At 43.9% G+C, this 144,179-nt stretch overlaps 1 protein-coding gene across 7 annotated transcripts; it reads left to right on the plus strand.

Annotated features, from left to right (window-relative positions):
* The first annotated feature begins 1,258 nt into the window (after positions 1–1,258).
* On the plus strand, positions 1,259–102,700 carry UBE2H (ubiquitin conjugating enzyme E2 H). 7 transcript variants are annotated; one of them, XM_053218086.1, is made up of 10 exons: positions 1,780–2,279; positions 31,438–31,475; positions 31,557–31,610; positions 52,737–52,781; positions 57,232–57,308; positions 58,434–58,508; positions 77,864–77,903; positions 79,307–79,359; positions 93,935–94,063; positions 98,351–102,700. In XM_053218086.1, exons 2-10 carry the CDS (start codon positions 31,438–31,440, stop codon positions 98,473–98,475), a joined length of 636 nt encoding a protein of 211 aa, XP_053074061.1. In that variant the 5' UTR covers positions 1,780–2,279; the 3' UTR covers positions 98,476–102,700. The 7 variants fall into 7 exon arrangements, with proteins under 7 accessions (XP_026931268.1, XP_026931266.1, XP_053074062.1 ...); XM_027075464.2 differs by lacking the exon at positions 52,737–52,781 and having other exon boundaries at positions 1,781–2,279; XM_053218087.1 differs by lacking the exons at positions 77,864–77,903; positions 79,307–79,359 and having other exon boundaries at positions 1,775–2,279.
* Positions 102,701–144,179: the final 41,479 nt, after the last annotated feature.

Genomic DNA, 144,179 nt, shown 5'->3' on the forward strand with positions numbered 1-144,179 from the left:
GAATGATCGGAGTAAAGAATGTTCAATTTTAGCTGATTGCTGCTGCCCCAGGTGTGTGTGTGTGTGTGTGTGTGTGTGTGTGTGTGTGTGTGCGCGCGCGCGCGCGCGCGCGCGCGCGCGTGAGGTTAATGTAAGGAGACCCAACTCACAGCACGGGGTCTGACACAGTACAAGCGTATTCATAGGAACAAGGGAATAGATACAAATTTTTGAAAATACAGTAGATGGCAGCAAAAATGTGATATAAACATAGGAGATGCCTAGATCACTCCTGCTCCCTTTGCCTGGTCGACTCCTGGGTTCCATACGGCTTCTTTGTAGGGTGCTTTGTAGAGCAGTGACTCTCAAACTTCCCCGCACACAGGAATCACCTGGGGACCTTGTTAAGCTGCAAATTCTAATGCAGTAGGTCTGAGGTGAAGCTTTTAGCCTGAATTTCTAACAAGTTCCCGGGTGATGCTGACATACTACACCCGCTGACCATATCGGGAGGACTGCGTAAATTTAACGTCTTTCTTAGTTCACTGTGATACCCTCATGTCCGGCAGGGTGATTCACACCATAGTAGGTGCTCCATAAATATTTATTGGACGAATCACAGAGTATACAGGGTTAGTATAGCAGTTCGGAGGGCAGAACAATCGCTGTCCTTTGAACTACAGCACATTGGGGGTGTTTCAGCTTCTATCAGTCTTTCCCTCTGTGAAATTACCTCATACTCCGTGGGGGTAAGGATGCTCATACCAAATTATTTCTGGTCTTGCCAGCTCGCTGCCTCCATTCTAATCCTTGAAGTAGTGGCCCTTTCCATGTGGAAGGTAACGAACCCTGGTTTGCAAGCTCTGAGGAAACCTTGCTGTCGTCTACAATCGCTGCAGACAGATCCTCTCCATCCAAGAAGGGAGCAGAGGGCAGAGAACCTGCTGGTGTGGGAATTTCCGACTTTGGTGCCTATCCAAGGAATTGCCACCTCAAATCAAATAAACAGCCTTTTAACAGTGTATGTGAGAAGGAAGTTTATTACACTAAAACACACAAATGTAATAATAGTGCCATTATTTACTATTATCGTTTGTGATGATGATAACGTCACTGGCAGTTGAGCGATTAAGCGTGCGGGGGACTTGGGGGAGGGGGCACAGGGCTGTGAGGGCAGGAGAAAGAGGAACTACATCTCCCAGAACCCCCCGGGAAAGTCCACGCCGCGGCGGCGGCGCCCCACCCCTTTCGCCAGCCGGACCCGCCCCGCAGATGACGTCACAGAGGTGACGTCACGGCGCCCAGAGCGAGGCTGGGGTAGAGAGGCCGACTGAGCAGGAGTCGTCCGCTTGTCGTGGAGGCTGCTAGGGAGCCGGCGAGAGGGTGAGCGGGCGAGCAGGAGAGCGAGCTAGAGCAGGCAGGAGGGAGCGACGCGCGGCGCAGAGTAGCGCCGGGGCCGGGCCGCGGCGGAACCCACAGCCGGAGAGGGGCAGCCCGAGCCGGGCGCCGCGGGGTCCCCACCCCCACTCGGCCGGACAGTGCCCGGTGTTCCCCCGTGCGGGGGGCGGCGGCGGCGGCTGACGGGACCGGACAGGATCGCGGGGGTGTTGCCACCTCCACCGAGGAGCCGGCGCGGCCGCAGGCTCTTCAGAGCCGGGGCCCGGGGCCCGTGATAGACGGGCCGAGGAAAGGAGAGGCGGCGGCGGCGCAGGCGACGGGGAGGCAGCGGCGACACCATGTCATCCCCCAGTCCGGGCAAGAGGCGGATGGACACGGACGTGGTCAAGCTGTATCCTTCGTGGAGGGGGGATTCGGGCTGTCGAGGGGGGGGGCTGTGTGAGGAAGCCCAGGGCACCCCTGAAACCCAAGCAGGGGCCCTGGGGCACTCCAGGCCACTGTTCGAGGCTCCCTTCCTCTCCTCCCTCCCCCCAGTGCCTACGGCGGCTCCTTGGCACCTCCCAGGAGCCGAGAGCCTTTCCAGCTCCCCCTTTATCTGCAGCACCCCGAAACGTGCGTTGTTTCTCGCTGTTCTGCACCCCCTTTGCCCGTGACTCTCCTCCACGACGTTTGGATTCCCAAGACGACGTGTTGTTTTTTTTTGTTTTGTTTTTTTGGTTTGGTTTTTTTTTTTTTTTTTGCAGGACCAGCTACCTCTCTTTATCACCATGTCCACCTCAGGGTCTCTCCTGTTTGCTCGCTCTGGATTTAGGGACTCGTGATAGAAATTCCCGAGAGTGAAGCCTTTCTTCCTTTCTTGAGATGCCTCCATTCCCTCCACTCACTGTGCTTCTTGAACTGGGGTAACTCAAGTGACCTCCTTTATCCCTAATTCCTTTCTATATTAGGAAGAGTAGTCTGCTCAGTGCCCCCTCTTGTAATAAAGAGCTCTGAGTGTTTTAAATTAGAGACCCCTGTTAAGCTCTCGGTTCCCTAGAAGAACCCCACGGTTTTTCTTTTCACTGACAAAGCCTGTCCCACCCATAGTTGTATGCAGTGAGGACCCCCAGGCCCTCCATAAGCCACCCTCCATATTGTGGATATGACAGCTGGAGGAGGGAGAGAAAGAGGATCTCCTTGACAAAATAGCCCCTGTAGTAGCCACTTAAGCAAACTCTGTCTATGAGGGTAAGGTTCTTGGGGGAATAACTGCCCTGATTTTACCAAGTGACACCTTTTATTTCACCCCACCCCCCAACTTTATGTACTCTGGAGGTAGCAGTGGGAAAGCTATAACTGATAAGGGCCCTTCGGGCAGAGGTTTTGGTTGGAGTCCAGACTGATTATTTCGTGACCAGCTAGAGAAATTCGCGAAGGTTCCTGTGACAAATGGAGACAATTTTTGAGGGGTAATTTAGAGGGTTGGGGGAGAGAGAGAGGAAAGGAGCCCAGTGTTCTGAGCACCTAATCCCTGGGGAGAAGGGGAACCGGGGATGGGGAGTGTGGTGTGTGAAACGCAGTTAAAAAGTCCTGTCGCCTGCTTCTCTTTCTCCCTCACCCCCATCCCCCCACCATTTCCCCCTGTTGCAGGGTTTTGTTTATATAACTCAAGTTGTTTGGCTAGATTCTTCAGGTGAATTCCTTCTTTCTTCCTTTTATTTGTTACTGTTTTTGATCGAACATTTTTCCTCTTTTTAGAGATTGATGATTATTGTCAAATACTGTCATGGAATTCTCAGAAGTTTTTTAAGAAGTAGTTTTTGTATTTGGTTTAGAAGTGGGGGATGGGAGAGAAGTTGCCTGGGCAAGAGATTTTTTTTTTCATAATCTTTTCAAGAATAGGGTGTTTTCTCCTCACTCGGGAAAACTTAGCCAGAAATTAAGAACAGTAGATAAAACTACTAAGTTTTAGTATTTGAAGTTCAGAATTTTGGGGTGGTGGGAAGGGGGATTACAGAGAGGGGCAAATAGTAAAATATATGTTCCAAATACATGTCTAGGCACAAGTGAAATTGACTCTTCCTGAGCTGTTTGTGGCTGTGATTAAGTTTTGTAAACGTGTGAATGATACCAGTAATGTTGGCTTTTCATAATGTTGCAGGAAAACTTGTAACTATGGCTGTGTGTTCATTTTACACAAAGCAGTTTCGGGTTTTATTTTTGTTTAGAAACTAGGAAATGACATGGTGGCAGCATCTGAGTTATTTTTATCCTGAATTGAGAGTTACTGTCACACCTAATGCAAATTTCTACCTAATGTTTAATTGGGATGGAGGTGGAGAGAGAATTCCAGCTGTTTTTGATCAATGTCAGTGTCTCAAATTATATATATACATTTTTAGAAGATTGAGGATAAAGGGTGAGGCCTAACTTGACCTGATGCCTTTTCCATACAGTGCCTTTTGTTCATTTAGTAGTTGTGGCATCTAGAATGATTACCGCATTTAGGAGTCGGGGTGTGGGGGGTGGAGAGGGAGAGGAAAACAGACAAAGAACAGCAGGGTGTCTTTCTCTTTTTTTCTTCCCCTAAGTGGCTTATTTCATAGCTTATTTTTAGTAGAAGATGAAGAAAGGCAAAGATGCATTGGCCTTCTGTTCTTTCCCCACCTTCCTCCTTTCTGACAAAAGAAAGCAGAGGCGCTTTAAAATCATAGATCTCTGAGATAGGAGGACAACAGTCTCGGGACTTAAAAGCCAGAGGTTATCTTTGTTTCATGTTTGTTATTTTCTGGTCTAACATAGTTTGGAAGTTAAAATTTTTGTATTTCCTTTTGTGTGTGCATGTGTGTGGTGGGGGTGAGAGATTTTGTGGCCTCTTTTCTCTGTTGAATTCACATTAGTAGGCCCAAATGGAGCCCATAATTTTTGAGCAAGGTATATTTAGCAAAAATTTAAGGAAAAATTTCCCAACCCACTATTAAAATTAGTACAGTTGTGTGAAAGGGCCGGGGTTGAAAATGAAAGATGGTGGAGAGGAAGTAGAGAAGGTCTGAAGGAATGTACTTGCTTTTTGCCCCTCAGTGCCCCTTGATGATTTCTTTGGTATGGAGGCCAATAGCTGGTTTCATTGCAATCTCCTGTTTCAGCCCATTTTTGGATGTCTCCTGAGTGTAATTATGCCACCACGATTTACAGCTTGGCAGGGAACCTATAATAGTAGGAAAGTAGTGGTGTGGGGGTAGGGAGAGAAGGGGATGTGTAACTGATTGGCCACTGCTTTCCACCACCTAGCTAGGTTCTTTCCGAGACACTGTCTCTGGTTGTTGTTTGGAGTCAGTGCAATTTCTTTTGTGACGGGTTGGTAGGAGGAGAGCTGACTCTCAAGTTATGCAGGGAGTGAGTGTTTTGCACCGATGCACTTAATAATCTGCTGGGCGATTATGTTCTGAAACTCTGACTCATTCATTGTTTCTGTTCTGATCCTTTGCTGAGGGTTGTGCAAACCTCTCCAGGAGCCTAGAAACTGATGTACTGACTTCTGGGTCCTGTAGGAATTTGTCCCAATCAAAAAACTTACAGTCAGCCCAGATCCTGTGGTATGGTCGTGAATAGTGTGGCCATTTGTTTGCAAAGTCAGGTAGATTGGTGGTACCGTGCTGTTCCCAGCCTGGCAGGCGTTAAGGTTTCCATCTCAAACCCAAACCCAGGCTGATGATTTAGATTGTCTGAGAACTGGGACTCTGGTGACCTTAAAGCGTGATTTGCCCTAAAGGAATATCGGTTTAAGTTCTCCCTGGTGGAGGAACAAACAGCTCAGATTACACGGGTTTCCTTGTTGGTGGGGGTTACTCGTCTCACCCTGTTGCACAGCCTGGTGATCCTTTTATCTGTGAACCAGTGGCCCCTGCTGAAGGCTGGAGCTGCTTGTTTTGGAAAAGCGTATGCAGGGAAAAGGCCTCAGGCACAGCTCCTCACAGCTCATTGGCTGCTCTGTTACTACCCGGAAAAGGAGGAGGGGTGGAGCTACCAAACAGCTGATGGAGAGTGTGACCAGAGTGTTTATATACAAAAGAAGTAGGGGCTGGGGACGCCTTGTGAGTGGTGTTACAGGATTAAGTGTATTTTCAAGGGGTGAAAAAGAGGAAAACCTGACCTCTCAGAGTACAAGAAATAAGCGTTCAGGGTTAAATCAGAAAAGTGAATCTGATAATAATGGGGACTTGGCATGCACTGTATTTGTTATTGGTGTGAGATTTTGGAATTTACTTTATCATACTAAGTTTTCAAAGATTTCCTTTTTCAGAGGGAGTTGTGGTAACTTAAAATAGGATATGCCGCCACTTTAAATGTACTTAAATGACTCATGCAGGGATTCAAAAGTATGGTACAAATGTAAGTTTTCCCTACAAAAGCTTGAAGAGTGATAGAAAGGGGCAGTGACTCTTACTAAATTCATTAGCAGCATTTAGTGAAACCTTACAGAATCCAGGGTGTCTGCTTTAGGGTTTCAGAAGCTTTCAGTAACAAGTTCATCCCCCTAAAATGTTTGAGCACCCACTTCATGCCAGGTTTGGTGCTAGGTGCTAGGGGGTTAGTAGTGAAAAATTCAGTGTGGGTGGTCATGATGCTTATGTAACCAGTTAAACAATTTAAAAAAAAAAAAAAACCAAAGTAGAGCTGTTTATAGTGGGTCAGCATTGTATGTATCAGCTTTTTGAATAACTTGTATTTACTTTCAGAATTGACTTCAAGGAGAAGAAAGATTAAAAAGTGAATTTTATGCAATGGGATGTATGGGGTGCTATATTCCCATTATTTAAAAGGTAGATGTTAAAAGAAAATGGAAACAAAAACATTCAAATGCTTAACCCTTTGACATCAGCTTTGGTATTTTGTTGTCAATCAGTAATTATTCTATCCCTAAATTAGTAGTCTTTGTTACTCTTTAATTTGTGCTCAGAGTATAGACGATTCTGTAATCTTTTAACTAGCTCCAGTGTCAGTTGAGAGAACCTGTGTTTTGCTTTTATTTCCTGTGGACTCTGTTGTTGTGAGATGTTGAGGTGGAAGGTGGAACAGCTTTATGGTCTTCAAGCTAGAAATTAAAGGTTTGGCAACTCCCAGTGTTCTGAATTTGTCTTCTCTGCCTAGATTTTGGTGACAAATATAACATACTGGTACTTATTTTTGTTAAGCAGGAACCTACATGAGTAAGCATTCACAGCTTCAGAACATCAGAGTCCTGCAGTGCAGTTCTAGTAAATTACACACAAGCCTGAAAATTCAGCTTTTAGGGGAGAAAAATCTTTTGCAGATGTGACCCATAAAAGTCCCTTAACCCTGTTTGTATGCATGTGTTAGAAACACCTGGATTTGTTGTTTTCCTAGTGTTGTGCAATTTCCCTAGTACCTTGACCTGTATTGTGTGTGTGTGTGTGTGTATACACGTGTATACGTATATATACAAACATATGTAATATTTAGTATCTTGTTCACTCTTAACAGATTTGATGGTTCTAAGAATCATTGGATTTTTTTTAAAGATTTTATTTTAAAGTAATCTCGACACCCAGCATGGGACTCAAACTCACAACCGCCAAGATCAGGAGTCGTATGCTCCACTGACTGAGCCAGCCAGGCGCCCCAAGAATCATTGGATTTTTTAGGCTTGCAATTCAGACCTGCAAAAGTGCTTATGGTATAATAGCTTCTTAACTATAGACCCACAGTGTACGTTTTAGTAAACTACTTTAATGAAAAAACTTAACTGGATCATGCAAGTAGTAAGACAATTGAGGAAAGTATAGGTTACAAAAGGGGGAAGAAAACAGTCACTCATAATCCTATCCTTTATACAGTGGTTCTCAAACTTTAGTGTGATCTTAATTACCTGGAGGGTTTGTTGAAATAGGTGCTGGGGTACTAGCCCTGGAGTTGTCTGATTCAGTGGTTCTAGAATGGGGCTCAAGAACTTGCATTTCTAACAGGTTCCCAGATGATCTTGATGCTGTTGGTCCACAATAGGGACCACAGCTTAAGAACCATTGTCCTCAAATATTAACATGATGGTGTTTTTTCTTATCAGTCTCCCCCTCTCCCCCATATATTATTTTCAACCTGTTGATCATCTTGTATGTATGTGCTCTGTTTTTGCTTAATAGTTTTTGCAGCTTCTCCCTTCCCCCCAATTAAAAATATCAAACATAATGAATAGATCATGTAATATGCCATTCCGTGCCCATGCCACTGATTTAATTCTTTGGCATTTTGTCTGTGATAAGATTGAAATTAACATCTTGTACATAGGCTTTTCTTGTACTTGTGGATTATTTCTGTCTTCTTCTAGATCAAAGAAGGTAACCATTTGAATTAAAATATTTAATTAAAAATCTTGGGGCCCCACACTCACTCTGCTCTCATTTTGTTCTGTTGTGTTTTAGTTGGTGTGATTTCAGCAGTGAAGCAATCAACCTGTCCTAGTGATGACAAATGAATTCTGATCTCTTTGTTTTATATGGTGTGTGGGTGGGTGGGTGGGTATGTCTGTGTGAGTGAGTGATAATGGCGATCCTTAAATTAGGGACACTTTTGTACTTGCCAAAGTGCCTACTGTGAGTTGGTATATTAAATATATACGTTCATGATTAGATCTGACTGGCAAGAGCCACAGAATTAGTTGGGATATCTTGAATTTGTTTCCTTCTGCTTTTCATTGAGGTATAATATAAAATAACTGTATATATTTAAAAATGATCAATGAGATAAGTTTTGACAGAAATATCACCCATGAAGCCTATCATCACAATCAACCATTGATTTGGTTTCTGTCACTATAGATTATTTTGCATTTTCTAGAATGTTATATAAAGGTAATTATAGAGTAAGTTCTTTTTTTTTTTTAAGTGACCCAATTATGTGTTCCCATAAGAAACCCTCTTTATTTTATTTTTTTTAAGTTTGTTTATTTATTTTGTGTGAGAGAAAAAGCAGGGGAGGGGCAGATAAAGAGGGAGAGAGAGAATCCCAACCAAGTTCAGTGCTCTTAGCACAGAGCCTGATGCAGGGCTTGATCTCCTGAATAGTGAGGTCATGACCTGAGCTGAAATCAAGAGTTGGATTCTTAACCAACTGAGCCACTTAAGCGCCCCTAGAGTATGTACTTCTATATGAATTCTTTCATCATATTTTGAGATTTACCATGTTCTTTTTATTGCTGAGTAGTATGTCATTGTAAAGCTATACCACAATTTGTTTACTTACACATTTTCCTCTTTATGGGCGTTTGGGTTATTTCCAGTTTGGAGCTATTACAAACAAAGCTGCTATGGATGTTTTCTTTTCTTTTGGGTAAACATATAGGAATGGAATAGCTGAATCATGGGGTGGGTATAGGTGCTTAACTTTTTAACAGATAGCCTGCATTTAATTTTGACTGATTGTATTTCACATACATTAAGATTGTGACATGAAACATGTATTTTATTTTTATTTATTTATTTATTTTTTATTTACTTATTTTTTTGAGACATGTATTTTAAAGGAATCCCATTAAATAGCATGCTTTGAAAGCACTGATTTCTTTTTTTTTTAATATATGAAATTTATTGTCAAATTGGTTTCCATACAACACCCAGTGCTCATCCCAAAACATGCCCTCCTCAATACCCATCACCCACCCTCCCCTCCCTCCCACCCCCCATCAACCCTCAGTTTGTTCTCAGTTTTTAACAGTCTCTTATGTTTTGACTCTCTCCCACTCTAACCTCTTTTTTTTTTTTTTTCTTCCCTTCCCCCATGGGTTTCTGTTAAGTTTCTTAGGATCCACATAAGAGCGAAACCATATGGTATCTGTCTTTCTCTGTATGGCTTATTTCACTTAGCATCACACTCTCCAGTTCCATCCGCGTTGCTACAAAAGGCCATATTTCATTCTTTCTCATTGCCATGTAGTATTCCATTGGAAAGCACTGATTTCTTACCTAACTCTGTCAAGGCTAGTTTAGTAACTGTTTTTCCCTCTCCTCCATTCAAAATTAGTGAATTAAATTTTCATTGTGAAAATTTTGTGGCCCTTTGACATGGTACTTCAGGAATTACGGTCACAAATAACTTATTTTTGCATTTGCTAGTAAGACTCTTTGCTTTTCTGAAAAGATAAGCACACTTTTTGTTGATGGTACCCTTTTCTTTTTGTAAAGTATTGATAAGATTTTTTTTATACACTAGTTTTGCTTAGCACTTCCAATTACATTTATAGCAGCTTACAAATATTTATGTAGGACTCTGTTGAGGTCTGAATAGTATCTTCAGTTTTCATATGGACTAAATTCAGAAACCATTGGCAACTCCGTGGCAGAACTGAAAACAAGATTCTAAGAGTTAGGGTATCCCTTACTTAATATGTTTTCCTGGAATTTTTTTTAAGTTAGTTTTTTTAACAAAATAGGTTTTTGTGTTTTAAGTTTTTGATGTTCCGTATAAGTTATTTGATAGGTCGATGGACATTGCTATGAGAAAATTTGACGTTGGTTTGTAATGGTTGTCATCACACTCTTTCTGATCAATTACAAGCATTTGAATTTATAGGTGTTTATGCGTGTTGCTTACACAATTAACATATTCCTCGCACTTTGAACTTTAACTTGCCTAACAAGAAGAAAGACCACCTCCTGGTTTATACTTCTTTCAGGTGGGAGTCAATGACGATTTATTCAGCGCGTAGACCTTTAGTTCAGTTGTCAGACGCCAGGATGGTGCTCTGAGCATGTATGTATGTTAGAGAATAATTTTCGGATTGCCAAAATGTAATTGAAGTGCACTGTGGAAACCTTTTGAAAACACAGAAAGTCAGCGTGTACTTTTGGGAGACTGTTGTTACGTTAGTAATTCTCCGGTGGGGTGGGGTATCCCGTTTTAGGAGAATGTTACGCTTTCTGGGCAAGTACTCTTGTAGCTTCTTCTCTGCACCTCACCAGATGCTCGCGCAGGGTGTCTGGTTGTTTGCAGGCTGGTGCTCGCGCTGGCTGCCGTGGCTGGCACCTCTGGAGCCAGGTGGTGGAAAGCCCCACAGGGCAGCTATATGCGGATGAAGGATCCCTTTTGCTTTCCTCCGCTTTTTAGGCATCCAGGGCTTGAGGTAGGAGGTTTAAACAGGTGCTGCTGATCTTTTGACCTGGTCCTGCGGAGAAGTCGGGGAGGAGTAGGAAACCCGTATGAAGGGGAGAGGCTTGGCTGGACTTTGTCATCCCCTGGAAGACAGACATGGCTGGTGAGTCCGTCCCCGGGCCCACAGCAGGTACCTGGGCTGTAGCACTTGGAGGAACCATAGTTAGGGATTTAGAATATTGTTTAATTGACTGGGAATGGAATCTTATGTCTTTCATTCAACTGCTTGGTTTCTAACTTGTAAACCACTTTTAGCGAGGCATTATGGATAAAAAGTAAGAGATATTCTCTACATGGGAAATTGTTATTAATGTTGTAAGCTGTGCATTTTCTCTTTAGCTTTGGGCAAAACGTTTCTTTTCCCATGTATCGTGTTTTTATCACGTACACTTTTCAAGGTTTCTTGGATTGTAAAATCTTAGTTGAGGTAATATAAATAGAAAATAAGATACAGAGTGTGCCTGGTTCGTGTTACCTCAGAAGCAATTGGGTTACTACTCTGCTTAGTGAAAATAAATTTAGTTGTTTTGTCCAAATGGTGCCAGTGTAACTGGTTATCCGGATATTGCTTTTAAGTCGGTTGATGTTATATTACATGGTTTCAGGAAGGTTGATTAATTTTAAAAAATAACACGTATTTGGGGAAACATTTTCCATTGTGGTTACCGGTGGAAAGATGATTCAGGTAGAATTGTGTTCGTTAAGAGATCACTGGGTGTAATGTAGGTGGTTATATTGTTTTATGGTCTTACAGACTACTGAATGTTTAGTACCCTTTTGCTATTTATCTAAACCTGTATATAAGTTAGTAAGTCTCCCTGGCAACAAAGCCTGAAACTACATAACCCTTTTTGTTTCACTCCAAAGTAAAGAAACGGTTTACTTTTTTTCATTAACAAATGGTCAGTTTTATATGGCCTTTATATATGGTCCCACAGCTGTGAATTGGTACTTGGTCAGATCACTAATTTAAACTAAGGCTTCTACAATGAAATCATCCCATGATGTAGATCTTGGAGATTGGGGGGCTTTATTACACATTATTTACACATTCGCATATTCAAAGTATATTAAAATGTATAGAACATAACACATGTTTGATAACAAATCACTGATTTTGGCAAGACAATTTGACGTGATTAAATCTGTTAATTTTACCAACTACAGCCACCATCTTCGTAATGAATAAAGGGAAAGCAACTATTTTTTGCCTCCCTGTTTGTATCCTTAGAGATTAGAAGCAAAAACAAAATACTTTTAAGTCAGATTTGTTTTATGGGTGGAAGAAAGAGAGGAAATAGACCTTTGAGTGTGTTCTTTAGTCTGATTGTCTGGATTGCTGCCCATTTCTCCTGGCAGTTAAGAAAGGCAGGTCTTGAATGTGGTCTTAGATTATCAAATGACATATATTTGAGTATACCTGTATTGCATCACTTATGTAGTTGAGAACACTTATTTGCTTCTGTCTTTCTGTAGGCTCTTTAGTTAGAATAGTTAGGTACCATGTTCTTTCTTTTAGTGATTAATGTGGCTTTTCCTTTGAGATTTAGCTAAGAGTTTTATAACCTGTAAACTATGATATGTCAGGAAGACTATTAGTGGCTCATCAAGACTAATCTCATTTCATATATTTTAATTTATATGTGTTTTCTTTTTCTGGTGGTGTTCCTAGCTTATAGTTTGAACTGATTTCTAGAAATCAAATAAAGTTAAATACACCGGCAGGAAATCACACAAAGAAACCTTTGAAGAGAAGGTATTTCCAGACCCTTTACAGTATCTTACATTCAAGCTTAAGTGAAAGTAGTAGTGAAGCCAGGTCCTTTTTTTTTTCTAGGAGTTTGGAAATTAGAGTATACTTGGCCTAGTTCACTTTGTGCAGTTTGGCAGTTATTTATCAAACTAGAACTTATGCTAAAAATACATAGTAGTTTACAACTTTGCTATGTATCCTCTGAACATAAAATAGGCTATGCCTTAGATTTGCCTTAACCCTGCTCAGTGAAGTCAGACACAATGGAACTTAACACCTGAATTTTGTGCTCTTATACTCCAAAGGGCCTGGTCTCTCCTTGCCTCTGAAGAATTTGGTGTTTCTAAGCTGGCTTTATACAAACTGGTCAGTGTTTCTGAGATTCAGAAAGTGCTGATTCTATTTTCTTTTAGTAAGTCCTCAAGGTAGGAAGTCTGGAGGTCTTTATCACCCACATCCTCCTGTGCTCTCCAGGCAAGGTAAATGGGAATAGTCCCCTACCCCTGTGGGAGCTTATTCTCAGGACTTAGTTCTAGCTCCTTTGCATCTTGTGATTCAAAGAATGGCTAATGAAATACATACCTTGTCTACTTGTGCTTATTGTCCATTTTTGGGGGATGACTGGGTCTGTCTGCACAAGCCTTTGAACTGGATTATCGTAATTGACACAGATGCCTCTCTTTCTATTTGCTTAATGGGAAAGCAGAGTTAGTAATTCAGTTGTTTCTAGAATTACAAATTAGGGTATGATTGGGATGTTTTTAAATTTGGGCTTATTATTTGAATGCATTGGATAAAACACAAGGATTTTAGTCTGTCAGTTCTGGCTGTTTTATTTCTCAAAAGTCATTCCTACAGTGTTTTGTCAGCTCTTATGACGTTCTGATGACATTTTATTAAAGTTAAATTTCGGTAGATAGGACACTTACATAGATTTTAGCATGTTCTTCTACTTGGAGAAAACCTGGAATTCAGATAATAGTACTACAAAGCAATGGTTGCTTTCTGAATATAAGGGCTCTTTGAGTTGAAATGAATAATTGTATTTCTAGGCAGTATCCTTTGTGGCTTTAAGTAATAGTTTGAGAAATACTAATTCTTGGCTGTATTGCTTCGAATTTAGAGAGTAAACTCTGGTAACTTTGTTTTTATTATTAATGTCAGAAATAGAAGCCAGAGTTGAAATTAGGAGTCTACTTTCCATTCCTGACTTTTAATTCAGTTTTGCTACTTAGTAGTCACATTTGTTATGTGAAAAATAGAATTAAAACAGTATAGCCTAATGCCCTCGCTAATCCCATTTAGGAATGCAGGAGTCCTAAAGAATGAAAAATGACACTAAGTTTTAATATGAATGTTCTGTGTTTTTACAATAGTAGATTAGATGGCATTACATTTTATATTTTTGAGGTATCTGAATTGTATGTTACCTGTCAATAATTTAAAAAAATAATATAAGCCATGTAATAGTGCCTGATTTACAGAAGCTTTGATCAGCATAGAATGACAGCATGCTGTTCCTTTCAAAATTTATGTATTTAATTACCTAAATTATATTTTGGCTTTTACATTTTTTTAAAAGTTTTTTTTGAAAGTTTATTTTGAGAGAGAGAGAATGAGAATGAGGGAGGGTCAGAGAGAGGAGAGAGCGAACCAAGCAGGCTCCATACTGTCAATGCAGAGCCCCATGCAGGGCTTGAACTCACCAACCGCGAGGTCGTGACGCTTAACCAACTGAGCCTCCCAGGCGCCCCTATATTTTGGTTTTTAAAAGGTAAATTGGGGGAATGGGAATATGCTTGAGTAAAAGGATATGCCCAGAGCCAGGATGGGATCCCATCAGAGTCTGACACAGTTCAGTACTTAAGCATTTAAATATTGTATTGTTATTTCTTTAATTGTTTTCTAGATATTTTGAAGGTATGTTTCACAGAAAATTTAGTTGCTCACATTTTTTTAAAAGTAATCTCTAGGGGCTCCTAGGTGGCTCAGTCGGTTAAATGTCCAACTTTGGCTCAGGTCATGATCTCATGGTTGCTGGGTTCGAGCTCTGCGTTGGGCTCTGTGCTGACAGCTGGGAGCCTGGACCCTGCTTCGGATTGTGTCTTCCCTACTCTCTGCCCCTCCCCCGCTCTTGCTCTGTCTGTCTGTCCTAAAAATAAACAAACATTTAAAAAGAAAAAATCTCTGTATCCAACATGGGGCTTGAACTCATGACCCCAAGATCAAGAGTCTCGTGCTTTTCTGACTGAGCCAGCCAAGCACCCCAGTTGCCAACATTTTTATTGATATTTAAACTCTGGGTGTCTGGAATGGATCAGTTTTGCTCCATATTACAGTAATTCCAATTATGAGTCCCCAGACAGCTAAGCATGTGTAAAAACTTTGGACGCTTAATTTTTTAAAACTTGAGATGAAAGAAAGCTTGGGAAGTAATGAGCCTTTCTCATTTTCTGCTGTTTTTGCCTTGATGTTTGATAGCTTTTACATTTTTTTAGATAAACGTTTAATTTTTGATTTACAGAAAAGTTGCAGACATACCACAGAGAGTTTCTGTTCACTCAGTTCCAGTTACCGCTGTGCTGCTTTGTGTTCCAATGGCACGTGTCAAAACTAGGAACCATTATTGGTTGGCGTATTACTATAAACTAAACTTCAGGCTTTATTCAGATTTCACCAGTTTTTCCACCGATGTTCTTTTCCGTTCCAGGTTTCAATCCAGGATACATTACATACAGTGGTCATGTCTCCTTCGTATTCTCTAGTCTGTGACAGTTGCTCACTTATTTCTTGTTTTACGTAACATTGACAGTTTGGGAGTACTGGTCAGGTGGTTTTTGGAGTATTCCTTAATTTCAGTTTATCTGATTTGTTTTCCTCTCATCATTAGACCTCGTGATAGTAAAGGTACTTAAAATTGGCCAAGCTCATTCTGGGGTTTTGGAAGGAATACCACGGAGGTGAAGTGCCCTTCTCATCACACATGGGGGGTGTGAGGGGCATACATCTGTCCTCATGCCTCATGACCTTGCAGGTGATGTTGAGCTTGGTCCACTGGGCCTTAGTGGTGCTTGCCAGGTTCTTCCACTGTAAAGTTACTATTTTTCCTTCAGTATTCTATTCCTTGGAAGATAGTCACTAAGTGTAGCTGACATTTAAGGAGCGCCAGGGGGAGGGGGGGTTCTACTCCTGGAAGGAGTTACTGTTTTTGACTTTTTAAAACTTAATTTTTTATTCAGATTCCTTCTTCAGTGTGGTGTCTTCTCTCCCTTTAGTTGTGGAGTTTGTTCGTCAGTCTTCGGGTCAGTTTCTGGGGTGTTAAGGATGATTTGATAGTTACCTCGTTGTGTTCGTGGGACGAGGTCCTCCTCTATCACCGCCATCCTCCTGCTCATTGTTTTTGATTATAATGTATTAGTGCATTAATCTAAGTTGTTAGGTTTTGTTCAGAAGTTACATTTGATTTTGAATGAAGTGTAAATTGGTACAGGCTTTTGGAAACGAAATGGGATGTAAATATATGAGGATGTGGTCTGGGAGCACACAGATTTGGTGGATTTGTTTATTTAACAATTTGCATGGCAAGTTTAACTCTGTACATTTGGCTCTTTTTAGATCTATAATAACTTTTATATGTGAAAATAAAGATAAACTTAGAGTGAACTGAAAAGGTATTAGTTAAAAGCTTCCTATGTCAAGGAATTCTATAATAGAGTTTTAGACCAGAAAGAGGGTTTAGGGTGGAGTACTGATAAAATGCCATGACATTCTGCATAGCTTCTTGTTATTTATCAGTTATATAATTAACTTTTAAGAGAGAAGAATATATTCTTATCAACCACTAATTCTAGCAGCAGATCATTATTTTGGCGTGTAGAAACATTTTATTCTAAAAGCAATGAATTTTTCACCATTTTGATGTCTTTTTTTTTTTCTTTTTAGCAGTTCTGTTTGTAGTTTCAGTGAAAATCTTGATATAATTGTAGTTGTCAGTTTTAACCAGAAATTCAGTTATGGGAAGATTGTTTAGAATTTCACTTTTTCTTTATTGCAGAATTTCCTGAACAATTGAAGCTTACCCCTTTATTTCATTTTTTTATTGTTATTTTTTTTTAAGTTTATGTATATTGAGAGAGAGTATAAGTGGGAGAGGGGCAGAGAGAGACAGAGACAGAGAACCCCAAGCAGGCTCTACACTGTCAGCACAGAGCCTGATGCGGGGCTCAAACCCACAAACTGTGAGATCATGACCTGAGCTGAAGTCAGATGCTCAACTGAGTCACCCAGGTGCCCTGAAGCTTCCTTCCCTCCCTCCCTCCTTCTTTTTCTTTCTTCCTTTATTCCTTCCTTCCTTCCTTCCTCTCTTTTCTTTCTTTCTTTCTTTCTTTCTTTCTTTCTTTCTTTCTTTCTTTCTTTCTTTCTTTCATTCATTTTTGAGAAAGAGAGAGACAGCGCACGAGCAGGGGAGGAACAGAGAGAGGAGACACAGAATCTGAAGCAGGCTGCAGCCTCTCAGCTGTCAGCACAGAGCCCAATGCGGGGCTCGAACCCATGAACCATGAGATCATGGCCTGAGCCAAAGTTGCATGCTTAACCGACTGAGCCACTCATGTGCCCCAAAACTTCCTCCTTTAAATGAGAAAACTCATTTTACTTAGACAGTATTTGGTGTAGTTAAAAAAAGTTTTCAAGTTTACTTACTTTGAAAGAAAGAATATGCAGGGGAGGGGCAGAGAGAGAGGGAGAGAATCCCAAGCACTGTCAGCACCCAGCCCGACGCGGGGCTTGAACTCATACATCATGAGATCATGACCTGAGCCGAAATCAAGAGTTGGATGCTTAACCGACTGAGCCACCCAGGTGCCCCTGTTATAGTTTTATTTTGGTTGATGTATTTGCCACTTTCTCCTTTCTCTCTAGCAATAACACTGACAGATGATGAAAGTCATAAAAGTATATAAAATGCATTTCTTTTCTTGAACAGAGTATATTTATAGTTGAGGCTCTTGGGTAAGTGACCTCTGGAAAAGTAATAGTGAGATACTAAAATTTGGCCAAACCCATTTGGTTTCTGGGCTAAAAAGTTAAGCCAAAGTATCTCTCTCAGGGGCTTCCTTGAAAATAGCGAGGAAGAAAGTAGAAATTGAATATTAATGGAAAATATCTTGCTAGTTATAAACATAGTAGTAATAAACAGTTATACACTCTTTGAGATTGTAGAGGACAGTTCAGAATTTATGTATCAACTTATGGGGACGCCTGGGCTTTTGTGTGGTAAATAAGTCAGAAGTGTTTATAATCAGCTGTTTATTGGTTTAGTAACCCCGGTGGTGTGCTTTTTTTAGACCTTTGGCCTTAAATAATGCTAGCACTTGGATGTCGTGTAGGTGCTAAGAATCAGTAGTGTGGAGCTTTAGGGCCATCTTACTGCTTTGATGACTCTGTGCCAGATGTTGAACTGGTTCTTTTATATTTGTTTCCTTTGCTCACTTTCTTAAGTTTGTGTACCCGGTGGGCCTTTACATAAAACAAGAAGCAATCAAGACTTACTTTTTTAGAGTAGTTTTAGGCTCATAGCAAAATTGAGAAGGTAGAGATTTCCTGTGTCCCTCTGGCCCCACTCATGAACAGCCTCCCCCATTGTCAACATCCTCTGCCAGAGTGGTACATTTGTTTCAATTGATTAATTCGCATTGACACATCATTATCACCCAAAGTCTGTAGTTTACATCAGAATTCATCTTAGCGTTGTATAGCTATGTGCTTGGACATATGTGTGATGATTTATATCCATCATTATGGTATCCTACACAGTATTTTCACTGCCCTGAAAATTCTGTGTTCCACCTATTCATTCCTCTCTCCCCTAACACCTGGCAGCCAGTTATCTTTTTATTGTTTTCATAATTTTGCCTTTTCTAAAATGTCATATAGTTAGAATCATACAGGAGGTAGGCTTTTCAGATTGGCTTCTTTCACTTAGTAATACGGATTTAAGTTTCCATTGTGTCATTTTATGGCCTAATAGCTCATTTCTTTTTAGTGCCAAATAATGCTCCATTGTCTGGGTGTATCACAGTTTGTCCATTCACCTTGGTGAACCATTTTTAGTGAAGAGATAATACTATTCTAGTGGTTCCTTATATTCCAAATTCACCTTTGTATTTTTTTTTTAAGTCCCTTAGTAGTGACTAGTTAAATTTTATACTTCTGGCCCATTCTGTCCTCAGCTGTATCTTTCTTGACCCTTGATACTTGTTCTATAATGTGCTATTTCTCATGTATATATGCATATATATATGTATATATGTTTTAATGTTCATTTATTTGAGAGAGAGACAGACTGAGCATGAGCCAGGGATGGGTAGAGAGAGAGGGAGACACAGAGTCCAAAGTAGAGCTTCATGTGGGGCTTGAACTCACGAACTGTGAGATCATGACCTGAGCCGAAGTTGGATGCTTAACTGACTGAGCCACACAAGGCGCCCCTCTTTCTGGTATATTTCAGTCAATTTTTGTAGCATCCTTGCTTTGCGATGTTATGGCTCACTTTTTTTGGTTTTAATTTGTGTATGTGTGTGTGTGTTTGCTTATTTTTGAGAGACAGCATGAGCCAGGGAGGGGCAGAGAAGGAGGGAGACACAGGATCTGCAGCAGGCTCCAGAGCCTAACATGGGGCTCAAACTCATGAACTGCGAGATCGTGACCTGAGCCAAAGTTGGCTGCTTAACCGACTGAGCCACTCATGCATCCTTGTGGCTCACTTTTTATGGATAAAAAATCTTGGGCTACACAGATTGACTGGGAGTGCTGAGGTCCTAGAGGAATGATGGGTCCTGAGCCAATGAGAGTTTCTCATGCTTTTGTCCCTTTGGCATACATTTAACTTTGCGTATGAAGTAAGTGCTCAGAAAACACCTGTTAAGTGAATTTTGATACATAATATACTACAGGTGGGATGCCTGGGTGGCTCAGTCGGTTAAGTGTCAGACTTTTGATTTTGGCTCAAGTCATGATCTCAGGTTAGTGAGATCAAGCCCTACGTCAAGCTCTGCACTGACAGTGTGGAGCCTGCTTGGAATTCTCTCTTTCGCTCTCTCTTTGCCCCTCCCTTGCTCTATCTCTCTCTCAAAATAAACTTTAAAAAAAAATACACACATCCACTACAGGTTTTTGCCAAGTCCTTGGGTTGATTTTAGACTAAACTTTGTCACCTGTATGGAAAATCAGAACCCTATGTACAGAAATCATGCTGGAGAGAAGCAGATCTTACTCAAACTGTGGTCATCATCAACATGCCTTTCACCACAAGCCTGTGGTTAAAAAAAGGCAGGTTCACTTGAGCATGTCCTTGATCAGGAGTAAAGATCATTAGTAAATTTTGACCCTCAATTATGTGTCTTTTAATATTCTGTGTGATGAAATGAGAAACCTCTTTCCTGCATATTGAAAGTATGGTGGTGGTTTCTAGAAAAAACAACTTAGGTGATTTTGAGTTGGCAACCGAACTAGCTGTTTTTTTATGGAATGCCATTTGTACTTGAAAGTAGATACTTGATCCAGACGTTTTCTCCAAAAAAAGCGAGCCCATCACTCCAAGGAAAACTGCTAGTATATAAAATGATATATGATAAAATGATAAAATATAAGCCTTAAACCAAAAATTAGAATTTTGGGTAACTTGTTATCAGCCACATGCTTGACAGTTGTTTAATACTTACATTTCTGATGAGATTAGTGGTGATATTAACAAATGTGATTTTTTGATATTGTGTAATGAAATGTGTCAACATTAGGAAGATCCGTATAAGTTTGTGAACTTATTTTCCACATGGCCAGTGCATGATAGAAAATCATGCTTGGGTAAAAAAGATTCACTAAAAATTCAAGGTAGACCAGTGGACTTTAACAGTATGAAAAGTTCATTGGTACCGTTCCAGATTCCACATTGCAGTTGGCCTTTAGGAAACTACCCACTTGTCAAGTTTTGGTGTAGTATCAGTGGAAAATGTCGGTATGATCTGAAAAGTCTATTAAACTACTCGTCTTTTTTCTAACTACATTCAAAATGTACCAGATTTAATGCAGAAGCACATAGGACAATCCAGCCCACTTCTGTTAAGCCAGATAGTAAAGAAATTTGCTAAATTTTTTTTTGTTTTGGAAATTATTTTTCATAAAAATGATATATGTTAAAATGTGTAAAATTTATTATTTTAAATGAATTGATGTCTTTAATTTCAAAATGGTAAATATCCATACAAAAGCTCTTTGGGGTCATCGATTTTTTTTTTTAATGGTTTTAATTATTTTTGAGAGAGGGAGCATGAGCAGGGGAAGTGCAGAGCAAGGGAGAGACAGGAGCCGAAGCAGGCTCTGTGCTGATAACAGAGAGCCCAATGTGGGGCTTGAACTCCCGACTGTGAGATCATAACCTGAAGTTAGACGCTCAGCCGAATGAGCCACCCAGGCGCCCCTGGGGTCATTGATTTTTTTTTTTTTTTTTTTAAAGTGTGAAGGGTGCTAAAACCAGACAGTTTGAGAACTGCCTTCACAAATGTATGAAGAGAAGTTGTCATGTTGTTGTAATAGGATGTGCTTTATTTGTACCTAGTGTAGTGTTGGCATAATACTAGATTCTTTAATCAAATATTCAAATCAGATTGAATTGAAGTATATAGTAAAGCAGGTAAATCAATACACATTTAGCCTTGAAGGGAAATTGATATAACATGAAGATGGCAAGTGTTTTCATGTTAGTAAAGAATGCCAGAGTTTACACCATGTTATATAGATTCTAAGACTTTTTTCCTACATCTCCACATCTTTGAAATGGAGATGGCTTTCAGTTGGTAGTGTTTGTCAGCTTTTTTCTTTCTTGGTGTCATGAAATAATGGTGTATTGTCGATATGATGAAATAAGGCAGCACTTTTTTTTTGTCGTTGCATTTTTTGTTTGGAGCTGAGGAGACATTAGACAGCAGTTTACTTCTTGGGCTACGGGATAGGTTACATTAAATTTTATTTTATCAGGCCCTGAGCTGACTCTGGGCAGTTGACAATAGGTCCATTGTTAGAATATCCCATTCATAAAGCAGTTATCTTTATTTCAAGTGAGAAGACTAGACTCTATTGCCAGAATTCAGTCTTTTAAAATAAAGTGTAAAATGTGATATAAGTTTTTTTTTATATGCAAAGCTTTTTTTTTTTTCTATTTAATCATATTGTTGATAGAAACATAATGGTGAGTATTGAGTTATTCCCATTTCTGTTGTAAAGCAGGTAAAGGAGGTTGTACTGTGTAGCTCTTAGAAAATGAAGAGTAACAGTATTAACAAATTATTTTTTTAAAGTTTGTTTTGGCGGGGGAGGGGCAGCGAGAGAGGAATAGGAAGAGAATCCCAAGCAGGTGATTGTCGACATGGGGCTTGAACTCGTAAACTGTGAGATCATGACCTGAGCCGACATCAAGAGTTGGATGCTTAACCAACTGAGCCACCCCAGAATTAAAAGATTTCAAACATTTCTTTTAATTGAAAAAATTTAAAATTTACCAATACCACACTGAGGCTTGAAGAAGTTGTAAGTTTACCTCTGGCTTCTAGTATTCTGAACCTGAGCACTGTTAATATTTATTCTGTGTGGTCTTATGAGGACCTGGGAAGTATGGATGTTCATTTCTGTATCTTTAGAGCAATTTCTGTTGTCTTGAAGAGGTCTATTAAGAGCTGAATTATTAGATTCTGTTACTAACTTTGTGCTTCTATTTAATTCTGTATAAAAACAAAAAGGACCATAACATGGAGATATAAAGATATACAAATAAATAACATAGGCACCCATTTTTTAAAGATTTTTTTATTTTTAGTTTTTAAATATTCTTTTTTTTTAAAGTATTTATTTTGAGAGAGAGCACAAGCAGGAGGAGGAACCGAGGGGGGGGGGAAGAGAGAGAGAGAGAGAGAGAGAGAGAGAGAGAGAGAGAGAGAGAGAGAATCCCAAGCAGGTTCTGCACTGTCCGCGCAGAGCCCAACAGAGGGCTCAAAGCCAAGAACCATGAGCTGATAACCTGAGTCAAAACCAAGATGCCCAACTGACTGAGCCACCCAGGCACCCCAAGATTTTAGTTAAAAATTTTTTTTTAATGTTTACTTATTTTTGAAGGAGAGACAGAGTTTGAGCGGGGGAAGAGCAGAGAGAGAAGGAGACACAGAATCTGAAGTAGGCTCCAGGCTCGGAGCTGTCAGCACAGAGCCCAACTCAGGGCTCGAACCCATGAGTTGGGAGATCAAGCCCCACATTGGGTGTAGAAATAAGTTAAAAAAAAGAAAAAAGAAAAAGAAGAAAGAATAGATACTGGGTTGGATAACCAGCAGTGTTGCCACAATGAACGATAAGTGTTTTTTTTTTCTTTCATTTACATATTTGGGAGCATTATCATTCAGGCTTGGCTTCCCATGCCTTGAATTTTGGTTTATAAATGTTATTTCTTACCTTTATCACATGTCTTACAGATTTTGCTTTGCTGGAAGACTGGGTTACATGATAAAATTATTTATGCTGGGGCATTAAGGGAGAAGACAAACCATTCACTTGTCTCTTCTCACTTATAGTTTATCTTCAAACTTGAACTCAAGACCTAATTTGGGAGGTTGGTGTAGAGGAGGGGCAGCATGTTAGGATGAAAGAAAACTGCCTGGCAGACCATCCAGTGTTCTCGCCCTTCGCTCTCTCTGCTGCTCAGTGCTGCAAGGCCTTGTGCCTTTCACTTCCTTCTTGGGTATCTGTTTCCTTACATACCGAGTAAGGAGTTGGCTTAGAGGATCCTAAGTTTTTACAACTTGAATATTGTGATTTTTATCTGTATAGCCATTTTGCATGTAACTTATTGTGTGTATATATGTAACATATGAAAGATCTTCACAGCCATGTGTATACCTGGCATTGCCTTCTAGGGAATAGAGAGTTGGAAATAGCTTTATGAGGGACCTTGGGTGACTCAGTCGGTTAAGTGTCCGACTTCAGCTCAGGTCATGATCTCACGGTCTGTGAGTTCGGCTCTGTGCTGACAGCTCAGAGCCTGGAGCCTGCTTCAGATTCTGTGTCTCCTTCTCTGTCTGCCCCTTGCCCGTTCATGTTCTGTCTCTCAAAAATGAATGAACGTTAAAAAAAAAAATAGCTTTATGACAAATTTTAAATCTTAGTTTGAATCTTATCTTTATAGATATGTATTATAAAAATAAGTTCTGCAGCTTACTACTTTCTTGGTTTGAATTTTTCCTAGGGCTTTTTAGAAGTGTAAAGTAGAAAACCTTGACATCTTCATTTCTGACTTTCTGCGATAAAATTTTGCTTCGTGTTTAGAAACCTGCATCAATGTTAAGTTTGAGTAGGAGAAGCTCCTGTCTTAGGCCAGTAACAGTTGTTGTCCTTTCATTTCTAGAAATGGATCCTTGGAATTAGTTGAAGTATTCTCAAAAGAACAGTTATTAAAATATTATTCAGTGTTAACTGCTCACCTGCTCACCTAAAAATTCAAATGCTTGGCTTACCATGTTTAAGTCACACTTCGACTAACTATGAATAAATGAGTTGTTACCATTATTACAGATGGTAGAATTAAAGCAAGATCTTATAATCCTTGTCTGGTCATGGGAAGCTGCCAAATTAAGAATGCCTTCTGGTTTTGTCCAGTGGGGTGAGTTGTATCTGTTCCCTGTCTGTTTTAGGAGAAGGGGACTTGTGGTTTACCCGTGTCGTGTTTCAGTTTCATTTTGCATGTAGAGTACATCTTGAAAGGCAGTATGGTTTAGTAAATGGGACAAGGCCCTTGTTAGAATTCTCTGAAACAGTTTAATTTCAAGCCAGTACATTTCTCTCCCTTCTTTGTTCCCTGATCCCTGGTGTTTTGAACAATAGATTTCAGATTGTTTCCATGTTTTAAAACCAGTTCTATCTAATATCAGTCACCTCGGATGTTTGTAATTGGGGTTTTTTAGCTCATTATAGACAAGAATAAGGTGTTAAGTTACAGATCCTTTTACTGAAGTTTGGCTTATTGGAAATGTGATTAAGGAAATTGGTTATCAGTTTTATGATTTTTTTCAAATTACTGCATAACTTTTAATCACATAAAAAGTGTCTAAGCTTGTTCAAGCTACTTTAGGTTATGATTCAATAATATTGCAGAACCAATATTGCAGGTCGGCAATAATATTTACTGGTTAAAATATGGTAGGCCTTTAACTTGCCATATTGTAGATCTTTTTCTTTCAGCTGCCACATTTTTATGAGTAAAACTACAGAAGCAGATAAAACTTCATTTTATTCTGGAAGTTAGTTGGTAAGGGTAATGTAGATAGAATTGCATCACATCGGCATTATGGTTTTTGTTCAACAGATATTCACTGGAAATTTTTCTTTATAGTTTACTATGAAAAATCTCAGATACATGAAAGTGGAAAGAATAAAATAAGTGAATACCTGTAGATCTTCCATGTAGACTCAATAAACATTTTGTCATATTTCCTTTATCATATATGTTTTTAGTTGAGCCTTTTCCAAGTAAGTTGCAAAAGTCATGACACTTTTACCTAAAATACTTGAACATACATCTTCAAAGAGTAAGTACTTTTCCTGTGCAAGTTCAGTACCATTATCACACCAGAGAATGTTAACACCAATTCCACTGGTATCATGTAATTTTTCCATAGAGGAAATATTGAAGTGATGAGATTGTTTATCCATTTTCAGAGTATGAAAGCATATGCTCTTACTCTAAACAGTATTAGAAAGACAAAGTTCTGCACAAATTGCTTTAAAACTCATGTTATCGTAGTGGGGAAAATGTTTTTCACACATTCTAATAACTTATAAATTAAGCTTTTAGAGTTTTTCTTTTTTTTCTTTTTCTTTTTTTTTTGGAGAGAGAGGGAGGGAGGGAGACAGACGGACAGACAGACACAGAATCTGAAGCAGGCTCTAGGCTTCGAACTGTCAGTGCAGAGCCTGATGCAGGGCTCGAACACATGGACTGTGGGATTATGACCTGAGCCGAAGTTGGACGCTTAACTGACGGAGCCATCCAGCCACCCCTAAAAATATTTTTTGGATGATGAGATATTTTGAGCACCACAAGAAATAGGAAGAAATCTTGCTGATAATAGAACAGCATCCATTTACTGTTTTGTCAGGTCTTAACATTTTGCTGTATTTGTTGCAGACATTTAAAAATTTTTTTTGTACTTTATTTATTATTTATTTATTTTTTGAGAGCGCGCACACACAAGTGGGAGAGCGGCAGAAGAGGAGGAAGGGAGAAATCTTACACAGGCTCCATGCCTAGAGCGGAGCCTGATGCCAGGCTCAATCTCACAACCATGAGATCACGACCTGAGCCAAAATCGGGTCAGACCCTTAACCGACTGAGCCACCCAGGTGCCCCAGAAATTTTATTTTTTAAAAAGAGAGAAGACCTGTAGTTAAATTGAAGCCTCTGTGTAGTCCTCCACGATTCCTCTCCCCTCCCCCTCTTCATGAACTAGAAGTTGCAACTTTCTTCAATTCTCTTTCCCCTCATTTTTTTTACTTTCTTATGTATATGTGCATATCCATAAGTAATATTTGTCATTGCTTTGCGTGTTTAAATAAATAGTAGCATACATTTTAGTTCTGTATTTTTAAGATTTGTTGATACTGATAGAAGTAGCTGTACCTCATTTATAAAAGTTACATGCATATACCATATTTTCCTTATTTGTTGATGTACATTTAGGTTACTTTCAATTTTTTGCCATTATATATAGTGCTGTAAACAACATTTATGAATGTCATTTTGAGCACATATGTGTTTCTGTAGGGCAGTAGGGCAAGATTTTCCAGGCTCTTTTGTTCATTAGACGTAATAAGAAATGTATTTTACATTGAGACCCAGCGTGCGCACATTACATGCACAGATATAATGGAAGCTGTAGTTCTATAAAAATAAAATAATTAAAAAAAATTTACCCTGAAAAAATCCTTAGCCATACAAGAGATGCATCCTTGAAATAATGTATCTATCCCCTCATTGTAAAAAGTGCTGATCAGGACCCACATTTGACAAATAATGACCTAATGTATATAACCTGAAGCAAAATTGCTTTTTTTTTTTTTTAAATATTTATTTATTTTTGAGAGAGAGAAAGAGAGAGAGAGCATGAGCAGGGGAGGGGCAGAGAGAGCGGGAGACACAGAATCTGAAGCAGGCTCCAGCCTCCGACCTGTCAACACAGAGCCCAACGTGGGGGTCAAACCCATGAACAGTGAGATCATGACCTGAACTGAGGTCAGACACTTAACCAACTGAGCCACCCAGGTGCCCCATATAATTGCTGGTCTTAATGGTGCGTGTCTTCAGCTTTGCTAGAGATGAAAAAGTTACTCTTTATTTAAAAAAAATTTTTTTAATGTTTGTTTATTTTTGAGACAGAGCGAGTAGGGGAGGGGCGGAGAGAGAGGGAGACACAATCCAAAGCAGGCTCCAGGCTCTGAGCAATCAGCACAGAGCCTGACGCAGGGCTCAAACCCACAAACTGTGAGATCATGATGTGAGCCAAAGTCGGACGCTTAACCAACTGAGCCACTCGGGTACCCCAAAAAAGTTACTCTTTAAAGTGGTTGTACCAAAAAACTACATTTCCGTCAACAGCATTTGAGGCCTCCTGTTTGTTCATATCCATACCAACACTTGTCTGGCTTTTTTAGTATTTGCTAATGTGATGGATGTGAAATGGTATCCCATTGTTGTCTCAGTCTGTTTTCTAACCAAATATTTTGAGTGCCTTTTCTCTGTGAGGCCCTTGCAAAGCAGTAAGGGTGCTACCATGAAAAGCAAGACATAGCTCCTCTGTTCTAGGAGAGAGAGGTGAACTTTGTCAGCCCTTGAATGACAGAGTGACATAGAGGAGGGAGTAATGCGCAGCCCACTTGGAAACGTGGCTCTTACGAGAGGTGAAGCTTGACCTTGGTCTTGAAAGATGAGTAGGCATTTTCGGACAGCATACAGACTTGAAGGACATTCCGGAGGGAGAAGAGGGAACGAGGCAAAGGCATAGAGCTATAAAAGCCCATCATGAATGTGCACAGAGTTACTGGATTGGGGAGGCCAAGGCACAAGCAAAGACTCTGCAGACGTGTGGGGGGCTGAGGGAATTGTGTTCTGCAGGCACTGAGAGGCATTGGTGAAGGTTTTAAGTGGGGGTATTAACAGATTTTTTTTTGTTTTATTTTTGAGATAGCGCATGCATGCACGCACACAAGCAGGGGAGAGGCATAGAGAGAGAAGGACAGGATCCGAAGTGGGCCCTGTGCTGACAACAAAGAGTCCGATATGGGGCTTGAACTCACGAACTGTGAGATCATGACCTGAGCCGAAGTCTGATGCTCAACCAAGTCACCCAGGACCCCAACAGGAGAATTTTTTGTTGTTGTTGTTAAGTCTATAAATGGGTTTTGGTATTTTAAAATTATGGTCAGTCGAGCTTTTGTTTTAATTTCAGTTTCAGACTCATTAGTTTGGCTCTTATTTATTACTGCCCTTTTGAAACACGCAGATAACAGAAATTGATATTTTTCCTTTGAACTGAGGTTGGTCATTTACTTTCCAAAATAGAAATAATTGTAGCCTAGCACTGAATACATTTGCTCTCATCCATGCCTTCTTGCTTTTAAGAGGCACAGCAGATGGTCTAATGGGTATTTTCTTTCTATCATCAAATCGGAATAGGTGTAGGTTTATACAGGGTTGGTAATTTTAAGAATTTGTGTTTTTGGACATCTTTCATGAGGATATTTTTGATCTTTGCGTCTCTTGCCATACATCACAGCAAGTATGAATACAGTTGTAAGAACCTCATGTAGAGAGCTTGAGTGGCTCTCGTTAATCAACTGTGTGTGTGTGTGTAAAGGTGATGATAAGAGCCCTCTCTTTGGGGTCTTGCCACTTTTGGCATTCCTGAGCTGCCAGTCTTTTTTTTTTTTTAAAGCTCCATGCCAGTGTGAGGCTTGAACTCAGGCCCCCCAAGATCAAGAGTTGCATACTCTACTGACTGAGCCAGCTATCATGTGTCCCTCTGCCAGTCCTTTTTAATGGGAGCATTTGTCTTGCTTTAAGACAATTGAAAATTGAGGCTGATCAGCACCCAGTTTAAATAGAAGCAGTTTTAGAGACCAGGTTGGAGGTAGTTGCAGGATTCTGAAGCTCTCAGTGCCTTCAGAGAAGAAATGTTAAATGTATAGCACAGAATAGTAATGGTCGTTGGTGTGTGTTTGGTTTTAGCTCTTGGTAACGAATCCCACACTTGGGTTTGTTTTAAGGAGAGTACTCAAAGCTATGTTCGTTGAGATGCGGGGGGCAACATGGAATACTGCATAGATATTATTTTTAATTTAGGAAAATCACATGCAGGTAGATTTTTAAAAAGAACTCTTCTAAACCTTACAGTTGAAAGTTGTAGTTTTCTTTCCTAGCTACTTGATGCTATAAAATCACCCACATCCCTCCATGATATCTCTAAAAGTCTTTTTATTAGCTAAGGACTTATTTCAGGGAGCAGCATACCTGGGATTAAAAGAACTGGACAAGTTTGTATTGCCCAATATTCCTGCCTGTGACCTTTCCTCTCAGAAACCCCCACAGTGTGCGTTCTGTCAGCCTTGTCATCTCCTGTCATCCACTCACAGCCTCCAACACACATACAGACAACACACGCACAGTTTAGCAGGTGCAGAAGGAGTAGGGGTAGAGGGTCTGCTATTAGGGTAGGGGCTGGAAGTGTTCTATTTACTTCCTGCCTTTAGCAGATGTAATACTTGTTAACAGGTTGGCAGCAGACGTGGGCTGGATCAGTTGGATACAAGGTGACTGTTCTAAAATAAACAAAATGAAACAGCATAATCTTGAATTTGTGGGCAACATGTGGGACTGAGCAAATGAGACTTTTGCAGGTGGTTTGACCATTAGCTGTGAGCATGCTACCAGTGTGTTAGGCAAGTGGACAGGATGTTCTGTGTGTGTACTGTATAACCTTGAAGCCCTGCATCTATTTCCATTTCCCCAGGAATGAAAGCTAAAACAGAAAAGCTACTTTCCTTCCTTTAGCTTTCAAAACAAAAGTAAGGCTTGCAAAGTCTGGACCTAGACTGTTGCATAGTGTTGGAGAGGATGCTTCTTGTCCTGAATTTGATTTTTGATAGGGATTTCTTTTTTCTTTCTTTCTTTCTTTCTTTCTTTCTTTCTTTCTTTCTTTCTTTCTTTCTTTCTTTCTTTCAATTCTTCTAGAACTTGAGCATAGATAAATTCTTTTTTAATGTTTATTTTTAAGAGACAACATGCCAGTGGGGAAAGGGCGGGGGACAGAGGATCTGAAGTGGGCTCCGTGCTGACAGCAGTGAGCTGGAACTCACAAATAGTGAAATCATGACCTGAGCCAAAGTCAGGTGTTCAACCAACTGAGCCACCCGGGCGCTCTGATGAATGGTTTTTAAAAAACGAGAAGCAAGCACAAAACATTAATCACTTGTTATGATTCTATAGCAAATGATTGAGAAATTTAAAGCAAATCTGTTTGGGGCGCCTGGGTGGCTCAAGTCGGTTAAGCGTCTGACTTTGGCCCAGGTCATGATCTCACGGTTTGTGGGTTCGAGCCCTGCGTTGGGCTCTGTGCCGATAGCTCAGAACCTGAGCCTGTTTGAGATTCTGTGTCTCCCTCTCTCTCTGTGCCCCTCCCCTGCTCATGCTCTGTCTCTCTTCCTCAAAAATAAACATTAAAGAAAATTTTTTTAAAAAAAGCGCAAATCTGTTAAGGTCTATATAAGCTAAGCATGTTGGTTTCTGTGGTAGATGAAGCCAGTGCTGTATCATAAGACTTTTCCTATTTTTCTTAAATTCCTTGAACTGGATATATATTTTTTTAATGTTTATTTTTGAGAGAGAGAGAGAGCAAGCAAGCAGGGGAGCAGCAGAGAGAGAGGGAGACACAGAATGTGAAGCAGGCTCTAGGCTCGGAGCTGTCAGCACTGAGCCCGACGTGGGGCTCAAGCCCAGGAACCATGAGATCATGACCTGAGCAGAAGTTGAATGCTTAACCGACTGAGCCACCCAGGCACCCTGAACTGGATATGTTTAATGGCAGAAGACTTCTATAAGCCAGTTATAGTACCCACTAAAAGTTTGTGTTTAGGATATTAGGGCTTTGGACTAAATAAATGTGATTATCTACCTATACAAAAAAGCTGAAGACCTATAAACCAAAAACGTGCATCTGAGAAAGCCTTGTGAGAGAGAGATTTATGAATTTCTTCTGTCATGTCATTAATGATTGAACCTGGGGTGAAAGGCACATTTTAGCTGGATGGACTTAGGAGGCTGGCCAAGGACAAGGAATTTTTTTATTATAGGTTGTTTTTGCATTGCCTTTGATATGTTTCTAAATCCGGAACTAATGATTGGAAGAAAGCTCTGGAATTCAGTATTTTTGTGACTTTTGAGGTGGGGGGGTGAGGCTCAAACATGACTACATGTTGGGGACCGGGGATTTTTTGCAAGACAGGCAGACTGGAGTCTGGGTTGCTTAGTCTGTTTGCTTGTGCTTTGGCCACAGGTGCAGGCAGACTGTTTTACAAAGCGTTTAAAGTTCTGCTTCTCAGCAGATGCCTTTCCAGTGTTTCTTCCTGGTGCTCTGAAAACCATATGTGGGGGAAAATGATCTTGTTCAGTTTAGAGGGTAAGGGCGTTGTCTGCCTGAAAGCACCAGTAGGATTATTTAATTTTTTTTTTTTTTTGAAGTTTGAGGCAAGAAATGAGAAAACTTCCCGCCATTTAACAAAATGGAGCCAAGCCACTGTGGGTTTTTTTTTTTTTTTTTTTGGAAATATGTTTCTACCACTCCTTTAAAGCTATAAAAGTTAATGTCATAGCCTGAGGGAGGGATGCTGTTTCCCCTAAAAGATCAGTTCTAGGAAGGTGTGAGGTTGAGTTGTCACTTGGTCTGTAACTTAAACTGATAAAAAGCCTCTTAGAGTGCTTACTGTGTGCCAGGCACTGTGCTGTTAGCACTTTAGATATCTTAATCCTCAAAATACCCCAAGAGGTAGGTTCTGTTGTCATTTTTCCTGTTTTACAGATGAGAAACCTGAGGCTTAGGCCTCAGTCTCATGCCAAGTAAGTTGCAGGGCTGGGTGATAAACTCGGGCTGACTCTAAACCCACTAAAGTCGACATAACAGTGCTGCTATTTCGGCAGACCATGTGGAAAGGAAGGTGGTCTTCTTTTCCCAAGGGAGACGACTCGCAGAAGGTAAGTTACGGTCATAAAGAAGGCTAGTGTTGAACCCAGAATTCAAACCCGGGTCAATTTGAAGTGAAAGCCTGTGTTCTTTCCACTGAGTGTATTGTATTACCTCTTAGAGTACATTACTGTAATATCTGATTTACTAAGATCTTTTTATTTCTGGTGCTAGCTGCTCTCAGTTTATAGAGGGGGTTGTTTAAAAAGTTCATTTGTGAGGTGATGGCGTGGAAACCAGAATACATTCTCTGCTGGCAGTGAGTGCTGAACCTGGTTGTGGTTCCGAGGCCAGAGCCCTTTGGGACAGTTGATATGTCTCACCTTCTTACGCCTGTGATACCAAAGGCCGTTCTGAGACCTACTCTGAGTTCTGAGGAGGAAGAGAAGCAGATATGTGTTCCTACTTGTTTCCAGATTCCATTTGTCTCTTTGCAGATGTTATCTCCCTTGGTACAAGTAACAAATTTATAAAGTATGGATTTGAGGGTGAGCACGGAGCCTCTGAGGGCAGACTTGGTTCTGATTATGGCTGGACCAGTTACTGGTTCTCCCATTCACTCTCTACTAGGTGATGTGAGATGAAGCTCTTTTCTAAGGCTTAGTTTCCTCATCTGTAAAATGTCTGGGTGCCCTCATTGTAGGGCTTGAATGAGACAAACAGGCATTAGGTGCTCAGCATAGTTATCTGGACATGGTAGATGACCAAAAAATGATGGCAGTGGTTTAATCTGCTTTATGGTGCAATCCGTTATCAAAGATTCTTGTAGAGGTGAATGCTTTCTGGAGTAGACTGTGGTGTAACATTCTGAATTGGGTTTTAGGTTAAGATTGGGATTCTCTTTATTTTGTAGTCACATGTAAACCAGTAAATTGCCTTGTAATTCAAATACTGTATCCTCAAATGATCTTTTGTAAAATTTTATATACTTTAAAACCTTGACTTTATTTTTTATTAAAAAGAATTTTTTTCAATGTTTGTTTATTTTTGAGAGAGAGAGCATGAGCAGGGGAGGGGCAGAGAGAGAGAGAGGGAGACACAGAATCCAAAGCAGGCTCCAGGCTCTGAGCTGTCAGCATAGAGACCGATGCGGGGCTCAAACTCTCGAATCGTGAGATCATGACCTGAGCCGAAGTCAAACAGTTAACCGACTGAGCCACCCAGGCACCCCTAAAACCTTGACTTTAATTGAAAACACAGTTGGTTGTGTTGCACAAAGTATTTTAAGGGTTGAGCATACATTTTGATGAATGGCTTTGAAATTAACAATATTCATGAGCCGTTTAAGTTCTTTTTGCAGTTAAACATAATGCACTTTTTGTTTCTCAAATGGAGAAACTGAGGTAGGAAGTGGAATGGACTTTGCCCAAGAGTTATTGACTAAAGGAAGGGTGGGCAAATCATAGATATCCTATAAAAGGCCAAATAGCAATTTAGACTTTGTGGACTATTATGGTTTTTTTTTTTCCCCCAACTACTTAACTCAGCTGTCCCAGCACAGAAGCAGCCATCAATAATATGTAAATGGGAACACCTGGGTGGTTCAGTTGATTAAAGCCTAGGGCTCTTGATTTCGGCTCAGGTGATGATCTGTCGGTCGTGAGATCGAGCCCCACATTGGGCTCTGGACTGCGTGTGCAGCCTGCTTAAGATTCTCTCTCTCCCACTGCTCCTTCCCTGCTCGTGCAGGTGCACACACACTCTTTCTCACAAACAAACAAACAAACCCAAAAAACGTAAATAGATCACCTTGGCACGGTACAATAAATCTTTATTTATGAAAACCGACGATGCCATAGGTGGTGGACCCATGGACTAAAGAAACATACTTCTGTTTCACTGTAAATCCCTGCCTTGGTCCTGCATCTCTCTCTGTAGGTTGATATAGATTGATTAAAGGTTGATTATTCCACAGGCTTCATGCTCAGTCTTTGCAGATTACAAATCCTTTACCATAAAATGACTCAGGTGTTTACATCTTCAGTTGAGCTGTTTCCCAGACTCTAGATTGGTACAGCTTCCTGCCTTTCAAACTTCTCTTCAAGAATATCCCAACTGGCCCCTAAAACTTTAACATGTCTGCTATTGATTTCTGTATTATATCCTCTAAAGTCAGACCATGAGTGTGTGTGTGTGTTTTCACTCAGCTGTTACCCAAGTGGGAAACCTGAATGTCATCCCTTTACTCCTTATTCTGCCTTCTTGACATCTTTACTCTCTCTGCCTACCCCCCCCATCCCTACCACCACTGCTTAATTCAGGCCCTCATGATCCACCTGGGCTGTTGCAGATCACCCCACAGCTTCAGAGCTCCTTGTGTCTAGTCTCCCTCCTTCCAGTCTGCCTTTCATTTTGCTGCTGGAGTGATACTGTTTTCAGAATATCCGATCTTGCCACTTCCTGCTGGAAACCCCTTAGTTGCTCTTCAGTGCCTGTGGTTTAAAGCCCAACCTGGGTATAGAAGGTCCTTTTGATAGGGAGGGGTAGTGCCTGCCTACAGTGAGGGTCCAAGATGTAGGACTGCACCCACCCTGCAGGTGACCAGCCTTCCAGAGGGGAGTGGCTGACTGTTGTGCATGGTCCCTTCTTCTGGCTCGCTTGCCTTTATCCTTTAGTTTCACCTCATGCATTGCATTTTCCTCTGAGCCTTCCTGGAGCTCCCATGCCCATCTCCGTATCTACCTTAGGTGCTTTTCCTGTCTTGTGTGTGCTCCAGTAGCATTCTTTGCTTTCCCCGTGAGCAGTTACACTTTATAATCAGCTCTGTGCTTGTAGCTTCAACCCCCCACACTAACTACCCCCGCCCCCACACACAGGCTGCTCCCTGGAGGGTAGATCCTGTGTCTTTTATGTACCTTTGTCCCCAGCTGTTAGAACTGTACACTGTATACCTGGGCTTGGACATTTTGAAGAATGGGCAATATCAGTAAAGAGGTAGGGCCACAGGTACATTTTTCTTTCTTTTTGGGGTGTCCTTATTTTTACTCTTCCTGGGGAATTAAAAGCCTAAGGAAAGTAGCAAAAGGAAAAACCCTTGGGCTCGGGTATCTAGTGCAAAAAATGCTGGGTATACAGGCCTGGGGCTTGGAACTGATCCTTGTATGCTCTTCGTGGCCCAGCAGCTCACTCCTGAGAGCTATGGTTCTTCATTTGGAGTGTAGATCAGAACCCATGGGGCTCTTCATTAAAGTATACGTGTCTGCTGAATACCTACCACCCTCCCTACACCCCCACTTCTCTGTGGGGCAGGGCATGTTAATACCCTGGTGATTCTTACAGATTTTCCTCATGTTTCCAGTCATTTCTTCCCCTGTCATTTTCTCCCTGCTCCTTATATTTCATAGTTCTTCATTGATAATTCTTATGTCTTATTTCCCTCCATTTAGATGGGGGCTTTGGGTGCAATAAGGACCGCACAATGAAGATGTTAGCATCTCAGTTTAGAACCCTCAATGCATTTGTACTTCCTAGTAGAAACATTGGTATAGATGGGGATTAATGTTCCAAAGTAAAATCGTGTACTTCAGCTACAAGTGAATTAAGTTGGCTTTTATTCATAAAGAAATACATTCTGAATTAAGTAATGGACTTAACTTTTGGAACAAAATGTAAGTCTGTTACCGAAGTAAGGACTCATGGAATCAGACCATTACAGATCATTATGCTGTCCCTCTTGCTGTACCTGCCTCTGATACCCTGACTTCTTACCATTGCAGATAGATACCCAGGCGCTCTATAAAGGCAGCCTTTTGGGGGGAGGAACATCAGGTTGGCCCTGGAAGGTGGGTTGGATAATGGGAAGGAGGTGCACACTTGTATGTCTGTGCAGTGAAATCACAAAGATTCAAACAGTTATTTGCTGTCATATTTAGAAGTATACTTGGCTGGTTTTGAGATTCAGCCTGTGCAGACAGTTAGCTGGAGCTTCTAAAGAGGAAACCTCTTTATTCTTAAGTGATTGCTTGGTAATCTACATAACAAATGAGCCATTTTGCTTCAGAGATGTGAAATCGGCATCTGTAAGTGAATAGTTTTGAAACTAAAGTTGTTAAGACAAAAGTTCATCTTTTCACGGTAGGGTTTCTCTAGAAAATGCTCTTTACTCTATTGAAATGCAGCTAGTTTAAACTAGGAAAGCATATTCCAATAATAGGCCCATGCAATTAGCCTTTCCTATAATGGAGTGAATGCTGGAATTTTTTGTGCATTATCATCATCAATTGGTGTTTGTCCCAGGGGAACCACATAATAGCTAGAAAACCTTGATTGAGAGATGCAGACAAAGGTTTCTATCTTAATTCGTAGGCATGCTTTAGTTCTTCAAACTAATAAAATGTTAGGCTCTTAAATCTAACACTTTTTTGGTAACCATCTGCTGAGCATAAGACTGAGAGATGGTGCTTCAAAACTATGTCATTATTTCGAATTAGAAGAAAATGTTGAGGGACTGACTCTTCATTTAGTGCCATATTCATACTAGACCTTGTATAGAAATGACACAGTGGTGTGCTGGCGAATGTTGAACAACTGCCCTGGGGGGATAAAGCCTTGATGCGTAGCATTTGCTGATTTCTGAAGTGCAAGTACTCCACCATGGCTGGTTTCAGACCACAGATGTGATGTCACTGAACTTACAGTTGGGAAGAAATGCATACAGCAGTCAGCTAGCTTCTGCACACTGCTGAATTAACCTCATCGATTGAAGGTCCAGAATTTTATAGCCTGGATTTTTTTTTTAAACCAGCCTGGATTTTTTTAATACTTAATTCCATTCCTGTCTTTACCTTTGTCCTTTGTTTTTTTTTTTTTTTAATTGGCCTTATTGATGTATGATTTATGTACAGTAAAATTCAGCAATTTCAGGTGTGCAGTTTGAGTTTTGACATATGTATATTTTCACCACAACCATGATACCTTATTACCTCTTCTATACACAGTTGCCAGATTAATTTTTCCAGAACCTTGCTTTGCACACACCACCCACCTGTGCATAAAACCATCGCGGCCTTGTACCGTCCATAGGATAAAGTACAGCCTTCTGTGGTCTGGCTCTCTGCTGTCTTCTTGTCTACTTCTCTGGCCTTATTGACTATTGCCTGGCTAAATTAATCTCTTACTCCTCCAAAAAGACTGACCAGCTGGTTCCTAGCACAGTTCCTGTATCATCTGTGCCTTTGCTCATATCTCTATCTGCTTGCAATACTCCTGTTACCTCACGTTGCTTCTTATCTTGACTGTCTTGCCTTTCTTTAAAAGTCTGGTTTCCACCCCATTTTCTTCTTACGCAGTCCAGGCTTTAGTGATGACTGCCTCATTTGACCTATCATACCATTATTTGGCACTTAACTTTGCAACTTGTATTGAAATCCCAGGTTTTTTATGGAGTAGTTTGTTCTTCTCCAACAAAGTTGTCAAGTATGATAGGGTAGGAAGTTTAGTACAGCTCAATTTTTAGCATTTGGCATTGCTCAGAAAAACAGTAAGTGGTTCTTATGACAAACTTTTCAACTCAGTGAGTCACAAACACACTCAGTGACACCGTTGGGGAGAATGATACTGTGCTGTATCCTAGACCTCTTACAGGATGAAGGTTTGCCTTGTTACAGAGCGTGTGTGTGTGTGTGTGTGTGTGTGTGTGTGTGTGTAGTAATGTTTCTCAAAACCAACCTTAGTGATTAAAGTACACATTGGAGCTTTTATCTTTGCCTTGAAAATTCATTCAAAGGTGGTTAGCATCATGGACTTTGAACTCTTGGCAAGATTTAAACATTTTAAAGTAGGTCCCAAAAGAACGTTCTTTGTTCCTTTCAACAAGCTTTATTTCACTTTTTGAAGTATTGGTAAGAAGTCAAGAGGGTGTATCTCCTTGATTTCCTTCCTGTCCCAGGAAGCCATATTATGGTGTTCTGAAAGAACTTTTGTGTCTTTTTCAGTAACTTTGCTATAAGCAAATTGTTGTTTGTTTGTTTGTTTTTAATTTGTACTTTATCTGTAAAAAATTGTATATGCAATTGTTGAAATACGACGTTGAATCAGCATCCAACAAGTGTGTAGAACAATTCTAGATGCCTGTCTCTATGCACGTTCCTCTTCTGTCCTTTAAATACTGGGTGTACCTAGGTTCCACAGTTGGTCATTATCTCTTGTTAGGAGACACACTTTTCTTGGGTGATTTCACCTGTTGTCCTAATACAAGTGTCTCCAAAATTTTAAAATTCCTGGTCTCTTGAGTTGTAGTCTTGAACGGCCAAATGCCAACAGGATATCTCCACCAGACCACCCTTGGGAGATTGCAGATTTAACATGTCTTGAATAGAACACCCTCTGTGAGTCTTTGTGTCTCTCAGATTGCTCTTGCTCTCTTGCTGAATCGTATCGCCACGCCCAGATAACTCAGGTCTAAAACATTAGAGTCCTCTTTGGCTTGGCCCTCTTCCTTCACCTTCTGAAAGGTCAGATTCACGTCAAATGTTTTTCTTAAAGCCTAAACGTTTTTCTTTTGTTTGAAGTCAGGCTTGCCTCATCCTTTGTTGGGAGAGGGGCTTCCTACCTCCCAGTACATAACTGGTGAACTAAGAGCAGATCCATTTCCCTGGCATCAGATTACCAAGCTCATGAATCTTAAAGGTAAAATTGGAAAGCCTGTATGTGTAATTTACAGTGTGCACCAGTGTGTTCTCTCCCTATAGGTAGACATCGCTAGGAGCCCATACCGTAACTAAAAGATGATCTGAGAAGGAATCAGAACAAAAACAATGAGATGAGTCAAATGTTTAATGGCTTCTCATAATTTAATGGTGCCGTCATCTCATAATAGATCCCTTATGACCAGAAAACTCATTTTTATGAGCAAAGGCTCCTGCTCCCTTGCTCAGTGGCCCCTGCCAGCCTTTTTCTCTAATTTTTCCCACAGTGCTTGTAGGACTGACCCTTTCTTTTCTTTTCTTTTTTAATTTTTAAAAATTAAAAAAAAAGTGTTTATTGGGGGGGGAGGGGTGGAGAGGGAGAGAGGGAGAGAGAGAGCGAGCGAGAGCAAGCACACCCCAAGCAGGCTCCAGGCTGCCAGTGCAGAGCCCAACATGGGGCTCGATCCAAAGAAGTGAGATCAAGGGCACCTGGGTGGCTCAAAGATTGAAGCGTCCGACTTGGGCTCTGGTCATGATCTTACAGTTGGTAAGTTCCAGTCCCATGTCAGGCTCTGTGCTGACAGCTTGGAGCTGGTTTTGGGTTCTGTGTCTCCCTTTCTCTCTGCCTCTCCCCAACTTGGATCTGTCTCTCAAAAATAAAACATTAAAAAAAAAACTTAAAAAAAAAAAACCAAGAAAACAAGTGAGATCATGATCTAGGCCGAAATCAAGAGTCAGACACTTAATCAACTGAGCCACCCAGGCACCCCTTTCTTTTTTTTTTTCAAAAATTTTCGATGTTTATTTATTTATTTTGAGAGAGGGCTGACCCTTTCTGTTGATACCTTTTTCTTTATATATATAAATACATTCAGTTTGGCTCCTTCAGATGGCTTGCACACCTTTCTTCCTGGTCACTATGTGCTGATACTGAGTTGAGCTTTGGAGGCCATCTTAATTTCATGTGTTTGGACAAAACGCCCTACAGCCACTACATAAGAACAAAGGACTAATCTCCCCTTGGGTTCAGCTGGCGTCACTACCTCCTGAAAACAGCCTTTCCCTTCCCACCCTCCTGGGTTAGGAGCACCTTCTTTAAGCCTCCTTTGCATCCTCTGGGTAACTCTTATGGTAATACTCACTGGTAATTGCTTGCTTGTCAGTTTCCTACTGAAGCCTGAGCTATCTGAGGGCAGATACCCTCTAATTTTCAGATCCCACTGTCTAGCGTAGTGCCTGGCACCCATTCATATTATTTATTTATTTTTATTTTTTCACGTTATTCCTTTAGCTAGAATTTGTTGAGCACTCATTTTTGCCAGGCAGAGAACAAGTCAGATAAGGTTCCTGCCCTCTTGGAACTTGAATTCTGTTGGAGGTGAGGGAGGTTTTAAACAGACAAAGTAGTACTTTTGATAAGACCTACAAGGAAATGGACATAAGTAGAGAATAACTGGGGGTCTGTTGGAGTGTGTAATCCAGGTGATCAGAAAGGTATCTGAGGAAGTGGCGTTTGAGACGCACCATAAAGGATACTCAGAGGAAGCAAGCTGTCTGTAGACACAGAGGAGTCAGGGCCAGCTGGGAGAAGTAGCCATTGCAAAGACGCTGAGGAGGGGGAGAGCTTGTTGTGTTTCAGGAAATGAAAGAAGACCAGTGTGGCTGGAAAGGCAGAGAGGAAGAATGTGTTACGAATAGGTCTTTGTAATAATAACATGTCTCCTGGCTGTTGTGAGGGTTCTGAGTTAGTACAAAAGGCTTAGAACAGTACTCAGCCTATTTGAGTGCTAACCGAGATAGCTGTGAATACATGTGTCTAAAAAGGGGAAGTAGCAATTTAAAAAATTGGGAAGGGGCTGCACCGGCATAGAAGTTGGGCAGAATGCCATTTGGGGAACAAGTTATAGGTTAATAAGCCCGTCATTAGTAATTGCTGACATCAATATAATAAGGGCCTAAGCATTTACATGTAAAACGTCACTTGTGTATTTAACACTTGAGATGCAAGAGATGTAATTTCAGTTTTGTGTCTTAGTAACCAGGGCGGACTAGATTGTAGGTGTGTCCTGTGAAAGCTGCAGATACGGTTTTTGGAATATTAATAATAACAAATACTGAGCCTTGCCTTAATCTTGTATTTACTATACTCCTTTTTTACATCAGGAAAACCAAGGCACACAGAGGTTTAAGTGACCTGCCTGAGACCGTCTGGCAAGTAAATGATCAAGCTGAGATGCGCATTAATGAGTCCACTCCTCTAACCACTAGAATTCTGAACTTATTTTCTTGTGAAGTCTCTGTTCTTGGGGGAAAAAAAAAGCCCTCTTCTTCTGGGGTAGGGTAGCTCTGAAACCGGGTGATTTTTGTGACACTAAGTAGAGAGGTGACTGGGCCTTAGGACTTCCTTGGTGTTCTGTCTCTAACACGTGATTCTGCAGTCCTGGATTTTACGTCTAGATAGTGCAAATGTTGAATATTTTCTATTTATTTTAAAGTGATGTTAGTGGTTCCTTTTTCACAGAGAAATTCTTAATTACTGCTGGGCACATTGCAGTCAGGAATTGATCCCTTTCTGGCTTCCTTCTGTCAACCAGTATATTCATGAGTCACCTTCCTTTGCCACCTAGCCAGCAAATGCTTAGGGATTGGAGTACATGTTACCCAATCGAGCCAAAGAGTGAGAAAAGTAAATTCGTGAGGGGAATACATTCAAATATGAATATTCGTCTTGATGTGTTTAAACCTGTTGAGACAGTTCTGTCAGAGTTGAGGGACAGATTAATGATAGATATATTGGTTTCTTGTTTGCTTAATTTTTTAAGGCAGTCATTATTTCCTTGGGAAAAAATACTGAAAAGAAAAAAACCTGGTCATACAACACTATATGTCGCTGCAGTGAGTAATATTTACATGGTCCTTAATAATGTAATCTCTGAATGTTAGTTTGATCAACAGTGGTGTTATACATTTGTTCCATGGATAGGGAGAGGGAATGTGGGGGTAAGGTGAAAATCCTGATATTCTATAGTGAGAAAGTCTTTTGATAATATTTGTAACCAGAAAATCAAATAATATGTAGATATATGGAAAATAAATACCATTTTATATGTTTGAATTATTTCCTATTAGATCTCTTGTTTTAAGGAGTCAAGAGTAAACTATGGCTTCTAATAAATTAGAGATTTAACTTTATTTCATATAATGTTAAGTATCTTTTACTGAGATTTTGTGTAAATCTGTATAAATCTTTTGTGAGTATTCATTATTTTTTTTAATGTTCATTTATTTTTAAGAGAGGGAGAGAGCATAAGCAGAGGAAGGGCAGAGAGAGAGGGGAGACAGGATCCAAAGCGGGCTCTGTGCTGACAGCAGAGAGCCTAATGTGGAGCTCGAACCCACGAGCCGCAAGATCATGCATGACCTGAGTGAAGTCGGACATCCAACCCACTGAGCCACCCAGGCGCCCTGAGTATTTATTATTTTGTATGCTGTGAGAGCAAAAGTAGTTTGGTAAAAGGAGATATTTAAAATATCAGGTCTACCCTAGAAATAAGAAATTAACCTCACATTCTATTTGGGGCATAGATATAGAAGTGCAAATGCTTTGTATATTTAGAGAAGTAGGTAAGATACTATTCCTGTCACTTAATTAAATGATGCCATGTCAGACTAAACTCTTCCCTTCTTTTCACCTTTTCGTGCCCAGGTTCTGGAGTTAATCTGTCTTATGGGTTAAGTGAGATTTAATTGGCTAGTCTGGTCTTTGAGATAGCTAACCAAGGGTGTTTCATGTCTTAGTGTGTTCTTGTTCATAAATCCTGAAGGGCCATCCTCACATGAAGGTGCCGTGTTAGGCAAGAAGTAAGGTCAGTAGAGTGGATCTTTTTCCCTTGGGTGACCCAGCCAGGGTTGCAGTTGAGTTGGTGAACAGCATGAGAGAACAAGAGCCCTGGGCAGTTTGAGCTACAGATGGCGATTGGGGTAGTGTCTAAAGATAATGAATTTTGTTTCACTGTAAAAGCGTTAATGCCAGTGTTGGTGAGGGTGTGAGGAAACCAGGTTGGCTCTTAGGATGATGGTTAGAAAGTAGCTGGAGGCAGTCTTTTTGAAGGACATTTATCACAATTAGGTATATATCCCTTTGACCCAGAAGTTCCACTTGTAGAAACTGCAAACAGAAACTTGAAAAACTATATCAACAGGCATGTACTGGAGTGTTCTTTGTGACGTCGTAGTAGCAAAAAGCTGACCATAAACTACCAGTTCACTAATGGATGATTAAATTATGGTACTTTGATACCATGCGAGCATTAAAAGGGGGGATGGCTTAGATCTCTGTGTACTGATCAAGATGTCCTCCACGTATTCCACGGAGAGAGGTGTTTACACAACAGTTTACACTTGTGTGTCTGTGATGATATGAATGTGTATATATAAAATAAACTGGTTTATCTGGGCAGTGAGACTAGCGGGTTAGGGGATGGGAAGGCCATGTTGGGCCCCACTCACATTTTAAAAGACAGTTTAGGGAAAAGACCTACAAGTCAGTGCTTCACCAGAGGAGGTTGTTCAGTTGTATTGAGAGGTGCACTCAGAACAGCACTCTGCCCTGTGGTGTGGCACCCGAACCTATCAGTCCTGTTTGACCCCGTGGTACGAACATGAGAGAGGGAAACTTAATAGTTTTGTCACCTTTTCAACGCCAGATTTTCTTCTATATATACACCCACTGTTGTGTGTGTCTAGGTTTGTTTTCTCTTGTTTTGCTATATTTGATTTTTTTTCACATTGCTTAATTATTCAGGAAGCACGCCTTGTGAGAAATTTGATTTTTAATTTCCTCCCTGGACCTCATAACAATACAGCTTTTATTCTCATACTGTTTGTGCATATTTAATACTCAAACTTTTTTACTTTAAATTATTAGACTAGCTTCCCTATCCTTACTTACCACTTCCATACCTCTTAATTGTACCTGGCAATCAATTAAAAAAAGTTTTTTTAATGTTTATTTCTTTTTCAAAAAAAAAATTTTAATGTTTGGTTTTTGAGAGACAGAGTGCGAGTGGGGGAGGGGCAGAGAGAGAGGGAGACACGGAATCCAAAGCAGGATCCAGGCTCCGAGCTGTCAGCACAGAGCCCGAGGCGGGGCTTGAACTTGTGAGCTGTGAGATCATGGCCTGAGCTAAAGTCAGATGCTCAACTGACTGAGCCACCCAGGCACCCCTGTGTTTATTTTCGATAGAGAGACAGAGTGTGAGCAGGGGAGAGGGGAGGGGCAGAGAGAGAGATAGACACACACACACACACAGAATCTGAAGCAGGCACCAGGCTCTGAGCTGTCAGCACAGAGCCCGACACGAGGCTCGAACCTATGAACTGTGAGATTATGACCTGAGCCGAAGTTGGGCGCTCAACTGACTGAGCCACCCAGGCGCCCCAGACCTGTTACTTATCTCTTTATATGTGTATTGCTTTAAAAAGCCTGAGTTTGTGCCGCTGTCTTCCCTCATTTAATTTTTATGAAATCGAGGTTAAGGTGTTACTAATATTTGACACCTGCTATGCCTAATGAATGTGGAGCTGCAAAGTGGACAGCAGGTGTTGGTCCTTCATGTTCTGGAAAAGAACTAGGGAATCAAGAGGTCCTTCTGACCAGAGCTTTAGAGCAATGATTTATAATGGCAAACTAATGGTTTGTACGTGCATGTGTGTTCTTTTCCCCCTTTCCTTTGGGTTTATAGGCATTCATATTTGAATTTCAAAGAACTTGCTTTAAGAAATTCTTGAGATTATTGATGTTGTAAAATTACTGTGGGGGATTCTTGGTCTCCAGAGACACAAACGCATAATTAGACAGTATGGAGAAGGAAAGGAGGAAGAGTCGTGGCCTGGGTTATGGACGTGGATCTTTCCATAAGTAGCTCCATGACTTTGAGATGTGTTGACTGCTTCATAAAAAGGAAAGGTTGGGGGCACCTGGGACTGTCCAATTCTTGGTTTTGGCTCAGGTCTTGATACCACAGTTTGGTTCGTGAGATAGAGCCCTGAGTCGGGCTCTGCACCGACAGCATGGAGCCTGCCTGGGATTCTCTCTCCCCCATCTCTGCACCCCACCCACATGCACACACGCGCGTTTTCTCTCTCAAAATAAATAAACATTAAAAAAAAAAAAAAAGGAATGACCGCATGCCTAAAATCTCTTCCTGCTCGTTTTCTGTGATCCATTGTTTTTCACTTTTCTATAATCTTCATCTGTAGAATGGGTACCACTGCTTGTATTTGTTAATTTTTATACAACACTTTGCAGTTGTAATATACTATATGTCACTTGGAGAGTGGCAAAGAATATATTTCCTTTAAAAATGTCACTGCTGGAGGGGTGCCTTGGTGGTTCAGTCTGTTAAGTGTCTGACTTTGGCTTAGGTCATGATCTCACAGTTGGTGAGTTTGAAGAATCCTCTCTCTCTGCCCTCCCCCCCGCCCCTTGTGCTCTCTTTGTCTCTCAAAAATAAACATTAAAGAAAAAAAAAGTCACTGCTGAGGCACCTGGCTGGCTCAGTAGAGCATGCGACTCCTGATCTCAGGGTAATGAGTTTAAGCCCCATGTTGGCCATAGAGCTTACTTCAAAAAAAAAAAAAAAAAAAAGTCACTGCTTACTGTAAATGATTCACATATGCTTTAAGTATGTCTGTGGGTAGGGATTATTAAACAATTCTGTTTTCATTGAGTGATATGGTAGTCTACGTGTCAAGTATTAGGGTAAAAACTGCTCTGCTGTATTGAAAACAAAGGAAGTAAAGTTTTCAAAGATGTTCAGAGAAGAGAAGAACATTGGAAGCATGAAATGCCAAAGATACTGCATAAAGCCATATTAAATTTAGCTTAATAATACTTACTGAGAAGCCCCTCCCACTATGACCTAGGGACTGTTGATGGCACATTGAAGAAGCATACAGCCCAGAAGGGGAGATGGCATGTTTTTTTAAATAGATAGTTGCATGAGGATTTTGCAGAGGGCCACTGGACTATTTGCATGTTTCTGTATCATTTATGGGGAAATTACATGTTGTCTTTGACTTCACAAAGTTTTCAAGTTCAGGTGCTATTGTCATCCTTAAGGTTGTGATTCATTTGTTTTTCTCCTCTAGTCTCCTGTGATTAGGTAGTCTGCCTTTGGAATGACAGGGTTCTTTCTGTTAGCTTCTCTGACATGTGGATAGTGGTTTCATCTGCCTCCAAACTGAAAACAGGAAAGGTGGAAGTTGTGATTAGGTACCAGTATCTTTTAATGTGTCCTACTCCTAAAATTTTTCCAAAAATCGTTTTTTAAACCATTTTTCTGGAAAAGTGTTTAAGGATTTTCATTGTGAACTTGATGTCTGGGGTGTCTTCTGTCTCGAGAATCTTTTAAGTCCTCATTTTTTCTCCACAGTTCAAAGCTCTATTCTAAATATATGGATGTTTGACTAGTTCCCTCACAGTGCATGTCAACCTTCCAGAGAGGTAGAGTGTAGCTAAATATATACAATCTTCTGATTTAAAAAAGGAAGAAGAGGAAATGGTAGGTATTGGAAATTAAATAAAAGTAAATAATTTTGTTTTATTATGAAATTTTTCAAGTGTGCACAAAATGAAAGATGAGTTCACTGAGTCTCTGTCACTTAAAACTTTGCAGTTATCAGGACTTTCTCACATTTCTCGTTTTCTTCTCTATGAAATATTTTAGGGCAAATCCCAGACATTGTTGTCATTAACAACTACATAAATCAGTTGGTCCCTCTTAAAAATAGGGACATTTTCTTAAAGAGCCATAATATCCTTATCATGCTTAAGATAATAAGCAATTCTCTGGGAAAATGATTTATTTTTAACATACTGTGTATTTTATCTTTGAATCAAGCTATAACAAATCATGAAAATTAAGCTTTTGATTAATCTTATGATTTAAGACTAATATACTATTTAGTTAATATATTGTTAATTTATGTATATGATTTCTGCATTTTTAATTAAAAGTAAACAAAATCCACAGTTGCCAGAATAGCAAAACAGTGAAGTTTATTAAAGAGCTATTTATATTTTATTGATAACCTTTTATTTTGAAAGTAAACAAAATGAACAGTTGCCATAAAATAGCAAAGCAGTAGAGTTTTTTAAAGAGCTATTTATATTTTATTAATAATCTTCTAAATATTTTGAAGTGCTTAACTGGAATTCGAGCTTCTTAGAAAGTATATATTTTATTTCTGTTTTTTGTTTTCTTTTAGGTTTATGTATTTTCAGAGAGAGAGAGAGCACAAGTTGGGTAGGGGCGCAGTGGGGGGGTGTGTGTGGAGAGAATCCCAAGCAGACTCTTATGCTGTCAGCGCAGAGCCCCATGTGGGGCCCAAACTCACTAACCATGAGCTCAGGTCTGACCTGAGCCAAAGTTGGACACTTTAACCGACTGAGCCACCGAGGTGCCCCCATTTTACTTGTTTTGACTGGGGTTTTTTTGGTCTCAGGATGGCATCATTTTTCCATATTTTCCTTTGCTTTTCTATTGGGCTTTATAGGTCTGCTTTATTTTTTAGTGTTTATCTTTGAAGGAAAGAGAGAGTGTGAACAGGGGGTGAGGGGGTGTCAGAGAGAGACACACACACATACAGAATCCAAAACGGGCTCCAGGCTCTGAGCTGTCAGCCCAGAGCCCAATGCGGGGCTTGAACTCACGAACCGCTAGATCATGACCTGAGGTGAAGTCGGTCGCTTAACCGACTGAGCCACCCATGTGCCCCTATAGGTCTGCTTTATAAAACCTTTTTGTGGGGGGTGGAGTGGGGCTTAGATTTCCTGTATGTCTTTCTGATATATTTCCCTTTTCTAAAATCTATTAGAAAGAATTATTTTCTGTGACTTACGACTCTTAATTTTTCTTTGGAGTCTTTTACTTTATTATTTGGAACTCTGGAAGCCGAATAATGCATCCAGGAAAAGCTAAGTTATGATGATTTTCCCATTAAAAAAAATAACATTTACTTAGATCTTGCCAGTGTTTACTTTGGTTTCTGACATGGAAGCTTTAAATGAAAGCATAACACTTGAGGGAAAAAAATCTCTTCTAAGGCTAGTGTGATTTATAGTCTGCTGGGTGGTAATGAACATGCTTGCTGTTTAACCTTGTTATTACCCATTGAAATTTTTGACTATGTAAAAATTTTGAAACACACGCTACCTAAAAACATAGTACATGCTACCTTTTACCCCTTAGATAAAGTATCTTTATTCAGTATATCCTAGTAAGTTGTCAAAGTTTTTTGCTTTACAAGCTTCTGGAGAATACATACTTATTTTGAAAAGACTTTTTAAATAAGTGATCACTCAATCACTTAGGTTTCTGGCAGTTACAGTCAACTAATTTAGTTGTAAACCTGCAAACAAACAACTGGAAAAGTATATTGGGGCACCTGGGTGGCTCAGTCGGCTGAGCATCTGACTTCGGCTCAGGTCGTGATCTCGCAATTCATGAGTTCGAGCCCCCGCGTTGGGCTCTGGTGCTGACAGCTCGGAGCCTGGATCCTGCTTCAGATTCCGTGTCCCCCTTTCTCTCTGACCCACCCCTGCTTGTGCTCTGTCTCTCTCTGTCTTTCAAAAATGAATAAACATAAAAAAAAAAAATTTTAAGTGTATTTTATTTATTGGAGAATGTCTTTTTTAGAATTTTTTTTTCTTAATTAAATTTTATGGGGGCACCTGGGTGGATCAGTAGGTTAAGCATCTGACTGTTGATCTCAGCTCAGGTCTTGATCCTCAGGGTCATGAGTTTAAGCCCCGCATTGGCTTCCATGCCTACTTAAAAAAAATAAGTAAAAATTAAAAAAATTAAAAGTTCATAAACTTTGGTTATCTGATTTTGATAACCACCATAGATAACATTTTAAAGGATGGTAGCCCACTAACAGCTCTCAAACATAGCTAAAAACAAACCAAGGGGGATGCCTAGCTGGCTCCATGAGAAGGGTATGTGGCTCTTGATCTTGGGGTTGTGAGTTTGAGCCCCATGTTGGGGGTAGAGATTACTTAAAACAAAAAAACTTAGGAAAAGCACCTGCCAATGCCTCCATAACAGTATGGGAAGTTTCTATTTCACAAAATAAGCATATGCCTTGTTAGTTCCAGATGACGTCATTGTATTTTGTGGTGCCATATAGCAGCCATTATTCATAATGAAAACATCAAGAAAGGATGCTTGTTTTGTTTTAGTATTCTCAAGAATGTAGAAGAAAACTTAATTTTTTAGATATTAAAAAAGATTTTGCTTAAGTAAACTTTAGTTCTGTGGAAACTAATCTCTAGTCAGTTTTGTATATTTTTGACATTAAAAAAAATTGAATTCCTGAGGTGCCTGAGTGGCTCAGTCGGTTGAGCGTACGACTCTTGATATCAGTTCTGGTCATGATCCCAGGGTCCTGGGATCGAGCCCTGTATTGAGGTTCTCTCTCCCTCTGCCCCTCCTCCCCCACCCCCACCCCAAAATTTGAAATCCTGTTGTGTCAGATACTGGGCCAGGTACCTTTCTTTGTAGGTATTTTATTTCATTTCACCTTCAACAATCCTGGGAATGAGGTAGAAATCCCTCCTCAGTCACCCACTGCCCCCCCCCCCCTTTTTTTAAAGATTGGGAAATAAGCTGAGAGTTAAGTGATTTACAAGAATACTCCTTAAAAATTTTTTTTTCACTGTTTACTTATTTTTGAGAGATAGAGCATGAGCATGAGCCCCAAGCTATCAGCACAGAGCCTGATGTGAGGCTCGATGTGAGGCTCGAACTCAAACTGTAAGATCATGACCTGAGCCGAAGTTGGAAGCTTAACCGACTGAGCCACCCAGGGACCCCAAGGTGACTTTTTTTTTTTTTAACGTTTTTATTTTATTTTTGAAACAGAGAGAGACAGAGCATGAACGGGGGAGGGTCAGAGAGAGACGGAGACACAGAATCTGAAACAGGCTCCAGGCTCCAGGCTCTGAGCTGTCAGCCCAGAGCCCGACGCGGGGCTCGAACTCACGGACCGTGAGATCATGACCTGAGCCGAAGTCGGACGCTTAACCGACTGAGCCACCCAGGCGCCCCCCCCAAGGTGACTTTTTAAATCACAAGTGTTCATCTGCTTATAGTATATCGTTGCTTGGTTTATCCATTTATACTTCAAATTTTGTGTGTTCAAAACCGAACTTAGCATCTTCCATAAAAAATTTGTCCCTTCTGTCCTGTGTTCCACCTTGCCATTAATAGTATCACCTCTGCTGTCCGACAAGGCTACAACTATAGTCAGACCTCAGATTGGCAGTTTCAGGTCATGCCTGTCTTGCAACTTCATATGTTCATTTTATATAGTATTGATTGAGTCCCTACTATGTGCCAGGCACTCTTCTAGGCTCTAAGAATGCAGCAGTGAACAAACCAGAGAATCCTTGTCCTTACGAAGTTTGCATTGTGTAGTAGGAGACAAAGAGATAAATAAAATACATAGTATATTAATTAGTTGCTGGGAATGTAGCAGCCTGTGGTTGTAAGTAGAATGATCCCAGAAAGCTTCACTGAGAGACATTGGAGCACATGTGCTCTGTTTACATTTAGAAATGAGATTGACTTAGAAATCTGGTTTTTTGGTTTCCCACGAAAATGAGATACTCTAGCAGCACTGGAGCTGCTTTCTATCAGCTATGCTGTGTCTAGTCAGTTGCAAAGCCTGAGAAGTCTCTCTAATCTCTCCCATCATTCCCATGGTTGTTACCTTAGTTGAGGCCTTGAATGTTTCTTTTCTGCTCTTTTGCTTTAACTGTTTATCACCCCTTCAGCCAGTCCTACACACCACAGCTCAGGTATCTTTGTGTAAAGCACGGTTGCGTTCATCGTGCCTAGGAATACAAACTGTCTCTGTTCACTGTATAAAATCCATACTTTGGGGCCATTGATAATCTGGTCTTGGCTTACTTTCTTACACTCCCCATGGTCCACTCATCACAATAAAAACGTAGTGGTCCCCATTCTGTGGACATATCCTGTGCTTTTCTGGTTTTGTTTTAAATGCCTCTCCCACCTCTGCACATCCAAATCCCATACTGTTCTTAAGCCCTGTGTAAATCCATCTCTGTCTATACCTGCAAACTAGCAGAAATCTATTTCTGTAGACCGTAGTAGCACTTGGTGCAACCCTTTTTTACCTTTACTCTTTAATGTACAGATCTCCTGTTCCCTTGCTAAATTTTAAGCAGGTTCGTCCAAGAGTGGTTTGTGTTTGCCTTATGGCTCTTGTGTGTAGAATATTTAGTAAACCAACTTTTTAACAGAAATAAAGCCTGTGATCTTTTGTGGATTTAATAGATGCTAACAATATATTCTCCATAGCTCAGCACAATAGATTCCTGTCACTTCATGTGGAAAGCTTAAAATATTTTGGAGGGTGATACAGGGAATAAAATCGTCTGAGTTTAGGAAATATGACACCTGCATATTGTTTTGTTGATTGCTCTTGGCATTGTATTATTGTCTCCCAGATTGAGATAAATGATAAAAATATGCCCTTATTCTTTATATTTTATTTCATCACTGGCAGAAGGCTTTTTCCTTCCCTATTACTGCCTTTCATCCTTTTCCCCATGCTTATTTTCTTGATAGCTTTTATTTCTGTTTTCATTATTTCTCTTTTCTGTAAAAGTCCTCCCCTCTCCTAATAAAAAGAATACAAACCTTTAAAAGCCTTTTTTTTTTTAATTTAAACTTTCATCTCACCCAGGAGCCTCTGCTGTTGTACATGACCATTTTTCTTTACAGATGTACCTTTGTTTAAGGTATAAGTAATTATTGCCCAGAGGCTATTTGTCATAGGTATGCAAAAGCTATGCTCCTATTCCTTCTGAGTGGTTGAATTTTTCTTAGACATCCTTTTGAATTTCATTCATCTAGAATGTCACTTGTTGAGTTGCTACCTTGGCAGAGTATTCTTCTCATTTCAATAAGAAGTCTTTGTTCTTTTACGTACTGGATCATTTGCTGCCTTTTTCTTCCTCAGACTAAGTACTGGACCTCAGGAAAAAATGTTGGATTGTTTCATAAGCTTGCTTTTTTTTTTTTTTTCCTTTAAATGTTTGTTTATTTTGACGGGGGGAGAGAGCGCACACGAGAAGGGGAGAGGCAGAGAGCGGGGGAGACAGAGAATCTCAAGCAGGCTCTGCACTGCCAGCACAGAGCCTGACGTGGGGCTCAAGCCCATGAACTGTGAGATCGTGTGCTGAGCTGAAAGTAAAATCAGATGCATAACCGATTGAGCCACCCAGGTGCCCCGCCCCCCCCTTCATAAGCTTTTGAGAAACAGCTACAGCAGCTAAGTTCTTCTACACTGTTAGAACTTTTCTTATGGAAAATTTCAAACATAGAAGAACAATGTGGTGACTGCTCCCCCCTCCAGGCACCCATCATTCAGATTCAGTAATTCCTACCTCAAGGCTTCCGCCATTTCTTCTGTACCCCTTTCCTAACTCTGCCCATACTGGGTTATTTTAAGGCAAATTCTAGACATCATATAGCTTGGTTAGTAAATATTTCAGTGTACATCCCTAAAGGAGGATTCTCTATAAACATAACCCAATATTATTTTTGTGATACTTTGCACATTAATGGGTTCACAAGACACGCTGTGTTTTTATTAAGAATACCAGGTAGTAAATAAAGGTTGGCAAGTTTCTTCAACTTTCAGAATGTGATTAATCTCAAGGAGGGTTGGAAATAGACTGGTCTGAACATATATAGAGAAAGCCACACAGATTGCTTCTACTTTCTGTACAGAAGCACATTCTTCACCCCAGTCCCTTACTTCCATGGACACAGCTCAGGGAGGCCACCCTCATTTATTTTATAAGCTCATTATCAGTAAACTTAGGAAACAATGCTGTCTGATTCCTAGGTCTTTGACCTGTTAAGGTCAATCCTGTGGCACAGGCTTTTAGCCCTTGGCTCTCTTTCTGGAAAATTCCAGAACTATATAAAAATCATTTCTAAAATCCCGATAGACACGTTTTGCCAAGAATGTCAGTTATCTCTTGACAGTTTGGCATTAACCTTTAAATATTAGATTGTGTAATCATAATGCCATTCAGGGGAAATAAGGGGGTGGGTGGCTGGCATTTTAAAAGTGAAATGAACTTGGGTTCCTGGGAATGTTAATCATTATTCTACCAAAAATGCTGATAGTACTTAATAGTGAAATGCTAAGTAAGTAAAACGCAGTATTTTGCGAACAGCTTAGATCAGAGGTGAGTAAAATGTGGCTTTATGCGTTTGTTTAACATATTTTTACCAGAACAGTATCTGAAGGTTATTTTCTGCTTTTAAGCTTTGAAACTGAGAAAGTAATGAAGAAACCTTCTAGTGAGCTCCTGCCAGTGTACTAGCCTGATCAGAAATAGATCATTATTTTTGTCATTGTAACCTGCCTTCTCATTTGCCTTCCTTGCCCTTGACTTTGCAGCAGAGAGGAGAAAGAAACTCGCGGCCTCTACCATAAACACACATGGTAACAGCAGTCAAGTAATTTTATATTTTTTGTGGGCAAGTCAGTCATTCATGGTGATGAAATGGCTTATTTTTAATGCAGTGTTTTTCTTTCAACTAAACTTAAATTCTTTTTTTCCATCTGATTTAGTTGTCTGTACCATTCCAAGGCAGCATAAATTTAGCACAGCTTCTTCGTTTTACCAACTTGGTAGGAGTTTTAAAGGTTTCATTCAGCTTACTTGAGCTTTTCATATGAAATGGACTCTAAGAACTCTAATTCACTAATAATGTGTAACTAAAGACAGAGCCAGTATATCTGACGTGGAAGACCATACCAGGGATTGTGGGAAAGGGGAGGTTTGGAGCATTGATTTCCTTAAAAAAAATTTTTTTTAATGTTTATTTTTAATTTTTGAGAGAGAGAGAGAGAGCACAGGCAGGGAAGGGGCAGAGAGAGAAGGGTGCAGAGGATCCAAAGCGGGCTATATGCTGACAACAGAGGAGCCCAACACAGGGCTTGAACTCACCAATCGTGACATCATGACCTGAGCTGAAGTTGGGTGCTCAACCAAGTGAGCCACTCAGGCGTCCCCAGAGCATTGATTTCTAATCTCATTTTAACATGACTCTTTGGAGAGTAGATAAAAGCATGGGCTAACTCTCAAACAGGTCACAAAATGGAAGAAACCCAGATTTATTGCAGCCATGTAAAGGATAGAAATGATCTCAGTTTTCTAGAAGAGCCATCCATGTGGATAACAGAATGTTAAGTGATTAAGAGTAATTGCTGTCAGGGGCACCTGAGTGGCTCAGTCGGTTGAGCGTCCAACTTTGGCTCAGGTCATGATCACACGATTTGTGGGTTCCAGCCCCTCGTCGGGCTCTGTGCTGACAGGTTAGAGCCTGGAGCCTGCTTCTGATTCTGAGTCTCCCTCTCTCTTCGCCCCCCTCCCCCCCCCACATTCTCCTCTCTCTCAAAAATAAATATTTTAATCAGTGCTACTCATAGCAAGTTAGTTCTGGCTAATGAGGAATGCTGCTTCTACAGATTTTTATATTTAAAAAATTAGTTTATGACTTCTTTTGTTAAACTCATTTAAATTTCTGCCTTACTCTATTCTTTCATTATCCTTGTGAATTTATTTGGTTTTGTTTAATGACTGGGATATCTTTATCTGTACTACTTTATTCAGTTGACTACTACTGGATACCCCAAGCTGAGCAGAAACGTACATTGGAAGAGCTCTGGGTGGGGAGAGGGCATCAGTAAACACTAGTGAAATAAGAGAGTTGGACGCCTAAGCATCTGAGCCACCCAGGCGCCCCTAATTTCCATTTTTAAATTTCATATATTCCAGTAAACATATTTGCACGTTTCAGATATACTTTGACTTACTTTCAGTAAACTTTTGGTTAGACAATAGCATATATATACGAAAAATCGTTTTTGTAACTCAGTGATAAATGAAACAGTAATGGTTTAATCAGCACCCCAGAAATCCCCCTCAAACCACTTCCCGGTGCTCACAGTCTCCACTAGGGTAGCTACTATCCTGATGTCTGACACCGTTGATTTATTTAGTCTCTTTGAAATGTGTATGGCTGGAATCATATTGTGTCTACTCTTTGGTATCTGGTTTCTGTCACTGTCCTATCTGGGAGACTCATGCACTTAACATGTTGCAATTCATTTTTTATTGCTGTGCAGTATTCTGTTGGGTGACAACCGTAAGTCCTTTTTATTATTGGGGAGTCTCTGGGTCGTAACCTAATTTTTGGATTTGTAAGTAGCACCGTGAGCATCCTTGAACCTGTGTTTTGGTGATCACGGCTATACCTGACTATTGGGAGGGTGCACGTGTGGAGCTTTACCACGCCAGCGGTTTTCCAGGATGGTTGAAACTGTGTCACACTCCCACCAGCAGTTTCTGGTTATTTTTTTTATAAAATAACTTCATAAAAGGGAAATTTGAATAAAAGATAAATGCATTTTGAGTTTTGGAATATAGTGTTAAATTTACCCTCAGGAATACTAATTTGCATTCCACCGAACACGAGGTTTTCATCAGCTCTTTCCTCTTTATCAGTGTATAGTGGAAAAGAGTGGAAAATGTGTGATTTTTAAACTAATGAGTTGAAATTTTTTTGGCTTAATTATGCTCATTCAGTTTTCTTGGCTGTTCTTGTCTTTTCTTTGTCAAGGTGTTTCTCATGTTTCTTACTGCTTTGTAATAATCTTACATATTTTAATTCACACTTTTTGGTCATATGCTATAGTTTTTTTTCCTTCCTCGGTTGTCCTTTGTTTTAATTTTGCCTTTTATGGGGCGCCTGGGTGGCTCAGTCAGTTGAGTCTCATTTTCCCTCAGGTCTTGATCTCTGGGTCATGAGTTCAAGCCCTGCGTTCGGCTCCATGCCGGGCTTGATGCCTGCTTAAAAAAACGTATACATACCTATTTTTTTGTCTTTTACAATACAAAAGTTTTACATGTGTGTTTGTGCTTGTATCTGCTAACCTTTTCCTTTCTGGTTTCTGGCTTTGGTGTCGTTCTTAGGAAAGCCTTTTTGCCCCGAGATTATTTTTTTATTTTTAAGCGTTTATTTTTGAGAGAGCACAAGTGGGGGAGAGGCGGAGAGAGAGGGAGACACAGAATCTGAAGCAGGCTCCAGGCTCTGAGCTGTCAGCGCAGCTGAAGTCAGATGCTTAACCTACTGAGCCACCCAGGAGCCCCCAAGATTATTTTTTAAAAAGTCTGTTTTCTTCAAGGGCTTTATTGTGTTTAATTTTGTTTATTGTAACTAGGTTTAACTTACAACACAAGGTGCTCTTTTGGCTCTTTTGTTTGTTTTAAGACAATTTAAACCTGTTGTACGTTTATTTATTACATAAGCATTAGCTTTGGAATATTTTGCCAGGTGACAGAAGGTGACTAGTCAGGTAGAATTTACCCCAAAGCATCCATGAATGTCTCATTTGACCAAGCGAGAAATGAAGCCCATTTTACAATGTGGATACTATTTGAGTCCTTTCAGTGTGCATGTTATTAAAATAGTTTTCATTTAGAAAAGAATGAGATCAAAGTAGCATAAACTAAATTGTCTTGTTACATGTCTTCAGCGGAGATTGTTCAAGGCTCTTCAGCAAGGCACTTTCCCAAAAATACACCCAGCCCCTCTGTTTCGTGGCCCGTAGGACCACAAAATAAGAAAGCCAAATATGTAATTTCAAATCTTTTAAAAAGACCGTATTTCTTTATATAAGAGAATGTTTTTTTACATTTCTTTCAGTTCTCTTTCCCTTTGTGTAATAGTACATGTAATTAAAATGTAATTGGCATTGCTGACGGAGAAAGATAAGACCAGTTTATCATAACTGGTTGTTAGGGGTTTAGTTGTTGTTTAATTTCATTGTGAGATTTGAGGGCCCTCAGCACCTAAAATTCCTGAGTCATTGTTTGTTTGAACTACAAAACAGAAACATAAAACAGGTACATATTAAACCAGTAGCTCTCATTTCTGATTCGGGTTGGTTTGGTTCCTATAGCTGAACATTAGTACCTTAAAGAGGTGAGAGTCTCAGGGACAGGCAAGTTTTTGAGGAAGAGACCACAGAAGTGTTGCTCCTGTGAGGAGAGCCCTGGCATGCACCAGAACCCAGAGGCCAGTCTAAGGGGCAGAGAGATTTGGAAGGGAGAGAAAGCATAGGTGAAAGGAAATACTACAGACAACATTTTGGTTTTTGTTTTTTTAAATATCTTGCTGGTCTTTTGCATTTAACAGTACTTGTTAGCAAGGTGGCATCACTAATTATTTGATTATTCTCCAAGCCAGGGGGAGAACAGGTGGGGACTTGGCTTATTAGTAAATCCATAATTTTAGGAGCATGGCATTTACAGTTTAGGAGAATCAGTGCTATGCTGAGTATTTGAATTTGACTAAAGGGAATAATGGAGTTTACGTTAAAGGGTCACTGGGAGTAGGTTGGGGAAGAGAGCTCACAGAGGAGAGAAAAACTAAAACTAAGTGCCTGTTTTTCATTTATGTATATACATTATGTACATGCATTATATCCAATATACATTATGTATTGTATATACATATACACTATGTATATACAAAATGCAGTCTTACACATTTTACATATTTGACCCATTCAGTCCTTACAGAAATTCTATGAAGTGGTGTTTCCCGGTTGTCAAAGAGTGAGTTCATGTTATTCTGCATGGGCCCGCAAAACCAGCAAATGGCGGTCCTGGGATTTGAACTCCAGCCTCTGAATCTAAAGCTCATTCCCTTTCTTTTCACAAGAGTATATATTGCCTTCTAAGTGACCAGAATGACTATGTATATTTTATATTGTCAGTTTCATATCAAATGTTGGTAACACTTTACATAGCATATCTTGGGGATATCATCTTTAGTTCTAGGTAATATAAAGCCTGTGTACTTTCCTTTACCTTCTGCCTTAGCATTGAGAGTAAGCATGAGGTTACGATCCTGGGAGGACTCAATGAATTTGTAGTGAAGTTTTATGGACCACAAGGAAGTAAGTACACATGTTGATGTGCGCTCTTCTTTTTCTTTTCTCTCTACTCCTTAATAAGTAATGAGAATATCAGTGACAGGTGGTGGCGGGGTAGTATTTGAACAGTAAATTTAATGCAACTGTAGAACCAGTGAGGAAGTCTTGCTTTTATCATAACTCTTTATATGCTTTTCTCTTTTATCTCCATGCGACAGTATTAAACATGAATTGTGAATACTCTTGTTTATTTTTATTTATTTTTTAATGAGTGGCTACTCAGTGGATGGTTTGGGGGAAAGTTTCATGTATTTTTTCTATTTCTGTTTTTGGGTTTGGTTAGGGGTGGTCAACAGGGTAGATTGAAATAGGAGGCTGTTATTTACCAATTAATTGAATAGTGCTTAATACTTTACAGAATCAGGTAAATGTACGGGAGAAATGAGTCTTTGCTTATTTTCCAAGTCTAGATCTTTAAAAAATATATATTTCTTAATATTTATTTATTTTTGGTAGAGAGAGGGACCAATCAAGAGCCAGGGAGGGGCAGAGAGAGAGAGAGAGAGAGAGGGAGACACAGAATGTGAAGCAGGCTCCAGGCTCTGAGCTGTCAACACAGAGCCTGATGCAGGGCTCGAACCCACAAACCCACGAGCCATGAGATCGTGACGTGAGCCAAAGTCAGACATTTAGCCAACTGAGCCATCCCATTGCCCCCAACTCTAGATCTGTTAAAGAAAAGTATTTTAGGGGCGTCTGGGTGGCTCAGTCGGTTAAGCAGCCGACTTCGGCTCAGGTCATGATCTCACAGCCCGTGAGTTCGAGCCCGGTGTCGGGCTCTGTGCTGACAGCTCAGAGCCTGGAGCCTGTTTCGGACTCTGTGTCTCCCTCTTTCTGACCCTCCCCCGTTCATGCTCTGTTTCTCTCTGTCTCAAAAACAAATAAACGTTAAAAAAATTTTTTTAAAAAGAAAAGTATTTTAATCTGAACATATAATAGCTACTAATTATGGGGTCCCTGACTCTTGAAGGAATTAATTTACAAGGTTTTCGAAAGAGATTAGGATTTAATGTTTCACCTTGACTCAGATTTGGTTTTTAATGTGGAAACACACAGTTACAATGTTTAACATTTTTACTTGTATTTCAGCACCATATGAAGGTGGAGTATGGAAAGTTAGAGTGGATCTTCCTGATAAATACCCTTTCAAATCTCCATCTATAGGTATGTAACTACTCAATTTGTCTCATTAGAGAGTTTTGAAATCAAAGAGAAAAAGAGGAAAAAAAAGCCTACATTTTATGGGAGATAATTCCAGAAATGGTTATTTAACTGAATTTTTCCTTTTTGGGCTTTAGTTAATTAATTAGTGACTTTCTGTGGGACTTCCTAGTGTGACAGAAGATGGTGAAATGAACCCTTTGCATGATTGTAATGATCATAACTCTAGATTTTTCTGTCAGGGTAAGATTAAATAATCTTAAAGGCCCACTGTCCATTCAGGCTGAGTAGTAAAATAATAAACATGTCTTAAGTCTCATTTTAATTGCTAGATTATTGGAGTTAATGTTATGTAGTGTCTATTCTAATTCTGTCATTTAAAAATCCTCTTTAGATCCTCCTTTGCTTTTTGTTCACTCCAACTCTGGGTACCTAGCAGTGAAATCACCCTTTTCCGTTCTCTCCACTCCTCATCGTTTTAGCCCCCTGAGCAGCTGAAGAAAGTAGAGTAGGAGCCTCAGTGGGATTGTATAAAGAGGTACTTTTTCTTCACCTTCATCTTCTTTCTGCCCTAATTGGTGATATTATTAACCCGGCACCCCCGTTAAGGCACTTAGTGACAATTTAGGCGTTTTAGCATCAGATGCTAAAGATGTATATCGGATTGAAGGTTGACACTTTTTTTTTAAGTTATTTATTTTGAGAGAGAGAGAGAGAGAGAGAGAGAGAGAGAGACAGTATAAGTGGGGGAGGGTCAGAGAGAGGGGGAGAGAGAGAATCCCAAGCAGGCTCCACACTGTTAGCGCAGAGCCCAATGTAGGGCTTGAACTCATGAACCGTGATATCATGACCTGAGCCGAAATCAAGAGTCGGACGCTTAACTGACTGAGCCACCTGGGTGCCCTGAAGGTTGACACTTGTAAAACTTTTGAGATTGTGTAATGGTAGTAACTCAGCTAATTTAACCTAGGTTTTAAAATTTTCATTCTAAAGATGATTTTGAAATATTATAAAATATTGACCAATTTTAGGAAAGAAGAAAAAAATAAAATTGGAATATATCATACATTTTTTGACAGTCACACTGATCCTCATGTTCAGATTGCCGGAGTTCATACATCTTGCTACTGCTATGGGCTTGTTTCTGGAAGTAATGCTAGGTCTCTTGGAGTTTAGATACCACACACCGTGCCCACCCTTCAACAAAAATTTTCTTTCTCCGCCCCCCTCCCCCAAAGAGGTGGACCAAAGACATCCTAAGCTTTATGTTTTGATTCTAGGCCCCCACCTTTCTGTCTAGGATAAGTAATGTGAAAAAGATAGGATCGTTACAGACTGATTTTCATTCAAATGCAGCGGCTTCTCCAGCACCATCTAGCTACTTCCTGCTCTCCAGCTTTGTGCCTTAAAAACACTACAGAGCACCTATAACTCCTTCTTAGGCTGGGAACTCTCCGTGTTAATTTTAAGGATAAATTGGTGATTTCCTTTTAGGGTCTCTAGGCTGATTTTTCTAAACTCAGGGAGGGAGAAGATACTTTATGAATGATTGAATTGGAAATTTCGCTCTTGCTACAAGGGCCTCTGAGGTGTAGGGTTCTCAGATGGTGAAATAGGAAGGGAGCTGTGAGGTGTTGCATTTTTGAGATAATCCCCAAGTATATCTGATTTAATGCCTGTATAGTTGGGGCAGCACCCCTTCCTAGTTCCATCCCAGGGAGGTGGAATGTGGTGTTACTCAGTTTGGGAGGGCTTTTCTTTCACATTGTGGTTGCCTGTCCCCCATTCATCTCTTCTTTTGATACAGGCATCTGAACTTGTGTGTAGTTGAGCGGTATGATCTTCAAATCTTTACATGTGGAATGTCCACACCATATAAATTCATTCAGATATATTTCGTAAGTGTCTGTTTGCTTAAAGACTAAAAGCATGCTGGATATAGTTTTGAGCCCTAAATTCCTAGTTAGAAAGAAAATAGTATAGCTGTTTAACAGGCAACTATAGAAAACAATTACATATCCTGTAGAAATGTAGTTATTTCTCAAACCTTATCTTATTTTTCCAGATAATCTGTTTCATCATAACTTTCAAAGTAAAAATGTCTTAACTTGGCCTGGTTTGTTTATTAACTAATGACACAATAGAAGCCTATGTACTTTCTTAAATTAATGATGTAATATGAAATTGCTTGGGACAAATGACTAGGCTGATTTAACTTCTTCATAATTTTTCCTTTGCCTTGCTGTGCGCTTTTAGAACTTGGTAATGCTTACAGATGCGTACCATCTTCTCTTAGGGAAGTAGGTCTAGTTGAAATATTTGTACAAGCTGTGTTTGTTTCCTCCAAAGGAAGGATTGCATAAGAGAGTTATAATCAGTTGTGTGTGGTGACCCATTTTCAGGTCATCAACAGTGTAATTGTTGAATTTGCCTTAAACATTTTGAGAGGTAGTAGCTCATTTAGAATAGGCGAGGTTTCCTTTTTGAGTTGTATAGATAGTTGTAGAATTATGCAGAAGGGCAAGGAGATGAGATAAACCCAGACTTAAGGTTCTTTTTAAACCCTGCCTCTGTAGTATCTAGGCAGGCATACCCTTCTTCCTGAGCCAAATTTTGAGCTCTTAAATATTAAGATATGCAGGATTAAGCATCCTTAATGCTTAGATCCTGGAATGTTAAAAAAAAATTTTATATATATATGTTTGGTATTTATTGATTTTTTGTAAATGTTTATTTATTTTGAGAGAAAGCGTGCATGCGTGTGGGTGAGGGGCAGAGAGAGAGAGAGAGAGATTGAGATTGAGAGAGAATCCCAAGCAGGTTCCATGCTGTCAGTGCAGTGCCTGACTGGAGTTCAATCTCACAAACTGTGAGATCATGACCTGAGCCAAAATCAAGAATCTGACGCTCAACTAGCTGAGCCACCCAGGTGCCCCAATTGGTTGATTGATTGACTGATTGATTGATTGTATAAATGCTCCATATTCTTAGTATGAATGTAAGAAGGTCCAGGTGACCAAAAATAAAGAAAAATTAAAAGTGTCTCATAATCCTGTCCCTCAAAGGATATCATCATTACATCCTGGTATATGTACTTTAAGACAATTTTCTATGCACATTTAAGTATATATTCAATATAATTTGACATGCTTATCTTTCAGAGTATCCTTTAAATAAATTTTAGAGAGGGGTACCTGGGTGGCTCAGTCGGTTGAGCGTCCAACTTTGGCTCAGGTCATGATCTCACGGTTCATGAGTTCGAGCCCCGCATGGGGCTCTGTGCTGACAGCTCAGAGCCTGGAGCCTGCTTCGGATTCTGTGTGTCTCTCTTTCTGCTCTCTCCCCACTCATACTCTGTATCTCTCTCAAAAATAAATAAAACATTAAGAAAAATAAGTTTTAGAGAGTTTTTCAGAAGTTACATGATTGCCTGAGTTATAAGTAAAAATGTTCTTTGAAAACAATTTATATCATTATATAAGTGTTGGGTTTTTTTGAAAATAATAATAAAGCTATCTCAAATTATCTTTGGAAAGAGAAGGAATATAAACAGACAATATATATAGAAGGAATATAAGCAGGTTATGAACTGACTTTTTAAATGCCATCATCTTAAGCTGGTCTTTTGGAATTTTATATTCTCTTTGAGTATCATAAGCAATGAATGATGCTTATGAAATCATCTTGATGCTTTGAGGCTGGATATAAATTTTTGAGATGGCTAAAGATCATTTAATTTCACAGAATAAGATGATGGAAAAACTGAGTAACATCAATCGGAGTGTAAAATGATATATGATTATGAAATTGGCTTAAGAATTATGATTTTCTTGTGAACTGGCCCTAACAGCACTTTCAAAGAGAATTTATAAAACTCCTAATCAGTTGTAACATCATTGAAGTAAGTATTTGCATAGCTTTCCAGAGAGACTGCTTTGAAATAAATCATATTTGAATTTTAAAAAAATGTTTAATGTTTTATTTATTTTTGAGAGAGAGAGGGAGACAGTGTCAGCAGGGGAGGGGCAGAGAGAGAGGGAGACACAGAATCCAAAGCAGGCTCAAGGCTCTGAGCTGTCAGCACAGAGCCTGACCCCGGGCTCGAACTCACGGAACGCGAGATCATGGCCTGATCGTAGTTGGACGCATAACCTACTGAGCCACCCAGGCTCAGAATCTTGAAGTTCAGATTTATTTGAAAGTTCAGACTTTTTGTATTTTTCATTCAGAAACATTCCTAGAATGCTTAGTCGCCAACTATGTAGAGTTAGGAGAGTGTGCTTGATCAGTGGTGTGGATATCAGGAAAGAGCACTTCTGGCCCTCATTCTCCTTGACCATGAGACTGATACTCAACTGTTGTTCTTCTAAAAAATGAGATCATGGAATTAAATGAACTCCGCATGTTTGATATTGACCAATATGCTAAATACTCAGGATAGATGGCATTCTACTAGGCAATTAGGAAGATCATGTAAGGCTCTCACTATTTAGAAGGTCAATATAAATAAAATATTGCATAGACTTTAGTGACAACACTTGATTGCTTTTTAGGAGAGGTGTGGGTTAGTGGCTGAGAGAGAGTGTATGGAAAAGATAGGCTTTTACAAGAAAGGTGAGTTTCTTTGAGAATACAGTTTTTACAGAGCTTCAGAGATGTGAAGGTGTGCATAAGGAGTTTAGAACACTGTTTCAAAACCCCAAGTAATCCCCAGTCCATGAAGATTTTGGTTTTTTTGCAGAGAAGTTGCTACAGAGAGTATGCCATATTTCTCTAGATTCAGTTTCCAGCATGTGCTCATCTATTAAGAGAATGTTTTTACCAAAGGAAACAGACTTGTAGTTGATGAGGGGGTGAAATAAAGATGAGTGATGCCATTTAAAGAGGGTAAAATAGAGCAGCTTTGAATAAAAATTCAAAAGTAACCAATAAGCATAGGGTACAAAATGGTTTTATGTCTACTCCAGAGAATGCTTATTAAAAAAAAGAGGGGAGCGCCTGGGTGGCTCAGTCGGTTAAGCGTCTGACTTCAGCTCGGGTCATGATCTCGTGGTCCGTGAGTTCGAGCCCCGTGTTGGGCTCTGGGCTGATGGCTCAGAGCCTGGAGCCTGCTTCAGATTCTGTGTCTCCCTCTCTCTCTGACCCTCCCCCGTTCATGCTCTGTCTCTCTCTGTCTCAAAAATAAACAAACATTAAAAATATTAAAAAAAAAAAAAGTGAGAGGGGTGCCTGGGTAGCCCAGTTGGTTAAGTGGTCAATCGTCCCAAGTCTTGATTTTAGCTCAGGTCACGATCTCAAGGTCGGTTGTGAGAGAGAGCCCCATGCGCTGATAGCACAGAGTCAAACCCACCTGGGATTCTCTCTCTCCCTTTCTCTCTACCCCCTGCCCAACTCGTTCTCTTGTTTCTCTCTCTCTCTCTCTCTCTCTCTCTCTCTCTCTCTCTCTCTCTCTCTCAAAATAAACTTAAAATGAGAGATACAGGACTTAACACATTGGCAGGTTAAGCATTGTTGGCAAAGGTATTATGATATAGCCAACTTAGTATATACTAATTGAAAATTTTATATTCTTTGAGTGATTTTACTTAAATTATCCTAAGATTCAGAATTGTGCACTAAAATTAATGTGTAAGTATGCAAATTGCAGTGTTACTTTAAAAACTTTTATTTTAAAAAGTTTGAAGCAATCTAAATGACCCAGTAGATCATAAAGTAGTTAAATTATGGTATGTCTTAATGGACAAAATGCTTTAGTCATGACTAATGTTTTAACTCTATCTTTAAAGGAACACACAGGAAAATGGTAATCTTGTATAGCATTAACTCTAATTTTTTCCATGAAATTCCAAGTATGAATGCCAAACTATTGTTACAGTTATCCATGGCTGTAAAAGGGATTAAAAATGTTTTTGGGGGTGCCTGAGTGACTCAGTTGGTTAAGAGGCCAACTCTTGATTTACACTCATGTCATGATCTCATGGTTTGTGAGTTTGAGCCCCACATTGGGCTCTGCACTGACAGCATGGAGCCTGTCTGGGATTTATTCTCTTTCCTTCTCTCTCTGCCCTTCCCCCTCTCATGCTCACTCTCTCTCACTTTCTCAAAAAACAAAAAACCAAAAAACTTAAAAAAGGGATTAAAAACATTTTTCTATAACTTCTAAATAATATTAAGTTCCTTTATACTATATATATATGAATTATATATATTATATATAAATTATTTATATTATATATATATATATATATATATATTATATAAGTTTTTATTTATTTTGAGAGAGAACACGCATGTGCGAGTCAGGGAAGGCCAGAGAGAGAATCCCAAGCAGGCTCTGCTCTGTCACTGTGGAGCCCAACATGGGGCTCAAGCCCATGAACCGTGCCATCATGACCTGAGCTGAAATCAAGAGTTGGATGCATAACCAACTGAGCCACCCAGGCGCCCCTAAAAGTTTATATTTTTAAACATATGGCAAATGCATGTCTTTCAGATGTCCTGTCTGCGTCTATACTTTTTCCTGTCTTTTGTTCTAGAAAGCCATTATATCCTTGGCCAGAATTCTCACCTGGTAGCTTGCTAAGGCCCTACTGGCCCCCAAGTTTCCACCAGTTTCCTTTCTTACTAACTTTCAATTTTAATTATGTGTGTGTATAAGGGTTACATACCGTTATCTCTGTTTTTCTGCTTATAATTTAGTTTATTCCATCTTGGGTACTATCTTTACACCTTTACAAAAAACTCTTTTTCACTCCTTTTCTTTCTTTCCCTTTTCTCCCTTTTCTTGGGCTGCTACCTCTAACAATTCTTACCTACTTCTCTTTCCAATCTGACTCTTTCACATGTGTTTCCCCTTGCTCCATTTTTCTCCTATGAAGCAAAAAAGATTCCTGTTTCATAACTCATAAATAATAACATTTTTGATAAACTTAAGCCGGGGGGGGATTATGTCTTCTAATAAAATACAGGCATAAAATGTTAGATTTAAGTCTTTCCACCTCTAAAGGTCTTGAAAATATCATGAAGTCTCCTTCAGGATCTACAGTAGTCTCCATCACACCATAGCTACTTAAACACTAGCATTCAAGAGAAAATGAAGAATTTGGCCTTTATATTTTTAAATGATTACTGGGTAGTATGTTAATAAAACTTCATTCTACTAATTTCAGATAGAACTTAGAGTATTTTAGAGTCTTTTGTAAATAACCTTTAATCAAGCGTCAGACGCTTAACCAACTGAGCCACCCAGGCACCCTATCGTTTGTATTTAAAAAATTTTTTTTTCATTTATACTTTTTACAAATAGAACACTGTTTTAACATCCACCTAACAAGTCTAGAAACTAACTTTTGAAACACTACCTATATACATATCCATCTTAACAGTGAGGAAGACTGCCTCACAGGAGCAGGCTGCGTGTACTGTGTGTCTGGATTGCAAATTTGATTATGCCAAAGCAGAGCAAGAGAAATGGTTGATTGAGAACAAGATTCTGGAGGGAGTGGTTTAATAATTTGCTTGATGTTGATAGAATGGTCAGGGAAAAAACCACACTCGTTGTGCAATGGAATTTGATGTCAGTGGGCATATAGCAAGAGCTAGCCAAACCCATATCAGTAAATGGAGACAAAAAGGAAAGGTCATGGGCAATTAACAGTAGCTGGAATACTGTATTGAGCTCTACCAGTGGCCTTTACTGCTAGGTCGGATATCCTCTCAATAGAGTGGTTTAGATCTTCCTATTTCAAGGGAAACTAGATAACCTGTCAGAGTACTTTCTGAATCTCCCAGTCTACCCAGGTTCTTAATTAGAAGGTACTCTGATGATCAGTGCACCTTATTCTTTTTACTTTGCCAGTGGTTAAGGAAAGTGATTTAACCTTTTTCATTGTCAGAATAGCAGACACCTCTGGCATTGTAAAAATTTATTTCACTGTGGCCAGAAATTACATCACAATATTTTTGGAATGGAATTTTATAATAGGGTATGACTAAAATACAGAGTTTAGAATATTTACCATTTCACTGTGTACCTTCCTAGATGGAAACATTGTATAATTACCTCCTGGGAACTAGGAGTAAGCTAAGGGAGCCAGTAAGCTAGGGGTGGACGAGGATTTGGAGTAGAGTATGTCATTTCTGAAAGGTTTGGGGGTTAGTTATTTAACAGAGGCCTGTTTAGACCACTGCATTTTCACAAACAGAATGAATTCTGAGACCAAGGAAGCAAAGTTCCATCACCTCCTTTCTTCTTGGCTTTCATGACCGTGGTTTTGAATTTAGTTTCTGTCTCCAGAAGATACATAATTGCTACTATGTAGCGATCTATATCTTTTGAATTCCAGTAGAGAGAAACAAGGTTCTAGTAAGAAATTTCATAAAAGTTTTTTTTTAGATAATGCTATGAGAATGTAAGCCATTGTTAAAAGCTCTCTTTTTACTGCTGTTCTGAAAATGAAATTTTCCAGGGTGGATTTTTTTTTTTTTTTTTTTTAAAGAATATGTCTGGCAGCTGAAGCAGAATTTACTTTTTCGGAAAACTGATACATTTTTATACCATTTTTTTCTAATCAGCTTCACAAATTTACTAGATACCAAATATGTGCAGGGCATTCATTATTCCAGGTGCCAGAGGAACAGAGGTTGAACAAATTCTTTGAGGAAAAAGATGAAGCAAAAAATTAAAATGCTGATAGCTTTATGCAGAGATTGATGTGGTGAAATTGACATATGGATATCTTAGATTAGGTGTTCAGGAAGGGTTTCTCAGACAAAGTAAACTTAAGCTTGAGGTTTAGGGTTTTTTTTTAAATGCTTATTTATTTTTGAGAGCGTGGAAGCAGGGGAGGGGCAGAGAGAGACGGAGACACAGAATCGGAAGCAGGCTCCAGGCTCTGAGCTGTCAGCACAGAGCCCGACACAGGGCTGGAACCCACGAAGTGCGGGATCATGACCTGGGCTGAAGTGGTCCGCTCAACCGACTGAGCCACCTGGGTGCCCCAAGCTTAAGGTTTAAATGAAAAGGAAAAAACAAAAACAAAAAACCCCAGCCCTGATCCTCCAAGATCAGGGATGAGGGCATTCTCAGCAGAAGAAATTGTGAGCAGAAAGGCCCTGAGGCAGATAGGAGCTTAGCATGCTCAAGGAAGAGAAATAAGGCTGGGAGAATGGGTGAGCAGTGAAATAAGAGAGAGGCTCCAAGTGGCATGCAGGGTCAGGTCCCACAGGGCTTTGTAGGTGAGATTAAAGGCTTGAGTTTTGGTTTTATTTTATTTTTTAGAGAATTTTTAAAAATGTATTTGTAATTATTTTGAGAGAGAGACCAAGACAATGTGAGTGGGGGAGGGACAGATTGAGGAGGAGAGAGAGAATCCCAAGCAAGCTCCAAGCTGCTAGCACGGCGCCCAACGTGGGGCTCGAACCCATGAAACCGCAAGATCATGACCTGAGCCGAAACCAAGAGTCGCATGTATAACCAACCGACTGAAACACCCACATGCCCCAGCATGAGTTTTCTTTTTAATGCAATGGAAAAATTATTGAAAGGTTTTAAGCAGGTTTTCATGATCACTGTATTGTTATAGGGGAAGAGTAGAAATACTGGTGGTTTGGAACAGGTGCCAACATTGAGAAACTCTGGTGTCTATAATCCATTGCCTGCAAGAAATTTGGCTGTGTGAAGGAGAGCACGCAAATGGCGGGCGGAGATAAAAGGAAGGTTTCAGTTTTTACTTCTGAAATGGGAGATTCTGAAGGATGTTGATGTGCTCATTGTAGGGGCAGTTGTCTAGAAAGGAGGGAAAGCTTGGTGATGCTGGGCATCAGGATGAGGATTGAAGGCACAGTGCCTTTGAGACAGTAGGAAGACCTTAAACATTTGAATGAGCTCTTGAGGCAGGAAAAATTAGCGTGTGTGCAGGGAGGATTTTGATGGGGGGAGAGAGAGATCCTGCCCACCAGCCCCCATCCTCTCAAAATAGGCAGAGCTTTTAAGTCAAAGTGAGAAAGAGAGGAGCAAAGGGGACTGGAGATTTATAGAATAATGAGGAAAATGCACAAGCCGTTGGAGAATCGGGGACGGGCTACTAGTGAAAGGAGAAAGGAAAATTATCTGTGATGTTGAATCCACAAAAGGTTATTGAGCATACTTTTTAAAGTTGGTGCATTTGCATAATGTCTTTCCTCCCTGCCAGCCCAGTAGATATAAACTCCATGAAGGCAGACCCTGGGTCTGTTCTGCTAAACATTCCTTCTCCCCACCTCAGGGCCTGGTACATTGCCTGCTCTGTACTGAGGTGAGGGAGTAAATGAATGAATCAGTGTTTAGTGACACCTTCAAGTCCAAGTACAGCGAATATGAATGATTGGTTTCCTCCAGTTGCAGATGGGTGTTTCTGAGGAGAGAGTGCATGGGGTTTGCAGAAGGTAGCTGCAAAGCAATGATGGCAATGGGTCTTAAATCTTTTTTTTTTTTTAACGTTTATTTATTTTTGAAAGAGTGTGAGTGGGGGAGGGGCAGAGAGAAAAGGAGACCCAGAATCCAAAGCAGGTTCCAGGCTCTGAACTGTCGGCACAGAACCTGACGCGGGGCTCGAACCCATGAACTGTGAGATCATGACCTGAACTGAAGTCGGATGCTTAACCGACCGAGCCATCCAGGCGCCTCAAATCTTAAATTAAGCAAGGAGAGGAGTGAAGATAGGAGGGCTGGTAGGTGGGAAGAAAAGGGAGGGTCAGTGGATTAGAGTTCTTAGGGACTGTGGTGGGTGGGGGTGGTCTGTGATTTTGGAGGTGAAGCTGTTTATAAGATGACAAATCCCAGGTATGTCCTGGGAGTGTGATGGGAGTGTGAATGAGATGTGATAGAGGAAAAGTCACTGAGAAGAAGCTTCAGGGATTGAGAAGACAGGGTGTCAGGAGTGTGATCTGTGTGGGTGATAATGTCACTAAAAATGACAAGAAAGAGACTTGGACGCCAGGTGCTAAAGTTCTCAGTAATGGAAGAAGCCAGTGGTCATATCGGCCCTGTTAAATGAAAAACCTCCTGTTGGCAGTCTATAATATTTAAATTCATTGACCTTCATCTTGCTATTAGCCAGAGTAAAAATAGTAGTTGGCTTTCCCTCCCCCAGGCCACCTCTAAGGGGAACCTTGCCTTTGTACATGCTTGCTTCTGTCAGAAGATTTGTCCATTTCCTTCTAGAAGCTGGCTTATGTCAGTCTCAATTCTGCCTTTGGCAATTCGTTATTATAGAATCTTTCCATTTGCTATATAACAATTCCATCTAGCTCACTCTTTAGGTTAGTTCCTACTTTAATTATAGTAGCTGACCTGTAGCTTTTGAGCTGGTTATTCTGACATCTTTTTGGCATTAACTCCTTTCCTTCTTTTTGGATTGTTATCGTAATGAAAACATGTATTTTTGGCTTCCTCTTTAGTTAAACTGCGATCCTTTTAAAAACAAGTAAGAGTAGTGTCTTAGTTCCCTTTGAAAAGCTTATTCACCACAATTTAAGGTTTGTTCATATTTCTGGTGTTGGTGAAAACATAAATGCTAGAAGGAACGTCAAAGATGATATCATCCAGTTGTCTCAGTTTAAGGATAGTAAAACTGAGACTCAGGAAGGTGGAGATAAATGACTGACTACTAACTAATTGCAGTCTGCCTTCTGGTTTCCAGTCTGGTCTTTTCCCCTCAAACCAAATGCAATTAGAACGGTCTTCTTCATGATAAATGTTAGAGTACCTGTATTTTCTATTTCCAGTGTGATGGGGTTATAGGAAGCCTAATACCCACTAATCAAAATATACTCTAATGCTCTGGACACTTCTAAAGGATTGAGAGAGGAGTCGGTAGGGGCAGATACTTTCATCTTTAGGATGAGGAGAGTGAGGTGAAATTACTTGCCCGAGCTCATGAGGCTTATAATAACGTTGAGTACTTACTGTGTGCCAGTTGCTGGTCAAATGCTATACATATACTCATTTAATCTTCATAACAGTCCTATGATGTGCAGATACCAAAATTTAACTTAGCTTTATTCATAACAAAGGCAAAGAGATTCAGTGACTCTTAACTTGCTTGAGGCTTGCAGAGTGAAACTTGGGCCATGTGACTGGAGCCTGATCTTTTAACCACGACTTTATTTAAGAAGAGTGGCCAACTGTGTTCTATACTGCCTCTACTGAGGCAGGGAGTAATGACCATGAGAACAAAGTCCTCCAGATTCAGACAGTGTGGTTATATGAATGATCAGGAGAGTGAAAGAGACCCTGTGGAGACAGGAAAGAGAGCATTACAGTCTTCCACAAATGAAACTACAGGAGAGTAGATTTGAGGCTCGCAGGTTTTGGTAGGCTGCTAGGTTGGTAGCAGGGTTAGGCTGTTGAAGGATAACACTTCACCTTTTCTTAGTTATAAATGAACTTTTCTTATCCATCCAGCCCATCCCTCAGATTGCATATTATCAGAGAGAAAGGAAGAAACAGAAAAGACGACCCCTTGTTGAGTTTAGATCTCCTGAACACACACAGGATCAGTTCAGAAGTTCCCATGACACAGGGCATTGAGAGTGAGCTCCTTGCTGGGTTCCTCACCCAAGAAGAGACCGGCCCAGGTCCATCTCTCCTGAGTAGGAAAGGCTCAGCTCTTGGAAGAGGCCTCTGCCTGGGTGCGGGCTGCCACGGGCTGGGCCTGGCCGTCCGAGGTAAGATGAAAATCTCTGAGTGTGCGCTAATGCACAGAGCTGGCGGCATGGCCGTCACTGGTGAAGCCAGCGGCAGCGCCACCCCCCACCCCTTTTTTAGCTGGAACATCCCAACCCTGGTCGCCTCCTGCATGCTAGGAATGGAGATCCAAGTTACTACCCTTAAAAAATGTACAGTCCGAGATGCTGCTAGGAGCGATAAGATCCAGTCTTTAATAAATAGATTCGAAACAATTATATCTGCCTAAGAAACGAATCCATCAGTTTGATTCTGAGTGGTCTACCTTGTGTGGGCATCTATCATGAAGATGGAATATCAGAATGACTTAATGTTTTCACTTACCCTTTTCTCACAGGGATTCATAAACTCGTAATTAAATTGCATCAGCCACAGCCGCCTTAGCCGTCTGCAGTCCCAGCTCATTTTATCCCTGGGATGGAGCTCCTCTATTTTTGCCTTCGGCGTTTTTCACCTACTCACCTTAAGGTGGATTTACCTTGTTTCATGAGTCACTTGTCGGACCTCTCATTTCTCAAGATTATTCTGAAGGAAACTTCTGTATAGATGACTGGCCCTAGGTATTTCATTCTGTCCACACATTTGATCATTAAAAATATCCTCACAAGTAAAACAAAGGTGATTAATTTTTGCCACCTTTATTTACATATTGACCCGAGTATCTGAAGTTACTGGAAAGCGTGTACAACTTTGTACAGATCCCCTGCTGGGATTAGACACAGAAACGGGCTGAAATAAACACCGGTTTTCAGCATGACTCAGCATGATGTTACTTACTTCCTCTGCCTATTAGCCTATGGGTCAAAAGATGTGTTAGCCTAGAACAGTTGAGTATTGGGAGTGTCACAAGCTAAAGTGTGGCATATTTTTCCTTTTTAATAATCTCTCATTTTATGAGATAATGCAGTTTTTTACATCAACTAAGCATGATTTGGATTCCTCCTCCAGAATTATAAATCACCTCCTTCCCCTCTGCTAAAAGATAGAGGACAGAGGTGGTGAGCTTTTTAGCCAAACGTTTGTTCCTGTTGCCTTCCCTTTTATAAGTGCTTGGGTCGTGCCAGAGGATAATTGTCTCAGAGATTTGAAGGAGTTGTGGATTTTATCTGGTCAAATCACTGAAATATATATATCATTAGAAAATGTCTGGTTGTGAATAAAATCTTAAATCATGTAGATTAAAAATGACTTGCTTCCGCCTATCATGTTTTCACAAAAGCAGTTTTCAAAATATGTTTTCTTAAAATGTCTTCAAGCTGGTTCCTGGTTGAATGGAAACAAGTGTTGGGAAAATTCTCTTGTCGCAGACGTATTCATTAGTGTGGTGATCGCATTGCCAAAAGGAAGGAGGACATGCCAGGGCAAACACGCTGAGTCCTGAGAATGTTCCTTCTCTGAATTCCTGGCCTGTTCTTTCTGTGTCTCCTCCCCTCCTCGTCCAGAAGTGCCATTGTTGCCATCATCATTCAGCGTGTAAAGGGCTTTGCCAGAAATACTGCCCACAGCTTGTCCAAGAGCAAATGTTAAAGGGTTTATACTCCGTTCTGTTTACTTACTTTGGGTATTTTTCTAACCATTGAAAATGCCTGGTATTGGAAGATATCGTTGTAGTCTGGAGATTGTTTTTTGGGCAGAATCGGTCTGGTTAAACTTGTTCCTCAAAGGCAAAGGTATAAACTCTTTCTGCCTACTTTGGACCAGTCAGTGGATTCTGTGTCTCTTTGTGGTATTTTAGCATGTTGTTGGCTTTGTATTCTCTAGAATATTTCTGTACCTAAAAATGTGCCCTGCAGAATTAATTTCCTTTATGGACTTAACTTTAGACATTTCCTCTAAAGTCCTCTGTTGTCAGAGCTCTGGCCATTGTTATTAAATCCTAGATTTTTAGTGCTGATAGTTCCTTTATAAACAGAATAAGAATGGAGGTTTTGGAGATCATACAGTCTAGCTATTTCAGGTAAAGAAACAGGCTGAGAAGTGAAGGGACCTTCCCAAGGTCTGCAGTTAATAGCAGGGTTGGGACTAGACCTCAAGCCCCTGTTAATACTTTTCTTTTTCCAGTCTGATTTTGCCCTCTGTCTCAGAGCTCAGATGACGTTTTATACTTAGCAGGGGCACTGGGGTCGGGGCTCCAACCCATTTCTTTTTCTTCCTTCCTTCCTTCCTTCCTTCCCTCCCTCCCTCCCTCCCTCCCTCCCTCCCTCCCTCCCTCCCTTCCTTCCTTCCTTCCTTCCTTCCTTCCGTTTATTTTTGAGAGAGAGAGAGTACGTGTGCATGAGTGGGGCGGGAGGTAGACAGAGGATCCAAAGCTCTGTGCTGATAGCAGAGAGCCCGACATGGGCCTCGAACTCACCAACTGTGAGATCATGACCTGAGCCAAAATTGGATGCTTAACCGACAGAGCCACCGAGGCACCCCCAACCCATTTGTTACTAAGAGTCTGTTTACTGAGTCCTTTTTGGCCCTCCCTGTTACGTACTCTTGGATTCAACCAAGCCAGAATTTCGACTTAATTGAAAACAGTGTGGAAGCTGTATTGATTCCAAATGGGATCTCTGGGCCTTGTACCAGAAGGGAGGCACTTTAATCTTTCAGAGACCGTTTTTGGTAAACATTTAAATCTCTTTTGACTCTAGCTATTTTCTCAACTTACACCTTTGAGGTTCCCTATGACATGAAATTGTTGAAGTTCCGTTCTCACTCTTCTGACTTTCCAAAATTTCTGCATTGTGAATTTTAATAATTGGAAAAAAAAAAAAAAAAAAACCTTTCAAGTTAAAAAAAAATGATAAATGTAGGAAACATTCTAAAGCAGAACACAGCTCACTCATTTTGCTCGGGACCTTTGTTCTGTCCCCAGCACTGATGTGCTGGTGCTGTGACCTTACTGAGCTGTTCCCTTATTAGCCCCCACCCCCTGCCCCCTGCCCGGAGATAAGGCTTGTGTTAAAAACCAACAAAAAATCTTAAGGAGGGAGTGTATGTAACACCATTCTAGCATAGTCTCTGGCTTCCCACCTCACTCACAATGGAAGTCAGCATCCTTAAAAGGGCCCACAAATGCTCCTCACCTCTCTGACCTCACTTCTAGGCTTTTCCTTACTCATCACGCTTCAGCCCCACCACTCCCTTTGCTGGGCTCCTGATGCATTTTGCACTTGGCTGTTCGTGTTATATAGACACTCTTCCCCTAGATACTGAATGATTCCTCCTTTACCTCCTTCACTCCTTCCGATTGTCCGTTTCTCCGCTTCTCCATAAGGCCCTCCCTGCCAATCCCATTTAAAATTGCAGCTCCCACCCAAGCATTCCTGTCCTGAGTCCCCTTCTCTGCTGTTCTTCCTCCATAACACTTGCCACATTCTAGCGTAGCACTTGTTTTTAAAGAGCTCTCCAGGTGATTCTTACCTGTAGCGCTGGGGACCTCTGCCATACATGTTGCTTTACGAGGTGTTACTTAGGAGACATCTAGCAGAAGCAGGATTTTCAGCATCAAGAATGAATTGTGAGTTCTTTGTTGTAGCTTCAAGCCAAAATACTTTTCACATAATAGAACAAGTCTCTTGAATTAAACCATCTAGTGGCTAAACATTGTTTCCCACTCATCAGAAAGGTTCTTGGCAGTTGTAATAGCAGTATATTCCTGTATGTAACTGATCTTGAGGACCGTATGTCTTATAATCTGAAGATCTTTTGATTTTTTTTTTTTGTATTGAACTTGTAATATTTAAACAAAAAAGTGTTTAAGATTTGAGAGAAAATAGTTGATTTTAGTGACCTTCTTCCTTAAAAATGGTTCAGCACTGGATAACCTGTGTATAATTAGGTCCGCTTTAGAATGTTTCCTACATTGGGCTGCCTGATTGGCTCAGTCGGTTAAGCATCCGACTTTGGCTCAGGTCATGATCTCACAGTCTGTGAGTTCGAACCCTGAGTCAGGCTCTGTGCCGACAGCCCGGAGCCCAGAGCCTGCTTCGGATTCTGTGTCTCCTTCTCTCTCTGCCCCTCCTCAACTTGTGCTCTGTCTCTCTATGTCTCTCAAAAAATAAATACATGTAAAAAAAGAAAAAAGTGTTTCCTACATTTTTAATTTTTTAACATTTTTTTCTCAATTATTAAGGTTTTTTTTCAATTATTAAAATTACACAGTATAGAAATTTTGGAAATTCAGGAGAATAATAGAATGTGGGAGTCTCTCAAAGTTGACTACTGTTGACACTTGTTTGTTTCCTTCTATTTTTTTACATTGCTGTGATCCCATTTCTGGTACAGGATGGGGGTGGGGGTAGTGATGTAATCTGAAAAGTGTAATGGAGAAAATATTCCCACCACAAAGAATTAAGTGCTGTTAACAGTTGTAGATGTTTGCTTCCAGTTTCCTATGTGCAGACTTTGAAAAAAAAAAAAATACAAGTACTTTCTCTCTTTATCTCTTTTTAAAAGGAATATAGTGTTACAGATAGATTCATCTTAAATCACCATTCCCATTCTGTTCCCTGTTCCCACCATGACCTTGACCCTGCACCCTCACTGAAATAATTACTTTTTAAGTTTAGTATATATGTTGGTTCAGTACAGTTTTCTATACTTGTTACCATAGAGATATGTAGTGTTGCTTTGTTTTAGTTCATCTAAATGTTATCATGCTGTAAATTCATACAGCTTTTTTTTTTTCTCCCCATAGCGATGGGTCTATCCAAGTTGATACTTACTGATCTAGTTCATTACCTTGGCTTTATCAGACTCCCAACATGTGGATATTACTACAGTTCCCCTAGTCCCTTTTGATAGGATTGCATTAGGTTTTTGGCTTTTATAAATAAAGCTGCAATGAATATCCTCATGGGTCTTCTTGAACACATTTATTAGTGTTTTTCTAGGGTCATACAGAATTTTTATCCTCTTAACATTAAGACATGAACGTTTGTATTGGCTTAGTTTAATCTCTTCAATAAACACAGACTTCTTAAATCTAGACTTGGAAGCATCTTATTTCCTTAATGAAAAATTAATATGAAATAGTAATTGGACACAAGGCATTTCTTTTTGCATTAGAGTAATTTAAACATTGCTTGAGCTCTCTTAACAGCAGTTAAGAACATGAAGCCATTCCAACACAAAAAAATGTAAAAACAATTAAAAAAAGTAGAAACGTAGTTAGTATTAGAGTGACTAGAGCAAGTGAAGACTATGGAATACCTGGGATTTTGTATTATTAACCCCGTTTTCTAAGTCTAGAGAAGGTTGTTAGATTTTCCCAGGTAATGACCTTTGTTGGAACTCGTCCCTGAGGATCCTCCTCTGATGCCACTTCTCTGCATCTCTCCTGGTACCTTCCTCTTTCCCTCCAGCTGTGTCCGTTCTTTGTGCATATTTGCACTTACTTCCTTGTGTCTTGTCTCAGTGCTGTGCTGACGTCCAGGAGAACAGTGTACTGCCTTACTTATCTCATACCCTGAACAAGCACAGTGCCTGACACGTAGGTGTTGACCGAATACATTGTGAATGAGGGAAAGAGAAACATACGAGGTGGGGGTGAGGGAGGGTGGGATTGAGAGGGACACAATGATAGTCACTTTAATAGGGAACTTCAGTTTATCAAAAGAATGGAATAAAGTCTTGAGATGATATGGATGGTAAAATGACGGCTCTGACAGTGGACCTCTGCTTTCGCGTATTGTCATTTGCATATATACAAACTGATTCAGTCACTGGTTTTAATTAGACTAAAAACTAATTTCTCCTTGGAATGTAAACGTCAATATATATGTTAAAGTCTAGGGGCGCCTGGCCGACTCAGTCAGTAACACATGCGATTCTTGATCTCAGGGCTGTGAGTTTGAGCACCACATTGGGTGTGGAGATTGCTTAAAAATAAACTCTTCATGAGTCCCTGCTTACTTTTGTTAGTCTCTACTTGTTCTTCTAGGGATATATCAAAAAACTTGAATCCCTGACAGATACAGCCATCTTACAGATTTTTCTTTTTTAATTCCTTGCCTCATTTCTTGGTTGCCCCAATTTTAGTCAAAACTGGGTTTCCTGGAATGAGTAGACTAAAGTTAAATATTTTGGTCACTGTGATGAAATCCTTTGTGGTTTGGTAGCGGTATTCCTTTAGTGTTTCAACAGCTTCATTCATGTTCCGCACCCAGTGTGGTGGTATGATACCGGTAACTGAGCTTCAGAAGGAGAAGTTTAAATGCAGAACCTCCAAATTTAGAGACTGAACAATAAAACTTGGGCGGGAAGTCAGGGTAGCTTTCTTAACTTGCTGATAAAAGTAATCAGTACTAGGTATAACCCACTTAGAACTACAAATTTTCTTCGCAAGTACCTTCATAGCTCAGAAAACAATTTCTCTTAATGATTATTTTGTATAAGAAGCTGCATTGCTTTCAAAGTTTGCTCATTGTTTTTTAATAGAACTCTGATAGAACCCTGTGTTTTAAGTAAGTGACACTGTCAGATCATATAGTATTAACAGTAACCAAACATCTAAGATTAAAAGTAATGAGTTATGGGTATCATCACCTTTTTCTAATAATGAAATTGTTTCCAGTACTAAAATACTTTAAAACGAATTGTTCTCTGGATACTTTTTGCTGCTAATTAACATCTCTTTTTACAGGATTCATGAATAAAATTTTCCATCCCAACATTGATGAAGCGTAAGTAACTATTTAAAAATGTTTAAATCTTAGCAACAACTGCCCTTACTAGCATTCATCTCTCTCTCTCCATTATTTAAAAAAAAAAAAAAAAAAAAAAAAAAGCGCCTCAATTATCTTTCTAGATTTTATCAACAGAGAGGACCATATGGTCACTTAAACTATAGAGTCCCAGGGATATGATATTTTAAACCACTTTAGTGCACATTCTGCTGTTGGGCTGCTTAGTTTTCCCATTGCCATGAGTAGGTCCTTTATTCCCCCTGATACCCAGCTAGCATGTGTAATATTCCACATCTCTTTTCTCTTTGCATAGACACAATTCAGAGATCTAAGTTTTCTGTATACAGATTCACTATTTTCAGCCCTTAAAGTGTTTCTTAGTTCTTGAGAGTAAAGCAAACATGAATGACTGTGGTTTCATTTCAGTTAATGAGTCTTACGTACCCTTTCTTTCCTTCTAATATTTTATTAGTGATATTTTAAAATGTGCCTCCTATTGTGTATTTCTGATGCTGTTTACAATACATGCTTTTTTTGTTCTGCAGTCTTGTGGCTAAATTTTGCTGTTACACACACACACACACACACACACACACACACACGAGGTATTCTGAACTCTGTGTGAGTAGGTTGTATACACACATCATGCCCTACTGCCTTTTTATACTTGTGTGTATTAGTCATCCTAACAACAAAGATGTTTTGTTACATAAGCACAGTGTACTCGCTGGGTTCAGGAATTGAGTGTCAGTTTTAATCTACTGCCACATGCCAGCAGTGTACCTTTTGGGCACTTATTTTCCCCCCGTAAGTAAAATTTCCAGTCCGTGATCATGTATTGCATTTACGTGTTTCTTTAAACTGCTTTAATTACACGTTTCTTTAAAATACTTTAATCTGGAATAGTTCCTCAGTTTTTATAAAGTTGACATTTTTAAAAAGAATATAGATCGGTTATTTTAAAGACCATCCCTCAATTTGGGGTTGTCTGATGTTTCCTCATCATTAGATTCAGAATATGTACTTTAAGACCAGAAAACCACAAAGTGTAATTGTGTCCTCAGGCTACTGGGGAGGTACACAGGTTTGTCTGCCCCTGGTTGCCAGTGTTAATTCCAATCACCTGGTGAAGGTGTTGTCTGATTTCACCGTTGTATACTTGCTGATTTTTCCTTTTAATCTCTAAGGAAACAGTAAGACTTTGTATATATTCTGCTCTTCATCATACTTCCTTAATTGGGATGTTTTTTCTTTTCTTCCTTCCTTCTTTCCTTCCTTCCTTCCTTCCTTCCTTTCTTTTATTTCTTTCGTACTATTCTTGATAAATAAAATTAGTTGCCAGGTACATGCAACTAGCTTTCTAATTTTTAAAAAAATGCCATTCTTTCCATCTGTTTCAGGTCAGGAACTGTGTGTCTAGATGTAATTAATCAAACTTGGACAGCTCTCTATGGTGAGTTTGGCCATGGAATATTTTTTAGAGATGTTGAGATACTGCCTAAAAAATGTTGTTTGCCTTTTCTTTGGTTTAAGATGTTTTGTTGGGAATGGGAAGGGATTAAGAGGGGCTGGATGGGAATGTTTGATCAGTGAAAAAAATATTTTCTCTCAAGTACAAACTTTGACTTAGCAATGGAAGTTTAAGATAATCTTGTGAGATTTTGAACTTAAGGTATAGTGATGTACATATGCAGACATACAAATAAACATGTAAACATGTGTGTGTTCAGAAGCACATTGTATACATGTTTACCTGTAATCCCTTTGACTTTTGGGAAAACTCCTAACAATGTCCCTGTGAAGTGAGATGGTGCATTAACAGGTTTGGGGAGTCCTCTGTTTTGAAGGCCAAAACCTCATTATGAAGCCTTGCCTCAGTGCTGAAATCAACATCTCCTCTCTTATAGTGAACCAACCTGTGAATTGCACAGCTTTATGCAGTACAATGCTCAGCGTCACAGAGATATGTAAGGAATATCAGGCCCTTTCTGCCTGAGCTTGTAACTTGGTTGGGGAGCTACAAATATGTGGAAATCTATGTAAGTTAATTAGGGATACAACAGATCAGTCTGTATTCCCCCACGTGTCCAGGCTGTCAGGCGCCATGGGCCTCTTTGCTCTCGTGCCCCACCCCCCCCACCCCGTGAGGCTTCCCCTGATGCTCTAGCTGCAATTGATCCCTGCACACCCCTACATTTGATAGCTTTTTGTGGCCCATTTTTACTTCTTACCTGTGTGTGTCGTTCATGCCCACTTTTTTGTGCCACTAGATTGTTTCCGGTCATAGGGGTCTCGGGTGCACGTCTGGTGTCCGTGTCCCAGCACTCCCTAGCAGAGCCTCGTACCCATATGCGGTGAAAGAGTCAGTGGTGCAGGCAACACACAGTCCCCAGGAGGTTCAAGAAAGTCACCTTAGGCAGGGCTTGACTGGAGGGAGCCTTTCTTACTGAAGAATTAGGAGACCTTTTTATTCCAGCCACAGTCTGCAGACTACTTTGCCAGACATCCATCCCTGTACTAGGACGGTGCATGAGACTCACAGTGGAAGGCTGGTCACCAGCAGCACACAGTTAATCCTTCTTTCGTGTTTTCTCCTCCTGATTCTGCCATTTAAGAATCATTTCCTCTGCCTGGAGTTACCCTCCCTGGTCTTTGTATGGTTGGCACCTTCTTTTCTCACCTCAGTCATCTCTCAGAGAAGCCTCCTTTCCTAGCTACTCCATCTAAAACAACGTTCCTCCATAGCATAGCAGCCTGTTTTAAAAACCTGTGTTTAAAGCCAGCATTTGTTTATCGTTTATCTTATTAGACTGTAAGCTCCACAAGAGCAGGGGCTGTGTGTGTACACACATGTATACAAGTGCCTGAAACAGTGCCTGGTGTACAATAAGGGTTCAGATATTTGTGGAATTATTGACTGAATTAATCACGCCTAGTACTGTGAAACAGGAGAATTTTAGGGATACAACGGCTTATGAGGAGATGAGGCAACAAGAAAGAACATATACTCTGAGGTTGGTTAAATGGATTCCTTTCAAGATGTGTTTTTGGTAAAAATGTCTCATGGCAGACTGCCTGGAATAGCTGATGTAATGATGTATTTTCTTAAAACTGCATTCACATTTTAGAAATGTACATAACAAAATACTACGAGCTGGTTCCAATTACAGTAAAGTAAATTGGACTTCAACTAATTCTTTTACTGTTGACCAGAAAAGCTTTGTGGAAGAGATTTGCTGATTCTCAAGTACTTCACATCTCAGAACAGATTTTTGAAAAACAACAGCTTATTGAATTATAACTCACATACATGATATTCACCCATTTAGAGCATGTAATTTGATAGTTTTTAAACAAAGTCACAATTACGTACAGCCATCACCACATTCTCGTCAAAGAAGATTTTCTTCACCTTAAAAAAAAAAAAAAACAAAAAAACCCCATACCCTTCAGCTGTCACCCCCTCATCCCCTTAACCTTCCTCCCCGAACCCTAGGTAATGACTGATCTACTTTTTGTCTCTACAGATTTGCCTATTCTGGAATTTTTATAATGGAATCTATGATATGTTGTCTTTTGTGACTGGCTTTTTTGAGTTCACATAATGTTTTTAAGATTCATCCATGTTGTAGCACGAATCGGTACTTCATACCTTTCACGGCCAGATAATATTCCATTTTACAGCTATTACATCTTTATCCATTTGTCAGATGATGGACATTTGGGTTGTTTCCACCATTCAGCTGTTTTGAATAATGCCTATGTAAATGTTCGTGCACAAAAGTTTCTATGCGGGCATATGTTTTCATTTTTCTTGGGTGTGTACCTAGGAGTAGAGCTGCTGAGTGACATGGTAACTCTGGGCAAACCTTTGAGGAAGTGACAGACTATTTTCCAAAGTGGTCGTACCATTTTACTTTCCTACCAGAGGGTGTTTGAAGTTCAGAACAGATTTGGAAGCAGAAGCCCAACGTGACTTAAGATTTAGTTCCTCACATGTATGGAATGTTGGTGTAAAGCATTACTTTGTGAAGCACTTAGTAACAAGGATTAAATTACATTGGTCAAAGTGAACTTTTATTTCCCTCTTACATGTGTATCAGTTATCATTAAGTGTTCTGTAACATATGAACATGGAGAACACTAACACTGTAGATAAGTGCAGGGACCCATGAGGGAGTGAGTGTAGTCAAAAATGTACTCAGCATGGGAGAATTGTTCTGACATTTTGCTCAGACCCAAACTGCTCCTCAAGAAGATTCAACATTTCTTTCATGGGCAGTTTTAGGAGCAGGTAATTACAATTTATTGTAAAAGTACATAGTAATGGTTGGCACCGACGACCTTGAAGTTTCTTATAGACCTTCCTGATCCCTGAAATGTGAACTAAATGTTTATTACAAACTGCTAAAGACTCTGGCGTTGGAGGTTAGTCTGTAATTGGTAAATTTGGAGTCATTCCGTCTCCTGCTGTGATTCTTGAGAGAATCTTAGTTCAAAGGACAAAAAACCTAATTTAATATAAAACAACGAATAGGGGAAAGTTGGCATGTTAATACAAATATTCAGCTGAAAACCAAAAGGCCTAGCCTGGCAACCCAAACTTGTCTCAACACCTCTACCATATAATATAGTACGGAGCAGGGAGTGACTTGTGAAATTTCCTGCAATTAACTTTGCCCCCAGGCATGCGCTGTGCAATGGGTGTACATATTTGTAGTATAACAGCATTTCCCAGTTGAAACTTCAGATTTACACTTCTCGTAACCTGCTACCAGTCGGTGTTCTTGTTTCCAGCAGATTTAATCCTCTCGTCCCCCCCCCCCGCCAAAAAAAGACCATTGATTTCTGGTAGCCCATTTTGACTCATGGCCTCTATTGTCATTTGTTTCCCTTTGCCAAGTTTCCGTGCAGTTTGTTCATTCAGAAACTTAGAATTGGTGTGATTATAGTGTAATCACCCAGTAATTTTCAATTTTTTATTATTTAACCTTGCAAGAGAGCTAATTATAGTGGGTAATATGGTTAATTTCCTAAAGATGCCTGTCATCATATGAAGTCACTGAGTATGAAGTTACTATTGTTACTCTTGTGCCATTAAAAGGAGAGTAGCAGACGCCATCACAAAATTGATTCGTTTTGATTTCCTGTGTGATAACATCTTTTTCTTGCTTTCTTTTTTTGTATCCCTTCCTGCTCTTCCAGACACAATGATAAAAGCTCTGGACAATTTAAAATGCAGCCAAGGGGATCTGAATTTTAGTTTCAGAAACAACTGTAATTTTAAAAATTGATGGAAGGAAAGTTCATTAAGCCACAGGTAGCTTTTTAAGCATTCCTACTCTTTTCCAGTTTCCCTTTTTCCCAAATAGGTTTTATCCACAGTTGGCTTTTCTACCCACACTCTTGGAGGCCCCGGTACCGCCACCGCAATTCAGCTTTAATTTCTTTCCCACCGTTCTGGGCCATGCATTCTTGACCTCTGTCAGTTGTGTTTCTCTCCGGTTTAATTTTACTCATTTCTCAACTGACTTGGTAAATGACTTATTTTGTGGATTAAGTTGTGGACAAGTAAGGTCAAAGACAATTTTCTTATAAAATTGGGCAGTTTACAATTTTATTCTTTCTCACCTTTAGGGTTGCTAGCCAATGGACTGGATACTCCTCTTATTTTGCTGGTGAGAAAAATCAACATTTGGGAAATTACTTCCCCTAGAGTCGTCTGGGGAGTCAATCACAGACAAATGAAGTTGCCTACAACAAAAGGAGTATTTCAGGGACTTTGAGATTAAAAATAGACAAGAGAAACGAAGTTTCTTTTACTAAGCATTTAGAACAATTTTAAACTATAAGTTTATTTAATAGTACTATACTGTGGGCCTAATGAATTTAAGCTTTCTCCTGCTGGAAATATTTATTCCATCCCTCTTTTCAGTCAGGTAGCCTGTGAATCTTTCCAAACAATTAAAATTCTGGCTAAAGGTAACTGTGTCTCAAAATAATGCTTTGTGTTCACTAGTGCTTGCTAACTGCGTTTTCTAGCCACTTTAATGTAGCTGCGCAGACAAGAGATACATGCATTTGTCTGCATGGATGATTGGCCAACAACTAACATTTGAGAACAGGCCCGAGAACTCAGTATTGATCTGTCCATGGTGGAATCATAAACATCATCCTGCCTTTGGAACAGCTGGATGTCATTATAAGTCTCTTAGAGGCCAGGTAGAGCAGTTTCTTTCCAGTGCTGTGGGGGAAATGTCAACTGTAGGAGGTAAAGAAACATGCCGAGTTTGGTATTTGATGGCTTCAACAGTACTTAGCTAGCTCCATGGTCTACCTCCTCTGTCTGTCTGCTTGGAGATACTCAGATGTGGCGTTGGTATGTGGCCCAAGAGATTAATTAACTATGCACAGAATTTAAGAATTGAATTTAAAAACTTGCAGAAACTCCTTAAAAAAACCCCATTCGTGTTCACTGGTGGTCAGTATCAAGATCATGGAGTGGTCAGGCTTTGCAGAGGGTAGGACATGAGCCAGGCTGTGGCCCTTCCAGAGAGACACAGCTATGTTCAAGCTTTTTTGAGGCTTCAGTTTTAGGGCCCAGTCATGATGATACAGATTTGTTTTCTCTTCATTTGCTTGTGATCACTGCATAGAGGTAGTCTTTGCCATGTGTGGCCACTTATCTGGTAATTGCATGAAGATATCTTTGCTCCTGACCTCAAAGACAAACTACATTATTATCTAGTAATTAAAAACTTTAAAAATGAGTTTTGGTGTGACTGTAAGAATACCAGCTAGCTAATTATACATTAATTGCCCTCATTTCTGAAAAGTTAATAACAAGTCCTATTACTGTTTCAGCTGGCAGTCTTTTAAGGTAAGCAGGGTCCTACCAGGTTTGAATTAGGATGAACCCTCTAAAGAGCACCCGAGTAAGGCGGAAAGTGTTTGAGACCGACCTGGCAACAAAGGACGTGTCTCTGGTGAACAGGAACCTGTTTTCTTCCTTCCGATCTCTAGCAGCGTTCGTGTTCTTCTGTAGATGTCTACAGTTTAAGTACGCTGGGGGAGGGAACTGCAGTGGACGGGAGATGATTTTTCTAAGTCTGGCAGCGTGCCACAAAACGTTCCATGTTCTGTAACTACACACCTCTGGTTGGTGGCCTGGTGATCTGGCACTTAGCGGAATGTATCTGGTGTTCGTCCAGGGTTTAGTTCCCTATGTCTTTGACATTGCCCTTTCCAACATATAACCAAAATACCTGTTTTTACTTTGGAATACTTAAAAATTATAATGCTACCACTGGTGAGATTCAGTGTATCAATCGTGTTGCAAAAATTTTTTGTTCATTAATTGTTATTCCTACTAATTGCACTTTTTTTTTTTTGAAAGGTGTGAGGAGGAAAGCGTTTGGCTTTTTGCTTGCATGACCCTCTTCATAAGACCTTATTCTGTCTTTAAAAGATCCCCATGGACTAACTCGAGAACATTTGTAAATCTGATGAATTCAGACCTTTTACGTATTTTATCCACATAAACACAGGAGACCCTCTCGGTGAAGTAATTGGATACATTCTTGAATTCATCCTCCAGCAGATTGGTGGCTTGATATATGATTCCGTTAGCAGCGTGTCAGCATTCAGTAAACCAAGTGTGGTGTGGCAAGCCTTGTGGCCAGCTGGTCCTGTGCCATGGCACCACAGGAAGTCTTTGTGGGGTGGTCTGCTTCTGCTCGCCGTGTGTGTGCCCTCAGAACAGCTGCAGGAATAGGTTTTCCTCACTGAAGTGGGATTTGAATTAGTTCTTTAGAGAATATAATTTTTTTTTATTTAAAAAAAAATTTTTTTTTTAACGTTTATTTATTTTTGAGACAGAGAGAGAGCATGAACAGGGGAGAGGCAGAGAGAGAGAGGGAGACACAGACTCTGAAACAGGCTCCAGGCTTTGAGCTGTCAGCACAGAGCCCGACGCAGGGCTCGAACTCACGGACCGTGAGATCGTGACCTGAGCCGAAGTCGGACGCTCAACCAACCGAGCCACCCAGGCGCCCCTAGAGAATATTATTTTTAATCTCGAAGCCATTTCTTCTTTAAGTCCACCTACCTATCTGAGGGCACTCCTCCTGAGCAGCGTTTTTGAAGTTTTCCTCAAGATGTCTGTCACCTTTTACGGTCCCTGCTTACCAAGTCCTGCACATAGAACGACTGCTTGAGCATAAGAAATGCCGTTCCTCAGGTTGAAGAAGTTTATAGGTTTCTGGCTCTTCTTCGTTTGTGAGGGTAGAATTTTACATTTTTTAGTGTTCACAGACTGTAAGCAGGAGAAATTTAAAAATCCATCATTAATATTCCAACTTCTTAGGAGCTAGCTAGCTAACATCTATCAGTTAACCCAAATTATTAAATAAAGAAATCTGAAGATTTTATCTGCCCTGTTTCAGTCTGATAAAAATATGACTACATGTACATTATATGTGTTTTTTATACATATAGTAGGTACCTTCTCGCCCCTACAAAAAAATAATTGAATGAAATGGATTTTATGGTTGGTTTTCCTCTGAATGCATATAAATTTATGACTGGCTTAGCAGTTTATGATGGATTAACTACAGTTGCATGTAAGATGAACAAAAGTCAATTAATGGGGTTTTGAAAGGTCGGCTGCTAATTTTCTCTAATAAATCAAGGATATGAATAACATGGTTGAAATTTTCCATTGATCTCAACTATTTAGCCATTAGCTTCAACCATAATGGCTGAAAGTCCATGGACAGAGATCTGTGTAAGTCCTAGAGAATCATTAGTTCTAGCCCACTAGAATCAACAATTTGTGACTTTTGTCCACATTTTTACCTCTAATTGTGAGTGGAACTTTTATTTTCTTCTTCTCAGCCCTGCTCCCTGTTGAATTATGGGACAGATAAATACTGTAAGGAGTTGTGGTTAACACAGTGAATTTCAACTTGAGAAGCCAGAGATCCTCCATCAGAGGGGAGGGGACCAATGAACTCTAAGTTTGTTTGGATAGCATGCTTCTGGAATATGAAGAGTTTGGAAGGAAAACAAGAGGGACTTGATCTTGATGGGAAATGACCTGAGTGATTGTTTTAAGGAAGCTTCTTTGGTTACAGAGGCAAGAGTTTGGAGCCTGGAAAGCCACCGAGGAGGGTGATTGCCCTGATCTGGGGTGGAATGCTACAATGGACTTGGTGTAGTTGCACACCAGGGAAAACAGAAGAACCAGAGCCGTTTTTAGACAGGTAGCGAGTCTGGAAAACTGCCCGAATACATGAGTAGTACATGGAATAAAGGAGGAAAAGGCGTAACCAAAGTCCTTCTGGGGGTTTGCAGCCTTAGGGACAAGGGTGTTAGAGTCTACTTAGGTATCAAGAAAAAAAGATTAAGTTTTCTGGGAAGTAATTTCAGGCATATCAAGTTTGATAAGACCAGAAATATAAAGAGCTGATTAGAAAGATTTGGTAGTTACCAGCACAGACTTGTTTCTTTAAAACTGCAAGATGATGAGCTTCCCCGAGTAAGCGTATATGGAGCTACTTCCAAAATTACAAACACCTCAGAGTTCACACTGCTGTGCAAATGAATGATGTCTTTCCGAGCAGATTTTTATTTCTGTATGTTATTTGGCTTTAAAAGGTCTTTAAAAGGGCTTTGGGCATGTGGGGGACAAGGAGTATATTACAAAAGAGGGGAGAGGGATAGGTGGCCTTTGAGGAGAGGGGGAGTGGCTTTGATGATTCTCAACACCTAGTCATGACTGTGCGTGTATATTCATGGTGCTTTCTAAGTTACAGCATTTTGGGTGTTAAAGCTACAAAACAAATGAGTATTAGGCAAGTTAATGTCTCTGGGGGAACTGCCTCCCTGGCAATTCTAGTTTCTGGTGGGCCAGACCACATCAAGCTTTGGGCATCCACAGGGTTTTAACCTGAAGATAGCAGCATGCTTGACCAAAGTTTTCATTTTAATGTTCAGAGGAAATAGAGGAAGAAGAAATAACTTTTGGTCACCGGTTTGTAAACAGCCAAGAATAAAACATGATATGTGATTCATCCCCTCCTGTGTTTTCTCTTCTAAGTCATGTACTGTCTTTTTGTGAGTCACCTGGAGTAGGGTGGCTTTACTTTAACCGTTGGTGCCTTTTTTCCCCCCCCCTGTGTGACTCATTTTAATTAACATGTATTCCTTGAGGGATACAGGTAGCTGAAATTTCTACTCTAAGAAGGTGGCGTATTTTTATAAATATTTTAGTCTAGTCCTTTGATGCCCTATGAAGCCTATTCTACAGTCCTTTTTAGTGATGTGTAATTCTTCCTTGTGAGGAACTGCAGTATTATACTTCCCTTTTTGCAGATGAAGAAACTGAGATGCAGAGAGGAAGAGACCTGCCCGAGGTCAAAGAACAAGTCAGTGGAAGGCCTGAGATTAGGCTTGTGGTCTTCTAGGTTTTCCATCTGTGGTTTGCCATTTTGCTGGAGAGCGTCTGGTCTAATGGAATTTACTAGTCTACCCGATGTCCACAGTGTGTTAGGTGATACACATCGCTGCCTCTTCTGCTCTAAAGCAGCCCTTTCTTGCCCCTCTAAAATGGATCCACTTTCTCCAACCGTTAGTTCAGAATACCTCCGCCTGGAGGAAGTGACAGTGATAGCAGTGTGCAGGAAGGAATGCTTGAAAGGGTCAGGGAGTGGTTCCGCTAGAGCCTCCTGAGCAACTTAGCTGAGAGCCCTGAATATTTTCAGAGAAACCACACGCAGAGGGCCCTCTTCCCATTTGTTCTCTATGGATATGGGTATATAGTGTAGGTAGTGTTTCCTGGCTATGCATTTCCATACACACGGATGCCAGCCTATCCTAAGGGTCCGTGGGGTAGGTATGAGGTCTCAGCATGCATGTTTTGAAAAAACTCCACAGGTAATTCTGATGGACAAACAGCCAGGACCTAGACTTACCTAGGAACCATTGCTCTGGACCGAAGGGGGTAAATGGTGCCTCTTTTGATGAGAGATCAGTATGATTTGAGTGTTTTTAAAAATTAAATATGAATATAAATTACTAGTTTAAGTGCCTAAACTGAGGACTGAGTGTTCTAATATTGTTACTATAAGATCAGGCTGAAGAATCTGTCTTAATGGACTGCATTTTTATAAATGCTGATTTAGTCCAAAGCTCATCAAAAACCATACTTTTCAAGGTGGCTCAGTGGGTTAAGCATCTGACTCTTGATATTGGCTCAGGTCATGATCTCCTGGTCCATGAGATCGAGCCCCACATTGGGCTCTGTGCTAACAGTGTGGAACCTGCTTAGGATTCTCTCTCTCCCACTCCCTCTGCCCCTCCCCTGCTCACTCATGTGCTCTCTAAATAAACTTAAAAAATACTTCTCTGGGATCTTTGGATTTCCTTGAAAAATTAAGGCAGTCAATAGTGGAGCCAGCTGACTATAATCTCTATACTGCGTAACCTGTGTCTGGCTCTCTCCCTTTCAAAAAGTAGAAGATTAATTTTTTTTTCTTTTTTTTTTTTTAACGTTTTATTTATTTTTGAGACAGGGAGAGACAGAGCATGAACAGGGGAGGGTCAGAGAGAGGGAGACACAGAATCTGAAACAGACTCCAGGCTCTGAGCTGTCAGCACAGGGCCCGACGTGGGGCTCGAACTCACGGACTGAGAGATCATGACCTGAGGCGAAGTCGGCCGCTTAACCGACTGAGCCACCCAGTCGCCCCAAGATTAATTTTTTTTGAAAAGACTTTGAACTGTTATTGATTTATTATAATTATTATTATTATTATTATTATTATTAAATTCTAGGGGAAAATATTCATTTTATGGTGGATTTTTCCAAAGATGAGTGTCTTTATTTCACTCTTGGTTTGTAGTTTAGGTCTTTTCTGCCAGTATTTATCTTGAAAGACCATTTCTATCTGCAGTTTGGTAGAGATGTTTTGTGGGGGAGGACCCTCTCAATAGTAATCACTCTGTCGGCCACTTTCAGGGTCGTGTTACTACTTTAAAATGCCCATAGCCACAGCATCCTGGTCTTTAAAATCTGCCCTCTTTGCCTGGAATGGGCTGTGTACTTTTCCTTGTCTGCTCTTCTGTTTTACAGGTGTGACTCAGCACATCTGTAAAATGGATCAGAACTGTGTTAATGCAGGAGGACAGGAGAACGCAGGAAGGTAGAACAAATAATTGAGGGTTCTTTTACTTGTTGGGAACAAATACCTAGGCAGAGCCACTTATTGGTAGCTTGAGAAACTTAAAAGTAGTGGGGACAGGGTATAAAAATCCCTTCCTGGAACACATGAAACACCTAGTTATGAAACATGTTGTCTGCCATATTTCTCAAGTCCTAAAGCACTTCTGGAAGTTACTTAAAGAGAATAAAAATACACTTTTTTTAAGGTTTTTGTTGTTGATAGGAATATTCAGCTGCTAATCTTTATATTATATATATATATATGATCTTTTTTTAAATTTTAAAGCAAGAGCACGGGGGGAGCAGGGGAGAGGGGCAGAGGGAGAGGCAGGGAGAGAGAATCTTCAGCAGGCTCCATGATCAGCGTGGAGCCTACCCTGGGGCTCGATTCCACGACCCTGGGACCGTGACCTGAGCCTAAACCAAGAGTCGGACACTCCACCTGCTGAGCCACCCAGGCACCCCAGCTGCTAACCTTTTTGAGTAGCACCTATAATGACGATGCGACAGGAGACCTCCCAGGTCACCACATGCGGATATCCGTGAAGAGCCGTAGGCTGCTTTTCTGTGATTGAGCTACTTGAAAACAAGCATGTTGCTTCTGTGAAGTATCAGACAGTTCAGCCACAGAAATGCCTTAACATTCTTTGCTTAGCTCATTCTACTGGCCTTGAACTTGTGAGAAGGGAACACTTTGAGGTAGGGGGTGGCCATCTCTGAGGATATGCAGTTTGAATGCCCAGATGTGGTAGCTCGTGCCGTCATGAAAATTTAGACAGCGTTCATTTCATCTACCGACAAAGGCAGCATGGTAGATAAGCCCAGGTTTGAAATCCGCTCTTTGGACAAGTTGCACAACCTCTTTGTGCCGCAGTTACCCCATATGCAGAATGGAGATGGTAATTAGCTCTTTGGCTGCAGTGAAACTAAGAGTGTACATGTGAAGTGTTTACCAGGGCCTGGCTTGTAAGCACACTGGCTGCTACCATTCCTGTTACTATTATTAGTGTTGATGTAACTCTTGTTAACTCTTCTCTGGGATCGTGTTCAGTTTGTAAAACTTCCACACCTTGTTTTTTCTTCAGAATTTATTTACCTTAATTTTGAGACTTGTGTTTTACTTAAACATTTCAAACATGCAAAAGTAGAAAGGACACGCTTATAGGAAAATGCCGTTTTTAAAGGTAAAAAAGCAAAGTGTCACTTGACGCGTGAAAGTAGAAGTCGTAAGCCTATTGCCTTAAGATGACTTTTTTAAATACTTCTATTATATGTACTGTACATACTTCCAGTTCTAGACAAATGCCATTTTATGGACTTTTTCCTTCCATCATTACAGCATAAATATTTTCCTCTATTTTTTATTCTCTATTTTTCTCTATGTCTCTATCAGCCTTTGAGCTTTGAGTAGTTTGAGTGGTTTATGGACTATGTTGATGTTGCTTCCTTTTTTTTTTTTTTTTGTTGCTTCCTTTTTAAAAAAAAAATTGTAAGTAAGATAACAGGGAAAACCTTATTGCAGGTGATTGGGGTTACCTTGAAAGATTGTTTCTGTTTTGCTCTTTTGACTAGGAATCTCTGCACTCATTTATTTCCTGGTATCGGAGAATCTTATAATAACGCTGTTCTTTGGGAAGTTAGTCTATTGAAGGTGACATAGCTCCAGTCCATATAGTAATACCAAGTCCCCATAACTTGGGGTTCAAGATGAACGTGCTCTGTCAATACCTGCTCCCCGGGAGCAACACTGTGCTAACTGTCCTGGGACTGTCCTTGACATCACTATCGATACCTGAACTGTCCAGTGTGGGGTCTACTAGTCATGTGTAGTTCTATAAATTTCACTTAACTAGAATGAAATAAAAATTCAGTTCTTCAGTCTCACCAGCCACAGTGCCTCAACAGCCACATGTGGCTAGCAGCTGCCATATTGGACAGCGCAGATACAGAACCTTTTCATTATTGTAGAAAGTTCTGTTAAATAGTGTGGCTCTAGCTTATTCTCCCAGCTGCTCACTCTGTTAGGAAGCCTTACGCTGACAAGGAAGAGTTGTCCCTTATTCATAGGGTTTTCTAAAGCAGAGGATGACAAACATTGGCAGCCTGGTTTTTGCATATGAAGTTTTATTGGAACACAGCCACACCCATTTGTTTACCTATGGTCTGTGGCTGCTCTTGAGCCACAGTGGCAGAGCTAAGTGTTGAATAGTTACAACAGAGACTTAATGTGGCCCCCAGAGTCTGAAGTATTTACTTTGGCCCTTTATGAAAAAGTTTGTCAACCCCTTTTATCTAGAGCAGGATTTCTCAACCTCAGCACTGTTGACATTAAAAATATATATATATATTTTTTATGTTTATTTTTGAGAGAGAGAGAAAGAGAGCAAGTGGGGGAGGGGCAGAGAGAGAGGGAGACACAGATCTGAAGGAGGCTTCAGGCTCTAAGCTGTCAGCACAGAGCCCGAAAGGGGGCTTGAACTCTCGAACCGTCAGATCATGACCTGAGCTGAAGTTGGATGCTTAACTGACTGAGCCACCCAGGCAACCCAGCACTGTTGACATTTTGGCTCAGATAATTATTTGTTGTAAAGGGATGTCCTGTACATTGTAGTATGTTTAGCAGCAGCCCTGCTTCTGTCCATGAGTGCTGGTGGCACCACCTGTCCTCCTCCCCCATCCAGATGTGACAACCAGATTTTTCTCCAGACGCCAAATCATCGCTGGCTGAGAACCACTAATCTAAAGTGATTTGGCTTTGACCAAACGCTCGTTTAAAATACTGCCTAAGAGTGCTCACTCTAAAGGGAAAGAAAATACATGAAAAGAGCAGAATAAATGAAAGAGTAGTTTTTATGCTATACTTTAGCATTCCCTCCAGAAAGAGAAATTTCTCTACCAAACGTGGTACAGTAACTGGCGCAGGGCAGAGAGCTGGAAGCGCTAAGATCCACACTTCACGGTCTGTGAACTGAGGAGCAAATGGACTGGAGTCATAGCATCACCGAAGTGGCGGGAACGTGTAGTTTATTTCACAGGTTTACAAGGCCTGTTTGTTCCCTTTATAAAACACTGTGTGACTGCAGGGCTCTTGTTGACTTTGCTGTGCGTGTAAATGTCATGTGTATACCCGCCACCTTGTGCTGCATGTGGCAAGACGGGAGTCAATAAATGTTTACTAAAATGACTGTTAATAAATTCAATAAATGGATATTTCTCTGTCTTACAATTATCTATGATTTTAAGTGGTCTATGTAGGTTCCTGCCTTCATCAGCCAGAAGAATTGAAAAACTGGTTATAAAAAAAAAAAAACCTGGCTGTATTTATGTCCATTAAAGCTGATGAGAATTGAATTAAACGTCAAGGCATATAAAATTCTTTGTAAGATCTGGTGCTTGAATACTTTTCAGAGCGGGGATTTTCAAAGCTGTAGAAAAAGGCGATATTAAGAGATACTCATTTTGTAAGAATGTTGAGTATGGGGACACACATTTTAATTAAACAAATGTACTATTTCTGAATTCTTGGTTTAAAATGTGGAGTGAATTAGAATTGGGCCAGTTGCCTTTGAAAGCGAATATCAGGTACACCTTTTTTCTGATTCTTCAAATTAAAATTAAAGTAAAAATTTTTCAATTGGTATTGAAAGGAATATGTGATATAGGTCATATGTATAAGAGAGCACACTTTTATGGAAAACTTCGATATGGTTATTTAGGAAGATAAGCAGTTTTGACTACTGAATTCAAGTAAATTTAGGAGAACTTGTTTTTTCTATGCGTGACATATTTCTGTTTGTTTTTTCAGATCTTACCAATATATTTGAGTCCTTCCTGCCCCAGTTGTTGGCCTATCCCAACCCCATAGATCCTCTCAATGGTGATGCTGCAGCCATGTACCTCCATCGACCAGAAGAATACAAGCAGAAAATTAAAGGTAAGAAGGCAAATAGTTTCAACTGGAGACAGAAGTTCTGTCTTTGGGGCTTTGAGATCATTAAAAGAAAAGCCCTTAGTTACTGAAACAGGCCTAAAAAGAGACTGCCGTCTGGGGGCTGGAGCAGAGCTCACTAGCCCCTACAGTTCCGAGGGTCATGGACACCTCGGGAGGCTGAAGGTCCCAGCAAGGAGGAAGAGGAGAGAGAGAGCAGAAGGGAGGATGAGAAAGCAGGAGGCACGTGTTGGGCGCTGCCAGAAATCCCTGTGGATACCCGTGCAAAAGAACTTCAGCCTTCATTTGCTTCCTCTTGTCTTGTAAAATTAGAAAGTTGGACTGGATAGTTAAGTATTAACTGAAAGGCATAACCTCACATTTGTTTCCAGACAGTGTCATCCTGGCCCCTTAGGAAAGCAGTTAACTGGAAGTTGAGAAACGCCAACTTTATCCTTATACTCTTTTTTTTTGGTATCATTTTACATATTGAATTAAGAAGACCCAACTGGCTTTTTTTCTTGGCCCTGTACTAGTTTTCTTTGACTTTGGAGACTTTACATCTGGGCCCATTTCTTATCTGCTGCAGATACCTGGCCCCAGGGCCCAGTTTTCTAGTAAAACTTGAAATGTGCTGTTTGAGTTAGAAAGGTACCAGTGGCAGTAGCTCTAGCTTGCTCATCCTTCAGGAGGTAAAACCCCGCTTCCTCTTTGTTAAACAGCTTACCTGCTAATAAGACGTGACGTTCATGGAAACGAACTTACAGTTTCGAAAGAACCTCTAAAACTCCACAGAGGTTTTCTGGTGTTCGTTTTTTACCTCACTGTGTGCTTGAGAACCTTCATAGTGAAGAGTGTAGATAAAGTCCCCCCGCCCGCCGCCCCCCCCCCCGAAAGGGAAGGAATTCAAGAGTCCATGGAAGTAGGCCTGCTCTTTAACCAGATGGCAGGCTTTGGTATCACCTAATTTTGAGCATGACTTGCCCATCTGTATAGCAGTTCGGAATGTCACTTCCTGCCAATTGTGTGTCCCCTGTGAGGTCCATCTGCAAGAGGTGGCAGTAGAAACAGTTTGCAAGAGCCTGGACTAGATAGGCCTTCACTCTACACCGTGTAGGTATGAGACAGGTGCGTTTGAGGCTGTTTTTTGAACAATAGCTTACCTTTTCTTTGTTTTCTCCTCCTGCTCTGATCTCTGTCGGGTATTGTTTGGTACTTTTGTTGAGATAAAACAGAAATAAATCTACACCAATTAATTAAGTCTCAAGTATTTTGCAAATTAAAATCTAATTTATGTAGCAGAGTATCTGTAAAGCCAAATAAACCTGTATTTCAAGGAAAAAAGAGCAGTCCGTTTCAAGCAGATAAAATTCTATTATGAGACTCTATTAAAATTATGGCATAGGCATCACTTAACCGTGTCTGCAACCCACAGATACCTCGGTATGGAGCGGATTTCTATGGTTCGTACATTCATTGTGCCTCAGCACTTTAGCACCATTCCTGTTTTAGTGCAGACCCGCTGTGGTTCCAGTTACAAAAGAAACCTGATTTCCATTTTTATTTCAGAATGACAAGCTCTAGCTTTTAGGGCATTTTAGCTTGCTGAAATGTCAGTGTTGGCTATCATTTGTCTTCCTTCGTAATCTGAAAATCAGGGCTAGAAGAACTATCCTAATTGCTTAGACTCACTCCTCTGGCCCCCAGCCTGTTGGTCTTCCTCTTCCTCCTGGGTTTCCTCCACCCCTAGCCTATCAGAAGCACCCCCGTTTCAGAAGCCTTTTTCAAAGTTCTCTCTCCCTTGCCCTAAACCCCTGAGGTCTAGTTTGTGTTCCCTCCTCTACTGATAATCTGTGAACTCATGTCTTCCTACTCATTTGGACCCTTCTTAAGACCCATTATCCTGACTTCTCTGCAGCTTTGGTATTTTGTCCCTTCCCTTCCTGACAGCTGTTCTCATTCCATTCCTAAACATGGTCATTCTCTTAAGATCCAGTTCTTCAGCCCTCTCTCATCCTCAGTCACCACTTGGGGAGCTAATTCACCCTTCACAGCTGTAGGCACTTCCCTCCAAGTAGACGATTTCCAAAAGTGTGCCTAGATGTGACCTCTCTCCCAGGCTGCCTTACCAGACATTTCCATGCCTAGCCTTAGAGGTCAGGGTATGTAACCTTTCTTACCATGGATATTAGTCAGCATTCATATATAGTTGATGCTTTTTTATCAGGTAAATATGAACTGCCTGTAGGACAGACGGGCACCAGTGGAGCTGTCTAAAGATGGGGCACTCTCTGCTTAAAACCTTGACTGCGTGGCACCTTGGCCTGCTGTTCAGGGCTCTCTCTCACTCTGTGTGATCTACATCTGTGCCTGCACTCCTAAATGTATCAATATGTGACCATCAAATTGGATGAGTTTCAGATACCCAACTATCTATTATTACAATACATATTACAGTACACCCTATTTCAGGGAAGTTTCAACCCTACAAAAAAAACAAAAACGGAACAGAGTAACTTAACCATATACCCACCATACAGCCTATTACAAGACCTATACATTTTGCCTTATGTGCTTCAGCTACAAGTGTAGTTCTCAGTGTTGCGTTTTACCATCCCAGCCACTTCCTTCTCCCCTGTGCTTCCCCCCCTGGAATGGCGTCTCCTTCGCTGCAGCCGACAGTTCCCTCAAGGGCCAGCGCATGCGTGCCTGCCTTCCTGGCTCTCAGAGGCTGGAGCCCCTTCCTCCAGGCTTCTCTCCGATGGCACTTGGCAGCAAACTGCTTTTATCTGCGTCTTTGTCTCCTGCTCATCACTGACCTTGCTCTTCCATTTTTCTATCTCCTGAAAGGCCTTGACCTAGTAAGCACTTAAAACATATTTGTTCCCTTGAATATACGAAGAGAGCTAATAAGTATCACGTTACAGTGTCAACAATGTCAAAGTGCAGCCACTTCTTTCTACAAATGAAGCAAAGGAACTGACCCACTAGAGGGTAAAAATAAAATTTCTAAGACTAATAAACCGTTCTCTCTGCCTAAAAGATAAGGTAAGTTCTTACCTAGTCAGGAGCTTTTGAAACCTCATCTCCGCATCAAGCTTCATTATGAGGAATCCGTAGGGCTCTAAGTCAGAAGTCTGCAGACTTTTTCTGTAAATAGGGCCAGATTTGGCCACATAGAGTCTCCGTCACGCATTCTTTTTTTTCTTTTTAAACAACCCTTTAAAAATATAAAAAAATAGTCCTCGCTAGGCCCCTGCATTACATTATTCAAATTTCCTTCTCTTCCTCTCGTGCTGCATCCCTGCAACTCCATAGGAAGAAAAACAAAGCATAAGGACGTGAGGATGTGTTTCTCTCCTGCTGGCATTCTGAACAGGGTTCTGTCTTGTCTCTTCGTATCATGTGTGAGCTATTTACTTAAAAACCGTGTGCACTTCGAGTTTTTAGGAACACGTTTGTTTGCTTGTTCAGCAGCTCTTAAAATTTTCAGCCAGCAGATTCAGCCTAGACTACAGCAGCATAGATCTTCAGGTAAATAGTAGATGATAAAGTCACTCGGGTGAGCCGTGTCTCCAGATAGCAGCTCATTCCTGAGCAGATTGAGAGACTGTTTTACCAGCTGCTTCAAAAACCTGACAGGCAGGATCTGTTTAGACTAACATCTATTCTTAAAATAATAGATTTGGGCTGACTATAATTATATAACTGCAAGTCTAAAAATGATGGGGGATTTCCTTATAAATTACCATGGAATCATACCTAGTCCTGTTCTACCTGGGAGGTGAATAGTTTTATTAACACGGAGATAAAGAGAAAGCGTGAGGTTCACGTTTTCCCAGTTCTGCGAGTTTGGAGGAGTGCAAGCACATGGACACCCCAACAAGGCAAGAACGAGGGCGCCCCGGCAGCAGAACCGGAGGCCAGTTCGCACCCACACCATCCCGGATGTCTGCCGGCTCTCCCCTGCCGTGCGGCTGCCTTGTACACATCCACCTGGGAGGTGCTGGCCCAAGGGAGTCCTAGGATGGAGATTCAGATTTCTGCAAGTCAGGTTTCTGCTTTGCCTCCCTTACTAAGGGGGCAGAATGCACGAACTCCAAAGACGTCTTCCGAGGGATTTTCCCTTTAGTTTTTAGTGACCATAGTAACTGGCCTCTTTTCTTCCCCCCGCCCCCTGGCAGGTAAGGAAAGCTCAAACTTCCCTGGGACTTTGCCAGCTTGGGGGTCACTGAAGCGCGCGCCTGCCTGCTCACTACCCCTGTGTTTTCTTTCTCCCCACCCTCTGTGCAGAGTACATCCAGAAATACGCGACGGAGGAGGCACTGAAAGAGCAGGAAGAGGGCACCGGTGACAGCTCGTCGGAGAGTTCTATGTCTGACTTTTCGGAAGATGAGGCCCAGGATATGGAGTTGTAGTAGAAAAAGCACCTGCTTTTCAGAAAGACTATTATTTCCTAACCATGAGAAGCAGACTATAATATTCATATTTAAACAAAGCAATTTTTTTTATTACTAAACAAGGTTTTTATGAATAATAGCATTGATATATATATATTATATATCACCCTTTAGATCTTGATTTCCTGGTCATTTCTCAACCTGAGGTGCATAGCATATCCCCACATTCCATTTTGGTAGCAATATGCGGTCCGAATGCATGCATTCATAAGTCCATTTGGCCAAGTCAGCCTGTGTGCTACTGAACTGTCGAAAGAAACAGCCGCTCTGATAGATAGACGTGAGTAAAAGTAACAGGAAAAAGTGGCTTCTTTTATTGATGGTTCCAAAGACACAAACCAAACCAACCAGCTCTTGGACGTGAAGATAGAATATAGTGCTTTTTCAAAACGGTCGGGAGGAACTGGGCGGGGAGGAAGGCCTGCACCTGCTGTGGGATCACCTAGAGCCGCCACGGCAGATCCCCAACCGCTCCTTCCCGGGAAGCCTTGGTGGCCCCGTTTCCGCGGAGCAACAGTTTAAAACAGGGAGCTAATTGGAGTATTGAAACCTAACAACAATTTTTTGACTCTGGATTTTAAGTACATTTTTATGTGTAGATTCCTGCCCTTCTCGCTACCAGGCCCCGCAGCCGCAAGTGTTTTGCTTTGGAGAACCTTTTGGAAGTGTTTTCTGAACCTGATTCTTTTTCTTGGGGGTAGAGCTTATAATCCATACCTTTATGAGAGGACAGGACAGGAGGAGAAGAGAAGTTGTTTCGTCTCATCCAACACGTGCAGAGTCACATCCCCATCCTGTTGGCCACTTTGGGACTGCTACCCTGGACTGAGAGCTTTAAATTGGAGGGTGGTTGTGGGTGTTTTTATGTTGTTGTTGTGGTTGGGGCTTTTTTTTTTTTTTTTTGGGTGTGTGTGGGTGTGTGTGTGTGTGTGTGTGTGTGTGTGTGTGTGTGCATCGTGCTTAGACAAGGTGCAAATTTAATCTTCACCAAGAGATGGCCTCCTCCTTGGGCAGCCACTCAGTGGACCATTAGACTCGCAAGAAGACCCGTCTGGTGGCTGTGACTCCTGGGTGCTCTCGTTCATGTTTTGGGTTTGTTTTCTCTTCTGCTGCCGCTCTTGGCAGCGGCCTGGTCATCATCTGCTTGTGGGAGTGGGAAACGGGTATTTTAGACCCAACACACATTCTAAATTTAAAATGAGTAATAATTGGAACAAATAAAGGTCCTTGTACCCAGAGTGACTCTGCATGGGGAAAAAACCCGCTGTTTTCAGAGTGTGACTGGATAGGAGGGAAGATTCGGAAATGCGATGTGGTAGAACAGGTTTTGAAGGAGGAAAATGTTCTCTCCTGTAAGCGTTAAGAGGAAATCAGACAGTTGAAAATGCCTGCTAATCAAATGTTTGCTCAGCTAACCATAGGTCCAGGTTGCCGGCAGGGTTTTCTTCAAACAGGAGTGTTGCCTGCTGAATTTGGAGAACTTTAGACAGCAAGTCTGTATCCCTTTTTTGCCACAACCAATAGGACAATAGCAGAATTAGCCAATCCTAAAACTTTCTCAAGACAATTTTTGAGTGTCCCACCGGGATGATTTTTCTTTCTGATGTGTGTCTTAGTTTAGAAGTGCTAACTATTTCACAAGGTTTGAGTCCGTGAGGTTGGAAGATACCCTATCTTTTTTTATTCAAAAGCACAATCAGTCTTTTCTTTAAAAAGCTGTATGAAGTACAACTTGCTCTTAGCATGATTATTTTCCTAAATAAAAGACAAAGAATTTACTTATGTTAATTACGGGCATGAAGCAAAAGGTTTCCTTAAAAAAGACATTTTTTTTTTAAAGTGCAGTTACGTAGGGCTGTGGTTAGTTAACCGTACTGAGTTATCTATCTAGCATTTGTGGCTTGTTGGAGGGGTAGTTAACTATTTAACATGGAATGGTGTGCTTTAACTCTTTTCTAGCGCGTTGTCTTCTCATTACTTTGGGGGAGGGAGGGTCTCTGCTGGCACTAACCTGCTTACCTGCTGAATTAGCAGCTTGCTTGTGCTATAACCGTTTAAATTGTAGGTGCGACTTAGGGTAGGCTTTAAAGTGCTGGGTGGTGATTTGAGTTCAAACAATAAAAAATTGTATTTTTTCAATATTGTATAAACAATAGTGTTCTAATTACCTTTCAAAAAAAATAATAATGTCCAGATAATAATTGCTTTTAATCTTGTCAAAAAAAAAAAAAAAAAAAAACAAAAAGCTAGTGGAGCCAAGTTTAGGGGAATGTGTGTGAGCCACAGCTCTGCTCCCCAACTAGATCCGCTTTTCTCGAATAAAAAGACATCACCGCTCCCCGCCGACGGAGCGCTCTGGCACTGGGAGCCTGGTGGCGTGGAATTCTCAGACGAAGACGGGTTGGGGAGGTTGCAGGGCTTAAGGAGCAGATCTGAGTGTAGCATGGCTGTAGCATGTGTGCGTGTGTGTTTGTCCATCCAAGTCTGTCTGATGAAGATGTGATGAGGCTCCCTGTTAGCACACGGAGGCTCCTGGAATTGCTACCCAAATCACGCTGTACCCTCTCATTCTGTGCAAATCTGTCCTTTCTGGGTGCTCACCTTGGTCCCGTGCATGTTTTGGGCTCTGTGTGGGGCTTTCCCTCTCCTCCGAGAAACCGGTTTTTGATAAGTCGGACAGAATCCCTTTCTATGCTAACTTTTGTCCCTTCCTGTACCTGGGAGAGGGAGGCTGGAGGTGGAGACCATGCTTCTAGGTGCAGCGGGAGCTAGCAGGAGGCCTGGCTGTGAATCAGGGGACTCTGGGCCCCCAGTAATAGATGAGATGCAGTAAGGCAGGGGGTGTCACGGCACCAAAAGCTTTTCCAGGTTTCCCATCATAATGCTCAGAAAAGCACCCAGAGCCCCTCAGAAAGGCTGAACATTATTGCTTTTAAAGGTGGTGGTCGTAGGTCGGAGTTGCTTCTGGCAGGTTCCCTCCCTTTCTTAGCGTACCCATGGTTCATTTTGAAGTCTTACCTTGTGGTTTGACCAGCGCAAGCCATCCTCTGCCCCTGTTCAAATGGCCGAGCTCAAGCTCGCGCCAAAAGCGACGAGCGAGGTGGCCGCAGCCCGCAGCACGTGACCGCTGCCGTCCTGCAGCCCCAGCGCGGGGGCCTGGTGGGTTGCATTCAGTGGTAGCCAAGCTAGATGCTGGCAGTTTGCTCGTGTGTTTTCAACCTTCTCGCCCTCCCTGAGGTTCCTGTGCGGTTTCAACCAGCATTTTATACTAGTGAGATCGTTACCAGAAGTTGCCATATCTGTCTCCAGTACCTAACATTGTTCTTCCACTTGAGAAGCCGTTCTCATTGCCAACTGGCTGATCTAGGCTCCTGAGGAGTGTCTCCCCTCGAAATGCTCTCTCAAGCCCTGGTCGGCCTTGGCCTGACACTTGCTTTTTATTAGGCCTCCTGTTATGATGGCTGAGAATCATGAAAGACAGGTCCTCTGCTAGCCTTCATGGGTGAAGTTTCTAGACCCCAGCTTTCTGGGAACCGGTGTTTGATTTTGAATGGCAGACGGCCCTTCTATGTTCTAGGGACTCAATTAGAAGAGTGAAAGCCATTAACAAAAGTTAGCAAGAGTTCTTTTTTATTTCATCAACTTCCTAACCGGGTTCATAGCCGCCTTGACTAAAATCAAATCCTTTCTGATTGGGCGCAAAGACCTGCATTTCTCTGGACTTCTGAATCCATGTTCCTATTTTCTCTGGCCACCGAACACCTTGGTGGTTCCGTCAGGGATTGGCGTGGAGGCCCCTTGGGGAGGGGGAGTTAGCGGCCCTCGGCTGTTCAGGTTCTCCACGCAACCTGACGAGGGGCCAGGACTCCATTCAGCAAATACTGTCTTGGCTGTGGGCTTGGGAAGAAATGGCCATTATTTACTGATTGTATTTGGTACATATTGTGTGATACTTGAAGAGATAAAAGGGACTTACCAGCCCTTAATTGAAATCTAAGCTTTTTATCGCTTATTTTTTTCCTTGCCCTATCTCCTCCCTTCCACCTTTTTCCTTGCATTGTGATGATCTAGCGGGCACTTCTGTCAACAGGACAAATGCCTCCTCTGACTATAACCTCTTAATAGTTGTGTATAATGAAAACTGTAAACTTTTTTAAATAAAATGTGTATATACCTTGGCAAATGGCTGGACTTTGATCAATAATAGCCTCCATGACTACTTTTAAAAACACTCTCCCTGTTCATCTGATGACTGAGCAGCAGAAGTTGGCTTTTCCTTTTCCTTTTTCTTTTTTTTTTTTTTTTTTTACTGAGAAGCTCCCCCCCCCCCCCCCCCCCCGCCATTGACTGAGAAGCTCTTACAAAGGCAGATGACTGGATTAGTTTGGGAAAGGAGTGTCGCCTTTATAGACAGTAGGAGGCCCCCACCTCCTCGGAGTCCTCAGTACCTGGAGTAGCAGGTGACTGATGACTACAAACAGGGCTGGCTGTGAGGCTTCTTCACAGCCTTGAAGGCCTTGAAAGGCCATGTCTTCTCGAAGGTCTTGGAGCCTAAAAGACCCCACCTGCCCTCATGTGGATCAGCACACATGGCTTCCATTTTGCTGGTCAGCCCAAACCTTCTAGACACTGTCAGCTAATGCCGAGTGAAGGGTGCCCACTTGGCCTGGAGTCACAGGCAGTGTAGCTTCCTGCTGCCTAAACAGGTGCCCCGCTGTGCCAAATGCCACTGTACTCCCCCCCCCCCCCCAAGGGGTGAGGGAAGGGTGGGCACGGTGGGTTTTGCATCAGAAGGGGAGCCCTGGCGCAGCATTTCTACTCCTTTCTAAAGCATGCGCCCTCAATGGCCACCAGGTGGCGATGTTGCCTAGTCTCCTGGAAAATCGTCTTGTGCCGGATTTAAGACAAAGGGAAGACTTGGTCACATGTTTTTACTCCCCCAGCCCTCTTCTGTTTTCTTCTGCTTCCTCACTTTCCCCAGAGAAGTTTTATTCCTCACTGAATCCTAATGTGTTCTCCAGTAGGTCGAGCTTTATATCTGCCCGGGAGAGGGAGGGTAAGGCCACCTAGGAATGGTGCTCTGCTGGGAGAAAGCACACTAAGCTCTCCTGGGACAAGGGAGCCCTCAACATGCCTCCAGTGCTCAGAAGCAAAACATTCCACAGGTTTGCAAGTGATGCTCACTGACCCCTCAGCCGGGTGTAGTGGGTCAACCAGTGCTCTGAGCTCCCGTCCCGCCTTTTCAGTCGCTAGCTCCGGGGTCTCTGAGCTCTGCCGGCCTGGCCTCCGGTTCATTTTTAAAATGAGCCTCAACTAGTAAGTTCTGACTCCCACCCCGTCTGCAACTCAGAATTCCGTCCAGTCTCTGAAACAATACGGATATGGTTACAATATATCGGGATATGGTGTCCTGAGAGGATATTCTGGCAACCCATGAAACACTGATGTTTCAAGATCAGACAGTTTGGGGACCCAAACGGCTTTGTTTGGGAGTTTAGAACATCCATTTTCACTTGAAAGGAGAAGTAAGAGATGTATCAGTCCTATGAACGGTCTAGTCTACCCATCTCACATGAGGGAGCTGCTTTAAAAACTCCCTGAGGCGTCTCAGTGCACTTGCTGGGGTTTGGGTCCCTCCCTTGCTCCCCAGTAATCTCACCCAGTGCCACCCTTGCCTCCGCCTCAGTCTAGCCCAGCCCAGCTGCTTCCCAGGCAGCAGCTGGCTTTCCACTGCCTGCCTAAGGCATTACCCCTTTCCTGGGATGGGGGACCCAGGCTTTCTGAGGTATATTGTCCTAGAAAAGAACTGTGGGCTCAGAGCCCCAGAACTTTTTATCCCCTTAAATTCTCTTGCCATCTCAGAAGCCTGCTTTCTATCCCAGGGAATGAGTTCCCGTGACTCTAGACCCTGGTGTTTCTTGCTCCCCACCCGGAACCAGGGCAAAGAAAGTTTTTGTGGATCCCACAATCCCTGGCTCTGCAGAGGCCCCGGAGCCGCCTGATAGACTGAGCAGGCTTGTTTATGAGGCGCCCACAGGCTTCTCGGAGAGCCAGATCCCCAGATGAACCCAGCATGATCCACCTGGGGCCAGCCCTGTTCCCCTGTGCCTCGTGTAGGGTTTGTGCATTCAGAACTTCTTAGAACTGAAGGGTTGCCCTGACAAGGGATTTAATGGTAGGCTAAAGATACAGGGATATTTCCCTTCGGCTCCTAGGACCTGATGTCAAGTGGCCAGGGCAGGCAGGGTCAGACTTGGGCTCCCTACGAGAGAAATGGCCCTCCTGGCTGGCCAGCCATTGATGATTAACCAGGAGAAGGAACCTTTGGGTCTTGCTCGCTTCATTTCCTGTGGCCCCTCCCAGCTAAGAACGCAACAAGCAGCTCCCTTTAAGAAGCTTCAGCCCAGATTCTGTTCTCTTCAGTTCTATAAACAGTGAATCAAGTGCCTGCTCTAGTCCATTAATACGCACTTAAAATGTGTGGAAGGAAGCTTTTATTTTTTTTTTAATTTTTTTTCAACGTTTTGTATTTATTTTTGGGACAGAGAGAGACAGAGCATGAACGGGGGAGGGGCAGAGAGAGAGGGAGACACAGAATCGGAAACAGGCTCCAGGCTGTCAGCCCAGAGCCCGACGCAGGGCTCGAACTCACGGACCGCAAGATCGTGACCTGGCTGAAGTCGGACGCTTAACCGACTGCGCCACCCAGGCGCCCCTGGAACGAAGCTTTTAAAGACGCAGTTCTAAAGATTTCAAAAGAATTGTGTCCTGGTAACAAATCATTCCAGAAACGTGTGAAAGTCTTCCATAAAGCCTTCCTCTGGCGATAATGCAAAGATAATGGTGACCTCAGCCTTGGCTGAAGAGGGCTTTCCCTTACGATCCTCCCCTGGCCTTGGGAGCCCCTAGGGAAGTAGACCCGGACTTGGCCCCGTTTCACAGGAGCTGCTTGTGAGGCACCAAGAGACAAGCACACAGATAGCGAGTGGCCCAAGCAATGCTGGCCAAGTCTTGAGGCCCTGAGCGAGTATTCTTTCCGTGTGTTCACACTGTGCCAAGCCTGGTGCCACACCCGTGGGGAGCGCGGGCACCAGTGTCTGTGTGAGCCTCCTCCCGCCATTGGGGGCCCCTGTGAGATGCCTCCAGGTTGACCCAGTGAGCCTAACGCTGTGATTTCTGTCAAGGGATCACTCCCACGGGCTTGGGCCCTGAAGGTCAGGTCTTTGCCCACACACATCCCCACGGTTCACTGGGGCTGCCGCGGAGTCACAATATGCAAAACTCCAGGTTAGCCCAACCCACTCCCTAGAGCAAATATAGAATTAGAATGCCAGGGACACAATTTAAAACTTCCTACGGGCGCCTGGGTAGCTGGTCGGTTTGTGAGTTCAGGCCCCCCTCGGGCTCTGACAGGGCCGAGCCTGCTTGAGATTCTCTCTCTCCCTCTCTCTCTCTGGCCTTCCCTGTTTGCGCTCTCTCTCAACCATTAAAAAAAAAAAAGAGCCACAAAACTTCCTAGTAGCCGTATTTCTTTTAAAACAAGTTAAAAATGTTCTATTTACCTCAACACATCCGAAATATTTCAGTGTGTAATTACTACTTAAAAAAGAATATTCAGCGTTCTCACTTTTGCACGAACTCTGAAATCCAGTGTGCAGTGTACCCAGCGCATCTCAATTTGGATATTGCATTTTCGACATTTAAAGGGGGCACGTCATCCTACCAAGACAAAGTTGCGTTACAGAAAAATTTTACACGGCTCGTTTTTAAATGTAATTGAAACTAAATAAGATGAAGAATTGGTGTCTTCGGTTGCCACTCCTCAAGGGCTCGATAGCCACACGTGGCTCGTGGCTGCCTACTGGGCAGCGCAAGCCCTGGAAGCCTCTAGGTAGAGCAGCAACTTCTTGGCGAAGCAAATAAATCACCGGAGCGACAGTTACTGGGAATGGGGACAGAACCCAGACGCTCCCACTCCGCAGAGGCCGTTCCGCTCGGAGGGGCGGGAAGCGCACCCAGTTCGTCGGTGCAGCGGGGCCGTGAGGTGGGGGGGGGCAGACCCCCGAGGCCCAGCTGCGCGTGCAGCCTGCCCGCCGCACGCACTCGGGGGATCCCGGCCGTCGTCTGCGGAAACGGAAGTGGCCCACCCAGGAGTCGGGAGGGCTCTTCCCGGGGCCGACGGGGCGAAGGATCGAGGGCGCGCGGAGAGAGGCGTGGCCCACCCCCGGCCATCTTGCGCGGCGGCCGTCCCTGCCTCGGACACCAGGGGGCGCCGGAGCCTCGCGCGGCAGCCCCCGAGCTCCCGGGCTGCGCCGGCCCTCGGCGCGTGAGCCCCCCGAGCCGGGCGGGGCTGGCCCCGGGGGCCTGGGGCGTCTCTCCCGCCGGAGACCCTCCGCCCCGCCCGCGGGGCCCGGCAGCTGCGGGAGAGAAAACCCCGAGGCCAGCGAACGCCGAGCCCGGGGAAGCGGCCCCACCCAGAGTCACCGGCCTTGACCTTCCGTGCCCATCTCCGGAGACAGGGCCTCTCAGCCTGACCGCGCCTTCGGCCGGGGTGGCCAGCGACAGAAGTGGCTGCAGAAGCAAGCAGGGGCTTGTTGGAAGGTCAAAATGGGGCCCCAGAATTCCGAGGAGGCTGTACGACAAGATTTGGAAAAGGAGAGGAGCTGAGGGACTCTGGAGACCCGGCCACCTCGGGACAGTCAGTCGGGCCAGAACAAGGCCACCCTGCATGCATCTCACAATCCTTCCTCTCTGCATCACGTGGGAAAGATGAAGTCCCAGCGGGAGCCAGGGCCCCCGTTCTGCGGGTGGGAAACCAGAGAAGAGGGCGGTAGACCTCCATGTGATCCCTCTGGGAAAAGAGCCCCCAGGACGGAAAGGGAGCCGAGCCTACACGCTCACTACGTCCATGCCAGCCCCTCTACCAAGCCCACCGCGAAGTCCGGGGCAGGGGGAGGCGGCTCATCCCTCCTGACCCCGCCTCCCCAACCCAACTTTCAGGCAAGGTGCACTAAAGTCCTGAAAGCACCACAAACCACAGGGAGGGGCTTCCTGGAGGAGGGGGCTTGATCAGGGCCTAGCTGGACGGGAAGGAACAGTATTAAGGGAGAAGGGGGCTGGGCAGTCCAGGTAGGAGAGAGGCCAGGAGTCTGCCCTGGGGCGGAGAGGAGGGGAGTGGGGAGTGGGTCAGAGGGGAAGGTGAAGGATTCTGGCTGGCCTGGAGGTCGTGGTGGGAAGGGAGGTTGAATGGTGGCTTGGGGCCATGTCCGGCATCAGAGGCATAGCAAGGGTACAGAGGAGAAACAGAGAGAGGGAGACAGGGAAGCGGAGGGGGACCTGAGGTGTTCTCCAGAAGCAAGAGAGCTGGGCGGGGAGGGACACGGGGGCGGGGGGGGGGGGGGGGGGGGAGGAAGGGCAGCTAGGCAAGAGGGATGGGGGGTGGAGCACAAGGGCACAACGGGTAAAACAGCCAAGGGGGTTTTCTGTCCTGAGACTGAGTGGAAGACAGCAGCTTCTGCATTGAGTGCACCCTCCCTTGCTGCCTCTTTCAGTCTTGAGTCTCTCTGGGCGAAGCCCAGGTAGGCTTTGAGCTGTCCTAGAGAGAGACCCACATGGCTGGGAATTGAAGCCCTGAACCAGCGGCTCCTACAGACTCACGCAAGCTGGTAATGACTGCAGCTCAGGCTTCTGGAATCCCAGATCCCTGACCCCCAGAAACTGAAACAGATGATCAGTTGTATTAAGCTTCTAAGTTTGGTGTGCAATTAGTTACACGGACATAGATGTCTAATATTGTCTATTACCCCCCCCCCCTTGAGTAAAATTGGGATTCTACTGATGCAATGTATGGATCTTGTATATTTAGAAACTGTTGGAACAAGTTAGCTCTTAAAAAATTAGGAGACAACTGGAGAAATGTAAACAATGAATGGATATATGATGAAGAAATTATCATGAAGTCATCGTTGCTTTTTTATGGGTGATAAAGGTATGGTGTTTTATGCTGCGTGTGTGTGTGTGTTCAAAGACCACCTTTACATACTGACTTTATGGATGAAATGATATGATGTCTGGATTTGTTTCACAATAATCCAAGGGAGGGGGCGCCTGGGTGGCTCAGTTGGCTAGGTGTCCAACTCTTGATTTCTGCTCAGGTCATGATCTCACAGTTCACGAAATCAAGCCCCACATCAGGCTCTGTGCTGACAGCTTGGAGCCTGCTTGGGAGTCTTTCTCCCTCTCTCTCTTCCCTTCCCCCACTCATGCGCGCTCTCTCTCTCTCTTTCTCTCTCTTAAACACACACACACACACACACACACACACACCTGAGAAAAACAATAATAATCCAAGGGTGGAAGGGAAGGGATTTTTGAATAGGTTATAAAATTTCCTTTAAAGTCCTGCTATGAAGTAAAAGTATTGAGATTTATATTTTTAAAACCGGGGTTCTAAAACATTGGCGTTCTGTTATTAAAAAATAGCGGAGGATGGCTTTGGGGGCACACACGGTCTCCGCCAGTCGCTAGCAATTAAGCTCAATTCCTAACTGACAGAGATTTTCCGAATGTTCCATGATCTGGTATCCTCCGATAGGCTTGCGACCTGTCCTCTAGGCCGTGGTACCTGTAGCCTCCTCGGTTGCCTGGCACTTCCTGGATCCTACTGAATGCCCAGATTTGCATTATAGGCCTGAGAGGAAGGGGGCAGAACCAAAGGCGTGTGAGATCCAGGCCCTCGTCCCCAGCAGTTTATGATTTATTTGAGCAGACAGCGTGAATTGAAGGACCCCCACGCTCCACGTAATGACGCCAGGATAGGAGACCCATAGGTGGCAGGTTGGAACAGGGCCTTGGCTTGACTTGATAAGGGGACGAGGCGAATGTGGTAAGAGGAGACACTGCCTGTCTCAGGGGCTGGAGGAAACTACAACTCCGTGCCTCTTCCTGGCCCCGGCAAGGAATTCGGTTTTTGTTTTGTTTTTAGTTTATTTATCTATTTGGAGAGAGACAGAGACAGCACGAGTGGGGGAGGGGCAGAGAGAGGGGGAGAATCCCAAGCAGGCCCCGCACGGTCAGCGCAGAGGCTGACAGCAGGCTTGAACTCATGAACCAGGAGGTCATGGCCTGAGCTGAAACCAAGAGTCGGATGCTTAACCGACTGAGCCACCCAGGTGCCCCAGGAATTCGTTCTTAAGGATAAAAAGCCAAGTCACAAAGTCTCCCGTGCACAGTGACAATGACAGCAGCAGCAACAACTAAAGTTGGAAGGTTCCCAGCATCGAGTTGAGGGTGTTTTTTTTTCCTTAACGTTTATTTATTTGTGAGACAGAGAGAGACACAGCATGAACGGGGGAGGGTCAGAGAGAGAGGGAGACACAGAATCTGAAACAGGCTCCAGGCTCTGAGCCGTCAGCACAGAGCCCGACGCGGGGCTCGAACTCCCGGACCGCGAGATCGTGACCTGAGCCGAAGTCGGACGCTTCACCGACTGAGCCACCCAGGCACCCCTGAGCTGAGGGTTTTAATTCACGTCAAGTCTGTGAGGCTGGTGTGATCTCCCTGCAGTAGACATCTGTTACTTTCACCTGCCCAGCATCTGTTCCTTCTCTTTCTGGAATCAGTCCCACCATGCTCCTTGGCAGGGTCTACCCCTCCTTGCTCACTCTCTTCCATGTGGTTTTTGGAAGCTAACTCCTTCTTCCCCCCTTCCTCCAACGTGGGCCCCTTTGACCCTGCCGCCAGTCAGACATCCTGCTCTGAGTTCCAAGAGGAGCCCAGGACCGGGATTTCTGCACGGACCACTGACGAACAGATGCGTTTCCCTCTAGGGTTGCCGAGCTGGTAGGAGGTGAGCCTGGAACAAGGCTAGACAGCCTGCCTAAGAACCTCCTCCCTGGACTTTTCACTCACTCATTCATTCATTCATGAAAAAAAGTTTAATGTTTATTTTTGAGCGAGAGACAGAGCACGAACGAGAGAGGGGCAGAGCCAGAAGGAGACACAGAATCTGAAGCAGATTCCAGTCTCTGAGCTGTCAACACAGAGCCCAACGCGGGGCTCGAACCCACGAAGTGGGAGATCATGAACTGAGCTGAAGCCGGACGCTGAACTGACTGAACCACCCAGCTGCCCCTAGACTTTTCCTTTAGATGAGAACATGAAGCCCCGTTTTTATTGAAGCCAGATCATGCTGGCTTTCTGTCATTTGCACTCGAGAATCCTGACTGATACGCACCTCCATTATTCAGGTGAGGAAACTAGAAGGTGCAGTTACAAGCCCGAGGTTACCGCGTCTGCTTAGAAGCCATTCCCTTAGAAGCCATTCCCTGAGTTTAGAAGACAGAATTCTGAAAATGCAGCAAAAAGAATAGGTTTAAGCCAAAGCCTTATATAGAAGAGGATGGCCTCCAATTAAGATGACCAGGCGGTCATACAAGGTAACCTCACTCCCTACCAAAGCCCCTAAAAATGAGAGCATAGGGTCACAGAAGGGGGAAGGGCCATAACCACAGGAACAAAAAAAAGGAAGTGTAGACAGCAAACAATAAGAACACAACAACATTGTTGGAAACTGGAAAAGACGTGTCGGCATGGTAACTCATATGATAGATTCAAAGCAAAACAAAACAACAAAATGGACCTTGTCTCGTCAAAACCCTGTTCCTGAGCCAGAAGGGAGGGAAATGAACAAGTGACCCAATTGGCACTTCAGAGCCCCACGCCGCCCCCCCACCCATGGCTGGTGGCTCCAGGTCCCTTTTGATCCTGGGAGTGACTGAAGGCTGTAAAAGGAGACAGGGTTGGAAGTGTTGGACACAGAGAGCTTGAGATCGCGTCCCTAGTTCTGTCCCCCCAGGCGGCTGGCCCTTTCCACTGGACAGATCAGAGAGTTTTGCCGAGGGAGACAGCAAACCAGGGGGTTACAAGCACAGCTGAGGGGAAATCGCTGTACTGAAAACCAGGGCGTAAGTGAAAGTTAACATACGGAACTGAACCTCCCCCTTCTTCCTCCCCTCAGCCCCCCGAAGCCCAGCAGCGTGTTGGATCCAGGCAGGAAATGGGAGGATTCCTCCATGAACACACACTCTCAAGAGGAAGGAGCCCAAAGACACGAACACTGGGAGCCTCCCAGTGAAATGGCCCAGTTAGATCACAAGTGGGAAAGGCCACCGACTCTCAAGCTTACCCGTGCACGTGGAGCTTCTAACCAGCGTAACGTCCCTCTTTTAAACGTGAACTGAACAAAGGCCAACTATATACCATCGACAGGAAACACACTAGGATTCAAAGATACAAACAGGTTGAAAAGCAAGGGAAAAGATACATCATGCAAGCAGCAACCGAAAGAAAACTAGAGTGACTCTGTTAATATCAGACAAAATAGACTTTATTTTTGTTAAGTTCTTATTTTAATTCCAGTTGGTTGACCTGCGGTGTTAAGTTGGTTTCAGGCATACAGTACAGTGATTGAGCACTTCTGTACATCACCTGAGGCTCATCATAAGTGCTCGCTCTCCTTAATCCCCATCACCTACCCCCCGCCCCTGACCTCCCCTCTGGTCACCATCGGTTTGTTCTCTGTAATTAAGAGTCTTTGTCTTGGGTTGTCTCTCTCTCTCTGATTTTTTCCCCCTTTGCCTTTTTTTCATGTTTATTTATTTATTTATTTTGAGAGAGAGAGAGAAAGAGAGCATGCGCGAGCGAGCATTTGAGCAGGGGAGGGGCAGAGAGAGAGGGAGAGAGTCTGAAGCAGGCTCCACCCTGTGAGGACAGAGTCTGACGCAAAAGGCTCAATCCCAGGAACCACGAGACCATGACCTGAGCTGAAATCAAGAGTCGGTCACTTACATGACAGAGCCGCCCAGGTGCCCTGTCCCTTTGCTTGTTCGTGAACAAAATAGACTTTCAAACAAAACATGTTACTAGAGATAACGAGGGACGTTTTGCAATGATAAAAGAGTCCATCCATCAGAAGGGAAAAAAAACGAACAGAAATGAAGGGGGAAAGAGACGATTTGACAGTAACAGTTGGCGACTTCAGTACTCCTCTTTCCATAAGGGGTAGAATAAGAAGGCAGAAGATCCACACGGAAGTAGAGGACTTTAACAACACTATAAACCAACCAGACCTATCAGCCATCAATAGAGCCCCCAGCCAACAACAGCCGAACACATATTCTCCTCAAATGTACGCGGAACATTGTCAAGGGTAGCCCACAGACTAGGCTGTAAAACAGCCTTCATAAATTTAAGAGGATTAAAATTGCATGCCCTCCAATCACAATATAGTGAATTTTAAAAATTAATAACAGAAGGGCGCCTGAGTGGCTCAGTTGGTTAAGTGTCCAACTTTGGCCAGGGTCGTGATCTCACGGTTCATGGGTTCAAGCCCCACGTCGGGCTCTGTGCTGACAGCTCGGAGCCTGGAGCCTGCTCCAAATTCTGTGTCTCTCTCTGTCTCTGCCCCTCCCCTGCTCGCTCTCTGTTTCTCTCTCTCTCTCAAGAAACAAGTAAACATTTAAAAATAATAACAAAAATTAAAAATTAATAACAGAAAGAAATTCGGGAAATGGATACATAGTGAAAATTAAACAACACTCTCCTAACTAACAAACGGATCAAAGAATAAATAACAAGGGAAATTAGGAAATTTTTTAAGATGAATGAACATGATGATACAACATGCTGGAACTTATGAGAAGTAGTAAAGCAGTACTCAGAGGAAAAATTTTAGCTGTAAATGTCTACGTTAAAAAGGAAGAACGATCTCAAACCAATCACCTGAGCTTCCACCATAAAACGCTGAAAAGAAGAGCAAGCTAAACTCGAAGCAAACAGAAGGAAATAATAAAGATTAGAGCAGAAAGTAATGATATAGATAATGGAAAAATCGTAGAGGAAATCACCCACACAAGTTGGTTCTTTTGGGGCGCTTGGCTGGCTCAGTAGGAAGAGCGTGCGACTCTTGATCTCAGGGCTAAGTTCGAGCCCCACGTGAGTATAGGGATTACTTAAAAATAAAATCCTTAAAAAAAGCTCTTCGAAAGATCAACAAAATGGACATACTTGCAGCTAGATTAACTGAGCAAAATCGAGAGCAGAGTCAAATCGCTAAAATCAGAGATGAAAGAGGGGACATTACTATTGACTTCAGAGAAAGAAAAAAGATTTGGAAGGAATACTGTCAACAACAAATTAGATCATTAGATGAAGTGAAGAAATTCCTGAAAAGACCCAAACTACTGAGTCAAGAAGAAATAAAAATCTGAACAGACCTAAAACAAAAGACTTGAAACGGTCATTGTAAAACCACCCACAAGGGACACCTGGGTGGCTCAGTCGGTTAAGCATCCAACTCTTGGCCCAGGTCAGGATCACCCGGTTCGTGGGTTCCAGCCCTGACAGCTGACAGCTCAGAGCCTGGAGCCTGCTTCAGATTCTGTGTTTCCCTCTCTCTCTGCCCCTCCCCTGTTTATGCTCTGTCTCTGTCTCTCTCTCTCTCTCTCTCAAAAATAAACATTAAACAAAATAAAACAAACAAAAATACCCACAAAGTAAAGCTCAGGTCCAACCAGCTTCACTGGTGAATTCTATGAAGCATTTAAAGAGAAATTGATACATAAGGCGCCTGGGTGGCTCAGTTGGTTAATATCCAACTCTTGATTTCGGCTCAGGTCAGATCTCATGATTCCTGACATGGAGCCCTTTGTCCAGCTCTGTGCTGACAGCAGGGAGCCTGCTTGGAATTCTCCCTCTCCTCTCTCTCTCTGCCCCTCCCTCACTCACTCTCATGTGCGCGTGCTGTCTTTCTCAAAATAAATAAATACACTTTAAAAAAAAAAAAAAAGAGAAATTAATACCAATTTTTAAAATTCTTACCAAAAAATAGTAAAGAAGGGAAACACTTCTCAACTCATTTGATGAAGCCAACATTATCATGATACAAAAACCAGATAAAGACATCACAAAAGAAAATGACACTTCACACAATTTTGCATGTCAATTATATCTCAGTAAGTTTTGATTTTACCAAAATGAAAAGACAACTCACAGAACGAGAGGAATGCTTGCAAATCATATATTTGATAGGGGTTTAGTGCCCAGAATATATAAAGAACTGTTATAACCCGACAATAAAAAGACAAATAACCTGGGACGCGTCTGTGGCTCAGTTGTTTATGCATCCAACTTCAGCTCAGATCATGATCTCGCAGTTTGTGAGTTCGAGCCCCACAGAAGATCCGAAGTGGACACTGTACTGACAGCAGCAGGTCCGCTTTGGATCTTCTGTCCCCCTCCCCCCTTTCTGCCCCTCTGTAATGCTCTCTCTCAAAAATAAATAAACATTAAAAAAAAGATAAATAACCTAATTTAAAAGTGGGCAAAGACTTAATTAGACATTTCTCCAAAGAAGACATGCAAATAACCAATAAGGACATGAAAATACGCTCAACATCATGAGTCATTAGGGAAATGCATGTGAAAACCATAAGATACCACTCATAACTGGGAGAATGGCCGTAGAGGCTCTAATAGAAAAGGTGGGCGGGGCGCCTGGGTGGCTCAGTCTTTGAGCTTCAGACTTTGACTTTGACTTTGGATCTTCTGTCCCCACTCTTTGCTCCTCCCCAGCTTGTGCTGTCCCCAAAATAAACATTTGAAAGAAAGAAAGGAAAGAAAGAAAAGAAAGAAAGAAAGAAGAGAAAGAAAGAAGAAATAAAGAAAGAAGGAAAGAAAGAAAGAAAGAAAGAAAAGAAAGAAGAAAGAAAGAAAGAAAGAGAGAAAGAAGAAAGAAAGAAAGAGAGAAAGAAGAAAGAAAGAAAGAAGAAAGAAAGAAAGAAAGAAAGAAAGAAAGAAAGAAAGAAAGAAAGAAAAGGTGGGCAATAACTAGTGTTGGCCAGGATGTGGAGCAGAGGGAGCCCTCAGGCAGCGGCTGGTGGAAATGTAAAATGTTGTAACCACTTTGGAAAACAGCCTGGCAGTCCCTCAAAAGGTTAAGCACAGAGTTACGCTTAACCTTGTTGTTCCAGCAAGTCCACGCCTAGATGTATACCCAGGAGAAATGAAAACATGTTCACATAAAAACTCAGAAGGAATGTTCACAGCAGCATTATTTATAATAGCGCATAAACAGAAACAACTCAAACGTCCATCAGCTGGTGAAAGGAAGGACCAAATGTGATATATATTCATGCAGTGGAATAGTATCAGATGTGAAAAAGAATGAGATATAGCCGCATGCTACGACATGGATGAGACTTGCAAACATTGTGCTGAGGAAAGAAGCCAGACAACAAAAGGCCACATATTGTAATGAAATGTCCAGAACAGGCAGATCCATAGGAACAGAAAGTAGGTTAGTGGTCATCAGGGGCTGGGTTGGGCAGTGGGAGATGACTATCAATGGATAAGGGGTGTTTTAGGGGGTGATAAAAATGTTCTAAAACTAGATACTGGTCATCAGTTGCTGGCTCAGGTGGTAGAGCCTTGTGACTCTTGATCTTGGGGTAGTGAGTTGGGGCCCCGTGTTGAACATGGAGCCTACTTTAAAAATTTTTTTTAAATAAAACTAGATACTGGTCACAATTGCCTGACTTTGTGAAGAATATACTAAAAATCACTGAATTGTTGGGGCATGTGGGTGGCTCGGGTGCTTAAGCGTCCTAGACTTCAGCTCAGGTCATGATCTCACAGTTCGCGAGTTCAAGCCCTGCATCAGCTCTCTGCTGTCAGCACAGAGCCTGCTTCAGATCCTCTGTTCCTCTCTCTGCCCCTCCCCGGCTTGCACATGTGTGCACAGGTACTCTCTCTCTCTCTCTCTCTCTCTCTCTCTCTCTCTCTTAAAAAAAAAAAAAAAAAAAGGAAAAATTAAGCACTGGAAAAAAAAAGTGGCTATTTTTTTTTCTAAATTGCTGAATTGTTTGCTTTGAAAGGGTTTTATAGGATGGGAATTATATCTCAAAAAATTGTTACAAAATGTTATTAGAAATAGCTCTCCTAATGAGATTAATTTTTGTGCCTTTTTTTGCAATTATTTTGTGTGTCTATAGTTTTATACAGAATTCAGGAATAATTTTAATCCTGTTTTTCATTTTTAGAGAGGTAAGCACCAAGAAATCTTGTCCACATATATAAGGAGATGGGGAATGGAAACATTTTGATATAGCAACTTTTATCAATTCTTTGAATTCTTTCTGAATTATGGCCAAAATTGTAATCTATCATCACAAATTTTTTTTTTAATTTTTTTTTCAACGTTTTTTATTTATTTTTGGGACAGAGAGAGACAGAGCCTGAACGGGGGAGGGGCAGAGAGAGAGGGAGACACAGAATCGGAAACAGGCTCCAGGCTCCGAGCCATCAGCCCAGAGCCTGACACGGGGCTCGAACTCACGGACCGCGAGATTGTGACCTGAGCCGAAGTCGGATGCTTAACCGACTGAGCCACCCAGGCGCCCCAACATAATTTTTTATAAAATGCCTTTATCTGTCATACATTTTATAGATATAGATATAAATATGAATACACACATATATGTGTAACACACACATGCACACATACATAATTTTTTTTTGCCAAAACCTTAAAATAGCAGACTTGACGATTCAATTTATAGAAAATATTTACTATATAACCGATTCGATCTTCAAATCAATCAACCAAATCAGGCTTAATTTCTGTCTGAAGAAGCCTGATGTCACTTTTCAACTCAAATAAATGCTTTAATATGCACTTGGGGAAATAACCGTTGGGAAATAAATTATGAAATACAGCTAGCAAAATAGATTATAAAGGCAGATACAATTAAAATAATATAAAACTAATATAATTACCAGCGATTGTTCTCCTTTATATTTACCCAAGGGAGTTGAAAACTTGTGTCCCCCCAAAAACACCTGCACACTGATGGTTATAACAGCTTTATTCGTAATTGCCACATCTTGGAGGTGACCGAGGTGTCCTTTCAGGAGGTGAATGGAGAATCAAACAGTGGCACCTCCAGACAATGGAGTATTATTCAGCACTGAAAAGAAATGAGCTATTGAGCCATATAAAGACATGGCAGAACCTTAAATGCATTATTGCTAAGTGAAAGAAGCCAATGTGAAAGTCTACACACCGTATGATTCCAACTGTATGACATTCTGGAAAGGGCAAACTATGAAGGTACTAAGATCAGTGGTTGCCAGAAGTTGAACTGGAGGGGAGGGATGAATAGGCGGGACACAGAGGATTTTTCCGACAGTGAAAATACTGCCTATGCTGCGTGAATAATGAATACCTGTTGTTGTACATTTGTCCAAACCCATGGAACATACCAACGGGGAGTAAACCTTAATGTAAGCTATGGATTTGGGCAATAATGATGTGGCAATGTAGGTTCGACCACCGTAACAAGTGCACCACTCTGGTGAGGTTGTTGATAATTCGGGAGGCTGTGCGTGGGGGGTGGGGCAGGGGACACATGGGAAATCTCTGTACCATCCGCTGTGAACCTAAAACTGCCCTAAAAAATAGCCTTAATTTTTAAAAATTAATTTTTTTTCTAATTTTTGAGACAGAGAGAGAGACAGAGCATGAGCAGGGGCGGGGCAGAGAGAGAGGGAGACACAAAATCCAAAGCAGGCTCCAGGCTCTGAGCTGTTGGCACAGAGCCTGACACGGGGCTCGAACTCACGGACTGTGAGATCATGACCTGAGCTGAAGTCGGATGCTTAACTGACTGAGCCACCCAGGTGCCCCCAAAGTCAATTTATTTTTTAAGGTAAATCTTTTTGTCATTCCTCCTTTTCCGTGCTCAGTTTCCTTTCCTAGAGGTAACCACTATCTGAAGCTTCATGAGTGCCCCCACCCCCGAGATGACTCCTGTGTTTATAAGCATGAAGTAGCAGATTCTTGCTACAGAAATGGAAGCCAATTATGCACACTGCTCTACACGTTGCTTTGTTTTTCATAGTAATAATTCCGCATCGGCACATATAGAGCAGTTTTGTTCTTTTTAATAGCTGTATAATATTTCGTTGCATGGGCACTATATGTAATGAATTCTTTATTGTGTCAAAGTTCTAGAAGTTCTGGTTGGTTATTTCTCATATCTACTATGTCTATATATGTATATAGAATACCTGGTAAGTGCATAATAATAATAATAATAATAAAGATACATATCTTGGCGGGAAAGACAGACGCAGGACTGAATATTTATAAACTTGGCAGAAAGGGCTGTGGTGGGGACACAGGCAGGGCACAGTGGGACCCTGGTGCTCAGAGAAGTCTCCTTAGAGGAGAGAGGCCTGAGCTGAGTCTTACATATGAGGTGAGCAGCAGCTGGGGAGGTGAGGGTATGTTTGGGGCAGCGGTGGGGGGGGTTTGACATTCCAGGCTGAGGAAGAGGCCCAAGTGAAAGCAGAGAGATTGGAACAGCATGAGGGGAACCGCCTAGCGTGTCGTGCCTGATCCTGGAGGGTGAAGGGCAAGCAGGCCCAGGGACTTGATCCTGAGACACTGTAGTAACCATGAACAGGCCTGAAGCAGGAGACGGGTACGTCATGTGTAGAATGAAAGGGGCTATTGTGCAGGCAGGGAGCTCTGGCCGGGGGCTGTCCCCTCATCCGGGAGAGGGCGGTGTTGGTTTGGACCAGCCTAGAGGCCAGGCAGATGGATTCAAAGAGTCTACGTACAAGGTGGAATTGGAAAGATTTGGTGATGGGGGCCGTGGGCAGGGGGGAGTGGGGGGGGCGCCAACTCTGGCAGTGAGACCCTCTGGGGTGTGGAGAAGCCTTTCGGGCGCTGGGGATTTGCTTTGCTGCCCAGGTGGAGGCCTCTGGGGCCAGCAGTTGGCCTCCCACTGGGAATCAAGATACCCGGATCTGCTGAATTATTCAGCCACTGCCTCTCAGCTGTGACTGCGTTAGCAGGGCCTTAGCAGGTACTGGAAACCCAGGATGCTCTGCTGGCTGCCTAGGGACAGGGGAGCCCTGAGCCTCCGGGGAGAGAGAGCCCCTCACCTGCTGCTGGGCCTCTGAGCTGGGGGAGGCACAGTCTCCCTGACATCCTCCCTCCTGCCCACTTCCTGGAGGCCTGAAGCCTGGCCCACTGGCTCTGCTTGGTGGGGGCTGGCACCCTGGGAGGGCTGATGAGGGAGGTTGTGACCTCACCCTAGTCCAGGGTCTCAGCTCCCATCATCGTCTGCTCGTCACCCTGGAGACCGGTTCCCCCACTAGACCCAGGATGGTGGTGCGGGGCAGCCCCCCGGGCAGGGTGAGCAGCGGGGGCCTGGCCTGCCAGATGCAGGAGCTTCTGGTCCTGACCTTTGGGGCCCAGAGTTGGGCAATCGATTGCAATACTTGCCCCTGATAAAAGCCTCAGCCAGAGAAGACCACTCTGGTCATCTAGCCCCTGAGACCCCTGTCCCTGCCCCCCTGGCCTATATCCATCGGGAACCCAGAAACCAGCCTCCAGTGGTGTCAGTAGTTCTGTGCAGAGTAAACTTGGGGCACACTCAGGGCCATGGGTGCACGAGCTGTCCTCCTTCCGGAGGGTCATGGTTTCTCTGAGGTCACATGGCTGGTCACTGACAGGGCCTGGCCTGACCCCCCTTCCTGTGAGGAGCTGATCTGTCCCACTTCCTTTTAGGACCACTCTTCCTCAGTGCCCTTGAGCAGCTCAGACCCCAACTCCCCCCACCTAAGATGTGCTCCCCCACTGAAGTTTCCCTTCCCACACAGACCTCTCCGTCCAGTAGCTGATGGCCTAAGTCCTGGAGAGCTTTCTCCTCCAGTGCGCTGTCTGTCCAGGCATCGATGCCTTATCTCTCACAGGAGAATTACAGGGCTCCTCGGAGAGGTGTTTTGGGGCAGCCAGGATCTTCCCGTGCCAGGGCAGCTTCTGGAGACAGGTCACAGGCCCCAGGACAGAGCCTGAGTTCCTCAGGGATGTCTCAGAGCTGCAGTGGAAGTGAAGGGGCCATCAGGCGGCACAGGGGAGAGGCACGGCCTGAGCCTCTGCCCCTGGGAATGAAGAGCATCTCGCCACATGTACTCCTGGGCTGGGGAGGGGGGGTGAGCTTCCCATGGCCTGCTCCCCCCTTCCACCTGGGCCTGAGGAGAATAGCTGGGGTGTGAGCAGTGCCCCCTGCCCTCCCACATGCTCCCTGTCCTATTCTCCCCAAAACCCACAATCATGCAGACCTACTTGACCCAGGACATGCCCTCAGGAGCCCCTGCAACTGGGCCGCTGCTGGCCCTTGGCACACTGAGCCTAGCCTGCCAGGGTCTCACTGTGGCCCTACTGTGTCTCCCACCTCCTACTGCCACCCCCCATGAGGGCAGAGACCAAATCCCAGGGCTCCAGAACACCAGGCCGGAGGCAGCCTCGAAGCTCACTCCAGATGAGGAAACTGAGGCCCAGCCCAGGGAGGCCTTGCACCCGAGCAAATCGTTTCTTAGAGGCTTCCTGGGTCATTTCCTGACACTTCCATGCTGGGGGACCTCTGAAAGAAGTGACAGTGTGAACCACCAGTGCTCAGGACGTCAGAAGAGAAAGAACCTGTTTGCATTTCTCTTCGACTTGATGCAGAGACTAGGGCCCGGGGGAAGAGAGGGTGTGCAATGGCTCCACCACAGGGTGGAGTCGGGAGGGCAGGGGGCCCCCAGGCTCGGGTTTCTGCCCCAGTCTGGAAACAGGGCCCGGGGCCAGCGGGATCGGTGGCCATTACTAATGCATGTGCTGGCTGTGGCCATGTCAGCCTCCCCAGATGGGGCCCGGTGGGGCCAGGGCGGGCTCAGGGAGGGTGCTGGGGCCCACGTTCACTCCAGCTCTGGGGAAACGCCAAGACTGGCCTGAGCGGACAACCACCCCCCTCGGGCTGAGAGCTCAGACCGGCAAAGGAGGGGTCAGGCAGCATCCCGGTCTAGGGCTCCCATGTGATGTGACACCCTGTCCCTCAGAACCTCTCCGGACATATCTGTGCCAGCTGCCTTCCCTAGCACTGATAGCACCTCGGATTTGAATTTCGTTTTTACAAGGGAAATGACCTGTGCTGCCTGCCAGGGCCTCCACCCTGGATGGTCTCCTTGCTCTTCCAGACGTGTCCAGTCCTGCCAGAGCCAGAATCAAGATGCTCCCTGGATCCTCAGGCACGTGGCTCTCCTGGGCTGGGCCTCAGTGTCCTCACCTGGGTCCGGACGCATTTGGCTGGATTGGTACGTCTGTGTCTCTATTTATACACTCCCTTGTTGCAGGAAGGGTCTCAGGCATTAAAGGTTTGCATCCAGTAGCCCCCTTGGTCCTGGGAGCCACAGAGGGGAGCCACAGGTGCTCCAGCACGGAGTTCAAGAGACTTGTTCAAGGCCAAACAGAACTCATCCAAGGTCATAACACCAACCTCCCTATCGCCAGCCCAGGGTTCTTTCCACCGGACTCCCATACCTCCCCATGAATAATTTGCACCAGCCTGGCAGAGCAGTCGTTGACCACAGCCCTCTTCTCACTTTTCTAGAACGCCAACGCCAGCCTCTCTGCTCTCCCTCTGGCAACTCTCCCGCCCATTCTGGCAAGCTGGAGGACCTGTGTGTTCAAAATTCTTGGTCAGTTCTTTCCCCTCCTGGAAGGAAGGCAGTCAAATAATGTCTCTGTCCTTGTCAGGTGGGCATCTCATGCCCTGAATGCCACCTTGTGTCACCCTGATCAGAGTCACGTTCATAAATTCATTCATTTGGGTCCGACCCAAATGCAAACATGAGACATTCACACACACACACACACACACACTCATTCACATTGCAAGAGCCCCTACAATAATACATCTTTTTTTTTTAAGTTTACTTACTTATCTTTAAGAGAGAGAGAGAGAGAGAGAGAGAGAGAGAGAGAGAGCACTGCACATGCCAGTGGAGGAAGGGCAGAGAAGAGAGGGAGACAGAGAATCCCAAGCAGGCTCCATGCTGCCAGTGCAGAGCCCGATGCGGGGCTTGAACCCACCAATCACAATATCATGACCTGAGATGAAATCAAGAGTCAGACGCTCAACCAACTGAGCCACCCAGGCGCCCCTAAGACATCTTTAATTCATGAGTTGCCATTTGTGATACAGCAACAGTGCATTAAGAGGAAATGTACCTTTGCACCCTACATGCAAAAAAAGTGTAAGTCAATAAATTCCATGATTGAGAAAAAAAACTTAATATCCTACAAAAATCATCTTCAAGATTGCTTTCGGAGCTTGTAGCAGGGAGACCTGAAGACAGAAGGTTGCCTCCCCCTCAGCTGAACCCTGGGTCCCAAGGTCTCTCTGATGGAACAGATCTCAGGGCCATTTGGGTACAGTCAGAGCACTTGTGACCTTTCTCCATTTATGCTAAAGGAACTCAGATCTCCGAAAACAAAGGCTCTGATCCGATCCTTTGTCTCCTTCCAGTATGGAGAGCCCCAATGGGCAGTTTGTTTCCAAACCTCCTCACACGCTGTTGGACTCCCTGAAGTCTAGTCTGTGGTTCAATGTCTGGCTCAAGCATCAATCCTTGGCACGGTTGGTCATTGATAGGCTGGTGGCCTGGATTTTCTGAAATCCAGGGCATGTTCTGAAAGGAACATCTGGTGTCTTGTATACAACAGGGCTGTGGGCACAGAATCTCTAAAATACCAGACTCGCTTGTTCCTAGGTGCTTCAGAAATATATCTGACAGCTATTTGAAACAGCAAAACATGAAAAACAACCCAAATGGTCACTGAATAAACTATATTTACCTAATGCAATATTAGGCATCTGTTAAACAACAGAAGAAACGAAGGGGGGCCCTGGGTGGCTCAGTCGGTTAAGCGTCCGACTCTTGGTTTAGGCTCAGGTCATGATCTCACGGTTTGTGGGCTCGAGACCCCCATTGGGCTCTGTGCTGATGGCACGGAGCCTGCTTGGGATTCTGTCTCCCTCTCTCTCTGCCCCTCCCCTGCTTGCTCGCTCACTCTGTCTCAAAAATAAATAAATAAACACTTAAAAATTTTTTAAATGAAAGAAAGGAAGAATTTCTCTATCTGCTTCTATGGCATGACTTCCCAGATATATTAACTAAATTTTGAAACAAACAATTTTAAGGTAAGCTCTTTCTCTTCCTCTTCTTTCTTTTCCCTTCCCTCCCGGAACAGTTCACTCCAAAAGCCATGAAGGGGGCTGAGCAAGGCGGGTGTGCACGCTGAGATGAGGGGCAGCCTGAGCCGGGTGAGGAGGGCACTGTGTGGGAGGGGTGTGGCCTGGGGTGTCAGAGCAGGAACGGAGAAGGAGGGTGTCCACAGAGCTGGGCTTTCACCCACTTGGGTGTCAGACCTGAATGGGATGAGATGGGCACCCCCAAGGGAGGCCCACCCCTTATGGAGGGTCAGAGAACTAGAATGAGATGTTGAAGCTCAGCAGAGGTGAGAGAGCTTCCGTTCCACCGAGGCAACCCTTCCGTTGGGTTCCATTGGAACCCTTCCGTTCCCATGCTCTTCCTTGGGGGAAGAGCGGCTGTCACGTGGGGTTAGCTATATACAGGGATTCATCAAACAGGTCAATATTTTAAGAATGACAGGAGCCGGACTTCTCACTGTGGGCAGGGGGGGGGGGTTGCAAACATGTAAAGAGGGGAGACTAGGATAAGCTGTGAAGTCAGAAAGCTTGTGTTTTCTCGTCATGTGTACAGGCACATAGAAATACATTTAGTTCTACACACAGACGTGTTTTCATCTATGGATCCAGGAGACAAGGACAGCCGGGTTCACAGCCGGTCACCGTCACTGGTCACAGGGGACTGTACCCATGGGACATATCTGGCCATTCTTGCAGAACCTTCAGACAGCATGGCAAGAGGTCCTGGTGGGAGGCTAACAATTGTGCGGGGGATCCCAACCTTCAGGACAAGTGACACGGTGTTTTTAGAATTGTGTAAGATACTTACGCTGCGATGACTGACATATGAAGGGGCTAGAGGCTTGACGAGCCCCCTCACGGTTTGCTGTAGAACCTCACTTGGGACAGGCTGACTATGGTGGCTACCGACTGGAACATGTTCCCCAAGGGCCAGGGAAGGAGCCCGGAGGGACCACATCTCTCCGACAGAAAGCCTCTGGAATCTTTAACAGAAAATGCATCCTTCCCACTGGACGCAGCAACTCGCACGAGAAAGAAGTCTGGGTGGTGACGTTCCCACAAATCCTCCATATTGCAGGGCTAATTCGAGAGGGTGCCGTGTAAATGGAGAGGCAGCTAGGTGGTTGCTCCCGGAGAGATGTGAGGTGCAGTCCTGGACGTGGCAGGTGGGGCCGGGAAAGATGTGAACTGGGGGCGATGAGGCCTCCCAGGAGAGGGGGAGGTGTCCCATTCACGGAAGGGGGGAGCCTGAGAGAAGGGGCAGCTTATAGGCTTTTTAACATGTTGGCTTCAGGGTGTCTGTGGGATGGCGAGGGAAGGTGTCCACGGGGCCCCGGGTAACAGGGATCTGAACCTCGGGGAGGAGGTCTGCCTGGAAAGACAGTTAAGGGCCCATAGTGTGCATGGGTGGAAGTCGGGGCTGTGATATCTCAGAACATCAGCTGTATTTGTTTCCTGAGGTTACTGCAACAAATGGCTACAAGTGGACAGTTGAAAACAATTCTCGGGGCTCCTGGGTGGTTAAGCGCCGACTTCAGCTCAGGTCATGACCTCACGGTTCGTGGTTCGAGGTCCGTATCAAGCTCACTGCTGACAGCTCAGAGCCTGGAGCCTGCCTCAGATTCTGTGTCTCCCTCCGTCTCTGCCCCTCCCCTGCTTGTTCTCTCTCTCTCTCTCTCTCTCTCTCTCTCTCTCTCTCTTATAAAAAAAAAATGTTTTTTAAACAATTCTCTCAGGGTTGGCTCAGTCGGTTGAGCATCTGACTCTTGGTTTCGGCTCAGGTCATGATCTCAGTTTTGTGATTTCGAGCCCCACATTGGGCTCTGTGCTGATTCTCTGTCCTCTTCTCTCCCTGCCCTTCCCCCACTTGCGCTGTCTCTGTCTCTCTCTAGATAAATAAACTTAAAAAAAAAAACGCAAGCTCACTCCTGAGACTCCAGGAGAGACCGTTTCATGCTTCTCTCCTTGCTTGCAGTGGCTGCTGGCCACGCTTCGTGTTCCTTGGCTTGTACAAGGTCACTCCAGTCCCTGCCTCCACTGTCACATTGCTTCCTCCTCTGCTGTGCCTGTCTCCTCTGTGTGTCTCTTGTAAGGACACTTGTCACTGGATTTAGGACCCACCCGGCTAATCTAGGATGATCTTCTTGTCTCAAAAATCCTTAACTTGATTACATCTGCAAAGACCCTTTTTCCAAATAAAGTAACATTCACAGGTCTTGGGGATTAGAACACCGACATATCTTCTGGCGGGGGGGGGGGGGGGGGGGGCACCATTCAACCCACTACCCCAGCCTTTAAGAAGAAACAGGCAAGAACTCCGAATGGAGTCACGGGGCTGGGCTGCTGATGGACCCACTCGGGGATGAGACAAGGTGGGAGCCGATATTTCTCCTTTGTTTTGATGCGATTTCGACTCCTCAGGTTTCCTTCCTCTGTGATTTAGCAAAAGCCTGCTTTGAAAGTTCTAGTCGGTCTTGGCCGTGAGGAACCCGGTTCGTGGGCCAGAGTAACAGAGGGAGTTCAGCTCACGTGGGGCCAAGGCAGAGTCAGCGGCCATCCAAGTGAGAGACTGAGGAAAGGGGGAGTCGGGAGCACGGTCAGCGTGGTGAGGCCGAGGGTCCCGCCCTCCTGGAAGCCTCCTCTCAGGCCAAGCATTGGAGAGTCAGGGTTCTGTTCCATCAAGGAAGGTACTGTCCTTTACACGAGGCTTCCCACCTGTGGCGCCTCTGGAAGCTTGTGGTGCTGTGCGGAAATAAAGCGGGCAGAGGGGAGATGGCGGGGGGGGGGGGGGGGGGGACGGTGGGGAGGGGCAGTGGGGGAGTAGAGTGGAGAAGACAGAGAGGAGTCCAGACCCTGCAAGTTTCGGGTGCCTCCTTTGCCTAGGGAAAAGCCCCTTCTAGACCATGACCCCCCTGAATAGGCCGTGAGCAGCTCCTCACCAGCACCCCCACATCCCTGGGGCTCATGGGGCCCCGGGGAAATGTGCACCTGTGTGATGAAAGATCTGGTCTAGGGACGCCTGGCTCGTTTAGTTGGCAGAGCGCATGACTCTTAATCTCAGGGTCATGAGTTCAAGCCCCATGTTGGGTGTGGGGCCTACTTAAAATAAAATGAACTGGTCCGGGGTGGTGCTGAGGAAAGAGAAGACGCCCAGAGCCAGACTGAGCCAAAGTTCGCTCTTAGCTGGAGGCCGCAGGCGGGGAAGGAGCTGATACTGGAAAACCTGGACCAGAGCTGGCAGACCACCTTCCAGAATGGCCCCCAGAATCACAGTTCCCTAATCAAAGCAAGATGATAAGCGTGCCCACCTTGAGGGCAGTTGTGTGGGAGGTAAAGGGGAGCCACCGGGAAGATTTTCGCACCCACATATTAAGTGGTCACTAATGGTGGTAACCGTCATGAGCACCAGAGGAGGAGGCGGACTGATGTGGCTGGAAAGCCTAGCATCCCTGCAGACATTGCCAGAGGTACTGGGGCAATGACCCAGCCCTTGAGGTCTCCCCACCTAGGAAAGTGAGAGTTCGTCAGGGCAACCCCTTGAAGGAGGAATATCTTCATGAATCTCACTCAAGCATCATGCAGACCAGTGGGTGCCCCAGCCAGGAAGGCCTCCTTGTTGAATTCAGACACCCCAGGCCTGAGAGTGCTTTCCCAAAGAACGTAGGCAGGAGATGCCACACCCTTGCTCGTGTTCAAGGTGCCTGTCATCGGGGAGTTCCGGCTTGGTACCTCTCTTAACGCTCTCGTGATGGAGGCCTGGCAGATGGCCCGGTGTTGGGCTGGAGACACAGGCAGAGGGGGCTTTGGGAAAAAAAAAAAAAATGCACATCAGGATTGAAGGTTCCTGTCCAGCTCCATGGTGACAACCACAAGCCCTTGGTTTTGGGGGGCAGGCGGCAGGGGAGGGACCAGCCGCCACCTGGAGGGGATAGGGCCAGCCTCAGAGCTCTATTCTCAGCCTCTGTCAACTTCAAAAGCAATTTCCTGTATTGCTGGCGCCATTGGCCGGAACCCTGGATGAGCAAATTAATGTTGGAGGCAGGTGGGCACAGTTAATACCTGCGCTCGGCTTTATGTTCTCTCAGTGGTAAACAGAGATAACCTGGAGTCTAAACAGTCAGTTCCAGACTGCTGCCCACATCGGCCCCCCAACAGCTCCCGTCGTTCAGCAGGTGATGTGCGATGTGCTTGTTTGTTCTAACCACACACACACACACACACACACACACACACAGGGCCTTTCTTTGACTCTGCTGAGATGCAGGGTGTCCCGGATTGCAGGACTCCGGGATGCCCCAGAGGACAGCTCTGCCAGGGGGATCCTCCCTGCTGTTCTCCCAGCCCCTCCCCTCCTCCCGTCTCTCACTGCCCCTGCACAGGACGTCCTGTAGTAATGCAGATGCTGTGAGGAGCTTGTGACACTGAGGCCTCCAGGCCAGACAGAGACACCTGTCTGCGGCGGGACAGAGACACCTGGGGGGCCCAGCTCTGACTCCCCCCGCCCCCTGCATCCACTGGGCAGAGGCTGCTCCTGCTTCCTTGTGTGCTGGCCGGTGTGCAGGCTCCTGCGGCTGCTTAACCCACCCTCCCCCTACAGCACTTCCCAGCCCTCCCCTGCCCATAGCTCTGAAGGCAGGACACTGTGATCTTCAGCAGGCCCTTCTAGGGACTGACAGGGCAGAGCCCCTCATAGGGTGCCCGGCAGCATCCAAGGCTGACCACATGGAGGTCCGAGAGCAGACCCTACCGGCGCCTAGAAGTCAGAAGGCCAGTTGCTATGCTTTTGAACCCCTACTATGTGTGTGCGGAATGCCTCACATACTCGGTCGGACTGGTGTCTCGAGACCACAGCCCTGCAAGGTGCATACTACTGTCCCCAGTTACTTTGGGTAAGGAAAAAGGGATGTAGAGAGAGCTGGGCTGAGCTCACAGGCAGTGAGTGGTGGACGCTGGGACGCATGGACGTGGGAGCCCTCCTTCCACAGAGCCCTGCGTGCCCCCTCCGCCCATGCCCACAGCCAGCATCCTCTGGGACCTTCATGACCAGCTCCCTGGGATTCTAGCCCACCCCTCCTCTCCTGCTCTCTCTCTCTTTCTCTCCAGTCCATCTTCAACCTGCTGCCATGGCAGCTGCTCTCTTTTATGCCAAAGCCCTTCATGGTTGACAGAATCACATGGAAAGTTCTCAACCTCCAAGACCCAGCCCTCCTGCCCAGACAAGCAAGGCTCCCACCAAACAGGTCTCAGGCCCTAGACCCAGACCCCAGGAGGAGAGCGCTGTGGTCCGGGTGCTGCAGGAGGGAGAAAGCACTTCCAGCTGGGGGTCAGGGAAAGCTTCCAGAAGGAAGCAGCTTTTTAAGGTGGGTCCTGGAGGATGGGCAGGCTGGGGGTGGGCCAGGAGGCACTGGGGCAGGTGAGTTAGCATGGGCAAAGCTGAGGCAAGAAGGCTGGGTCTAGAGGCTGCTGCCCAGGAGGGGAATCAGTCAGAACAGCCCCTCAGAGCACAGAAAGCGCCCCCTTTCCCTAAAACCCTAAAACCTTCAGGAGGGGCCTGGCAGCACTGGAGGGGCAGATGAGAAGTAGGGGGCGATTTGAGGGGTACAATGCTAACAATCTTCCTGCAGGTGGGGGTTTCAAAACACCTGAAGAGAGACAGCACCTGGAATCTATCTGGTTCCATCACTGTGTGTTACTGACCTGGTGTTACCTTGGCCAAGTCACTCCTGACACTCGGTCTCATTGTCATCTGTAAATGGGGGGTGCAGATGAAACCAGTAGTCATTTTTCCTAATGTTTTCTTGGTGTTAGAGCCTGGAAGCTTTTCCTTTTCTTGGAAGTCCTAAGGACAATGCGTAAAAATAGAGCCATGCGAATAGATGGAGGGAGGGAGCTCAGAAGTGGATTAGCCTCCCCTCTTGTGTCTGTGGTGAGACTGGTTGACAATCACTGGGTTAGGAATTGGTCTTGACAGTGGCTCCTACATCCTGACCCCACCCCATAATAATCCCCCGCTGCTCACCACCCATCCCCAGTTCAAGCTGGCTTGTGCTGACCCCTCTTGGCTGTCACTGGCTTTGGGAGAGGAACAAACGCCCTGAGCCGCAGCCCTGGAAAAGAAGGAGGAGCCAGCCCAGACTGGTGGCCACACAACCCCGATTCCCCAGACATTGATATTGTCCGAATTCCTGTGTATCTGGGGCCCCTGGGCCCAGAGCGAGGAGGAGGATGGCCCTGGGGACAGAGGACAAGGGAACACCACCTGCCCCTTAGCCCTGCTCATTGTTGTAGCATCTGGGTGCTGTTGTGGGTGTGGAGGGTTGGTGGGGGGTCCAGGGACTGCTGTCCTGATCACCGAGGACCCAGGCCAGCACCTACTGCATATAACACCTGCTTGCTGGAATTTATGACAGGGCATATGTGGCTTCTGTAATATGGACCAATAGTGGGTCTTCAAAAATATTTTTTAAAGTTTATTTCCTTTGAGAGAGAGAGCATGAAAGTGGTGGGAGGGCAGAGAAAAAAGGAGACAGAAGATCTGAAGCAGGCTCTGTGCAACAGCGGACAGCCCTACGTGGGGCTCAAACTCATGCACGGTGAGATCATGACCTGAGTTGAAGTCAAATGTTTTAATCGACTGAGCCACCCAGGTGCCCCAAAACAATAATGTTTTAAATTTGGGGCAGCTGGCTGACTCAGTCGGTGGAGCATGTGACTCTTGATCTCAGGGTTGTGAGCTCGAACCCCATGCTGGGGGGTAGAGTTTACTGAAAAAATAATAATAATAAATAATCCTTTTAAAATTAATGATTTACATTTGCATACTCTTTGACCTAGAGATAGCACTTCTCGAAATATAGCCTAAAAGAAAAAAAAAAAATCAGAGTTTGTATTATAGCCGGAAATTGGAAATTACCCAAATGTCCTTAAGATGAGCTTCATAAATTGAGGAATAACTATAGGATGAAATACTGCAGATTATTATCGATTATCACAGGACACAATATTCCCAAATGAGAAAAGATAATTCAGTGAGAAAAATAAGAGACAAAACAGTATATGCCAAATGCTCTTAGTTTTTATTAAGATAAAATGCACATGGGAAAAAAAGACTGGAAAGTAGGGGGTGGTCAGTGTCTTTCTGGGGTTTGCGTTATCTGTTCCGTCTTCTTTATCTGCCGTCTGAGGTTGCGGGTGTCACCAAACGTCAGTTTTAAAAGAAAATTAGGGGCACCTGGGTGGCTCAGTCGGTTAAGCGTCTGACTTCGGCTCAGGTCACGATCTCACAGTTTGTGAGTTTGAGCCCCACGTCAGGCCCTGTGCTGACCGCTTGGAGCCTGGAGCTGCTTTGGATTCTGTGTGACCCTCCCCCGCTCATGCTCTCTCTTGCTTTCTCAAAAATAAATAAAACATTTTAAAAATAGAGAAAAGAAAAAGACAATTAGAGAAAAAGAAAAAAGAAAAATCCAAAGCACCCAAACAAATCTCGCTGGGTGGCCCATCCATGGTACAAGGTCAGGCGTAGGCCCGGCACCTCCATGGCTGCCCTCCCCTCCCCTCTTTCCATGGCTTCTCCGCCATTCACGTAACGCGAGCCTCCCAGCGAGCCAGTGAGGGGGTGTCTCCATCTCCTGGGCTCTTGTCCCTAAGGCAGCTGTTTTCCTGGGCCTGGGGGTCAAGCCCAGAAGAGAGAGATGCCTCCTCAGGCCGGACGGCAAGGCTTGCCGTGGCTGGCAGGAAAATCCTGTAGTTGGAGTAGCTGGAGAAGGGCTGCAGGACCCTCTGAGGTCGTGTGGCTGTCCTGTCTGCCCAGGGCTTCCTCCTCTATGGTTAATTACCATGTAACAAGATACTGGAGCTGGCTCCTGACCTGCAGAGACAGAGAAGAAACATGTATTAAGGGTCTCCCATTTCCTTGCACTGTGCTCAAAGCTCTACATACATTGACGGTAAGCCCGATGTTCCCACGAGGTAGGTGAGGAAACTGAGGCTCAGAGGTTAGGTAGCTTGTTTCAGGTACCACTAGCCAGGAAAGCCAGCAGGTGCTTCTAGCTGCAGGTGGGGCTCGGCTCCCTTCTCCCAGGCTGGTTCTGACTGGGCGGGGTCTTAGCTCCTTTCCTGGGGTATGAAGGCAGGGGAGGTCCCTTCTGCTGCTGCTTGGCTGGGCCTCTGGGTGGAACAGGTCTGGTGAGGCCCTCTGCTCCGAGGCCAGGGCAGCCCTGCCTCAGGTGGGTGGGGCCTGGGCTGTTCCTGCTGCTCCCCTCCCTTGGTACAGAGGGACAGTGTTTACCCCTTTATAAAGGTCATGTCTCAACCCATTCCCAGCTGAGAAAGGGTCTCCCGAAAGGCCCGGGGTGGGAAGGGCTGTGGCCGGGAGCCCCAGGCTTGTGTTCCTCACATGACTTTGAGCAGGGCCTAATCCCCCACTCTCCCCTCACCCTCAGGGGTCTCGCCTTCATGGCTGTGCAGGCTGGTCCCCTGGGGGTGGTCTGAATCCTCAGCACCAGGCATTCTCAGTCCTGCTGAACAGTGTCACCTGTAGGGCAGCCGGGTATATGGGATGGAGGCCGAGGAAGGACTATCTAAGACAGTGAAGGAGGGCCCGAGCGTAAGAGATGAGCAGAAGACAAGAGAGATGGGAACACAGGCAGCAGAGCAGACAACAGAAAACTTCAGAGACTCCTGGAGAGCACAGGAGGACAACTGGGCCCAGCAGCTGGTCAGACGTTGCAGTCAGCAGCGGGGTGGGGATGGCATGAGGTAAAAATACCTTTTTAATATTTATTTATTTTTGAGAGAGAGAGAGAGACAGACAGACAGAGCTTGAGCGGGGAAGGGGGCAGAGAGAAGGAGACACAGAATCCAAAGCACAGAGCCTGACGTGGGGCTCGAACCCACGGACGGCGAGATAAAAATACTTCTTTAGTATGAGTATGTCCTGTGCAATATTTGGGACACACTTACACTAAAAAAATGATTTGTTGTTGCCTAAAATTCTGACTGGCGTCCTGTGTTGTATCTGGCAACCCTAGACCCAGGGCCTATGTTTTCCTCAGCTGCTGAGGCCCCCCCCAGACGGCACCCATCTTCACGCAGCCAGGAAGGGGGCTCCTCCCAGTCACGTGACGGGTTCAGCTCTCACCATTCTGGCCTTGGGCCATGACAGGTTATGGCTGCTTAGCATTTCCTACTTAGCAAAGTTCTCTTCCCTCCTTTGTGTCATTGGAGGTGCACAGCTACTCCAGACCCAAGGGAGCCACAAGCACTGCCCCTGGTTTTGCACATGCACGTGCAGGATCTGAGGCAGGTGTAAGAGACCAGCCCAAAGCCCTACAGATGGTAGAGCTCCGACCAGAATGGGGGCTGTCTTGGCTGAAGGCAGAATGAGGAACCCCGGGGCAATGTGTTGCTAATCCCTCAGCCTGTGTGGATTGGGATCCGGAGAAAGTACCTAGCTTCCGCAGACACGAACTCAAGTCCGGGGGCATGCTTGGATGATGAAATATTGGGCTTTGGGCACAACACCCCCGCCTCCCCCATGGTCTTGGAAGATCCCGATTTGTGTTAGAAGGGATTCTGGAAACCTGAAAGATAGCAGAGGTGCCTGAAGCAGCCCCCACCCTGGACGCTAAGCCTTGCCCCCGCCCTGACCTCTGCAAAGGTGCGGGCTGGCTTGAGTGAATTACTTCTCATTCTCCCCCGTATCTCAGTTTCCCCACCTGTGAAGTGGGTGGAACTATGCTGTGATCTCAGGCTCCCAGCAGCCCAGAGTGATGCCCTGTTTGATTACAAAGTGGATTAAAAGTCTTGTGTGCTTGATACAGGTAACTCTATCCTGCACATGGATAGTTTCACTGAAAAGCAGCCTCAGGTGGCTTTTCACCAGCCTCCCTGCCCCTCCCTTCAAGCCCCCACCAAATGGGCTGGGAAGGAAAGAGAGAAAGATGATAGGTTCCTCCTGGTGCCCTGAAGTATCACTGTTGCTGCTTATTCTTGCTGAGGGCCCTCAGGAAGACCCCGTGGGGCCTGGCCGCCTGGGCTGGGCCCCAGTTCACGCCCAGCTCCTTCCAGGCTGGGAACTGGTCTCTGCTGAAAAAGGCCCAAACAGCCCTGACAATGGGCTCCAGACCAGAGGGCCAGGGACCCTGCAGAGCACGAGGGGCCGCTGGGGTGCCCAGTCACCTGACTTCAGCGCCCCACCCCAAACCAGACTCCCACTGGGCACTTTTGCTGGAACCTGTGCCCTCGCAAGAGAATCCCACGTGACACAATCTCAGGTTTGGCCTCTGACCAAGACGCGGGCCCCTCAGGTCCCCTGGACATTCAGGTGGAGGCAAAGCGTGAACTGCCGCGGGGAAAGCCACCACACACTGAAAGGCCACCCTTAGCCCGTTTCTCGAAAAGGCAAGTGGTAAGGGCTCCCTGGGCCCCTGAGGTCAGCACCTGCGAAGGGCTTAGTCGCCCTGCTGCTTTAGCTAGTGGTTCTGTGGACTTTTATCCTCCTCTTCTGAGGGGGTTTTGCTGGGGGTTTTCTTCCGTGAACAGCTCTTCTGTAGACGGTCTTTCATTGCCTGCTCCTTCTGGAAGCAGGCTTCAAATAAACAAGTGTCCAAATGAAATGTGGCTCAGTGGTTTTCAGGAAGCTGGACATTAGTGGAGTAGCATTACCGTCCCCACCATGCCCGCCATGCGCCCCCCTCCCCCCCCCCCAAGAGAGAGTGGCAGGGAACCATGACACTGATACTCGGGCCTCCTGTGGCCTCAGCCAGCCGAAGCCACAGGCTGCCAATGGCTGCTGAGTGTGGCCTGAGGCCTGCACTGGCTGAGATGCCGGGGGCTGACCCGTTTGATTTCAAAATGGTTAGAAAGTCTCCTGGGCTTTGGACTTTGGAGCAGAGTGATGATCTCTGAGGTTGTGGCTGATGCTGGATTTGGAGATCTCGCTCTAGGGAAGATGACTGACATCTTACCTACCTTCACAGGCGTAGTCCGCCAGAAGGGGCCAAGGCCTGTCTGGAGCTCGGGATCTCAGGCTGCCCGCTGCCCACTGGAGGCCACAGGGCCCATTCAGGGATGTCAGCACTCACTGTCCTCACATACAATAGAGGGTCAACGTGACACTCAGACTCTGTTTGAGTCCTGGATCCACCCCATCCTAGGCCAAATTATTAAAGCTAGTAAGCCTCAGTTTTCTCATCCATAAAGTGGGTATGACAATGATAGTCTCACACAGTTGCGGTGAGGAGTGTAAAACACCCACTCAATAAATGTAGTCTCCTTCCTCCCGAAACCGTGTTCATTAACGAATGCCATTCGTTTAGTTAGCAAACTCTAACAGGTGCCTACTATGTGCCAGAAAGGTACTGTTCACATCAGACCTCTTGGACAGAGGTGGGCGTCTGGGTCCACAGGTGGGGAACACACACAAGGACCCAAGGCATCTTGTGTCTGGATTTTCATGATGAAGACAGAAGATGCAGCACACGTGGGCAGAGTCTTCGGCAGGAATATCCTGGTTTTCTAATCTCACGACCGAAGGCAACCTAAAGCAAGGTCTCCAGGGGTCTTCAGGCAAGGTCAAAGCCACCATGTTAAGAAAATAGTTCTTTTTTTTCCTTTTCAACACTTCTTTTTTAAGCCCAATGTGGGCTTGAACTCACGACCCCAAAATCAAGAGTTGCACACTCTACCAACTGAGAAAATATTTCTTTTTCTTTAAAAAAAATTTTTTTTAATCTTTATTTTTGAGAGAGAGAGAGTTTGAACAGGGGAGGGGCAGAGAGAGTGGGAGACACAGAATCCAAAGCAGGCTCCAGGCTCTGAGCTGTCAGCACAGAGCCCGACATGGGGCCTGAAACCCGGAACTGTGGGATCATGACCTGAGCCGAAGTTGAACGCTTAACCAACTGAGCCACCCAGGCACCCCCCCCCCTTTTTTTTTTAATCTTTATTTATTTTGGAGAGAGAGAGACAGAGTGTGAGCAGGGGAGGAACAGAGAGAGGGAGTCTTTTTCTTTTTTTTAATGTTTATTTTTGAGACACAGAGTGCAAGCAGGGAGGGACAGAGAGAGAGGGAGACACAGAATCTGAAGGAGGTTCCAGGCTCCGAGCTGTCAGCACAGAGCCCAATGCGGGGCTCGAACCCACAGACCATGAGATCATGACCTGAGCCGAAGCCAGTCGCCCAACCGACTGAACCATCCAGGTGCCCCTGAGAAAATAGTTCTTTAAAGGTCGCTGAGGTCAAACTAGCTGGGACTGGCTGAGGCCTAGGGCAGGTGGCCCGGGTCAGCTCCTACTGTGGCCCCCCACAGAATTAAGCAGGACAGAGGGGAATCCTTGGATCTCAACACAAGTGGAGGGCAGATGAGCCTCGGCAGGACATACAGTGAAGCCAGAGAGCCAAGAAAGTCGGTGGGGTTCAAGTCTCGGCTCTGCCACTCATGAACTGTGGGGCTTGAACAAGTCACTCAGTCCCCAAAGCCTCAGTTTCCTCACTAGTGGAGTGGGGTTGTCCTGAGAACCCGGTGAGGTGAAGTACGTGAGAACTTTTCGTCAGCTGCGAAGGGGTGTTATCACAGCTAGGAGCGAGCAAGGCCAGGTCTGAGCCTTGATCCTGAGCGAACCTGGAAAATGCACACCCCCATCAAGCGTCAGATCTTCCTTCCTACACCACTGAGATCTGAGGGGGAAATGAAAGTGTTCGAGGAAGAACTCTAAACTGTGCTGTCTGTGGGCTTCAGTCAAGGCTGCTTGCTTCCTTGGCCCATCCTTGACCCGGGTGCCCCGGGCAGCCCTTCCTCCCGGCATCTCGCTCCGCCACATTTCCCCATGATGCTCCAGACTCAGGCCCTCCTCCCAGCCCCCCTCAAAACTTACCCATCCAGGGGCGCCTGGCTGGCTCGGTCGGTAGAGCAGGTGACTCTTGATCTCGGGGTTGTGAGTTCGAGCCCCGCGTTAGGCATGGAGCCTACAGAAAACAAAACAAAAAACGCAAAAAACTTACCCAGCCAGGCACACAAGCACGTGAAAACAAGCTTTAGCCTCGTCAGTCACCAAGAAAATGCCAACTAACCCCACGGGGAGATGTGCAGCACACCCTGTATAGAATGCTAAAATTAAAAAGGCTAAAAAGACGGGCATATCAAGTGTTGGCAAGGACGGGGAGCAACCAGATCTCTCATGTCTCTCATCAGACCAGGGAAATGAAAATCAGTGGTAGCACGTTGAAAGCTTCAAATTCCCCAGTATTTATATTTATACCTCAGAAACCAGCCAATGCTACAGGTTAGGGCTTTCTCCCACCCCAGAGAGCTGGTGGTTAAACGTTTAACCAGCACAGACTCTGATGGAAATACGTTCACAAAGAGACTTGCACGTGAACGTTCCTAGTAACTTTACCCACGAGGGCGGAAAATTGGAAACAGCTCATGTGTCCATCAGCTGGGGGGCAGGGCAGGATGGGTAAACTGTGGTACATCCATACAATGAAACACAAGTCAGCAATAAGGAGTGAGCTAGCCAGACACGCAATTTGGATGAATCTCAAAGACATTGTGCGGAGTGAAAGCAGCCGGGTTCAAAAGGTTACAGGCTACATGACTGCATTTATATGAAATTCTAGGGGCGTGGGTGGCTCAGTCAGTTAAGCGTCCTGCTCTTGGTTTCGGCTCAGATCATGACCTCATGATTCGTGAGTTCAAGCCCCTCGTCTGGCTCTGTGCTGATCTTTTCTCTCTCCCTCTCTCTCTCTGCCTCTCTCAGCCCCTCCCCTGTTTGCACTCTCTCTCGCAAAATAAACAAATTAATTAAAAAAAAAATAAATTCTAGAGAAGGCAAAACTATAGTGATAGAGAGATCAGTGGTTGTCGGGGGCCAGAGGCGAGGTAGAGGGTACGGTGATGGAGAAGGGAGACTGGCCCGGAAGGAGCATGAGGAAAAGGTTAGGGGATGGTAGAAATGTTCTATATCTTGATTGTGGTGATGGTCGCATGGGTGTATATGATTGTCAAAGCCCATCTAATTACAGGCTTAAATTTGATTAATTTTATCAGATGCAAATTATATCTCAACACAACCATCCAAGCAAAACAAAACCAAAAACGCATCCATGCCGCATTGCACTCCCTTTGGTCTTTGCTAATACATACGGGATCCTGGTGGACATGACCGTTGCACCGCCAGGATCCGGTCTTAGAAAATGCCTCCACCTGATGATTGACTGTAGGATAGACCAATGGGGAAGCGATTTGGAAGTAAGAGCTGCCACCTCAAGTTACACCTCTTCCAAGGAGGTGGGGCCGGCTGGGGTCAGGGTTTCTAGACTGGGCAGAAACTTCTCTCCCATTCAGGGGCCATCTTTTCCACCTGCCCTCCGCCTGAAGAAGCTGGTAACCTATGAATGCCGATTGACAAAAACTTTGCCTTTTCCCGTGAAGGTGGGCGGAACTGAGGGGTGTGGGGTCACTGAAGCTGAGAGGAAAGAAGATGGGAGGGGGATGAGGGCAGGGAGGGGTCAGGACCGTGTCCTCATTCACCTGCGTGCTGGGAGGATTAGCACAGGGCAGGTAACAAGCATCGGTTCCCTGTCGGTTCCAGACGACAGCCTGCACCCGTAGCAGGAAAGATTTAGGTGGTGCATAATGATGAACTTCCTGAGAGCGCTCGTGAGAAGGTAGACATGTGTGTGCACACCCACGTAGGGGGGTGTGTGTGTGCGTGAGCGTGCGTATGTTGTAAAATCAGAGCAGGGCAAGAGGGCACTCGGTATGTAGAATTCCTCTCTGGAGCACTTCAGGAATCGGAAAGACAAACACCACTCTGAAATGAGCCTGGTCCCTCTGGGCTGAGGACAGAGAGGTGGACTCAGGGCCTTTCTCTAGGTACCTTGGAGGGCAATTAGCTGGCTGGTCCATCAGTAAGACCCCCAAACCAGAAGCTTGTGGAGCCAGATGGGTACTTACTTCCATGGCCCGACCCCCTCCCAGACGGCCCCGTGCACTCTCCTCCCATTAGGGCAGAAGAGAGCATCCATCACCAGCAGGGATGGTGATGTCACAGCTTCAGGCCTCCGAGTGCACAGGAAGACTGTTCCAACCCCTCTGAGGCGCTAAATCATTCATGGGGCAGAGAGCCCGGGTGGCAGGAGATTTACTGCCGAGGAATCACTTTAGGGACTCGTGGAAATCAATTCTTTAACGAGACCCCATCCGCTGGCAAGTGGCCTGAAGCTGAGGCTTGGGCATGTGATGGGGACCCAGTGATGGGGATCCAGTGAAGCGGGACCTGGTGGGGGCAGCTTTCCAACTCCAAAACAGAGGATGGGAGGGAGCCCACAACCTGCAGCCAAGGGGAGGTCCAAAGTGAAGGCAGATTCCCAGCACCCTGGGGGGGGGGGGTTCCCCGATAGCCAGCTCTGGCTCACCCACTGCTCCTGTCACTCCTGGGGGTTCCTGTGCCTGTACCCACAGGAGTTCTGCAGGTCAGTAAGACGGAATGAGGAATGGTGTTGGGATGTGTTTGCTGAGTCTGTTGGCCCTGCGATCTTGGACCATCCCATCCCATCCAGTCTCTGCCGGAGGGGAAGTTTCAGGCCCAGCATTCACCCTCTTGTTTCAAAGAGAACGTGAACTCCTCAAAGGCCCAGTCTGTGTTATGATCCAGAGAATTCCAGAACTTGGTGATTCAGCTCCTGGGGTACCATGTGCTAGTTTCACCAGCAGGAGCAGGTGACATCAGAAGCATCCTGGGACTTCGGCCACCCCACGCAGCACAAAGCACACAGTGGGAGCCTCAGATCTCAGACAGTGGAGCTCTTCTGGTCCAAGCGCAGCCCAGCTCATCTGCCTCCATTGAAATGGCTACGGCACACTTCCTCCGTGTGTCTTGAACAAGAGAAATGAAGGGATGAAAGAAGAAGGGGAAGGCATTTCCAGACCAGCTTTGGAAAAGCAGACACAGCTCAGGTTTCTTCCTGGTCCTCTCACTCTACAGCTGAGGAAACTGAAATCCAGAGGCGGAACTGATGGTCCAAAGCCCATGTCCCTGAGATGGGACAATGAGGAGATGAAAGGTCCTCAGAAGTCATGCTGAGCAGTCTCTGCCTCCCTGGAGATGGCCTCCGTCATTGCGAAGAGGGGAAACGTCGAGCAGGCAGCCGCAACGGAGAGAAAGGTGCGGGCTGGTTCTGGCCCCCATTCTGCTGCCGAGCGCCTTTGCAAAATGGCTCTCGATGTGCTGCAGGGGGAATCCTGTGGGACCCTGATGGGACTGCACTCTGAACCCTTGCTCATTTATTCACTCAAACATGTATTTGTGGAGCACTTTCTGAGAGTCAGGCATGGGGATACAGCAGTGAACTAGACAGATGTAGCCCTTCCTTTCCTGGAGCTTGCATTTTGTGTTACCAGGATCACGGTTAAAAGCCCGGGCAGGCGATCCCCCTGCGCCATCCAGGCCATCCCTATCCAGCTCTCCAGGGTGCTCCTGGCACCCCCAACTCCTTGACAAAGGCCGAAGTCTGCTTCTTCAGAGGGACCTCCCCACCTGCAGGGCAGTCCCTCCCTCAGCTGCCACCAGTCTCTGGAGGGGCCGTCGGAGCAGGTTCTTGGTGGAGCTTTGCAAAGAGCAGACCAAATTCACGGTGGGCCCAGTTCTCCCAACCCCCACCCAAACTTCCGGTTTTCCACCTCCCTTTGCGCCTCCACCCCGCCCCCACCAGCTCCTGACAGGGGGGGGTCTGTCAGCTTGTGGCCTGGGACGGAGGGAATCTTTCTTCTAGGCGTCCCAGCATTTGCTTCTCACCTACTCCTCAGATTTGACCCTAGAAAATCTCAAGTTCCTGGAGCCCCCTCCCGCCCTACGAGGCTAGAGGCGATGTTCGCTCAGGGGACTGGGTCAATTCTGAGACCTGGAGCTCCTAAGGGCCCTGCCCCAGGGGGTCCCTCAGCATTTCTTTCTTAATCGCCAGTTCCAGTTCTCTCTGGACCCTCCCTACCCAATGGGGTGGAGAAAACTCCGGCTGGGGTCCAGAGAACAGGGCTCGTCCTGGCTCAGGCACGAATTCAGGGCCTAGCTGGGCTTCTGATCTCTCCTGTGAAATAATTGACGGGTTGGATCAGACATCCCCTGGAGCCCTGGGAGCGTCAAAGAGGAAGGGAGGCCAACCAAACATGCCCCAAGGCAGACAAGCAAGAGGAGACACTCGCGAAGACGCGGAGACTGAGAGGAACCCGAGGCGAACCCGGGGCCAGCAGGATGCACGACGTCGAGGGGGCGTCCTCAAGGCACCGTGGGGTGCTCACTGGGAGATGCCTCTGGCTAGGAGCGAGGGAAAAGGGACACAATGCCCCTGAACAGAACGCATCGTCTGCTCTGCGGCCGCCTGCACGCAGGTGAAAACACTGTTCTATGCCCCTGCGGGAGCTGTACGTCCTCATTCAACACAGGCTGCCGACTTGGATTTGCGTGGTGACTGCGGGGCTAAAAAGAACCGTCCCCTGGAGAAACGTTTTGCTGTTTCCAAAGCGCTTGCAAAAACATTTCGTTACTCGATTCCCCAAACAGTCCTCTCTGACTTGGGTAAGCTCCCAATTTTCTAGTGAAGAAATTGAGGTTCGGAAACGTCAGGCAGGTGCCCAACAAATACGTGTTAGGTGATTAAAAATGCAGATTATTCTAATTTGAGACAAATCTTAACTCTCTAAAGCATCCCAAAGCAAATAAAAGCGTTTGCCCGGTTGGCGGCTGAATTATTCAGCTAAATTCTGATTTGGACAGAAAGTGAAAGACACTTGGACCGTGGCCAAAACCATATCTGGTCACCGACCTCTGGATAATCTGCTGAAGGCTGCCAAACGCCTACCCCACCAACTGCAGGCACAGTCTCTCCTTAGAACCTCCCAGCTTGGAGCCCTGCAGCCCTGAAGTCATTCCCAGGCCTTGGGGCTCGGACCCGGGCTCTATGCCCATGGGTGCCAGAAGGTGGGGGCTGCCTTGCTGGGGCCCTAAGTGGGGGTGAGGATGGTAGGTTTCTAGCTCTGGAGGGAACCCCGGCTGAGCCCTGGTGGACAGTGCTTCTTTCCGGGGGCCATGGGCCCGTTTCCTGTCCCTGCCCTCCAGAACGAAGTGCACGGGCGTTCTCCGTTTTCTTCTACGGAGGAAGAAGCGGAGGCTAGACTTAACTCCCACGCCCTGAGCACCCCACCAGCCATCCTCTCCGATGACATCTCTGGGGTGGCGCTCAAGTCTCAGCTTTGGCCAGAGCCAAACTCAGCCGGAGTGTCACCTGGCGGGGGGAGGTAGGAGATAGAATGTTGCACAGACGCAGGGGCCACGGAAGCTTGCTTCCCTCCCGGATGGTCCTTGCACGGACCCAAGCCACCGGGAGCCGTGGGCCCTTGGCACCCCCCACCCCAAACTACTGCCTTGCCCTTCGCCACAGCGCAAGATCTCTGGGTTAGCCTCTGGCTCACCCTCTCTGATTCGACTCCTTCAGGCTTCAGCGTCTGGAATCAGATTAAAAAAAAAACAAAACAATTTATGCAGTTTCTTTTTTTAACTGAAAATTTAACACGCGCATGTGGTAAATAAACTCAAACAGTCCAGAAAGACATACAGCAAAGAGAAATTCCCCTGCCCCCCAATTCTCCCACACGGAAGCCACCCCTGTTCGTGTCTTGGGTGGCCGGTGGGAGAAAACCTGACACCTAGATACTGCCCCCCCCCAACTTATATTTTTACACAAACAGAAACCCGTGTGTCATTTGCGCTTTTCACCTAAGGGCCAGGACATTTCCCAGGACATATTACGGACCCTATATAATTTCCTCAGTGGTTTTAACAGCCGAGCAGATTCCTATGACAGGATCGCCTTTCATTTGTCTGTGCCTCTGTTTTTCTCGTTCTTTCCCTATCAACCCCTGCATTCGCGGCCCCCTGCACCAGGCAGCTAAATCTCGGGGTGTCGGGACCCTTTGAAAATGGTACAGAGACAGCGCGCCGCTGAACAAAAACGCACAGACGCACACACGCACTGTTTCTCGAAAGATGGGGCATTCGTTGTTTTTCGAAATACACCTGCAAGGGTCGGCCAACGCACATTTAGAGTCTAGAACAAAGGCCCGGGATCTGAGGGCCGGGCCTGGCCCAAGACAGAAAGTCCTTCGGCTTCCCCCAGCGGACCGGAGCCCCAAGCACGAGGCGCCGGCGGGGCGTGGGGTGATAGTGGCGACAACTCGAGGGGCAGCACTAAGAATCCTGGATCCGTCCGCAGGGGACCGGCATTGGAAGGCTTCGCGCAGGCGGGCGTACAAGGTCCGCGACGGTTCCGTAGTTTGCATAGATGTACGGGTCACGAAGTACGTGCGTGCCCACAGGTGCATTTTCTTTATCCTCCTGAGAGGTGGGAGTCATTATACCCATTTTGCAAATGGGGAAACTGAGGCTCTGAGATTCTGAAGTGAATGGCTGGAGATCGCGCTATTGGTTAACTGGAGCGCGGGAGGACCCGAACCTGGGACTCCGTCTCACTAGGGAATGCTCGTTCACGCATACTGTGGACCTAGAGCCCGGGTCAGCGTGGGGTGCGGACCAATCTGAGCGAGGCGGCAGGCAGAACGGCCGCTGCCCGGGAGGGTCTAGGTGAGGGAAGGAGGCTGCATCCCAGACAGCCTGCCCCGCAGAGGGAGAAGGGAGGGGAGACTGAGAGTTGATGAGCTCTTCGCTCAACATCTTCAGCACAACGGGGACCGCCAAGGAGAGGGCGAGGTTAGGGAAGCAGAGTGGGCCAGGGGGCGGGAAAGGACTAAGTTGGCCAGAGACAGGCCAAAACACCAGAAGCAAGAAAGGACTGTGTCCAGGGACGAGGGAGGGGGGCCGTCGTCCAGACTGGAGTAGCCCAGGTTTAGGGGTCCTTCCTAAGCCTGACCCCGAGCGTCGAGGAACCCAAACCTACGCGTCCTGGGCAGAGTGGGATGTTGGTGGAGAGGCGGAAAAGGTCTCTCTAGAAGGAGGCGGATGCCGCCGCCGGGCAGACAAGCGTTCGACCTGCTGAGGGAGGGCACAGGGTACGTAGGACAGGGCAGCAAAGTGAGGACCCGAGGTCGTCCGGTGCCACCTCCTCCCCTGCCTGTGCCCCGGGGCCGAAAGGGATACACGGTATCGGGTCCCCGGGGGCCACCCCCTCACCGTCCGGGTCTGGCTCCAGTTACCGGCCTGTCCTGCTCCCTAAAATATGTATGAGGCCCCTGAGGGTGCAGTTTCACGCGCCCTCCCGGAGTGGGGTTGGGGGCCTTGGGGTGCGCGGGGACCCACGGGAGGAGAAAGCAACGTTGGCTCCTGAGGCCGGGGCCGTCTCAGTTTTCAGCAGCGCATTTAAGAAAAGGTGGAAACTGGATCCGTCTCGGCGGCGCCCCCGCCCCGCCAGCCCCGACCGCCGGACCGCGCTGCCGGGTGGCTCGCTTTGCGTTGAGCGGTGTCTGGTTCTCAACAGCAGGTGAATGGGCCCGGGCGGGGCGCGCCGGGCCCGGGGGGCGGGGCGCG

Source organism: Acinonyx jubatus, chromosome A2 (assembly GCF_027475565.1).
Source record: "Acinonyx jubatus isolate Ajub_Pintada_27869175 chromosome A2, VMU_Ajub_asm_v1.0, whole genome shotgun sequence".
Classification (NCBI taxonomy): domain Eukaryota; kingdom Metazoa; phylum Chordata; class Mammalia; order Carnivora; family Felidae; genus Acinonyx; species Acinonyx jubatus.

Excerpts from the sequence above, each read along its gene's own strand:
- UBE2H (XM_053218086.1), top strand. The coding sequence starts at position 31,438 with ATGAGAAACCTGAGGCTTAGGCCTCAGTCTCATGCCAA. Across the intron at positions 31,611-52,736 it reads AGGGAGACGACTCGCAGAAG|CAGAGAGGAGAAAGAAACTC; the intron begins GTAAGTTACGGT and ends TTGACTTTGCAG. Across the intron at positions 79,360-93,934 it reads AACTTGGACAGCTCTCTATG|ATCTTACCAATATATTTGAG; the intron begins GTGAGTTTGGCC and ends TTGTTTTTTCAG.